At 38.6% G+C, this 127,852-nt stretch overlaps 4 protein-coding genes and 1 non-coding gene across 6 annotated transcripts; 2 read left to right on the plus strand and 3 right to left on the minus strand.

Annotated features, from left to right (window-relative positions):
* The first annotated feature begins 208 nt into the window (after positions 1 to 208).
* On the plus strand, positions 209 to 54,760 carry LOC134655824 (homeobox protein Nkx-2.1-like). Of its 2 annotated transcripts, XM_063511307.1 has the most exons (7): positions 344 to 472; positions 3,493 to 3,644; positions 9,675 to 9,865; positions 27,435 to 27,583; positions 34,481 to 34,576; positions 52,585 to 52,671; positions 54,448 to 54,760. In XM_063511307.1, exons 2-7 carry the CDS (start codon positions 3,571 to 3,573, stop codon positions 54,664 to 54,666), a joined length of 816 nt encoding a protein of 271 aa, XP_063367377.1. In that variant the 5' UTR covers positions 344 to 472; positions 3,493 to 3,570; the 3' UTR covers positions 54,667 to 54,760. The 2 variants fall into 2 exon arrangements, with proteins under 2 accessions (XP_063367376.1, XP_063367377.1); XM_063511306.1 differs by lacking the exon at positions 3,493 to 3,644 and having other exon boundaries at positions 209 to 472.
* A 19,462-nt stretch (positions 54,761 to 74,222) lies between these two features.
* On the minus strand, positions 74,223 to 104,275 carry LOC134656102 (5'-3' exoribonuclease 2 homolog). Its single transcript, XM_063511622.1, has 17 exons — positions 104,070 to 104,275; positions 103,751 to 103,990; positions 103,145 to 103,374; positions 102,684 to 102,790; positions 102,061 to 102,219; positions 100,859 to 101,166; positions 99,131 to 99,328; positions 96,644 to 96,739; positions 95,678 to 95,835; positions 93,376 to 93,544; positions 92,698 to 92,787; positions 90,840 to 90,996; positions 89,198 to 89,393; positions 87,419 to 87,615; positions 86,841 to 86,966; positions 74,961 to 75,180; positions 74,223 to 74,522 (listed from the first exon to the last, which is right to left on the minus strand). The coding sequence occupies exons 1-17, from the start codon at positions 104,142 to 104,144 to the stop codon at positions 74,336 to 74,338; spliced, it is 2,913 nt and encodes a 970-aa protein (XP_063367692.1). The 5' UTR covers positions 104,145 to 104,275; the 3' UTR covers positions 74,223 to 74,335.
* A 186-nt stretch (positions 104,276 to 104,461) lies between these two features.
* LOC134655806 (ribosome-releasing factor 2, mitochondrial) lies at positions 104,462 to 117,625 on the plus strand. Its single transcript, XM_063511281.1, has 13 exons — positions 104,462 to 104,636; positions 104,810 to 104,938; positions 105,449 to 105,586; positions 106,070 to 106,258; positions 106,687 to 107,195; positions 107,332 to 107,421; positions 108,532 to 108,721; positions 109,950 to 110,105; positions 112,078 to 112,300; positions 114,141 to 114,258; positions 115,081 to 115,176; positions 115,797 to 115,943; positions 117,413 to 117,625. The coding sequence occupies exons 1-13, from the start codon at positions 104,486 to 104,488 to the stop codon at positions 117,572 to 117,574; spliced, it is 2,298 nt and encodes a 765-aa protein (XP_063367351.1). The 5' UTR covers positions 104,462 to 104,485; the 3' UTR covers positions 117,575 to 117,625.
* Positions 117,626 to 118,224: 599 nt separating this feature from the next.
* Trnad-guc (transfer RNA aspartic acid (anticodon GUC)) lies at positions 118,225 to 118,296 on the minus strand. The gene has a single exon. It is a non-coding gene; the product is annotated as a tRNA-Asp (tRNA).
* Positions 118,297 to 118,674: 378 nt separating this feature from the next.
* LOC134655849 (AMP deaminase 2-like) lies at positions 118,675 to 127,467 on the minus strand. The gene is made up of 11 exons (XM_063511340.1): positions 127,387 to 127,467; positions 126,765 to 126,963; positions 125,987 to 126,112; positions 125,346 to 125,544; positions 123,295 to 123,426; positions 122,801 to 122,964; positions 122,446 to 122,569; positions 121,809 to 121,975; positions 120,816 to 120,936; positions 120,368 to 120,541; positions 118,675 to 118,963 (listed from the first exon to the last, which is right to left on the minus strand). Exons 1-11 carry the CDS (start codon positions 127,454 to 127,456, stop codon positions 118,700 to 118,702), a joined length of 1,740 nt encoding a protein of 579 aa, XP_063367410.1. The 5' UTR covers positions 127,457 to 127,467; the 3' UTR covers positions 118,675 to 118,699.
* Between the last annotated feature and the right edge of the window lie 385 nt (positions 127,468 to 127,852).

A 127,852-nucleotide genomic window follows, 5' to 3' on the forward strand; every position in this document is an offset into this window, starting at 1 on the left:
GGCCCGTGCACGAGTGAGCCGGGCCGGCGAGACGCGATAATTAGCGGAGCGCGCTCCGCCGCGGAGCGGCCGGCCCCTCGGCCTCCGCCAATGGCCGCGCAGTGCCGCGCCCATAGGGCGCCCGCGCCCGCGCGGGGCGGGGCCGCTCGAGGGCCGTAACCCGCGCCGGGGGCTCCGGCCGCCACTCTCGCCCCGAGAGCCACTAGAGGCTGAGCCGTCGAGTGGCGTCGAGTGTGGCCGGTCGGATGTCCGCGGAGGGCGGCGGCTACTCGCCGTGTCCGGCGGAGGCGCTGCCGGAACTGAGCGCCGCCGAGCTGGCGATGAGCTTATCGCCCAAGTCCGCGCTGCTGCAGCAGAACCTGTCGCAGCTGCAACTGCAGCACAGCACGCCCTTCTCCGTGACCGACATCCTGTCGCCGATCGAGGAGTACCGCAAGCTGGAGCTCGCCAACAACCCGCCGTCGCCGTACAGGTGCGTCGATCGATCGAGGGGGGGACCCTCCACCCGCTGATTTTTCGAGTGGCGAAGGTCCCGCCAAGAGTGCTCGAGCGGCGCTCGCCGCCGAAGGATATAGTTCGGTGACGTTTGTTTGTGCAGGTATGTTATGTTGTGATCGCCGGTCAAGTGGCGAGTGATGTGCGCCGACGCCTAGCCATGCGTGAGTGCCTCTAGGTAGGTACTTAGCCTTCTTTTAGCTCCTCTTCGTAAACTCTTGTGCTTCAAAAGTTATACAATTATTTCTATGACACTTATTGCAATTTGAGTGGTGATCGTGTTACCGATAAAACTGGTGGTCTATAGATCTTGCGGCACTCCAATACTGATACGTGACTTATTATGGATACAAGTGTTATGATCCCAAAGACTTTAAAATGAAACATACAACAAGCACTAGACTAGCTAGGTATTTACTTAAATGCATAAATAACAAATACAATTTATACTAAATTTAAACAAAATACTTGGTACCTACCTACATTTTTTTACTGCGCTCTAACCAAAGGCAATCGACTCGTTTTATTTTAGTGAAATAAAAGTGTGCACTAAAAATAAAATAAATAGTGAATACTCATAAAACTAAACAAGTTGTTGTTACAAAACAATCATTTAAATATTTAGGTAAATTACCGTAAATTTGTAATATTGCAGCGTTCCAAAATTCCATATTCCTACGGTACCAGCAAACCAGCCAAACCTACCTATAGTAGGCCTAATGATAATGAAATGACCCTATGCGTCGGTTAACTGGATCCTGTACTCTGCTTGCACTGCACTGGACCATCAATACCTATCATTATTTAATAAGCTATTTGTGAATAACATTAACATTGTTATTGTTATTCACAAATAGCTTAATTTAATTCATAGGTATTATATATGTACCTATCTGTAGGTAGCTACCAAATCTTAACTAATAGGCCTAAACGTTACAAATCCAATTAGAACCGTTGTGAACTAAATAAATGATTCCTTATTTAAGTTTATTTAAATACATTATTTAATTAAACACGGCTGTGAATGTTACCCACTGAATACATATCTATGTAATATAGGTACATAGGTACATGTGGTCGTTAGCTTCCGAGCTTAGCTTACTTTTTATTTAGAAATATAATATGACAAAAAATTAAATACAAGATTTACCTTATTTTTCGTTAAATTAATGGTTTTGAATTAAACCCAATAATTAAACAAAAAATAAAATATAAATTGAACATGGAATAATTTTAGGGAAAAAATACGATTAAGGATAAAAGAATAATTTGCTTATAACAATCTACTTTTTTATTTTTACTCACAAAATTAGTAGGTAACTTTTTCAATGAAATATTACATTTGTATAGGTAACTCAATGTACGATCATTTTGCAATAAATAATTAAATTCATATTCAATCTAGCATTTTTTACAGTAGAACTTATGAGACACCAACACCTTATTAAAAAAAATCTTGTAGGTAGGTATATTCCTAGGTCTTTATTTATTTTATAGTGTTTTAAGGATACATAACTTAAGTTTCAACGATTTGATTAATAACGAAATAAAATTCTTTTCAATTCATCGTAAAGTAAAATTGAAATTGAAAATATTTATTTCAGATTTATGTACATAAATATTTGTTAGAATAACTTAGGAACTAAAAAAATATGGTAAACTCACACGCGCATCCTTATTTCTTTATTGACATTGCCAATACGGACAAGTAGGTAGTGTCGGTAGTTACAGCGTTAGGTAGGTATGACGCAATGCCATCGACAGCTTTTCAACACTAAATTACATGCGCAAGAGTGTTTGTTCTGCCCATAAGAGCCGAGGACCCACACATTTGGGTAAACATGATGTTAATTCTCGCACTTTGGTTTCGTTTGGAAAATACGTAAGAAGTGCTGTTTTTTTGGTGAAAATTTACAAGCGTGCTCTGTCCGTGTTTTACTTGCCTAGGCAGCAACTAGGTTACTACTTACAATCAATTTGATGAAAAAGTTAGTAGGTCTGTCTATTAATAGTGGAGTAAATATAAAGTTAAAGTTAAAATAAATAAAATTATTGGGGGCAGGTTTTGGTGTCAAGCTGGGAGAAAATATAAATACATAATGAGTATATGTTTGAGAACAGCATATAAAAAAATCTCGAGTGTGGGAATTCATATTTTGATATATTTTTCTATTTTAATAATAATTTAGATTTATTGAAAACATATGACATATTTTCTGGAGATTTTTTTTAAATATAGTATTTGCAACATATACTTGGTCAACCAGATCTTGACAGTAGAAAAAAGCGGCAAATTTGAAAAATATAGGCGCGAAGGGATATCGTCCTTATTCGTCCCATAGAAAATTTGAATTTGGCGCCTTTTTTTACTGAAAAGATTTGGTAAATATATTAAAAACGGGTCACTCACGTACTATGTCTTTGTCTCACGGAAGTTTTGTTATTAAAATTGACAAGATTTGGTTGACCAGCTATAGGTTATCACATCTCAAAAAATCTCTGATGTGAGATTTCATGTAGAGCTCTCATACATTATGAGCTGTGAGGACCCCACTACTAAAATGTTCGTTTGGAACAAAATATACAAAACTTATTTAAAATAGATTTTGCAACAAAGTTATTTTCTTTATATCGATCAATTTTAATTTCGGCTGTACACACAATACAACATGCTAACTTAAAAAATAAATAAAACGTATTAATTCTCATAATTGTTTTCTTTCTTCTCTTTTGTATCTTTTTACTGAGGCACCAATAAAGACTAATTCTACTCTACTCATATACAAAAAAAAAACCTATGATTCGTGCTGTAATCATGTGTGCTTGATTAAATATATCTTCAGCGTCTGGCAAAATTAAGGACTACAATTATTCAAACTAAGAATTCTTAGTGATCTTCCATTCTTTTAAAACAAATCCCTATTTATATTTTAACATCCAATCATTTCTACTATCAAATCTTCGAAATGAGGCAAAGTCATATGTCCTATTCGCCAGACGCTGAGCGGCGCACCCCGCACACGCAACCGGCTCCGTCGGTCTCGTTGGCCCCGTCGGACTCTAGAGGCCTAGGACATGCAGGACCCGGTCTGGTTCGGGCACGAGCTGCCGCGCAGCCTCTTGTACCATATCGATGCTGAGACAGCTAAGTAAGTGACAAATAACTACTTAGCTACTTATGAAATAGTAAATTTTAAAGCTAATGATTTATATACGCACAATAGGCCTACCTATTACTGAAAATAATTCTAAAAGTTTCTTAATTTTGTTGCATTAATCGTGTCGAAAATTAATATTTAAGGAGAATTTCATATTTTAAATAGATAGGTATAGGTGAACCAGGATCTATTGAGGGTGCGCCATTTTACGGAAATTTGTTGGTACTAATTTCTAGCAATGGCAACAATTACCCTCTATGATAGTTGTCAATATTGACAATGTAAACATTGCTTTGTCTAGTTTCGTGTGAATTATTATTAGACTGCAATAATCATGCCGAAAGTTTTAGATTTTACAGAGAAAAAAGTTGTAAATAGTCTATATAGTTATTTATTGGAAAAAAAAACGTGCGGGAGAGAAATTTCTTCCATTAGAAAACATAACGAAATTAGCATCTGAATTGACGGGTACTCGACGGGTAAGTTTCAAACTTATGGATAAATGTCACTATAGTCAGGTCGTCACGATTTGGTTGTTGTCTTGTAATCATTTGATTTGTGTATTAGGTGTATCGCATGCATCGGTATCACGGATTGCTAGCGAAGGGCGTAAGGGCGTAATTAAACGACCAAACCTAAAAAAAAAAGAAACCAAAAAAAGAAAATTGACTTTACGCTATTCATTTTATCTAAATCGAGTCAGCCATTTAAGCGTAAAAACCGAAGAAATATCCAAACATCAAACTTCGCACTTATTAAAGTTGTCGGAATAAAACAAAAATCATCTGCCAATTTCCATTGTCCCCACTATACAAATTGTTGCTATATAAAATTCAAAACGAGCGCCCTCTTGACAATACTCCCAAAGTTCTGGTTTATATATACATATACAGGGTGCTTTCTGTAACAGGAGCAATAAATTAAACTAAAGGCTGTAGGTACTCCTCAAACTAACCAACATTTGTTCAGCAACTTTTAAAAATCGGCCAAGTGCGAGTCGGACTCGCGCACGGAGGGTTCCGCACCATCGATAAAAATAGAGCAAAAAAGCGGTCACCCATCCAAGTACTGACCCCGCCCGACGTTGCTTAACTTCGGTCAAAAATCACGTTTGTTGTATGGGAGCCCCACTTAAATCTTTATTTTATTATGTTTTTAGTATTTGTTGTTATAGCGGCAGCAGAAATACATCATCTGTGAAAATTTCAACTGTCTAGCTATCACGGTTCGTGAGATAAAGCCTGGTGATAGACGGACGGACGGACGGACGGACGGACAGCGGAGTCTTAGTAATAGGGTCCCGTTTTTACCCTTTGGGTACGGAACCCTAAAAATTATGAATCCTTTAGACTTCCTCTTTTTCATACAAAATAAATATTCCCTTCAATGTACGCTGACATTAGTGTGTTTGACGTTGCTTGTCAAGTTGTCACGCTTTTAACATAACAAAATTTGCAATACATTGCGTCTTAGAATAAACTTTAAAGAGTTTAAAGTGTAATAAAAATCAAAACATGTGTTATTTTCAAAAGTTGCTGAACAAATGTTGGTCAGTTTCAGGAGTACAGCCTACAGTTTAATTTCTTGCTCCTGTTACAGGAAGCACCCTGTATTATAAATCAAAATGGGTTTAGGCATGTGTTTTCATAAAAATATTGCTATTAAATATCATCTGTCAGTTAAGAAAGATGGAAGTTGAAAATGTATATTTTAAAGAAAGAACTTGTATATAACCTTTTTTAACGCAATAAATGATTATGATTATGATTATATTACTGCCATATGGGCGAAAGATGAAAAATGTATTTACTGTTAATTTATACTTTTCTAATAGTTCTTGTAGTACCTACCTATCGAAACGGCCAAGACACATAATATTGACTAAGGTGTAAAATTAGGGCTTGTAGAGTTAGGGCGTGTAGAGTTAGATTAGAAGCCTGGCTCTACATGAGATCTGATAACTTTTTGACAGTGCGAGCCATATGGTCTCGTCTTGGTAACATTTTACATGAAAATGTTTTCGGTGGGATCTAAAATACTTCAAATATACTCTTTAAATGTTCCATGATTGGTGCCGTTCCTACTTTAAGTAAGTACCCATGTAATTAGGCTACTTATACAGATCTAATATATTTTACACATAACGTTTTTGAAAAAGCGACAGTTCCTGCCAAGATAATTCTTGGCCAAGTATCAAATTCTCTATTCAACTAAAACAACAACTGACAATTAACAAAATTAACAAAGCACCAGCAGAATCGAAAGATAACAAAGTTAAATCAATTAAAATTATCCCCAATTATAACGTCCTAACCTAAAACGGTTGGCGGGAATTTTCCCGCCCTGTCAAAACTCAATTTGTCAAGTCAAACATCGTAATGGCGGAGGGTGTTTTATCGTTGGCACGCTAATCTCTATTTAGGTGCTTTAAGGTTTAAATTCACAGGTCGGTGGTATGAATGGTCCCGTTAGAGGGCGCGCAGATTAAATTGTGTAAATAGGGATTAAGCAGATAAGCTGTGCATTGTCTAGTAGGATGGCGCCGGGCCGATGCGTGTGGCTGATTTGGGTCAACCCATGGTCTAGTAGCAAACTAAAAAAAACTGTCGAGAGCACGCTGACGTACGACTGTCACTTTCAGGAAGGGATTTTTGATCACTTCTTTGTGTCCGTTATAATCCTCTTTTGTTTAGTTGGATGGAAAATGACGTGTCAATTGATTTCTCAGATCATAATAGTACATTACTGCAGACGCCGGGAAAGAAGGGCTTGCCGGGTGAGTAGGTATAGCCGGCCGACCGTAGGGAGGCCGGATAGTGATACGAAGCCGGCAAGACCTTTTCACGGCTAGGCATGTATAGTGCTTTTCTCAAACATGCAATGAAATAAAAAAATACACCACTCAAAAAAAAAACAAATTTATAATCTTTATAATAAAAATCTAACTTCACAACAAAAGTTTTTTAATTTTCCTTCCAATCCCGCCATAATTGTTTTTTTTTACGGAAGTCGTCCATATTTTGCGTGTGTTCGAATAGACCTTATTAGGGCCATTATACACAATCTGATAATAAGAATCTCAATTTCTATAAATAAAATAAATGCAGAGGATTTTAAATATTGTCTATGGTCTCTGATGACTTATGTATAGACAAAATTTTAAATTTATTCATCAACACATTGAATCATACAGATTCGTATTCTTAATATCAGTACGTTCGTGTATAACAGGCGTTAACACGGATATTTTGGTCCGATAACGATTCGTTCACTAAAAATATAAAAAAAAAATATAATTCGGCTGTTTAGCCTGTTCATGGACACAGACCCCATGTTTACATTAGAATTAAAAAAAAATTACTTCCCGGCCTAGGCCTTCAATTTCGTATGAAATTCCTTTACAGTTCTCTGGAGTTGCTCCGCCCTAAACGTGATACTTCGAAGCCTGATATAACGCCCGGAGCGACGACATTTCAGTGCATGTTTGAGAAAAATTAATTCACGTTCTCGAACTTTTCGTATAGGTATATGGGTATACTATGTCATTTTATTTGAACATTTTTTTTTTACAAAATGGAAAAAGATAATACAGAAGTAACTTCAGTAAGAAAATTTTGCTAATAGGTAGGTAAATAGGTACCGGCTGATGAATCATAGGTACACAGATTTAGAGTTTTCAATTGTATTTTTGTTGGTGATACAAATGCCCACAATTTTGATCAAACTTTAGGCTCCGGGAAGGAAAGTACTAACCCTAATTATTATTTTTGTCTTATATACATTATTATTTGTCATGTAAAAATATAATTAACACTGTAGAAACTCGAGGTTTTTTCAAAACTCTACTGACCGAAATATGTAGTTGTATCTCAATGAACGTAGGTATGCTAGGCCCATAACCTACAAAAACGAAAACAATTTATACCTCTCAACCATTCACTGCTAACATTGTACTAGCTTCCTGGTTGAGGTTAAAATCCTCATTGGGGTCGCAATTAGTTCTAGTACCTATTAAAAGCGAAGCTAGAACTGTGCTCATACAAGAGAGAGCGCTTTGTAGTTTCTGTAGTGTATGTCCTTTCGTCCAGGTCCATGCAAATATTGCAAATACTTAACTAAAGTAGTTTATAAGAAGAGATGCTGTTGATGTGCGTTGGAGGTTCCATTGACCACACAGCTCATTGTGCAAATACTTACACCGCAATGTCAAGCAGGCATTTATAATGTTGTCTTCAACATAATAATCATAAAGATTTTAATGTGCTTAATGGTTAACGGCGGTTGTTGACAATGATGGCCTAAAATTATATCGGTACAAACAGCAACACTCTTAATTTTATTGTCCATCGGTGGACCTTACGCCTTTTGTAACTTATTACAAACTGTCATTTACAGACTACAGTGTGGGCGATGGTACCAAAAACAAAAAAAAAAAAAAACAAAAACAATCCCTCTTTAGACTAGATAACCGGCGATAAATGAAATATTATGGATCATTGCGCCATATAGCCATCGTAGGTATACCTAAGTAGATTTAACTTGGATCTGTTTCAAATAAATAAATAAAAAATATAAAATTATGATAACCTAACAAACTTGCACTAGGCGCAGTAGGTACACATAAAAATGGCATTCACGCCAGAATATTTATTATTCCCATGGTATTGCAACATTGACATACCTTTAAAATAGTCTTGAACATGACACACGCCAACTCAATGACATTGTGTGGGCGTACAAACACCACGAAGAGCTAAGATGGCCGCTTATCATAACAATTGTCAGGGTTAGATTTAGGTTCAATAACGACAGAAAGGTGCGGAATGAAATCTTCTTATTTACAGACAGGGCTATGCATAGAAAAAGGTATAGGTAAACGTACAGGGGGCCGATTTTTGAAATTCGACCGCTCGATTTCGCGTTTTTCTTTCAGTAATATCTCCTCATGTAAATTCTACTAATAGAATTGAAAACGAGTGGTCAATACCACTAGATTCCCAATTTCTATCGCTCGTATTTCAAAAATCTGCATTACGCCGTTTTCCATCAATTTTGGAGTGACGAAATCGAGTGATCGAAATTCAAAAATCGGCCCCCTGGTGCTCGACGCGGTACCTACCAGTACATTTCATCTTATGACTTAAGTCATTGTCAATAGAGGTGACAGCAGGGTGTCATCTATTGGGCATTAGCATGTCGAGCACTAGTACGTTTACCTTACCGTTTTAAGATTATAGCTGCCAGACGCCTAGATTTCGTAATGAGCTGTTTTGATGCTTATAATTGTTACGTTTTGAAAAAAAAACTTCAAAACAAATTGTGTCATAATTTCATGAATCATGAGCAGTAATAAAACTAATAATCCCTGACAAGAACCAAGAAGATAAGACACAGGGGGACTAGCCAAGATGACAATTGTTGATAGAAAACGCAAATTGAAACTTAAGTAATGTACGGAAATAGTCATGTGATTGTTCGTAGCATATGTCATGCCTGAATGCCTGATACGTTTTTCTTTTTATTTGACTATTGTCGATGTACGATTGGTTAGGCACCCCTGCGCTTTTACTTACATATAATAATCGCAACTTAATCGATCGAACACTGCCGTTCAAATGCACAAACAAACACAGCCGTTCACCCGGAATGAATAATATAATATTGTACCATTCTGCGACATTCCACTACGAGAGTAATCGTCTCTTTATTGCTGTTGCAAATAAAAGTGTCGATACATGTACCTAGGAATGAAAAGTCACATTAGAGCGTTTCCATATTGTCCGATGAGCTTTGGAGAAAAACAGCTGCTAGAAAATGCATTATAGCATCAAGTCGTTTTATTTTTGCATTAACGCTTTCTTTTGAACAAAAAAATGTATATATAAAAAGCCACTTTTTTTTTCTTTGAAATAGTCGTATCGTATCCGACATCCGATCTTGGATCGGACAATGTGAAAACCCTTACCCCTTTTAGTTCCGTTTTGAAAAATCCCAAGTCCTAACGATCTTCTCCCTCCCCAGGTCGAATTCCTCTGGCAGCAGCATCAACTCCCCGCTCGGCGGGGGCTCGTGCATGGCGGGCAACCCGTACGCCGTGCCGCTGTACGGGCAACCCGTGCAGGGCTACGGTTGCGCGCCCTCGGACCTGCCGCACTACGGAGACATGCGCGGGGCCTCGTGGTACCCCGCATCTAACGACCCCAGGTTTGCCAGTGAGTGATTCATACCGGTCTTTCGTCTTTCAAAATACGGTTACAGACAGGGTCGCCATGTACAGAGTTACACTCTAAAAAAAATTTGGTTGGCCCTATCAATATCTTGATAGTCGTAATCAAGCACCTTGATTCCATACGAGCCTAACAAGAACTTAGACACATCAAATAAGGTAATTCTGATTGCTATTACTATATCTATGTAACTGAACCAATTAAGATCTTGTTCAATATTTACATGAAAAATAATTATGCTAACTAATTGATCCTAGCAAGATCAACTAAGGGCTGTTAAGGATTGAATCAACCTACGTTACATAATTATGCCAATAAGTTAATGATAGATGCAAAGTATACAATTGTTAGGATTAATAACATACCTACTTTATTAGTTCAATCACAGATACACTTATTGTTTTAAGTAATCAGCTTTCTTTGATTTATATAAGATCGTTATTGTTGTAATTAACTTAACGTCAACTAAGAGAAAACTGCTCTTAGTTGGTCGTAATTTTTTAGAGTGTAGGTAAACAACAGTGAATACGCTATGGATACGACTGAAAGCGTTTTCCAATAGGGTTTAATCAGCAAGATAAGTATTATCTGTGATATATTCTGATTAATCATTATCAATTGCGTAAATACAATATATGTATATACATATAGTCCCTGGTGCAGACTTAATTAAACGGCAAATGATGATGATGGAATTTCCTTTTGCAGAGTTGCTCCTTTTGACTCACAGATTGATTTAGAAAGGGGAGCCAATCGAATTTTTGATGCAAAATTTTGACTTCATGAGGGGTGCCCCCCGAAATTTGTAAATAATAAAGTTTTGCTATTTGGTCAAGTTTGGTACCATTTTCCTGTAACTCGAGGACGCTCAATTCATTTCTGATATTTAATTTATATGGTTTCATATAAATAATTTGAAAAAAAAAATGTAAAATAAAAATTTGCTATTTTATTTTTTTCGGAATAAATGCCAAAATTTTCCTTATTTTAATATATACACAAATAATAAAAATTTCATGAAATAGCTCTACTATTCCTCGTTATAAAAAGTATACATATGGAATATTTGTTTCTAAAAAATGTGATGAAAAAAATAAAATGTAGACCTACTTTCGACCACAAGCTCACCGAATAGTATACAATGATGTGTGTTACAGCTATTAGAATTACGGCGTTTGTTGATGATGAGATACCTTTTAGCATAATGAGTCCTTAGAAGCCTTAGATCATTTTAGGAAGGAGAGCCACCTTGATTTTTGGTACGGTCGGGATGAAAAGGTTTGGGTGATTTGTCCCATTTAATCATAAATTTATGCAAGCACCTGTTTAGGCCCGAGGAATAGTAGGGCTATTTCATGAAATTTTTATTTTTTGTGTATATATCAAAATAAGAAAAATTTTGGCATTTATTCGGAAAAAAATAAAATAGCAAATTTTTATTTTTACATTTTTTCTAATTATTTATATTAAACCATATAAATTAAATATCAGAAATGAATTTAGCATCCTTGAGTTACACGAAAATGATACCAAACTTGACCAAATAGCAAAACTTTATTTTTTACAAATTTCGGGGGGTGCCCCTTGAAGTCAAAATTTTGCATCAAAAATTCAATTGGCTCCCCTTCCTAAATCAATCTGTGAGTCAAAAGGAGCAACTCTGCAAAAGGAAATTCCATCATCATCATTTGCCGTAAATCGCACTTTTTTGTCGTGTGCGCCAGGGACTAATTACTACATTGATTCAGATTCTTACTGTCAACAATCTTCAATTTGAAATTAACCTTATCGATAACCGACAATATGGTTCCTTTTATCCAAAAACCTCACATTTTATTGCAATTACAACGTAGGTACATAACCTGACATATTTTCTTTGATTGAACATGATAAATAGGTATTAGGTACGTTTTGACCATACACTGTTGTGGTGTAAATTTTACCCGATATGACACTACATGTACTTGGCTGTCCATTATAGAAGTTAGTAGGAAGACTAGGAAGGAATAACATGCCTGAGTTATTTTTAAAATTAGAATATAACACATGAATTCGTAATTTAACCCCTCGAGTCCTGCGGACGTGATATTCGACAAGTAAGGTTATTACTTCTATAAGTTCTATAGTCCACGCACACGCGATTTCATACAAAGTGTACATGAATAAATATTCCAAATCCCCTGGGACTAGAAGTTTTTTACGTTGTCCCTGGGACTCGAATACTCGATGGGAAAATTACTTGAAGGAAATTGGCAATGTAGCTTTCCTTCAATTTAAATTACTTACTTACGCGAAAATAAAACATAAGCAATCTCACTAAAACTTAATATTTTTAAAACTGTAAACAAATCTCCAAAAAGGCCACCAAATGGTCCGTAAAAGCAAAGAGGCGGGATATATATTTCCATCGAGCAAAACTTTTTCAAAATGGCGTCGACGCATGCGCGCAACTTGATACCGGCTGCTAACTTAGCACAGTCAATTTATCGTCATACGATACTATGCAAAGGTTCATTCTTTCGATAGGTGTGAAATCGTGTTGGGTTTCATTGCAAATTTGTTGGGGACCTTGTAAACATTCACTTTCGGTTACTTGGGGTAATTTTTTTTTCGTGTGACGTAAGTGAACTAATGTCATGTTTTGCTACTACTTACTTATTAGAAAGGTACCTACAAACTATGCTTGAATGATTGATGAATTGATGAAAATGATTGAAAGCACCAATAAGGATGTTGACTAGTACCTATTTGAAATAAAGCACCATTCTCCAAACTCACTTGACAAGTAGTCAAATAAAGTCAAATAGGTACCTGAAATACCTACTCTGACAATGATGAGTGATGACTGAATCTGATCTTGAACGCACAATCTAAACTAGTTTAAATATATTTTGGAAGCAATTATAGCTTAGTTATTCTAACACCGTTCAATAGATGATAGACAAGAAAATATCCCTTTATTTTAATAAATTACTGTTAAATATTCTATATAGGTAAAACTGTAAAATATCTCCACAATTCAAGAAGCTTAAATAATGAAATATCAATCCATAGACAATTGTGGACGACGCACCTTTTTATACGTTTACTTTTTATACTTTTATTGTAATTTTGAATTTCTTTGTTTTTATATAATTTGATTTTCTTTTTGATATGCTATATTACCTTCCTATTTTGTCTTCTCTCAGGTTTCACGAAATAAAGTACTATCCTGAACCAGTGCGCCTGTGAACAATTATTATCAAACGTATATTCAAATCTCGACCAAAATCTCAAGAATCTCTTTATTCTCAATACCGATTTCCCATCAAGGGTGGCAAACCTGAGCCTGGGTAAACACCATTAAGTACAATAAAAAGCCGCGGTAAGCAAAACAAGCCTCCGTGCCGGGCGGCCGCGCGCGCGACTTAGTAACCAGAGATTAACGAGAATGAGACAGACCAGACACTTTCCGAAGATTCTGGCGATGTCAAGAGCCAAGTAGATATACATTCCCGTGTGTCATAAATGTATATAGCAGGGCTCGGAACCGGTATTTTTTTAAAACCCCGAAATAGCCCAATAGTTTGAATTATTTTATGCTCTTTACGTATCATGTATCATGGACTGAATCATGTATTTAAGGAACAACTTCGTATTATTAGATTTTCCTATTAAAAATGAATTAATAGGCCAAAGAACGAAAAAGAACGTAATAATACCGGTATTTTTGTATGGACCAAATACCGGTTTCCGACCCCTGGTATAAACGACTTAAATGTCCAAAGAATGACAATTTTTTAGCGATTTCGAGAATGGATCACGAATCACGTAGTAATAACAGTAAAAGGTATTAAGCTGAAATAGATGCCCTCCAGTGGCGAAGGCCGGATTCGAACCGGCGATCGCGGCTAACGCCCTGAACCTCTAGTCCACAGTCCAATAATGATTGCTTGAATAGATTTGATTTTTTTAATGTTTCGTGTGAAAAATCACACCTCAAAATACTCCTCAATAAAGTACCATTATAATTACCGTGTCTGGTATTATCGTACTCTGTAACTTGATCGGCTGAGCCCTCCTGCAGGTGCAGGGAGTATCGCGTTGCCGGCGGGCAATTGCGATCACTTGTCTACACGATGCTACTCGTTTGGGGATCTGTTACAAGACAATGCTGTCATGAGCCAGGAATAGGATAGGACAGATCATTTAGTTAGGGTGGACCATCAAAATAACATTACAATAGGTATCTGTGACAAAATTACACGGTAATACACTTTACCGTGTAATTTTGTCACGTTAAATACACACAGGGACGGAGTACCATGACATTACTTTCACACAGCCGCGCAATACAAGGCCCTGCTGCGAAAAATTAAAATCGAAATTTCTTTATTTGCCTCTGTGTTGCTCGAATGTGCAAGATCGATAGAGAGGCATATAACGAAATTTCGTACCTACTTTGTTTTTCGCGGTAGGGCCTCTCTGTTAAAGACACTGGTTAAAGATGACAATGCTGAGTTGGCATAGATCATAAAATCACCTATCACTTCTCACTGGATCATAACAATAACATTACAAATATATTGCCCGCATGCCCTATGTGCTTTAAAAATTTTAAAATACCGTTTTGTCACAGTAAACAGAGGGCGAATTACGAAAAAATTACTAGAATTTGACCGTGTGAAAATTTGAATTCCTACTTTTCGCACTTGTATCGTAATGTATAATAATTATTTAAATTTAAAACAATGAAATTTTAACTCTAAACGTAAACTAATTTCAAATTTGGAACACTCGAGAGACAAGATGGCTGTCACCCGACACCACTCGAACGGTAGACAATACAAACCCAAAGACAATAATTGAGAATCCAAAACTTGGTTCCATAGAAAACCCAGTAGTCTGAGATGACTGGGAGAAAGTACAAACAAACTGATTGAGTCAACAATAATAAACTGTCTATCTCGAGCTGCTCGGAAAACAAAGATGGCGGCTAATCGGAGGATAATTAGGTGCGAAACGTTTCGAAATCGCGGCTCGAACGCTGCAACTGACGCAACTCGCGTCATGAATAAGCCTAATTAAATCGCTCTATTCAAATTTAATTACGTGTCTACCTGCTATTTTTGTAGTGCGTCAGGAAAAAACTAAGTCAATGATTTATCAACCGGTTAGTTAGCTATTCAAAAGAACCTAGTCATTAATGACGCACTTTGTGTATTGAAGCCCGTACCTCGTCCCGGTTACCTATTCTCTATCTACGTATTCCTCTGTTAGTTTGCGAATAACGTCATTATGGTCAAACAAAGTGCTTCGCAGTGTTTACTTATTGTAATATGCAATTAGTTCGGCGTTTATAATCCGCCGGCCTGTTTGATTTACCTTTTCTTTACAACACCGCAAACAAGCAGACAAAACAATGTGCTCAAGCGCAATCAGATCAAACAATTCTCAAGTGATTAAACTCTCGTACGAAAATAGAGGCACGCTTCCGCACAGATAAGCATCTTTACAGGAGATTAAAACGGTAAACCTTAACCGAGTGATGTCTGTACAAAAAACAGGCACTCGAATACCGTCCACCGAATTATTACACCACTAGAAAAAGTGGTCCGAGCGTCGTCCCCTGCGGAACGCCCGGCGGCTGGACTCCCGTACCTGTGTGTCCGGGGGAGTCTGTAGGCAGAGACAAAATAAGCAATTCCGTCCGATCGGTCCCATGTTTGTTCACCACTAGAGCTTTGGCTGGGTAAACATAAGGCCTCACGTCTGCAAATAGCATAAGGTCGATGCAGTCGAAGACTCGGCCCGGTTCAGAGTATACGTAGTTAAAATTATTTTATCTATGGTAATACGAGGAATGAGCAAACAATCCTCTCTAGTTTGTTACTACTAAAAGTTCTTAAGCGCTAAGTGGGCCCTCAAAGTTTAAGCTTGACACGTTTACAATTTGAAATTAATTTCCACGTTCGAAAAATACCTGCAGCGTTAAGTGTTGCCATACATCAAACGGCGTCAGCGACACGCGGTCAGCTAGCTAAAATTAAAACTGCCGCGGGGAAAAAATAAGTGTGTGACACACTTAGTTGGCGTGTAGGCGCGCCTAATGCGCCGCGAGTGGACGCGTCAGCGGCAGGCGGCCGCAGTTTATCTTTCTTTAGTGTGGCAACACTGAGGGAAATAGCCCGCCGCGAAATTGTTTGCTATTTCATTTCCCACAGTCTCGGGGATGGACACTTCGCTTTGATATGTACCAGGTGGAGTGCATTGGGAATCCAATTAGAATTATCAGACTCCGTTGTGCAACGGAGTTGTTTATTTATTTCGACTCAGTTGAATTTGATTTTAAGAGTCGGTAATAAAATAATTGAGAATGTAGAGGCGTTTTCTTTTGAATACTTAATTTTGTACAATACCCAAAGCTTCGATCTAAATTAGAAATAAAGTAAAGTATTTAAATAATAAGATAAAGACAAATTAAAAACTACTTAGAGAACATTGATCCTTTTACTACAATTACACACCTACACTTGTGCACACCATTGTGTCCATTGTGACCTTCGTCGTCGTCTCTACCAGGGATGTTGCGGATGCCGATTTTTGACATCCGCGGATCCGGATGCGGATGCGCATTTTTAAAGGCTCACATCCGCGGATGCGGATGCGGATGTCAAGATAGGTACATAAAAAACGTCAAATATTACATTTTAGTAATTTTTATTTCAAACAACCGGCCAAGTGCAAGTCGGACTCGCGTTCCAAGGGTTCCGTACATTAAGTCCCACTCACGCTTGACTGCTCATTTGTAATAGATTTTTTTGTTTAATGACTAAATTATCTAGCAGTCTAGCACTTACGCCGATGCTAAGACGTTCCTGTACCGACCTGTTCCACATCCGCATTAAACTCCGCATCGATTTTATGCGGATGCGGATGCAGATGCGAATGTTGAAAATAATGCGGAAGTTCCGCGGTTGCGGATGCGGATATTCGCAACATCCCTGGTCTCTACTATCTTCATACCTCTGCTTCATTTTAACAAATCGTTTTGACATGTCATAAGGACTAATAAAGAGTAGCTGATTCGACTGGTTAATAAATTACCCTACAAAATGCTATAGAATCTGTTGGCAACTTGGCAATCGTATACAATGCATGTACATTTATTTCTGAGATCCTATACACGATAGTTTTACCGTTATCTCAAAATTAGATCACTATTAGAGCAATCTAAGATCGGGAAGCTTCAGCGCGAGGGGTAACACAATACCCTACTATTATTCGCTGTTTGCTCACGCACAATTTGCCGCGTTTATTCAGTCTGGCAACATCGGGGGGTGTTCGAAATTTAATGCGATTATTATGAACTATCTCCCGCGGTAAAATAATGGGGGATTACAGTTTTTGATGCGTTTTATCACGTTTAATAGACTGCTATCTCCGAAGGGAGTCGTCGTTGTTTTATTACTTGTCCAGGTGCGTTGCATGTCTCAGCTTAATACATTAACGAAAATATTTTATTATTAATGTAATTTTGAGAGGTGACAACGAAAACTCATTTACCTTCTGCAAAAAAATATTAGGTAAACAATTATTAACCTTGTTTCGGTACTAGCATACGATTCACTATGAACTTATGGTAGTAATTAGTGAGTTTTGGTTGTCATCTGACGATGTGATAACGTAAATAATCGACATATTTTTCGTATTCTTATCGTTTCTTAAGTTTTTCTATATTAGACATCAACGAGCACATTATAAATCCAAAATTTTCAAAACGGTCATATAAAATAGCAACCCGGTTGCATTACAATAAAATTATAAAGTGTTGTTTTATTAAACTAATACACATAGCCTCCAGCTGCTACTATGGTCTACGTGGAAGTCGTTAAAAGTTTACAAACTCATTAAAATTAAAAAATCCTTTTTTTGTAAGTAGGTAGAGCTCTCAGAGCAACATTTGAAAAATGTGTGTAGGTAATTTTATTTTTTAAATTTCATTGTTTATTGGTTTAGGCTGCAAGTAGTCGGTCGATATCCCGAAAAATAATTTCAAAAGTTGTGTCAAAAGTTATTGCGCGCTTCGCTGTGTTACAAGATATTTATTACATAACCTGACTTTACCTATTTTCGTAAAATGTAATAATCATCAGTATTTATAATGTATAAGGAGAAAGTCCTGCAAATAGATCACCCATAGCAGCTAATATTAAATAATATAATAATTTCACTTTCAAAGTGCATCGTTCGCGAAAGCCATTAGCAGAGAGCAAATATTGAGCGACGCGACGCGTGGCGGTCGGCGGCCGCGGCCGGTGACGCTGAGAATCGATTCACAGGTTCACTTATTCTAGATTGTAACTTTAGATATAGTTCGTCAAACCAATTTGTCAGTAAATAGGAACAAAAAAAACTATACTCATCCTTTTCTTTTGGGTGCTAGTACAGTGTAAGGCAAAGATAGTATGATTCTCTCTGTCTATGTTTGAAATGAGACAGTCCTTTGACAAACTATAGTTAGATAGGTTACACACCTACACATGCACACCGTTGTGACCTTCGTCGTAAGGTGCTCGATGCGGCATAGCGGTTATATTCTCTTTGGACGAGGTCCCAGTACATGTCATCTTGAAACTTAAGTCATTGTCAATAGAGGTGACAGCAGGGTGTCATCTATCGGGCATTAGCATGTCGAGCACTAGTACGTTTACCTTAGGTATTATTTATTAATTTCCGCTACCCAAAGGTTGTCTGGAAGAGATCGCTTTTTAGCGATAAGACCGCCTGTTGTTTACCTCTGTTTGTATTTCTGTTTTATTTGTATTGTCTTCTTTTATTGAGGTGTGCAATAAAGAGTATTTGTATTGTATTGTATTGTATCCGATTGTCAGTTTTGTAAGTTTAAATACTTCGTCCCTTCTTCTTAGAGTTCTTAGCCATTTTCAATCTTAGAGATGTAGACCTCCTTCAATGTTTACCATTACCTACATTATAACCTCTTTGTACCCATTTTGATCCATGTTCTTTTACTCGTAATATCGTCATAAAATGCATTTTTGGCTTTCCTGCTGGGCGTGACTCTCCCCAGGGCCTATCAGCCTCTTGCACCACGAGCCGTCTTTATGGGCCACATGCCCAGTCCACTCCCATTTTAGTTTTGCCAGTCGTCTGGTTATGTCAGTGACTTTATTTTGTTCCTGGAGCCACTTCTTTATTTTTCTGTTCTTATAAATGCAAATTCCTACCCTACCATTCTTCTTTCCATCGCTCTTTGGGTTACTTAATCATAAGATTTCTTTTGAAAGCGTTCTTTTATAAGTAGGTACTGACTGGTAGAACACACTGATCAAAATACCTATGTGAAATATTTATAAGTACTTATGTAAAAACGATATTTTACCCTGCACTACTTTACTTATCTTTATACGAAATCAAAAAATCTGGATTCGGATCGATGAAGTCTCTAGGGAAAATCCTCAAGATTACTAATTACCTGTGTATTGGCAACCGTATATAATTGTGATCTAAAAAAGCGGTAGGATTTTTCAAAAACTATATATTACGCCCTTTGAATCTATCTAATACCTTTAAACGAGCAATTCTTGTTTATTTATTTATTTATATATATATATATATTTCGGGGATCTCGGAAACGGCTCTAACGATTTCGATGAAATTTGGTATATAAGGGTTTTCGGGGGCGAAAAATCGATATAGCTAGGTTTTATCTCTGGGAAAACGCGCATTTCCGAGTTATTATATGTTTTCCGAGCGAAGCTCGGTCACCCAGATATTGCACCTTAAAGGAGTAAGATTTTTTATTTTTACATTCTGATTTAAATAAGTACATATATTAATATTTTAAAAGTTACCTACCTATCAATATTGAAAAATCTCTGAACATTTCATTTCTTTAAATATCTTCCTCCAGTACATGCATTTTATTCCCCTTCAACCAATTTTTTGCCTCAAATAAAATATTGCCAACTCCTCATTCCTCACATATTTGCCTATTTTGCATTCCTCATTGTTCTGTCTAAAACTGTGCCGTCGGCAGGCAAAGTTGGCAATAGTCCACACATTACGCGGCCGTGTTGACACAACACTCCACCGGCGAAGGGGTCTTTCAATAAAATTCCCCATTCTATCTGGACTTGTTTCGGCATTATTCGGTATCTTGCCCATCTATATCTTAAACATAATCCTTATTGCACAGATATAGAGACGTTTATGGCATAAATATATTGCTTTGTTAAGTTGTGAATAGACTTTATCGTATATCAGTGATGCGATTGTCGTGCGATTGTCGGTGGGCGTAGGTACTGGATTGTTAAATGATTCGTGTCATTAACTGGCGGATGGCGCTTTATAAACACGATTGTGTTTAACTATTTTGTGCGTTGGAATTTAGTGTGTTTTATGCGACTTGGAAATATGTAATCGGTGGAATACGAAATACTTTATAGCAACCTAATTACTTAAATTATACATTCTTACAATATTTTATTTGAGTGAGGTTAAAATGTTTTTACATTCATTTATAAACAAGGACAGCGGAAAAGAGCTACTTATTGACTAGAATACCTACTGAAAATCCGTAGAAAGTTTTAATATAAATAAGTTATGCGCAATATGAAAATATACGGACGGACAGACAGACGGACAGACAGACAGACAGACATGACGAATCCATAAGGGTTCCGTTTTTTGCCATTTGGCTACGGAACCCTAAAAAGATTTAATATTAATTATTTAACATCACTACATAGTATAAATAAAACAAAGTCGCTTCCCGCTGTCTGTCTGTCTGTCTGTTTGTATGCTTAGATCTTTAAAACTACGCAACGGATTTTGATGCGGTTTTTTTAACAGATAGGGTGATTCGAGAGGAAGGTTTATGTATAATTTGTTAACCCGTGCGAAGCCGGGCCGGGTCGCTAGTTTCAAATAAAACAAAGAATTCCAATTTTATAATCCGTTTCTGCTTATATATAAGTACATAATAACATACTTCGAAGTACTTTATTAAGAACGCAACTTATGTTAAAGAAGGGCCAAAAATTCGAATTTAAGTTCCAATTGTATGATTCTCGACCCCATTTCATTTTAAGGCGCACAAATGGAATACCATCGTAGCACTTTGACACTTAACTGACGACTTGTGAACCTTATCACGCCGGCATAGAGTATATAAATGGTCTATAAGTTGCTATAGTTGGTTCAAACACTCGCTGCACGCGAATACGTAGTGTGCTCTCTGTCACACCTATCTGCGGCGGGCGGCGTCCTGTCTCTTTTTTTAGGGTTCCGTACCGAAAAGGGTGAAAACGGGACCCTATTACTAAGACTTTGCTGTCCGTCCGTCTGTCACCAGGCTGTATCTCCTGGACCGTGATAGCTAGGCAGTTGAAATTTTCACAGATGATGTATTTCTGTTGCCACTGTAACAACAAATACTAAAAACAGAATATAATATTTAAGTGGGGCTCCCATACAACAAACGTATTTTTTTTGCCGTTTTTTGCGTAATGGTACGGAACCCTTCGTACGCGAGTTCGACTCGCACTTGACCGGTTTTTTTACTTATTTCGGGTGCAGCGAGTATTTAATTCAACTATAATACGAGTAGAGGGTCAAACGTTATTTTAGTATAGCATGATCTGCGAATGACAGCTCGGTGTCCGCGTGACGGGGGTCCGGTCGAGACGCATATATATTTTGACAACAAACACCGTGGTAATTGAACGGGGGTGACGGGTCCATTACATTCAGTTTGCTGTCACGGTATCGTTTTGATTTGTATCGGAGGTTATGTTTCATTGATGCCACTTACTTACTTGGCTGGCGCGATGACCGAAAATGAGTCTTTGCCTCCAACACAAGAGCACGCCACATTGCTCGGTCCAGAGCGGCATCACGCCAGATTTCGCCTCACGCGAGAGCTCACGGCGGAGATATGCCTCCACTCTGTCCGCCCAACGATATTTAGGACATTTATGCCAAAATATCTGCATTGCATTAGGAACTTAACAATTAATCAAGGAGATTATAAAGTCTGTGTCGTTAATGTTAAGATTGTATTATTATTCGAACTTAAAAAACCGCAAATCAAAATCACTACTTGATTTTTGACGTCCAAATTGACCTCTAGGTAACAAAAGGTAGATCACAACAATCACAACGCTCTTGCAAGTAATATATCCTGCAGATTCCCATGTTGACAGCTCAAATGTTCTACGCAGCTACAATCAAGGGTCAGGGGTCAGGGGTATAGGGTTCTCAAGAGTCGAAAACGCTTAAGTGGCTCTTAAGCGCTTATGTCCATGGGTGACGATGACCGCTTCCCACCAGGTGATTCGTCTGCTCGTTTGCTGACTATCACAAAAAACAGATATTTTTTATAGTTTTTATAAAATTAAATTTAAATAAAATTCCGACGAATTAAGAACCTCCTTCTTTTTTGAAGTCAAAACTTTAGATACCTACTAAATTTTGCTAGACATGAATTTCTGTGAATTCAATCAATAAAAAAAACAAGAAATAACTTTATTTTTATTATTCTTATTTTAAGCAACATCGCTTAAGACCAGTAAGGACACAGCCACAAATCTAACATCAAAGTGTTCGGATCAGTGGCCGGCGCGTCGGCCTCAGGGCGTGAAATTACTGCCTGCCGCTGACACCCGTGTAATATAATTATACTGCCCATTCCGATGCTAAATTATGGAAGCTGGCTAGTTACTTGGGGTCCGAGTTACGGCTGGTTTATGGTTCGATTGCGATGGGATGGACAGCTTGAATCGGCTAGGTTACTTACTGACTTGAATATCACATTTCAAGGGCGCAAATAGGAACTTTTGAAGAAGTTTATGTAACTATTAGATACCTAATTATATTTATTATATTATACACAGAAAACACCCATGAGCCCAATACTCAGAAATCTGTGCTCATCACACAAATAAATGCCCTTACCGGGATTCCAACCCAGGACCATCGCCGGATTCATAGGCAGGGTCACTACCTACTAGCCCAGATCGAAATAATATGTATACAAATATTTGATTAGATTTTTGGTTACTTTTCGTGCATTTTTAGATTAGGCATAAGTAAAAAGATAACCCAGTCGCTACTGAATGCAATAAATTGAAATAATTATATATGTATAGCGCGATTTGCCACTCGAGGTTCGAGGTCCTTTCAAAACGTGTCACTTAAATAAAATTGCATATAACAAGGTTGTGAAATATCACAAAAACAAGGTTGTGATTTATTCGTATAAATATATACGAACGAAATACAACTTTGACATTTTGATCATTGAATTGGACACTAGACGGTGAGATTTTGAAGTGGCATCTTGCAAATCTTCATCAATACTGGCAAATTGCATGTCACCGTGAAAAATAGCAAGCCTCCGCCACGCCACTGGAGACCTTGGCCACTTTTTTTTAGTATAATATATATGTGACGTCCCACTGGTAAAGGTACCGTATGGCGGTTGGCGCTTACGCTATTATTATTGCGGTGCTACGCGACGTAAGCTCCAGCCGCCATAAGGTACCTTTTTCGTGTAACGTCACATATTCAATCTATCAATCAATTTATTTATTGCTTACTTTTACATAGGAGCTTAATTTAGGTATTACAAAATGCGGTGTGGTACATTGCTATACATAAAGATATATTTATTCGAGTACCTGTATGGATGTGCAAGGTATAGCGAAAGCAAGCTACCCTCCGTACTAGTGTACACTGTATTACGGCAAGGTACCCCCTTCCCCTTCTGCCCGCGGTCCATGATGTCATAGTTGGTCACCCCATATAGGTAATGAATTTGAGTGTAGGTATACGGTAAAATAATAAAAAAGGCTATGTTATAAACTTAAGTACTAGATTTACATACAAAAAATTAATATATTGTATTGATGTATTATTTATTGTGTATTATTTATTTCAGTTTATTATTTTATTTACCATGAAAGGCTAATACCTAATAACGAATGAAATTAATAGCAAATTAGGACATTTAAATTAAACAAAGTAAAACTAAATTAACATTAAAATAAAACGAATTAAAAATAGTACAATGCCTCAAGGGGCTATTTTATTTAGATTTAAGCTAGTTTTTAATTTCTTTTAGTAATACCACTGTATATATCTTGGTTGTAAATAAATGAGTTAAAAAAAAATAAACAACAATAGAAAAAATATTCACCTATGACAGGTCCCCCAAGTCTGTGCCCTGCGGAAGGGTGCCCATGAGGCTGGCTACATTACCCCGCTGGATGGCTATGCGTATTCGTTGACCTAGGAATGAGCCAGCCCTAGGCACAGTATAATAAAGAGTACTAGCATACAGAATGGACGCTCCCTGCCTCCCGTTGAAAGTGCCGCCCACCCGCTGAGACCCGCTCTCGGTTACCTCACAGTTACCCTACAATGTCTTATCTCACTCACACAAGTATGGTACGCGTTCACCTACACGAGCTTAGGCTGTGTGCGTAGGAACGCGTTTGTTTCATACATTTGATCGCCAGTGTCCGAGGTGTGCCCTAGGTTCGCCCGAGGTCTCAAGCAGTTATTTTTTTAATTTCCTGGATTTATATACTACTTAAAAACACAATTAATAAAATAATGTGATTTGTTCCCTAAGTTAAATAGCAACCACTTCAATAGTCTTAACTCCTTAAGTCGTATTTCCTTCACAACCGGCAACGTTTTGTTCTAGTAGCAATTCGGTCTATTTAGGAAGGTTGACGACCGACCAATTGTCAAATCGATCGAGCCCGCCTCATACCGTTTAAAAGGGAGCCCCCAAATTATCCAATGGTTACGTACCAGTACCTAACACAATCCCAACAGTTTATACCTACTACTATGTATTTTCATAATTTTTTGTAATAAAAATGGAAAACAGGATTTAAAAAAACTATTGAAATTAGGCTGTCAAGAGCGCTGGTGGCCTAGCGGTAAGAGCGTCAAGGTATCAAAACCAGTTCAAAATGTTAATCTGAGTCGGCCTTACCTTATTTTGTACCATTTGGTGCTACGCGGCTACGCCGTAGGTGGTCTACGGCGTAGCACCTTGTCTAGTTCTGTAGCCTTATTTTGATTGTCCTACTGCCGTATTCGAACTTCAAGATATTCACAAGACACGACACGTACTAGATGCATTCTAGATACGTTATAGTTCAGATTTCAACTAGTTCTCTTTTGCAGCTCAATTCGGGCAACCAATGTCACTTTTACGTTAAAATATCGTATGAACGAACGATTTCCATTAGATATCTATTAGATGTGACTTGGATGAGTATCTCCAGAATCGCGTAAATGTCAAATTTGACAGGCTAGATCTTAAAAATATCGTTGTCGTATCTTGGTGATGTCTAATAGATGTCTAGTTCAAAATCCGAATCGGGCCCCTAATTTAGTACTTGGCATTCGACAATTGTATATAACTTTTAGATTACCTACGTCAAAAATTTGCTAAATATACGATATACTTGTAGGGATCGGATATGTCAGTGTCAAAAGTGACGTTTCTTCAAACAAAAACGTCACCCTTTGACCCTGATCCTGATATATCCGATCCATATCGTATCTTTAGCAAATTTTTGACGTAAATCTAAAGTTAGAAACAGGCCGATTGTATGTATGTTAGGTAGTAATTGGCAAGATAAGCAGGTAAGCTTAAGTTCCAGTTCTTGTTAAAAAGTCAATTTGATAAATATTAGTTTGTAATAATTTTTAATATTGGCATTCGAGCGTTGCGCACTGCGTTTAATAGCATACCTTTAGATATTAATAATAAATCAATAATAACATTTCAATTTACGTATTCTGCTCCTAATCAAAGGATCAACAATTAAGTTAAATAAAAATTTGTATATAATATCTACACACAGTTACGTTACTACTTACAGAAAGCGGACAGAAAAGTACTCTAGTGTCATTAGGGAACGGCACTTAATGCTGAGATTTACCCGCGACATAATTAATATTTTACCTTTCGCTGTACCCCAGCGGTGGGGGTGGAGGGAAGCTGCAATTATTGCATTTGGAGAATTATCAACTTAAAGAATTTGTAGAATTGCGAGCATTTGTGTAATAATGGTGCAATTAGAGAGATGGTGATGGAGTTTTTGGAAACCAACCTATTTTAATTAAAGTTGTAATAAAGTTCTACCAATTATTCAATAGGTAAAAAAAAATTAAAGTTAAAGGAATTTGTACAGAAATAGTTAATCTATAAATAAGCTAGGTAATTAAGAAGATGAAGTTTCACGTGGTAGTTTTTTTAACATTAGCATAGAGAAAAAAAATACATAGAGTGCTCACTCCATACATCAGTTTTAGTACCAAAAAGACTATTAGCATCTAGCATCGAGTAGCGGAACTATCAGTACTGCTACTTGACAATAGATGTAGCACCGACCGGAAAGTCTTATGCTGTTGAGATAAGACTTTCCGGTCGGTGCTACATCTATTGTCAAGTAGCAGTACTGATAGTTCCGCTACTCGATGCTAGATGTAGACACTGAAATTAATAGTCTGAACTGATGTATGGAGTGAGCACTCTTGTCTTACTTATTTCTCTATGACATTAGGTACTCTGAATTAGTAAAAGTCAAAGCAAATAAATGATTTATGAATGAATGAAACCTTTATTTCAGGCAACTAGTGGCCCATACATAAATACCTTAAAACTAGCATAGGTCTATAATACATATTATAAAAATATAAACTAAACACTAAAAATCACATTACGATTGCGATGCAATAATACGCAAGCCCGCAGTGTCAGGGAGGTAGGGAGGGGGTTTATGACTTACAAGCAATTGAGATATTTTGTATGATTTACGATGCACCATAAATACACAAATCATCCTCAAAAAATTGTCTAATGCCTAATGAATTTGTTACATTTATGAAGAGAATAAAAAATATTAAATTGTATCTTAAGTCCTCACAGAAAACTCATTTCCCTGGTTTTTATCGAGATATTTTCCCTGTTGTATACCAGCCTAATAACCGGTTAGGGACAAACGAATTTTCTGTGAACATGTCACTCCTTCAAGGCCTTATTTAAACCAGTAACATACTTAACTATACTTATCTAATCGTCGTCTGTTCTTTCTTAGTGATACTCGCAGTCTGCAGTAGTGGTGAAACTACTAATATAACTTGTTTGGTGATATTTGCCCTATCCTATACTTCAACTTCAACTTCAACTTCAACATTTATTCAGCAAATAGGCCACAAGGGCACTTTTACACGTCAACATTGAATTTACATACAAGCAAAATAATAATAATAATACATCAACAATTATTAAATACAACTACAACTACCAAATCAAACTAACGTAATACAATTACTTATGTATGTCACTTTATTGCAAATAAACAAGTTTACACAAAACAGAAACAACAGAGTAAAAGATCTAAGTGTATGTACAAAACAAAGGGGAACTTATCACTTCTTAGTGCAAAAAGTGTTTCGCTTTTTCAACATGGCCTTGTTTAGTCGGGGGTGGCTCTGTGTGTGCGTACCTGAGCGGCTGCTTTAGTTTCCAGGCTGATGACGTCCACCTCGGGCGGCATGGGGCATGTCAACAACATGGGAGGCCTAGCCGCGTGCGCCGGCCCCGACGCCAAGCCCATGCAGTTCCCTCTCGCGCAGCGGAGGAAGCGGAGAGTGCTGTTCACGCAAGCCCAGGTGACTATACAATATGCAGTTCTATGATACATTTTGAAGTGATAACTTCTTTAGCGGCGCTGGGCACTTTTTGAGGTGGGGAAAAAATTATAAACTCGAGACAGCGTAAGGCGATCACGTGACCGTAAGTCCCGTAAGGTAGCCACTAATAATTTAAATGGCATTTAAATCAATAAAGAATTAAAAAATTAAAAATAAAACCAAAATAAAATAACTTAATATAATATCTTTTTTAAAAAAAGGGAACCGCCTTCAAAAAACCAACCCACTGAAAAGTACAAAATAATTTTTATATGGCACCCCTTTACGTGTCCAGTCCCTATCCCAAGGCGTAAAGCAATTTTTTGCCAAAAAGTAATTAATACGTAATAATAAGAAAATTAATAATGAAAAATGAAAATATGAAAATGAAAATATTTTATTTACATTAATAAATGTTACATAACAAGGTAACAGGTTGGGACTCCCTATTAAGTATATTATACCTGTATCAGGAAGCCCCGCTCCTCCGTAGCAACAAGTTGTAGATTTAAGAAATATTTAACTAACATACAGAAAGAATATAACTAACATACAGAAAGAATAATCATCCGGATAATTACTTAGTTTTTGAAGTCGGTGCCAGTCGGATTTTTAAAGGCTCACATCCGCGGATGCGGATGCGGATGTCAAGATAGATACATATAAAAAGGTCAAATATTACATTTTAGTAATTTTTATTTCAAAAAACCGGCCAAGTGCGAGTTGGACTCGCGTTCCAAGGGCTCCGTACTTAAGTTCCACTCACGCTTGACTGCTCATTTTTAATAGGTTTTTTGCCTAATGAGTAAATTACCTAGCAGTCTAGCACTTACGCCGATGCTAAGACGTTCCTGTACTGTCCTGTTCCACATCCGCATCCGCTTTAAATTCCGCATCGATTTTATGCGGATGCGGATGTTGAAAATAATGCGGAAGTTCCGTGGTTGTGGATGCGGATGCGGATATTCGCAACATCCCTGCTCTGTAATGGCCTCTAGTAAGAGTCGATAATCACATCGCATTGATTACACTTAGAGAGTACCAATATCGTTACGTAACAATAACAAAGTACGTGTCCAAAGACGTAAATATGTAGACAAAAAGCAATAAATGTAGTAGGCATATTTATCTGCTGACTCGTATATCTGTAAGTTTTATTCGTTTCCCCACCGGTCGCCCTCGGGACGATATTTGGCGATCATTTTGCAAATAAACACGGGACTACCTACCGGATCATTTGCGATCGGGGAGGCTGAGGCAATGGCTGAGGCGACTGCGCGAAATTCTTTTTCCGCGTATTCGTCCGTAGCCATTTTTATTTTAAATGACAAGTTGTGATATAAGATTTGCGTAATTTTTCCTTTTCTTTGGCCTGAGTTTCTGATTGAACCCAAATTCGTATAAAAGGGTACTCGTTTTTTATCAACACAAGCTGTGAACCGTCTACAGGAGTGAAATTGAAATTGAAAATGACATCTTTTGTTTTAAAATGTGTGTATGACCCTGGTACAGAAATGAATGAGAGCTGTTCTAAAAAACATCGTAGCTTTTTTACATCTATTTTTAAACGTAATGATATTCCTTTCTTAGCACGATGGTTAGATAAAGATAAATAACTAATGGTTATAAATGTAAAAATAAATCGCAATGCACAAAACACGTACCTATACCTACTTAAGGTTAACTGGTAGAGAATGCCTTATGGCATTAAGTCCGCCTTTTGTACTATATAAGGTTTTCTTTGGTACTATGTAAGGTTTTCTTTTGTACAATAAAGATTAAATAAATAAATAGATATACTAAACCTCTGTTCCTCATTTAGTTATTTATACTTAAACCTATAGCGTGTGGCCCAATTTATAATGTTAGATATATGTACTTTGGAACCAAAAAAGTAGCTATAATTGAATTTTTAATACCAATATTCGTTAGAAATGTGATAATTGGCACAGAATAAGTGAAACAGAGTGAATGATTGAAATAACGTCGGCGTCGTATTGATTGTGAGTGGGCGACGACGACGGGCGACTCAAACTTAGGTATTTTATCGCCAACAGAGTGCTTCAGCTCGAGCTGATGTCATCACAGGGATTATGATTTATTACTACATAGTATAAAACAAAGTCGCTTCCCGCTGTCTGTCTGTCCCTATGTATGCTTAGATCTTTAAAACTACGCAACGGATTTTAGTGCAGTTTTTTTAAATAGATAGATTCAAGAGGAAGGTTTATGTATAATTTGTTAACCCGTGCGAAGCCGGGACGGGTCGCTAGTTTAATACTAAGAGTAAACGGCAAGTTTAGTTTTCTTAATTCACGGTAATATAGTAAACATACATACATCCCTTGTGATATTAGCCATCAGTTACCGTAGCATATTGTAACTCCGGGAGTATTACTGCCGATCCTTCATAAATTTTTACGATTTCTTTTTAAGTCTTTATTTAAAGTCTGTGGTTAGTTTCAAATGAAATTATGAAACAAATAAAAAGCCTACTGCTAATAAAATTATGACACTAGAGAAATGTTTAATGCTTACATGATTACCTGTGTATAAATAAAAGAGTACAATTAAGATTTCGCAAGTAAGATAGGTAAAGATTTTCTTCTTATTTGCCCATGGCTCCTGATGCGTGGTTAAAATCAATAATTGAAGCACCCGGCCGCCTTCCGCCAAACGCGAGGGTATCAAGGTCTGGCTTGAGTTATTGTTCCTTTCTCTTCTTCATCTTCCTGGCGTTATCCCGGCATTTTGCCACGGCTCATGGGAGCCTGGGGTCCGCTTGACAACTAATCCCAATTGACGTAGGCTCTAGTTTTTACGAAAGCGACTGCCGTCTGACCTTCCAACCCAGAGTTATTGTTCTTTTCTATTGGTTATTATCACTTTGAGACCGAAACATTGTTTTACTGACCTATTTTACCTAATAGTATTGAGATTAAAATACCATTGGTATCGTAATGCATTTATTAATTTTATTATTGATATTTCAGACACCTAAGCTTTTATTACTTCTTAGGTAGGTGCTTACTTTTAAATGTATGTCTACTAAAACAGGCTCTAGACAGTCTAGACGAAGGTTGAGACGATGGTGTTACCTTCATTATAAATAAGTTACTGGGCGTTTTTTTTTGTTGTCCCCTACACTTTTTTTCAAATTTGAGATTATTTATGTTATTTCTACTCAGAATCACGAGCTCTTTCTATCCTAATAGGAGAAAAAAAGTGTCCCAAAATTTCCATACATTTTTCGATCTTTCCATTTCGCGACCGCCATACAAAGTCTATGAAAAATGGTGACGGAATGGAATTAAAAACCTTAGGACACTTTTTTTCTCCTATTAGGATAGAAAGAGCTTGTGATTCTGAGTAGAAATAACATAAAAAATCCCAAATTTGAAAAAAAAAGTGTAGGGGACAACAAAAAAAAAACGCCCTACTGCGCCCCGTTTTACCATTTGTACTTAAATTGTTCTTCGTCTGTTAAACTGAGCATGTAGGTAGGTACTGCCTGTTAAACCTCGGTTCACAAAAACATCTACCGCGTTAAGTCACAACCTGTTATTTCAACAATCTAATCTAGTCCATCTAATTAAGCAAAGTAGGCCTAAAATCACGCTTCCACATAAACTAGGCCGACGGACCTAACTCTCAAATGTAAATTTCACCGGCAACATTGGCTCAAAAACCAGCGCAATAAAACTCCCGCCATTATATAAATCCAAATTACGTACGTATAATAATAATAATAATAAAGCCTTTATTATTTCTTGCATGTAAAAAAATTACATTAAACAATAGTGTAAGTATAGGTTATTTAGTTAAGTAGTAACTTATTAATATTATATAACATTTGATTTTTTTTTTAAACATTTTGGAAACAACTTAATTTCTAGTGTGTTAGTAATTATATTTAGGTAAGTGTGATTAATTTTGTTTCTGCAAGAACCCCAAGTTTGGGTGAAGGCCTCCTCCGAAGATGCCTATTTAATTCGGTCTTGTGCTTATGAAATTCTTATATTTTTCTTTTTGACTTTCCTACTCTTCGCACTTCCGATATGCCTGTTATGTCGTAAATACTTGATTTATTTTCTTGATTCTTCTATTTCTATTTCTATTAATCAATCATATAACGAGTGTTCTGACTTTGTATGTTGCAATCTGTATTTGGCGTGTTTCTTTGTTCTTTGGAGGGTTTTGGTCATAATCTTCCCCGGTGACCAGCCGTGTTGGAAGATGTATTTTGTTTTTTTCTATTCTTGATTTTTGTTAAGTAATTTCTGTGTAGAGGAGGGGTAGGGTACTAATTCTATAAGTTCATGTCTTGTTTTTCTTTGTTGTTTGGATTTTTGTTTACTAAATAATTTAATATTCCTGGCTTTAGAACTGTTTCCGATACACTTTGTGGTCTTTGTAATGGTGAATGCATAGGTTGGGTTTTATTTTTCTTTGAAACCTGTGTTCTATAGTCATTCTGGCGTTGGTTGTTCTCTGGTGATATTTGGAGGTTCCTTTTTTTGTTGGATGTTGTGTCTGTTGATTTTCCAACGATTACTAATTTGTCATACTTGATGAAGGCTTTATTCCCGTTCGCGTTTTCCATTTTTAGTTGATTTTGTAATTCTCTCCTTTTTTCTAAGATGTTTGGTGGGAAGTCCTCAGTGATGTAATATCCAGTGTTGTTTAGCATTTTCTTGTTTTTAAGAATATTTATTTTTGTGCCAAGGGTTGAGAATGTTACCCCTATGGGGCGGGGTCTGTCCTTTTTTACGCCTAATCTTCTAAATGCCTGAATATCCCTGCGGTCCAGTTCAATTTTGAAGTGTTCTTCGATAAATGATATGATGGCACTCTCCTGTTCAGAATACGGTAAATTGTTTTCTCCAATTCCGAAAAATATTAGGTTCCTTTGCCTCGCCTGTTTTTCTAAAATACATAGTCTTTTTTCTTGTGTGTCCACTTTCTCCTTAAGAATATCGTACTTTTCTTCCCATTTTACGAATTTTTCTTCAATGATTGTATTGATATTTTGGGTCACTTGTTCAGTAACGCTTTCTCCGCTCTCCCGAATCCTTGTTTTTTGTTCGTTTAGCTCCTTTTGTATCTCGCGGAGTGTGGATAGTATTTTTTCCATTTTTCTTGTGCGTATTTATCGATATCAGATACGTACGTATAAAGCCATTTAATTGCGCCCCTCCCCCGCCGCCCAGTTCCGGCCCCGCCCTGAACGTATACGTACTTATATATTAGTATCACGGCGTGGGTAGTATAATTAATTCTATCCCGTGGCCCGTACACTTTTCGGACGCGTATCGTAGGAGAGTTTGACCTTTTTGTGACCTTCAAATGTGATTATTAAGGGCTAGCAAAATGGAGCTGAGAGAGATTCTTAATCGCTGACAACCGTTGAGAGTTAAGCTAATTTTACGGTTTAAGTCACGTATTTTCTAGTCACTCGCGCAAAGTGTTTCGGAGAGCCTTAGATTTGCTTAATGTTAGTAACTATGATATGACTCACGAGCACACGGCAGTTTAAATTCGATATCCGTTGAGAAATTAAAAATTGCGTTTTGTCAAAATGCAAAATAATAATTAAAAAACATACAAATAAGTGAGTTTAAAAGGATGCTCAGCAAGCGGTCCGCCAGTTATCGTATTTTATAATCCGAACATGCTCCTATAGGTAAGATAGCAAACGTCATACCGGTTACTTGGTACTTTTAACCTTATTTTGTGTACTTATAGTAGTTTATGTGACTGCTACATAATGAGAGGCATTAAAATACGAGTGTGAGTTTAAGAAACGAACGTTAGTGAGTTTCTTAAAAGGATCAAACGAGTGTTTTAATGCCTAATTATGTACAGTTACATACACTACTTTATCTCTAAACACATACTTTAAAACTAACTAAAAGATAAACTGTACGTCAAATAGCGGTGAATGAAAACTTTTCACGCATGTCACACATCTGTAGTTTTTTTTTATTCCTAGACAAAAGAAGGAAGTCCCTATTCTCATGTCACTCGAGATCAAATATCGTGCGGTTTATATTAAAAAAACATACTAAATTGACGTTTCGTATCGATAACTGTTTTAATATCTATGGATACTAGAATAGAGACCCACTTGAGTTTTGACTGCTGTTCCAAATTTAAACTCATAACATTACAAAAATCTATAACGTTACCTATGTACTTGTACATTAAAGTACAAATTTTCCTACTACCACAGATAAGAAAGTTCTCATAGTAAAATTGGTTGTAATAATGCTTGTCATTTCCTACGGTTTCTGAACGCATTATAGAGCACTAATGACATGTGTGTAGATAAATCATATTTACGTTTAATGTAAAGTTTGAGGGGTAGAATTCCAATGACGCTAGATAAGATAAGATATCGTTTATTTGCGTGAATTATGGTAATTAACAGATATTAAATAGTTCTTATAGGTCACGACATAATTCAGCCGAATAATGGCATGCAAATATTGCAGCCTTAAACACTAATTATCAATCTTATAAATCATACCATCAAACTATACATCAAGAATTATCATTAGCATTTGGAAAGTTCACATAAAAGAACAACAATGACTAATAATATTAAATGAAGCTATGTCAAGGTTAAAATAATAAAATTAATAAAATACATTCGTTCAATTGTCAGCATGCACAAATCAAATGGAGATACATTAACTCAACATGCACTTAGGTAACTTATTTACATATATACAAGATACAACCCATATTTTTTGTCTAATATTTGTTAAATCTGCAGTTACTAGTCTCGAGGAAGTCTGTAACGGATATATTCCTTCCTATATATTGGCTATATATTCCTTTGTTCAATAATATTAACGCTAGTGTATTTTGCAGGTGTACGAGTTGGAGCGAAGGTTCAAGCAGCAGAAGTACCTGTCGGCGCCCGAGCGGGAGCACCTCGCGTCGCTCATACACCTCACGCCGACGCAGGTCAGTCACCAACGTAACCATGCACTTATAGTAGCTACTTATATACAACAGTCGGTATCCGTTTGGGTTTCGTGGACCGACCGAGCGGGCGGGGATTTGAAAAAGATTAATTTGAGTCAGCACGTTTGTATTTATATAATAGGTACCTAAAGGAAAATCCTGGGCAACAACGTGATCTCTATCAAAATTCCCGATTTTTTTAAACTTTGACAACTTAGGTGACTATTTAAAAAAGTGTGTTGTAGGTACTCTTAATATAGCTAGACTTGCCGGGCAAGAATAAGAATGAAAACAAAGAACTTTAAAAAATCATATTAGGCATCAATAGCACAGGCAAGTACAATATTAAGTAAAGTCATGACTCATGACTCAAAAATATTATTATAGTTTTGGGCCTCCAAAGTATATACTATATAAGGTTCTCTAAGTGAGGGTATTCAATTAATTCGCTGAAAAAGAAGTAGGTAGGTACATTACAAGTACAATCAATCCATGGATTGTGATTGCAGCCCGGATATATACGGTACTTCAGTAATATTATTAGCGTATTTTAGCGTTTATGCGCAAGCGACTTCGATACCATTAATAGATTCAAAGACTAGGAGATTATATAGTTTCCAATATCCATAACCAAGTAATGCATTGGAGCCAAAATTGATTACCTATATATACCTATCTACCATTACAGAATCATGCTAGGTGATCGTAATTACGCTTGACGCGCACAATGCACAGGCCTGCGCGCGACGACCAATTAATGCAGCGACAATACGCATTATGCTGCGATTAGCGCCGCCATTGTCGCCGCGGATGCCGGTGACACCCTCAAAATGGAGATTATTCATGGATGTTTGTCGCCCTTTGTGGATATCGTGTGATTCTCGTCGCTGGGCCACCAGTTTAATGAGGTCTCGCGTCGTAGGCAATTTTTTCTAATAAAATCTTCAAGAAAAGAGCGTACTCCCATCTTAAATACCGGCAACGCACTTACAGACCCTCTGATGTTACGGGTGTCCATGGGCGACGGAATCTCCTTCCAGTGAAAATGAACGTGAAAAACTATGAAAAAAGTTAATTGTTAATAACGATTATAATATCTACTTTTAAATTTGTTAGACAGAGATATTGTATTGTATCAATGTTGCTAATGATGCGGCGTTCTTCCTACCGCTGCCATGTACTTACATCATAACCTAGGTACCCATAAATTAAGCGAAAATCTGGGACCACCTTTTCCTAACGAAAAGAGAGTTCAGATTTATCAAGAAACATAAACTTACATAAAAAAATACTTACCTACACCCGAAAACAGAACTTCTATTTTGGAATCAGTAACTAAATTGATCCTGTTACGGATAAAAAGGGTCTAAATATACTGGTTTATCTGAGCCGATCGTCGATGGGAACGCACAGCGCGAGTTTATGAAATTTATATTGACACGCCGAGATTATCGAGTCTTTGTTATGGAGGATTTGAATTTGCGAATGTGGGAATGCGGGGCGCGTGCCGCTGACAGACATTAATAACAACACATACCTATACCCGGCAAAAATATGTTTAATAGAAATGGGGCGAAAAATTAACCATTTACACATATGTGTTGTAAGTCTAAAGCTAAAATCTATGTGTTGGATATATGTCATGAAAACTAAAGCGAAGAGATATTATGTACTTATCAAATAGGCACATTTAAAAATACACAATATTACTTACATTTATAATTTCAAGCTATTGAAATGATAGGTTAAATATAACCAGGAGCCCGAATTTGTTATGGTTTTGATACGACTTAAAAGATCACTCAAGCTTGTTCGTTCGTGCATGCGAAATGAAGCGCAAGTCGTGCGTGAGATGCGCGCCAATCACCAAGACGATCGTCTTGGGCGCATCAAAACCAGTTGAAAACCTTAAAATCTGAATCGGGCTGGTTATAAACGGTCATTATGTCATTAATATTTCTGTATCTATAATAATCTGAATGAGCATGTAGTGTCTATAATTCCCGGTTGTTTTATATATCTGTATTGTTTTGTGACTATCAGCACTTTTTTCAATCTTTAGCAGTTAGCACCCCTTTTAAAACAGTTCAAACCCAAATAACCTTCAATTATCTAATTACTGTAATTCAATCCAACACTCGATCTGACCACGAGCATATTGCACAAATCTTGTGGAGTGGCTGTGCCCGGCGGGCATAAATGCCATAAATCACAGCTCCATTACATTACAACATTCGATACACTCCCCTGTTGGGGCGCCTCCGGCTACTGTTATACTGCTTCCGAGTGTTAAGCCTGCTCCTAACTTGGTACCTACGCGAATCGTACGCGAATATCGTGATAAACACGAATAAATATATTATATCAAATATATGTGAAATAAATAAATATTAGGGGACATCTTACACAGATTAACCTAGCCCCAAACTAAGAAAAGCTTGTACTATGGGCGCTAGACGACGATATACATACTTATATAGATAAATACATACCTACTTACATAGAAAACACCCATAACTCCGGAACAAATATACATATATAGTGATCATCACACAAATAAAAACCCTTATCGGGATTCGAACCCAGGACCATCGGCTTCGCAGGCAGGGTCACGACCCACTAGGCCAGACCGGACGTCAAATGGAATAGATCCCATTTTATAGACCTCTAGACTGCTAGCATAGCTGCAAAATGGAATAGAAGCGTTTCTAATAGCCTCTGGGAGCGGGCGGCTAGAAGCTACCACATTTTTATTTATGACAAGACTCGTTGGCCCAGGGTCTAGTAGTACAGTTTCCGCTCTCTGTATTAATAGAAACTAGAAGTCTACACTCGCAGGACTCACGCAGTGATCTCCGTTCTAAGTGTGGAAGGGGCTTTATACAGTTTGTTATGGGACGTGTCGCCGCAGGTTGGCTCGTTAGATCGTCTTATTTCACGCACCAGCGGCGAGGGAGGGCGCTTTGATTCTCGAGGATTTTCCTCGTTTGATATTTTTACGAGAGCTGTGTCTTCAAATTAGAGCACATAAGTAGGTACGTCCCTGTAGATGGTGTGGGTTCCTGCTGGAGTTGCTCAACCGTGCGTACTCGTATCTGGAGTTAAATTAATTGAAGTTGTCTTTGTAACATTTTTTTATTCAGGAATACTTACTCGGGGAAACTCACTTTGTCAGGAGGAAAAGGCGCAAAATTTAATTTTGTATGGAAGACCAACCCTTCGAAATCTTCTTTGAAAAATTCTTTTTCATTCAAATTATTTTTCAGAAAAATAGTTATTTGTACAACAAGTGATCAAAGTTTGATATTTCTTCGAGTGCTTATTTTGAGTCCCGTGCAAGCGAAAGATTCTATAATAGATTCACGAGCTACGCTCGTGAATCTAATTTAGAATCTTGAGCGTAGTAAGGGACTCAAAAGCGCACGAGATGTAAATAACTTTGATCTCGTGTAGTACACAACATTTTTCACCTCAGCGCAGTGAGAACATACCTATTAGACAACTTGAAAAATGTAATCCTTCTTCATCACTTAATACCTGCACTCATGTTTTCTTAAGATATACAAACAATTAAGTTTAATTACCGCAATGGAACACAAAAACAAAACGTAATAATAAATTCCAGTAAAATAATATAGAAATAACAAACATTAACTGACACTTCAATCGCCAACTTTAACAACAAAAAAAATCTTTGTAAGATACGGTCCGAATTGCGGATACGTACTATTTGTCAACTATGGTAAAAAATCTTAAAAGTAAAATAATTAATTTTGCGTGATGATCTGTGTATTTTTTGAGTTCGTTATTTTAATTCGTTCGTGACTTTCATGACAAAACTGTCTTGTTTTAGATCTAAAAAATACCTGTACCGTGCATTTCCTCGTTTCCTTAGTGTAATATTTAAGGAAGATTTTAAATTACCGAGCCATTGTCATACACCTAATTATTTATACATGTTAGCCGCTATTAAGTTATATTGTACATCGTATGCGTATGTTGTGTGCACAATAGTTTTCAAAGGTATATTCGTATTACACGTTCTTAGTCAAGTCGAAAGTAAACAATCTAAGAACTCTATTATTTCAACACGGAAAACTGCTTTTTTCTTTTTTGAATATGTTTAGAGCTGAACTGGCAAACGATTTAGACTCTGTAATAAATATACCTTGTCATGAAATTCCATCCCCGGACTATTGCAAAACTGTATTTAAGCAAAAAAGGAACTTCAAAGTCTTAACTTTTAATATTCGAAGTATTAATAAAAATTTTGACCTATTTCTCCTTAACATACACCGAACAAATATTGAATTTGACGTCTTAGTTCTGACGGAATGTAGAATACAAGATACTTTAACTGTAGATCAGATACCAGGATATTCCTCTTTTTATACAAAACACAACATAAATCAAAATGGCGGTGTCATAGCGTATGTCAGAGACTACTGGAACGCGACCGTTTCTGAACCCCGTTTTAAAGAAGCTTGTTGTTTATTAATAGATATCCCAAATCAGGCCACAATTCTAGGTTTATACAGATCTCCATCCTTTAAATGCACGAATAGCTTCCTTCTGGACTTAGAACAGACACTTGCCACACTCCGACATGTAAATCAATTAATTATCACCGGTGACATTAACATTGACATACTATCCTCTAATATCCAGCATAACAATGTTTCAGAATATCTCTGCCTTCTCGCTGAACATGGTCTAGCACCCGCGATCACCTTACCTACGCGTGAACGAGCCTGTTTGGACCACATTTTTATTAAAACTAAACGCTTAGTAACCGGTGTTGTGTGTGAGCTCAATATAACAGATCATAAAGCAGCCGCTATAGAAATTTCATCGCATTTATCATATCACGTTAAAACAGACAGAACTAAAAACGTAGTTGATTATGAAGGTGTCGCCCAGGAGCTTTCAACAACTGACTGGAGTGAAGTCTTAGATGAAAATAACACGAACATCGCAGCCAACACTTTTGTGACAATTATTACCAAGGTTGTGGAAATTAACTCAAAACTGGTAAAAATCCCCCGATCAAAATTCACTTTGAAACCCTGGATGACGCCTGGACTTCTTCGTTGTATCCAACACCGTGACAGGTTACATTTAAAATCAAAACAGTATCCACATGATGCAGTATTGCAATTAACCTACAGTAGATACAAGAACTTCTGCAATAATCTCTTAAAAAAACTAAAAGAACAACACGAAAAACATGAACTCTCTGCTAATAACCATAATACCAAAAAACTATGGAATGTAGTTAAAAATATTTGTAACCTAAATAGACAAAACACTTTACCAATCGAACTTATTTCGCCGCCAAATCCTGAAGAGTCCCTAAATAATTGTAATAGATTCTTTTCATCCGTAGGTCAAAAACTAGCTAGTAATATTATCTCACAATCTGGAACGTCTGAGGAAGACCTAGCGCGTAATCTGCAACTAAGTAATGGAACAGATAAATCCTTTTTTATGCAACCAACTGATTTCAAGGAAATAGATGCCATTATCACACAGCTAAAAGTCGATAGTGCACCAGGCTTGGACGGGATTAATAATAAGCTGATAAAGTATGTTAGAAATTATATTATTGTTCCCTTAACCCACATTTACAATCTCAGCCCTGGTTCCGGATGCTTTCCGGACCAATGGAAAACTGCATCCGTCACTCCTATTCATAAAGAGGGACCAAAGGATATTCCTGGTAACTACAGACCGATATCTCTTCTCAGTGCGTTTTCCAAAATTTTAGAAAAACTAGTTAACAATCGTTTAGTCCATTATCTTGAAAAATTCAGTCTTCTGTCGGATCGACAGTTCGGGTTCAGGCGGAACAAATCTACGGAAGACGCCACATCTGTTCTTATCAATCTAATATCATCCTCCTTGGACAATAACCAAAAATGTATTGGCGTCTTCCTAGATCTTGCTAAAGCATTTGATACTGTGTCTATACCAATTTTACTTCGCAAACTTCAAAATCTGGGCGTGCATGGAGTCCCATTGTCGTGGTTCGCAAGTTACTTGACGGGAAGAATGCAACTTGTCAGGGTAGGATCGTTTAAAAGTTCTACTGAACAGGTTAAATTCGGAGTTCCGCAAGGAAGTATTCTTGGCCCCACTCTTTTTACGATATACATGAATGACGTCCTCAATCTCAAAATTCCAAATGCTGAAATTCTGTGCTATGCAGACGATACGGTAATACTTTTTAATGATACATGCTGGAAAGACGCAGTCACCACAACAGAAAGGGGCATGCAAATAGCATCTAACTGGTTCCGTGCCAATCTCCTAACCCTGAACTGCAACAAGACTAAGTTCCTCTGTTTTCACAAAACCGCCTCGTCACAACCATCTTTCAACCCTACAATAAAAATCCACTCATGTACTGACTTTCCCACAAACCCCTGCAGCTGTAATTCTATTGAGAAAACTAATGTTATAAAATATCTTGGTCTTTTAGTTGACGAAAACCTGAACTTTAAACACCATATTCATAATCTCTCCGGAAGAATCAGAAAGTCAATATATATATTCAAAAAACTCCGTAATTCAGCAGATGAATCCCTATTAAAAATGATTTACACTGCGCTTTGTCAGTCTGTGATCAGCTACTGTATTACAGTTTGGGGAAGTGCAGCAAAGACTTGTATGTTGGAAATCGAAAGGGCCCAACGCTCCGTACTAAAAGTGATGCTCAAAAAATCCTATCGGTTTCCAACCTCTGATCTCTACGCCCAAGCTCAAGTTTTAACCGTCCGACAGCTTTTCATACACAAAATCTGTTTATACACACACAAAGTCTCTAAAACACTGCCTTTATATAACACCTTAGTTAAAAAACGCATTTTCAATCTACCAATTCCCGAAGTACGTTCCTCATTTGGAAAACGTTTTGGAGATCGCATCAGAGTGACAACTTACAATTCCATACTTAAACAGTGTAACCTTAGATCTAGCACCACCATAGAAGCAAAAAATCTCTTATTTAAATTCTTAAGTTCTCTTAGCTATGCCGAGACAGAAGCTATGTTAGATAGTGTACTTTAAAATTAATGTATACATAAGTACTTAACTATATATAATATAGTTTACTTTCTTTGTGATGCAATATGATTGTTAGTTATAAGTTTATTTTGCCAAAAGCTGGACTTTATGTTAGTAACTATCATTCTGTTGGTTAAAATGTATTCCTGGTACACCGCGACACAGGCGAAGCCTAGTGCGGAGACCCCGCCACACTCTGTAATTTGTATTTTTGGAAATAAAGATTATTATTATTATTATTTCTTTATTTATCTTTTCTCTTAAGTTAGGGTTTTTATAATATGAATATAAAAGTAAAATATAAAAACACTTACAAAACAATAAAAAAAAAACATATAAACATATTATTATTATTATTATTATTAATTGTACAATAAAATACCTAAAATATAGTATTTTATCAGTTTTTATGAAATCTTAAACTTTATTTTTATTTATTAATTATTAAGAATTCATACTCGTACGTGGTTTGGAACGATGCGGTCTGAAGTTTTTCGGGGGTATTATAAACCGTGAATATACTGTTGAATGTCGTTTTAACTTTTTTTTGTCTGTTTCTTTTTGCTAACAGTGTGAAAGGGACAGAGATAATAGAACCCAAGTATTTCGAACTTTTATTAGACCCCGCATGTTGAAATGACATTTGACTATAAAGGTCACTTGAATGTCATTTTGTCTCACTCAGTGAGCAAAATCGCATTTTGCTCACTGTTTTTAAGAATCAAAGTACCCTTGTTCGAGCAGCTGAGGTGAAAAATTCTGTTTCTGAAAAATATGAAAAAAAGTCTTCAAATAAAGGCATTAAATCATATATTATCTAACAATAGTATATTACTTTTCGATTTACAATTAGCCCACCCAATTTTAATCCCATACGTCAGGTCGCCAGTATTTGCGCAGCACACAGAGGGTGCGTACTTATTTAGCGTAAGTAAATTCCGCTGTACGCCACTGTTGATACTGCGTCTCTCAAATACTAGCTTTTCATTTTTTTTTAATAACGCTAATGGAGTTTCCTATTCAGCCAGTTCGTAGGCTTTTTAGTTGGATGAAAATGTATATAGCTGGTCAACCAAATCTTGTCAGTAAAAAAAGGCGCGAAATTCAAATTTTCTATGGGACGATATCCCTTCGCGCCTACATTTTTCAAATTTGCCGCCTTTTTCTACTGTCAAGATCTGGTTGACCAAGTATAATAAATATACTAGATAAGATCTGGTTGACCAAGTATAATAAATATACTAGATAAGATCTGGTTGACCAAGTATAATAAATATACTTGGTCAACCAGATCTTGACAGTGGAAAAAGGCGGCAAATTTGAAAAATGTAGGCGCGAAGGGATATCGTCCCATAGAAAATTTTAATTTCGCGCCTTTTTTTACTGACAAGGTTTGGTTGACCAGCTATATGTATAGGTACCTATTGCACATGCACATGTGTTCAGATAACAAGATAGTGCTTGTTATATATATGGCTTCGAGCGGGTGATGGGAGTAGAAGTCAAACATCTTATGTGTGATAGTATAAGAACATTCTGAACGTTTATTCTCTAAATGCCTATTGTTTTATACACCTTAGGTTGCGCTGACACAAGCAATATGCGTTTATGTCGCAGTAAACCAAACCGTTACTGCTAAACACTAAAAGTGGACATTTACCACATTACACCTCCCCCGAAAGTTCCTCTCACCGCCGGGGTGGCAGAAGAAAAAATTTAAACGCATCGCATGTTACTTGTTTACAATTTTTTCTGAAATCAATAAAAAAATATGTTAATAAATTGTATAGGTAGGTATAATAAAACAGTCTTTATTCAGCTTGGTCCTTATGTGTCGTATTAATGTCGTAGTCCTTGTAAAAAAAATATCGTTAATAAGAAAATAATATTATCTTCACTTAAATGTTATCATCTCTCAAACGTTAAAATATTAATTTACTTCTTTTTCTCATAAAATATAAATCTCCTTCTTTAAAAACATTTACCTACTCTTCATCTTTAAAACATTTATTATTCAACTTTAAAACATTTATTATTCAACTTTAAAACATTTAAACACATTTGATATTCAACTTTAAAATATTCACTCTCGCTGTTTATAGTTACGGTATCTCCCATAATTCTGATAATAAAATAAACTAATGACGTATTAAATGTTAAGCCTTTCACGGACACCTATAAGGTCGACTATGATCAAGGACATAACTGAGTTGCGCCTCTGTGCGCACCCTTCACCTATAAATGCTATCCATAGCAATTCTTCAATAAACACCTAGGGCATGGTCACCCTTTATCAACTCTATAAAATGGCATATCAGGCCAGGCTGTACGGCTCTGCCTGTACCTAGAGACACAAATACATTAAGACAATAAGTCTCCTACAACTTTCACGGAGGATACTGTATATCACACTATGATCAAGTACGAAGGACTAGTGCTCTAGCTATAAGGTCACATTTTATAAATAAATGTGCCTAAACTCCTTAAAACTTCTCGAAATTGTACCGTACTGTAAGCTTTCTATAAAATAAACATTATTATTTAACTTCCAAAATTCCAAAAAAAAATGATGTAATCAATCATTACTAAGAAACAATTAAATAATTTTATTGAATTGAGTTGTTAATTATTTAATCGTTATGCGATGTATCAAATTTTATTCATCGCTTATTAAAATATTCTAACTCGCGGCAAAGTCTCGCGGCCTAGTTAAGTTTTCTGTCGACGTGCGCACAACGTGTGGCACGCGCTGCAAATTGCAACATACATGATTGAGGACACTATTCGACACTTTTAATTTTTTTATCTACCCAAATATCATAAACCCTCCATGATGCGTCCAAGAACCACACATTATGACCACCATAAAAATATACTGTTTTGTTAGAACAAATTTCTTATCTGTAACAATGTTATTATTGCTAAATAATAACATCGATTTCGATAATATTATGCATTCAAATTTCGAACATCTTTGAAAAACAAAGAAATTTGATTTGACCTCTATTCTAATATCAGTCGAGATGACGTTTAGTTCGAAATGAATTGTTAATTTTCAAACAAATTTGACAAATGTCGCACGTAAGTAAGATATCGAACGATATGATAGTTGGGGCCGACTCTAGTTTGTCTCTGAATTAAAAAAAAACTATGACAGCTGCCAGAAAACTTTTCAATACTGCCAATACAGGTTAAAATTTGTTTTGTTGCATAAAATTGTTCAATTTGTTGAATTTAAACCATAAAATGAGCGATCAAGGTGATATAGATATTTCGGCGACGCCTCCTGATATCCGTGACAAAGCAACTAACGTTATAAATGACTTATTACCAGCTAAGTCAAGGAAACAATACAAAGGAACATACTTCTGTCCGAGCTGGGCAAGTGAATTATAATAATTGCACCATCCAAACTGTAGGTAAATAATTATTATTCTTCTAAATCAATTTCTTCATTTTCGCATTTGTTTTCTGTTTTATTTTACTAATAATTATTGTTAGTGGCCCTGAACAACACCGCGATGCCGGTCATAATATGCGGCTCCTGAATGCATCATGAAGGCTTATGATATGTGGGTAGATAAAGTAGTGTATGTAACTGTACATAATTAGGCATTAAAACACTCGTGTGATCCTTTTAAGAAACTCACTTCGTTCGTTTCTTAAACCCACACTCGTGTTTAATGCCCTTCATTATGTACAGTCACATAAACTACTAATATTATATTATGACTTCTAATGAAAATTATTTATGCTCGAAACGAAATTGAGTTTAGCGACAACCTTTAATAATTATGAATGATTTAAATATGACTGCTACTGAATTGGAAAAAAAATGCTGGCTTTTAGAGAAAAATTAATTAAAATAATAAATTACATGATAGGATTTACATCCTATATTGGTGCGTGGCTGGCCGTCCTCGTCTTCGTCTTCGTCCGGTCCGGTGCGAGTTCGCGTACGGCATTCTTGCTGCTGCTGGCGTGGCCTGGCGAGCTGGCACCTCCATGTGGCGCTCGCTTGACGCTTCGTATGGCTGGCTCTGCTTACGACGATGTTAGTGGGCCGGGATAACCCTGGACTCCTCTTGAAATGGGCCGAAATGAATAAAATGATGGGCTTGAATGGGTTTGAAATGGGTTGGTTCTTCTCAGGTTGTTTCTTGATTCTTGATAAGCTGGTTGGTTCTGACTGCGTGGATTGGTGTTGAAAAAGTGGTTCTTCTTTTTTTTCCTTTCTAGCTTGATTTTTCCTTCTTTCTTGAGTGTTAGTTCCTTGTTGGTTCACTGGTCTGGATAGCCATCAGATATTATAGGTTTCTTCTATGGTAAGTATATTGACGAGCAGAGTCGGGTGAGGAGTTAGTGGAAGTTAAACACCTTATGTGTGATAGTATAAGAACTGCTACTGTACTGCTGAATAGTTACTGCTAAATACTAAAAGTGGACATTTACCACATTACAGTGTTCAATTTCCTATATTTTGCTATAAATGCATATACAGATATTATTTAATAAGCCAGCGACATTATTATTTGGTCAGTTTGGAGATTTTACCTACAATCAAGTATACAAATTTTGTGTTGCGATAGGCGTGCTGCAAAGAGGGCCCAAAAAACTTGGAATAGGTTATTTGACACATAGAGGGAAACATCATCGTGAAAAAAGTTTCTAATAACTTCCTCTTCATCATTTTCCTGTCAATGTACTTCCGGTCTATAATTTAACATCGTTATTTATCTTAAACTCGATGCCAATGAACTGCGTGTGAGCCAAAAAAATAACCCGCCCAAAGAGTGCAAGAGTCTTTTGTCTATGGTCACGTTGTCTCTGCCGGATGCGCCATGCGGGCGCTTATAGGTCTACCAACTACTAAATAAAAAAAATACTAGCAGTCCTTAACCTCTTCGCTTAAAGGTCATTTCCCCTTGGCATGTGGCACGGGTGCTTTGGTATCTTTAGGGAGAGCAATAAGATAATGGGCGCGCTGACGGCTGTCGGATGCTAAGTAACTAGTAATGCGAAATTATGTCGGTTGGAATAAGTCGCGAGATGACCACCCGCTGCCTGTCTGTCACTCGCTTGATCAAAAAACTGAATGGACGGATTCAGACAATTTGTGTTGTCAGGAAATTGTTTTTTGTTCCGCTTTAACTGGGGAGCTGAACCTGATTTTATAAGTACCTATAAAAGCTTCTACAGATCTTGCAATAAATTCAGTCGATCGATCAAATGCTACAATGTACCGTGAATGTACCTATCCCAAATGGTATGCGATAAGCGGTGAAGATTGGAGAGGCCATAACGCGATTATCGACGTATAACTCACGGAAGCTTACTATAAAAAAAATCTGTTCTATGCAAGGAGAAAATGAGTTTCTTAAATACATTTAATGTGGAATTGTTATATATCCAAGGTTTATTTCTTGTACGAGTCTATTTTTTAAATTAACCTGTCAATGAATAAACAACTGATATGAGCTAAGCAGCCGCACAGCCTTCCTCTCAACAACCCCATAATTTTCCAATAATTCCACTTCACTTTTTTCTAATCGCTAATCTTCGTGAGATCTCAATAAGCAATAAGCTCAAAGGCTGGCCGCAATGAAATCATCTGCCTTATTTCTTTGATAAAAAGTAAAAATTGTTTATGGTATCATTGTGCGGATATGGGCCCCATTCATTGCAGCCAGCATGTCAAAACAAATTCGCCGGGTGAATTTGATATACCATTCACAATATCCTAACGAGATTTTAAAGTTTATAAAATTTAAACTTTATGACACCTCGGTAAGGTATATTTTAAAACTTTGTACTTAATAGATTGAGATAATAGTTTGCGATTTGAGAGAGTTGTGCTATTTCGTGGTTGTGTAATAACCGGTAAAATATCGGTTAATAAGAGCGTGGGTGCGTTCCAATACTAATGGTTAGCAATTCGTAGGAGATTATATTTGTTGAATGGCGGTTTTTGCGGATTAGGAGCACAAAGCACCTGACTCGCATTGTGTGGCAGGTATTGGTGGCCGGACGTAAGTGCATCATCGCTGTTTGCGTAGGGTGATTGATATATTTTTTACATCTAATGTGAAATGACAATGGATCTGATGTGTAGGCAGGGTTAGCAATTAGGTTTTGTCTGAGTTTCACAAAAAACAGTGCACAAAGGACAAATAATTCACTATATGCCTATGATCTATTATCTACGAATATCTTTATCTCTTAGTAAGTACTTCGTTATAATAAACTGCTCAACACAACCGGGTTCGCAAATAAAAAAGTTTTTTTTATTTTCATGTACCGACTGTTCCAAAATGTTTAGTAAAAATGCTACGTCCGTCTGTTTTGCCTAGCTAATTTAATTTATTTTTATCTGAATTTAAATTGCCCTAATTAAGTAATTATAAATTATAAGTAGTGTCTGGATCAAGCAGCAATTTTGGTGTGTTGACCTAAATTCACTATCTCTTAGGTAATTATTTGTTTTACAATGTAGTTGAAACTTGAAATATAAATTAAAATGAAAACCAATAACATTTTCCCACACCGCCAAAATGAAACAAAATGAAACAGTAATAAAATAAAGCGAGTCGACGTCCCTCAAAATTAATCCAAAGTTTATAGAGTCTTAAACGGGGAATATTAAATAAATATTAATCTTGCGGATTGCTGCGCAAATGTTTGGGGCTTAGCTACGCACCGTCGGGCGGGGACCGGCCCGGGGCTCACGGATACTATCGTACATGTATCAGTTCAGTAATGTACTGTTTACCTACACCTCTGAGGACATTTACATAGCTTGCCATGTTGTGGACATTATGGACATACCACATTAGAGCTATTTCTTTTATGTACATATTTATTTATTTATTTAAATTTTATTGCACAACACATGAAGAGTACAAATGGCGGGCTTAATGCCAGAAGGCAACAAACAACATATCATTTAATTATCTTTCTTCCCGCTATGTATCTAAAACTTGAAATTGGAATCAGCAGTGTTACGTGGACACTGCAATATAAAACTTGTTCTTGTTCCACAAAGATAAACTGATATTTCGTGTACCTGGTCTTTCTTGGATAAAAGATGAATAAGAATCTTGAAATTTAAAATTCTAAACGGTTTGTGAGGGATTCGGGACTAAAAACAAGAAATAGCTAGAATTACTTTTAAAGTAAACGATGGTAGGAGATCCTCTTGGTAACTCGTCTCTACTTCTTGTACAATGAGACGACGCCTACGCCCAGCTTCAGCAATCGGTTACGATGATGATGATGTGGAATGTGGAAGTGTGTATGGGTAAATTCAAATTAAATTATTACTATTAGCAGCATTAGCAGCAAGTATACATATATGTAGGTATTGTATTTAGGTAAATCTGAATTAGATTTCGATAAATTAATTACTGACATATTTATCTTATCATTTTATTACCTATATCGCTTTATTATTACTTACTTAATTTTATGTCACCCTAGGCCCATAAGTGGGATTTTCTCCCCGCAACGTGAGGAGAAAATCTCACTTCCTGGCCAAGGCAAGACGTAAAACTTTAGACAAACCACGGGCGGTAGGTAATTCGTAAAGCCCCAGATCGCATATTTATGGCCCTCACCTTCGGTTCGGGCCACAAACACTGCGATCTGGAGCATCCACGAATTCACCTCCCTAGGTATGTAATGTAGTATTACAGTGCATTGGTGTTAGCTGAAATGCTGTACAATTTTATTTCACGATTAATTTTGTATCGCATATTTTACAACAGTGTGTAAAGTTTTACAAGATGCAGTCCGCAGATCACGCTTTTTGCTTTTCACCAGCTGCACCTCGAATCATAAAGATAATGCTGTGCAAATAATATTAACCATACAATCTCTATAGGTACAAGACATGTTACAAAATGACACCTCAGCTTTCAGATTTACTCCTCACCTGTAAAAACATGCCGAATCACCAAAATCTATGCTCTTATTTGTAGCGAAACGCGCCAGACACAGCCTCGACATCAAATTGACTAAATTGTTTTTCGTGGATCTTAAATCCAGGTGATAAAGTTTCAAATCGTTTGAATAAAATGTGAATGTTCGGTTTAAGGTTTTTTGCCTTGTCCGCGTGATATTTTGATAAGCACTAAATAAATGAGCGCATTGAGCTGTCTGCCGTGTTTGCTCAGCGCGGATTGAAGCGAGCACAAAGGGCCGTGCATTGTGCCTGACAACCGTTCGGGGACACTGGAACTTTAAATCATATTTCTAATATTATTTTGTCCAAAGAAATGAAAAATACTTGCTTGACTTCGGAGAAACTTGTAGTACATTAGATAGATACAATTGTAAATAGAGTCCGTCTAAGGAAAAGCAAGTCTGCACCGATTTGAATACAAGAAAGTGTGAGGGCGTCATTTTCACAAAAAAGTCTAGTTTTACTGGCTCTTTTCTAAACTCTGCCAAGAAGTCAATGTTTCTGAATCCAATCCAATCAAACTAAATGTATCGATGTTTGAACAATCGTCGAGTTTGGGATAGGTGGTCTGGATATTGAAAATCGTTTTATTAAATATGTCGACGCATGTCAACTATTGAAAATTCTGTAAATAAAGTCTAAAAATAAATCTGCCTCGTTAAAGAGAAGAGTTGAAAAGTATTGGACGTCCAAACAAAACACGTAAAACATTAAACAATATTTAAGAAACAATTAACTATCAATGTCCACATAACACGAGACTTGAGGGACGCTTTCTAAAGGGCCCTCAAGATTGAAATAATTATCAAAATTAAAACGTACAATCATCACGTCGACGCAGCAAATGAAGAGCTAAACAAATACGAGACCAATCTTTATTTATCATAATTATGGATGATGTTGCCAGTCATCGTTCGCAGGAACGGAACACCTACGAGACGACCCTACCGAGGTGTTTGCTCACTTCATTGCTATCAATCCATGCTATTTTAAATCTTATTTCGTTACATGTTGGGACGAATATGGATAATCCTGAGGAACCGTATTTTCTCCTGATTGGCGCCAAAATTGACTCGTATTGTCAAACTGACAGCGGCCTGGGTGGCACGCATTTCGATTTTAATGAAGGGAAAATTATGTTCATAGACACAATTTTTTATCGAGTCAACCCTATTATAAATTAGTACGGGCTTTTTCCTGAAATACGAGTAAAATCTCAGAAGCGTTAGAAAAACATAGTCGGTAGCTAAGTGGTTGTTAAAAGCACTTCGCCACACCCGAAATGTCACACTCGACGACACAAGTCATTTAGAAGTAAAACAAATAAGTGAATGATGCTCGGGAGCGTGCGTGCAGGCATTATGCACAAGAAGATTGAAAGAAAGTGCTCGAGTGTCCGAGGCAGCCGAGTGCGCGGCGACACCCGCCGGCTCCCGTTCATTAACTCCAGACTCGCCTCTCGGACAAAGCGTCTGCGACCTCACACCTCAAAACAAATAAAAAATAACACTCCCAATAAGCCCTAGTAGCCATGTAACAGTTTGTTTTGATAACGGCTCGGACAAAATGGCGGTCGGTTATGCACGGAGCGTTATCATAACGGAACGGCGCGAGAAACTCGACTCCGAGAGGGGCACACATCCATTTCAAAGAATAAACACGGAGGAAGCGCTCTCGATGTATAAATAATAAATAAAGAGTATATTTTGCTGGGAGAGCGTGCGTAGACAAAGGATGGCGCGCGCAAACATGGCATGAGCTTGTTTATTCTTTCGTCATTAAGGTGAAGTGTTGGGGCACACAGTAGCGTACTCCGGCGCTAATTTCAGGAAGGGTAGATTCAGACATCGATTCACTTCAGCCACTCACGTCGCTAAACGGTTCAGGCTATTATTACCAGTTTGATACATTATGTACTTCACACTTGTTAGGTTGGTTCATAAAAATTGGGAATTCTTATGATTCGGAATTCGGATGTAATTCACAATGTGAAAATATGTAACGCCTAAGGTACTTTTTTGGCGCAATTCTTGAACTTTCACGCTCATCTCATTCGTGGTTTATTTAGATTACCTACCTACCATTGCAATTCTCCCCCTTGTGTCTGTTGTGATAGTTGTAGAACTAGCTATGGAACTAGCCATCCGCTAGTTCCATAGCTAGTTCTCTTTGTAATTTGACACCATTTTAATCCTCTTATTTGGCTTTTCCGAAACTCAAAACATACATTAGGTACACGTAATTGACTCTCGTAGATAGCTCTGCCGTTAAAACTCAAAGTTCCAGTACCAGACAGACAGACTAAAAACAGGCTGATTCACCGTCATCCTAACACTCACGAGATTCACGAGATTTGTGAATCTCTCAATCCTCTTTTTTAGTTATTTATTTACTTAGGTAAAATTCGAAAGATATACGCCAATTTTGTAAAAGTTTCCGTCTTCTCTCGACATTCACCAAAGTCACGGTTAAAATTCATATATACAAACTGCAGACTGTCGGAGTGGATCACTGGCCCTTGCTTGGACAGCCATTCATTAGCGCAAGACCGCGGTCTCCATTCATAGGGTGTAATGTGTTTGCTGGAGTGTTGCTTCTTACTTATAGACGCGTTCAGTTGCAAGGGTTGCTTAGACTTTCAGGGGGTTTAGGGTTTTATGTAGACAAAACACTACATTTAAAATTGTTTGAATGTAGGTAGGTATTAGGTAAATTTAGACGGTGCTAAACTCCACTGAACTGACACATAACACAAACTATTCGTTCGTAGGTATAAGTCGTCCGTACGGACTGAAGCAATTTCACGTGTTTTACTACATTAATGTTCTCAAAAAGCCATTTTGAAGCTGTCATTTACTCTACACTTTGTAATATTTTCTGTAGAACTGCCTACAAATCAAACTATGACAATGTATACTATATATTTAATTAAATAATAGGAATATTGTAAGACTGTATTTTTAATACAACGTTGTTGTTACAGGTTAAAATTTGGTTTCAAAACCACCGTTACAAGTGCAAGCGGCAAGCCAAGGAGAAAGCCATGGCGGAGCAGAACCAGCACAACCAGGTACATATTAGTATTAGGTACTTATCTATTGACCACTAACCTTACTAACCTTACATTAACATTAATAAATTATTAATTATGAACCTATTGACTGTAGTAATTATATACATTTCTGACCACTGGAATTAGTAATAAGTACCTATTAATGTTAACCATCTTTTTAGGTAGGTACACTACTTTTCTGAGCACATTAAATTCTGAATAGAATCTTCTCAAGTTGTTCATATCTTTCAATTTCGAAGATGTTGAAGTGGCTTGGTTAGGATTTCAAGGGTTTGGCTTGTAAGAGTAACGTACACCATCTAACTACAGAGCATCTCTTAACTTGAGCCTTAAGTTTTACTTAAGGTACCTCAGAAATTTCCATCTAATTTCTAACCCGTCATTCAAAAACGCGTTCATATTAAACCGCCATTTCAATAATGCTAATGAATAATGAATATTAAACACGTGAACGATAAAAATCGTCGCTGACGCGGCGGCCCCTGTTTGCCGAGGCGACCTGCCGTGTATTCCGCTTCGCTGCGCGAGAGAGCGCGATCCATGTCTCAAAAGAACCAGCGTAACGTAACCTTGACAACAGTGTGTAATAAAAGCGTAATCATACTGGATTTCCAAGTTTTCGACTCGTGCAAGCGATCGGAATGACCCTGCCCTTGCCACTTGATACCAATCTCCCGCGGAGGAGAAATACGGGCCCCGGATTCTGGCAACCCCACGTCTATTAAAGTTGCAGGGTTGCTAGGGAATGTTGTATTGTTTAGTCACCGGTGGAAATGCAGTCGGTTTGCTGTATTGTTTCGTGATTGTTCTTTGATGCGGATTTGTTTTGATTGAGATCTAAGTCACATTGTTATGCTGTCTTTTCATTCGTCGCTTAATGGTAAATTTAATTCGTAAACTACTGAAATTAAGTATTAAGTGGCATATTATTGGCTACACTAGATATTGTAAAATTCTCATAGAATCTCACGTTATACAATATGATAGTCAGACGGCAGGAAAGGCGTCATTCACATTCTCAATAATTAAAACAAAGGCAAAGGCCGTCTTGCACGCTTATTCCAATGATTCAGGGCGTGGCGTCTGGCGTGTGTTGCCAGCCTGATTGGCCCAATTTGCGCGTCGCTCGTCCCTGACGTAATGACTCTTCAACTCGCGCGTTTTTTACGAGGAATGCCTCTGCCGGGTTATAATGTGTAGTTGGAAAATAGTTTGTTGGGATCCTTTTAGAATGAGCGTCAGTGTATTCTATATGCAGTCTAATCTGGTGTTTCGTGGTATATAACATATAGGTAGTTAGCCCGGTAGATGATGGTATATGTGGATATAGGTACCCGAGAACATTTGAATCTATGTATTTTGGCAGCCTTTGAGAGGTTGTATAAGAAATCCGTTAGTCACAATTTTTATTTTTGTCTAAAATATTACTTAAGTATCATACTTAATCAAGCAATTAAGTAAGCAACATCGAGGTTTTGCAATTCTTCGTTTTCATGGTCCCAATCTACAGATTTAACGTGGAATGAAATGGATGCATTGGCTTCTGAAAGACGGACAGCCATGGCAACGCACGAAAAATTGGAAGGTTATTTTTTAACAAGTCATCAGGCCATCAGGTCAAGGTCAGATGGCAGTCGCTTTCGTAAAAACTAGTGCCCACGCAAATTACTGGGATTAGTAGCCAAGCGGACCCCAGGCTCCCATGAGCCGTGGCAAAATGCCGGGACAACGCGAGGAAAATGATGATTTTTTAACGAGTCATTTTGTCCTCAGTCGTCTTCATCCCCCCGGAGAGTAGCCGTCCCAGTACTGGTGAAGGACGGCAAGCCGTGCGGCTCGGGCGAGTCGTCGTCGCCCGCGCACTGCGCCACGCCGACGTCCGGCTACGCGCAGCCCCAGGCGGCGTGCTCCAACCCGCTGGCGTCCTACCGCCAGCCCGCCTACCAGCAGCAGTGCTCCGGCTACCTCCCCCTGCAGGGCCGGGCGTGGTAGAAGTTCCCCCAGCTTTATCATGAGACCATGTTCAAGGAGGAGATGTATTTTGATTAGGGAGTAGGTGATGCGGTTTGGCTGAGCGACAACTGAAGAACTAGATTATTTTTATATAGGTTACAAAACTTACAAAACGTAGCGTTTTTTAAATGTGTTATTCGTTTTCAAATCTTGCAATGTATATGATTTATCCAAAAATGTACTTTTCTACGAAAGTACCAACAGTGTTGCATGTTAATAAAATAACCACAAATTTGGCTGGTTTCTCTAAACTTTTTGCCGTACCGCGTTTTAAAATGTTGTCTCCCTCAAGAACATAGTCTCGGATGAGGCCTGGCGGAACGATCTGCCAAAAGACAGTGACTTTAGTGACTCAGTGAAGTGACAGTGGTGTTTCTTATCGGGCGGAGGGTATGTACATAGTTAGACGTAATTAAGCGCAATTAAGGATTTGACTCTTTTCTTTGTGATATACTTGTAATATTCTTTTAATGAAGACGTAGTTTTTCTGCTTTTCGGATTTGAAACTCGTTAAGCACTCAGTTTCTAAGAGTTATCAAATGCATTAGCCACGAAGTAGCACGAAAACGTCACCAAGTGACATATCTTGTTTTTCTCTAAATGAAAATTATTTTTGCCGAGAATTTTCTATGGTAGTATTATTTGTTCAACTTTGACTATTTTAAAAACCTAAATGTGTGATGCCGAGTTGTCAACTCTTATGTAAAAAAATACAAATTTATCTGTATCTCCTGTACCTATTCATTCCATAGAATTTCAGTGGTGTTATTTTGGTTTTATTTACAATACATACAGGTAAAATCATAGAACGGCATTCATTTTACTTACTCCTTTCACACTTACCAGACCATTGGCGTGATTCTGGACACCTAACTATTTTTTGACGTGGCTGATACATTTAGGTTTCATGACAAATGCTGCCAGTTTTATACCTACTGTGTACACGTGTTTTGACAGTGTCTTATCGAGTTAGAGGAATAGACAAATAGACAGCTTTTGATAAAAATGTGTCTACTCAGTTGGCATTCATACAACTTTTCAGGGCATGTATTTTATCAAGAAAAAAATCATGATCATTTTTAGTTGGAAAAATGTCTTCTTGATTTTTTATGAATGTTATCGAGTTAATGTCACTATTCCTTTATATTATACGAATAGTATTTCCGTATCAACGGTCCCAAGCAATAGTAGTATAAGCTAAATAAAGTGGATATTTGAGATAGAATGACAATTAACCTGTAACTTAAAGACTACTTATTTTTAGTCTCTCTTAATTCAATTTTAGATACAGTATCCAACGGTTTATATTCTGCTAGTACTGCAAACTACTTTTTCTGGCCTATCTCAAATATCCACCCTTTATTTTCACTGTTCTACGCTTAATTTTATTTTGCATACTTTGGAAGAGTTTTAACTAAATACTTAAAGTATTTTTACAAGTAAATTTCATTGTAAATAACTGATATTGTGCCAGTAAATTGATGTGTGAATAGTAATACAGTCGGTGTTTCGTGTGTGTAGATATTACGTATCTTGTACATATAGGCGCGTAATGTGTTAGGTAGGGACCTGACTTGATAGAGACTACGACCAGTTGGCGACGATCATTTCTCTTTGTTGGTATTTAATTTAACTATTTATAAATTTGATGAGTAGAAACTTTATTACTTACCTACTTAGAAAATTGATGCCGATTTCCGCGTTGAAATTGAGTTTTCGTTCAACGAGTTCTCTTTATTTACGAACTGGTCAAAGTTTCTCAACAACGAATAAATTTTGTGCCAATATTTTTTTTTACATTCCATGGTTTATATTTTGATATTATCTACTCATGTTTCGGGCGGACGGATGCAATAAAATATTCAGATCGCCAGATGTCACTATCTATAACTACATGTCCTACAAGGAATAGTGTTTTGTTGTACTTAAATATATTTTCCACTAGAGTTTAATAGAGTCTTTGAATTGCCATTTTATTGTAGAAAAATAAAATGTAGGAAGAATTTTTCAAAATGCGCCAGCAACAATGTGTTGACTGGAAGATTCATAGCAATAAGCCCCTAACGTACCTTAGACTTACGCCAAACTTGTAACAATGGAAAGAAATTGTAATTAAATTAATGTTTCCCAACTTAATTTATATGTTCTGGACTAGATTGATGTAATTATGTAGGTATAGGGGAAGTTATTATAAAATAATTATAAATAATAGTAATTATAACGAGAAGGAATTTGTAACTATAATGTGAAAATGGAAGTGTAATGAATTTCAATTTATAAAATTAGGTAATAAAAATTAACGAGTTTTAACTTTGTTTTTCATTACGCCAACCCCTTTTAGAATAACAAAATCAGAGTACACATGCCAAAATAAAGCATGGTACCTACGTATTCTTGGACACAAGAATAACAAACACTCGATGCTCGAACGCTCCCACTCCTCTCCTAAGCTCATTTTTATTGTTTTCAATATTCCCAGATTACGCTATAATCTCTCATAACGCGTAACAGTTTATTCCGCATGGCAACATCGACTTTGTCGAACGTCACTCACGACCCGCCAAAACGAAATAACATGGCCGACAGAGATACAAAATAACCTAACTTTTCCACTTTTCCACTGAAATCTGAGCTGTAAAACGAGGAGGGAGGGTGTGTTTTTCATTGTAGGGTATTTATTGATTAGCCGTTCCGTTATTGGGAGGTAATTTGGATAGAACAAAGGCGCTGCGAGCGCACGTGCGCGGCATTACGAGGGCACGCTAATAAAATGGCGGATTAACTGTAGGGACAGGTGAGGGCTTGCAAACTATTGGCCTCTTCACAATAAAATGTATCGCCGAGTCTCGCGTTACTACGGATTTACGTCAGGTTGATGATGTAATGAGAAATTTTTGGGATAGCGACTCTTAACCCGAGCCGAGGGTGAAATTTAGATTGTTGCTTCCTTATTGAATCAATTTGTAGTGTTTTATGGCATGACGAACGAAGCATAGGCATATGGGGAGTGTTACATTGTAACATTTTGAGAACGAGTAGAACGACACTCAACGATATTTGAATAATATTGGAATCATATCAGTTAGTCCATTTCGCTCTGACTTGTCCGTACATGTACATACATATTATGCGAGCGGAACGCCCGTACGAATGATAGCTAACTGATATGATTCAATTCCAATATGTATGTATGTATGTATGTCACTTTATTGCACATAAACAGGTTTACATAAAACGGACAAAAACAAAACAAAAATAAGAATGTTATGTACAAAGGCGAACTTATCCCTAAGGGATAATATGATTCAAATATCGGTTTGATGTCAGGTGCCCGTTTGTTCTGACTGTTGGTTGTAATTGTAAACCATGTATTTCATAAATCTACGTATAAAGATATTTTTTAAATGTTATGTTGAATAACTGGTATAACTTATGGTATATACTTCAATTCGATATTTTAATTTGCCTCTAAAACAATTAAATTTATTTTACGGGCAAAAATAACCAGTTGTAGATCTTCTAAATCTAGTGCGAAAGTGCTACGCCGTAGCACCTCGTAGCACGTTGTAGAACTAGTAGAAAAGGCATAATACCAACAAGACGCCTTTGTCAATCAGCAATACTATTCGCTTAGCACCTTTGCATACAAACTGCTATGCAGGGGAGGTCACTTTTTTCTGCAGCTTACTGTTAATATAACGTGGTGATTGCACCAGCTATTGGCATAAAAATAAACATACAAGCGGCATAAGATGTCTAGGTTGAATTATCTTGAGAATATACGTATTTTTTCTTTTTTTTTTTCAAAATATTAGACAATCTTCAAGATAAGTTTCAAGCAACCTGTCATTTATCACTTTCTACAAAAAGTTAAAAAGATTAAACTTTACGTAACAAGTACGCAATAAAAAGGATCACAGGAAAAATCGATCCTTCCCACGCCCACACAAAGCCGACGTCAATGTAAAACAATCGCCCTTCGCCAATTAAAGCGGGAAAAGCGGGATATCCGGCGAGCGCTAATTAGACAAAGCTCGGGCGCCATTGTGCGGCACGTACGTGCGATCGATCAAGATAGGGCACGCGGGCCGTCAGGGCCGCGCGGAACGGGTTAACACATTCACTACTTACGTTTTCGTAGAGCTATGATCGTAGTCGATCCCAGTGTTTTCGCGCTTTGTAGAGAAAAGCGACTACGAACAGAGAAGGGAGGCGGTTTCCCGGCACTCAATATGACAGTAAGTAAGGGCAGATTCTGAAACGTGAGATATGATAACAATTTGATACAAGGAGGCCAACGAACCTAGGTATTATGGGTAAGTAGCTAGGTACTGTAGTAGGCGACGATACATTAAATTCATACCTAGACCCTAAACATAGATAAATAAATATAATACATCCATAAATAAGGAATAAATTCTCGTGATAAACACACAAATTATAATGACCTTACCGAGTTTCGAACCCATCAGTACCACCAGCTTCGTAGGCAGAGCGTATCGATTACCGACACCGACTAGTCTATGAGGCTGTCAATTTATAACCAAAGTAACTGGCGTTTGTCCTTGTCCCTTGGTGTCCCAGAGTCCCATTTCACCGTACCTCCACCGGAAAACGTAGAAAAACATAATGACACCCAACCGTATCAATTTATGTAAATTAAACACGGGGGCCCGCCTACGTCGCAAAAACCCGACCCCTGAAAACGCTGCAGCGATCTGTAAACAAATTTGAGAACATTATTCGTGTTTGCGCGGAGCTGCCATCATGAATATAGGAAGGGGTGCGATTAGGGCGCCTTAAGGCTCCATTCATGGCTGAGACGTCTTAAATACATGGGATGTAAATGTTAATGCAGGTTATAGATGCATTCGTGTTTGTTTGAAAGGGTAGCGTTTATGGGTTTGAGTTTTAGTTGACTGGATGCAAGGAGAAGGAGAGCTCCGTAAGATGATTTGCAATGGGCAAGTACTTATTTTCGTTAAGTCTTACATACATGCTAATATTTGAGTACATAGCACGAAAGTATTACTGTTATTGAGCAAGTGATATTTATTGGGCCCGATTCGGATTTTGAAATAGACATCTATTAGATACCTTTTAGACATCACCAAGATACGATAACGATATGTTTAAGATCTAACCTGGCAAATTTGACATTTGCGCGATTCTGGAGATACTCTTGAACGATTTCCACAAGATATGATTTAGTGATCCAATTCACATCTAATAGATATCTAACACTATCTAACGTAAAAGTGACATTGGTTGCCCGAATTGATCTGCAAAAGAGAACTAGTTGAAATCTAAACTATAACGTATCTAGAATGTATCTAGTACGTGTCGTATCTTGTGAATATTTTGAAGTTCGAATACGGCAGATTGGCTTACATATGCAGACCTACATATTTGTATGCATCTAATACCATGCTACTTTAGGGCTAGGTAATTTAAAAGAAAGTGTGTATTAGTCAAACGGATAATCTTTTTTAGCGTAGATATATAGTTAGATACTACCGCACTAATATCGCAAGATTTTTAATTAAGTTACTTTAGTTACTTCACGAATTATTAAAGAGTTGCACGTAGAAAGCACACAGCAAACCCCCGGTTGACCTTACCAGTAGGTATAATAGTTTTATTTTTAATTTAGATGCTACTTAAGATGATGGTTAAAATGTAATTCCGAAAAATTCTGTTGGATTTTATTTGACTCCCAGTAAGGAGTACAGTCAGCATTAAAGTATTCTGCCATCTCTACAGTTAGTGTTCAAAAATATTTGCTGAAGTCTAATTGATTTACATACCAGAGACATGCTTAGGTATTTTTGTTAAGCTACTCGTATTCCAACCCGCTACTTTTAACACTCTGACAGTATCTACCTTCGCTACGATAATTAGAAAATGTTCTCCATCGAAAAAATGGGTATATATTTTTTATATTAGGTAGACACTTAGGTCCTACCTATACCTACGTAAATCAGTGCACCTACGTAAACGGAGTGTTCTCGACACCGAGTTGGTTCCACTTCATAACGCAAATAAAAACAGCAATTAAACAAACAAAGAAATAACAAATTGGGTAGGTACTGTCGAGTCTGTAGTGTTGTCATCGGTAGTAGACCGCGGCAGAGGACCATACCTACAGAATAAACCGTGCAAGGTCTGTCGAGGGCCCGCCTAATTAGAACAAAAAACGCGGGAAAACACAAGTACGCTTGACAGCGAGTCAGAGACAAAGAGCGCGAAATTCCAGCCAAAAAAGGTACTAAGCCGTTCCATCCACCAAATTCCAAATTTGAACTTTAAGCCATTTGAATTAAGGCTACGTTTCGTTCCAGTTGAAATATGCCTGAAATATTTTGTTTTTAAAACTTTTTAGCACGGCAAAGTCCGATCTGAAACATTCCCCCAGCAAAATGATGTCTTGCATTGAGGATATACGGTTTATTTTTCCAAATCAGGAACTGTTTGTAAAAGCTTTTTTAAAGTGTATCTGGTTGCGTAGGGAGAGAAGCGCCATCGCGCCGATTGTCTCTGGCACGTTCGGGCGAAGAGGCCACAATCGATAGAGCACGGCGTGCGTTGTAATGAATTTATTACACAACTTCCTACTAGAGGATGCTTTTTATTTCATAGTCAAAGTACGAGGATTTGTAGAGCTCTTAGTTTGAGGTGGGTTTTAAGTAAAATATGCATGATCGTAGTTTAATTACGTTCGTATACGAGTGGCATACATCTCGGGTCTTTACTAAGGTAAAGGTAAAGTGATGTAGCAGCAGCACATTTGAAGCAGGGTCAATGTAGATTGTAGGTATTATGATTATATTGTAACCATAAGATGCACACTTCCTGGGATGGAGCAAACTTGGATAACACGCATTTAGAACCAAATGAAAGCGATTTCCAGCTTACTGGGAATTAATTCGTCAAAACGCAATTTTTGGATCTAATTTGATTGGCCTAGTATGTTTTTGATAAGTTTTATATGCAGTAATTTTCATACTACATTCTCAAGTATCAAGATTAATTTACTCCTCCAAACAAAACCTATAAGTAAGTACCTACTTTAAATAATCGATCGTATTTAATTGGCACGAACTATAGTATATAACTATATACCAACATATGCAATGGGAATGCCGCTTCGCCACAGACGCCACACAGGCATACGTACTTGGGTATACAGTGTGGAAAGATAAGTCGGGCCCTGGAGGGAAACTACCTTAAATCCTTAAGCTGGCTCATTTTACTTAATGGAGACATTCCTTTATTTTTAAAAAGAAACAAAACTGCATTCAAAGTAGTTTTCTTTTTTTCTTCAATTTGGCTTGTCTAAAAAAATCTTGAGTACTAAATATTACACTTTGTGACACTGCGTTTGTAATGAATATTTCAGTTTAACGTTTTAACATAGGTCTCGAATAGAGAATAGATTTTGTTTGTGGCAAGGAAGTCATTGATGTAGCAACAATATATAGCTGGTCAACCAAATCTTGTCAGTAAAAAAACGCGCGAAATTCAAATTTTCTATGGGACGATATCCCTTCGCGCCTACATTTTTTAAATTTGCCGCCGTTTTCTACTGTCAAGATCTAGTTGACCAAGTATATATGACAACCATTTAGCCAATAAGAAACAAATTGAAGCTAATGGTGTTGCTACTTCAAATTAAATTCTGAATTCTTCTGAATTCTGAATATTAATTAAAATTTCAATCAAAAACCTAATAATACCACCTAAACCAAACCAACCTAAACTAATAACCTAATAAAGGTTGAAATATGAAAATGAAAATGAAAAATGATTTATTTAGGAAAAATGCAGCTTATTACATAGTGGAAGGGTATTACATTTTTAGGAGTAAGTATTCTATTGTTAGACAGCCTAGGAATAGTGTCCTGAGCCCTAAACTAGGTAAACCTGTCTTATAGGGATCAGGGAATAAACCACCGCTACTTCTAGCAATGCAGGTTGGTTGTGAAGTATACACATGTTAAAAATATTATACCTAAGGTCTGATCGCTTACATATGTACTATACGTACCTATACAATGCAACATTTATGGCAACAATTTTTATAGTTTAATAAGGATGATAGAAATATGACATTGCACTTAAACCAGTATATGTTTGGATAAATAAATATGATTTATTTCTTTATGTTAAACTGAAATATAAAATTATTCCAAGAATGTCATTCATTAGTTACTGTTATTTTGATTATGTCATCCCAGGGGCAGATAGGCTTGAGACCATTTTCTGGTTAGCTTTCGCCCGGGATGGGCATTTTTATTTTTAGAAAGTGATGCTAAATACATCATGCTCTGGTAGCATCGATCCGTATTTTGGTGATGCAGCAGCCGCTGCATCCATGAGCTAGAAAGCTCATACAGTAGTTATTTTCGCCATCAACATCTGCTGGTGAAGCAATGTGGTGGGGAGGGTCTGTCAGAGCTGTGAGATGAGTCCATTCTAGGAATTTCCAGCTGCTGACTGGGTGTCGTTATGTCGTTATGCTGTTGTTGCTGTTGTGATTTTGGATTATGGAAGTCAGTCCATAATTAGCAAGTATTTTAAGCGTCTGGTGAACAGTTCACCATGACGAGTTTCGTTCTCCTGCTGGGTGGAGGAGAAGTCACCTTCAGACTGAGGCCTTAGTTCTTCTGCGGTGCTCCGCGGTGTTGGGTCAGTCGCCTGCTGCTGCAATTGGCTCTGGCACAGCGGAGGTTGGCACCACGGACTTGATCTGGCGGTAACATTCGTTAAGAGGTTGGTGTACCTTTTCCTTCCATCCTAGAAGCATTCATTCGAATTTAATTCAGTAAATGTAGTATAAATCGTATGTGATATGATGATTTAGGGACTAACAAACTTAGATAGGTCTGCTTGTAAATTATTGTAGAACCACCTTTTGGCACGACCCAGCTCTATCGTTTGACATTATTAAGATAAGATGCTTATTGCTAGCTTATTTAATGATTTACTTGTGGAACAACTTTACCAGTGTCTAAAGTAGTAATAAATTATGTGTCACAGAAACTAACATTTCATTTGATATCCTTTTGTCCTGAATAGCTGATGGAAATAAGTTGTAGCACCTGATTGAAGTTTTAATTTGGTAAGTTTTAGTATTAAATATTGTCCGTGGTTTTCTTCGGGTAAAGCCCAAAGCCGGGCTGGGGGAATCTACGTGACAACTTTATGGATTTTTTGTACGACAGACGAGTTTAAGACCTAATGTTTCTTGGAGAAATGTTATCATTAACATTAACTGAATCGACTAGTAGAATAAAATTGCGCGTTTTTATTTTTTGGAATTTTTAGTCGGCTCGAGTCCCGGGCGAGGCAAGCGAGTTTTAGAAAATCTTTGAATGCAGTTTTGTTTCTTTTTAAAAATAAAGGAATGTCTCCTTTAAGTAAAATGAGCCAGCTTAAGGATTTAAGGTAGTTTCCCTCCAGGGCCCGACTTATCTTTCCACACTGTATATAGTAAATATGTAGGTACTGTAGAGACAGCATTCCACACATAGCGTTAACGGGCATATTGTGTCAAGTCACGCTGACCGGGGCTCACTCGGACCACCGGTGGGAGTGGACACGGGGCCGGGGTTCCGTCGTTTACTCGTATTATAATATAAGATAAGATGTAAGAAGATGATGATGATTTACCAGATTTTCATCAATTCTCAACAAGCTAAATGCTAACAGGTATAACGTAAGTAAAGAAGCTATACGATGAATTATATTAAAAAGTCAGTGTGGTACTAGCTAAGTGCAGTTAAATAGTGAATAAAAAGAGCAGAATTACTCGTTTTAAAGATGGGATCGTTATAAGCTGGTAAGTATAAATAAAAAATAAAATAGCGCCCCGCATTGGCCATATTTCTTTGATAATCTAAAATGGTATTTAGATACGGACAACGAATTAACAAATGAGTTGAATAAAATGCAAACCATGATACCCAAATTAGATACATATTTATACCGGTTAATTTATATGAAAACAATACCGGTATTCGATCAATGTTCAGCCTGAAAAATGGCCACTCCATTTGCCTCTTAAAGTGGACTCTCATAAAATGATTCAAGCTTTCTTTCATATTAATATCTGGGTGACCGAGCTTCGCTCGGAAAACATATAATAACTCGGAAATGCGCGTTTTCCTAGAGATAAGACCTAGCTAGATCGATTTTTCGCCCCGAAAACCCCCATATAGCAAATTTCATCGAAATTGTTAGAGCTGTTTCCGAGTTCCCCGAAATATATATATAAATAAATAAATAAATAAACAAGAATTGCTCGTTTAAAGGTATTAGAATAATATTTGCGGAACGCTCCTCAGCAATGACTCGACGTATCGCGGTTCAATACCTGCCTTTATTTTAATCCATTCACATCCAAATCACCGCCATGTTTGACAGATCCTGTCAGGTGCATCATCCTGACGGTCTGTCAAACTGTTAACCGCTGGTTTGCGTTAATGATTCTAATTTTAAACAAAAACGCAGCTTGCTGTTTGCTTACACTAAAACGACATCTTTAAAAAAATTCGTTTGAATGAATGATTTTTAACAATATGCTCTTTGAATTACGGGTAATTTTAAAAGCTTTATAACTGAAGTGGGGAATAATTTCTCATACACATGTAACGGAAAGCATAGCGCTTTACAAAGCTGTTACCATTTTTAAAGGTCTAGTCGACTTTTATTTGCAACGCTCGACTACAAAGCCTAGAAACAAAGCCATCGAAAACCATTAAAACCAGAACGAAGGAATTTTATTTTTAAAAGGCACAGGCACGACTTTCATCCTCTCGTGCGAAAATGGCGCGCGATCTGACAGTTCGGCTTTGGCGGGAAATGGCGATTGTAATGTTGCCAGCTTTAATGGCGCATGCCGCGAAACAATGGGAAATATGATCTTAAACACAAAGGAGATTTCCGTTTGATGTGAATTGCTACTGCGCTTTACTACTTCGTATTTGTTCCTGTATCGTTTTTACGGCGATTGCATATTTTTTTATTATTGATGTGATGTGCTTCAGTAAGTTATATGGATATTTGAAAGAACTTGAATGTTGCTAATCGGGAAAAACATTACAAATAGGTACTTATATTCAAAGGCCAGTAAAAGCTGGTCACTTTATATACAATTTCCCCACAAGGTTACCCGTTTTTAGCCTCTTGAGTCAGGATAAATTTATTTTAAACTTTATTGCCAATAATACGAGAAAAAAAGGTGAAATTGATGCTTTAAGACTTTGGCTTGCCACCAGTCAACCATATTAGGCCTAAACAGAAATTCATCATGAATAACTTAAATTCCTATATTTTTCACATGGTCGTTTTCTTCTACTTTTTACTTAACAAATACGTAGGTAGGAAAATATGTTTTTCCCTTTACAGTTTTTCGGCAAACATCGTCGGTTGCCGAAGACTGTACAGGATAAGTAACCATGTTAAGTAGCGCCACCTTTAATTTGAACACTTATCAACGCTACTTTAGTGCAGTAACGTGTAGGTATTTTATATTAGACATCGCACTTATAAATAATCTGATGATGCAGATCCCGGATGCCGACATCTTTGCTAACCAGCTAGGTAAGTATTTTCCTAGAAGCTGTCATACCTGTTCTCGACTCTCTATGTAAATGAATTGTATTATTATTACTTTTATTGACTTATTTTTTATTTGTTTTACTGACTTATTGATACCTAGTGACATTTATTTATTCTGTGATTTCTGTGTAATTAATTGGTATATTCTGTGACTTCATTTTTATTGCATGCCTGTTATGCACAACTGTTAAGTTTTAAGTTTTTTATTTTTATTGTACCTATACCGTGTAAGCGTTTTGGTGAAATTACTGTTAGCTTATATATGGGAAATAAATGAAATGAAATGAAAATTAATAGAATATGTAATACCAAATTGGCATCCATAAGGTACTTTTTAGCCTACCCTCCATTCATTTTAATATATATAGAGATTTATTCATTTCATTCACTTTACTAATAGTTCATAAAAGAACGAACAGCAATTTAACCGCCTCGATCCGTTAGGTGCAACATAACCACTTAAATCGACGTTAATGTTAACAGGACGCAATAAAAAAACGCTGCAAGGGTCTCATTCAGGCTCATTACATAGAAATATAACGTTGGCACCTTTCACAACGGGTGTACATAATTGCGTACATGCAGGGCCTCAGCGTTCAATGGGCACTTGAGCGAGGCAGGGGAGATTACGAAACAATGGATTTTTCCGAAATACATAATAATTCGTCGCGTCAAATGGCGCGGTTGTTGCACGGCTTAGAGTTCCGTGCGTAGAGGATCGGACCTCTGCGTTGGTAAATGATGGTAAAAGTAAAGACTAATATATAGACAGGTCACAGGCCGTGTAGCCAACATGCCAATCGCTTACGCTCCGTAGCGATTGAAACGCAACTGTCACTAATATGGAAGAGTGATAAAGAGACTCAAAGCGTTTCGTTGTCGAAGCGATAGCGAATGTCAGCTTGGCTAGACCGGGGCCAATTGGCGCGTACGGCCGTACGCTGACATCAGAGTGCGTAATTGACTAATTGTCGTTTAAATAATATACTAAATCAAATTAGTATCCCGAACCCTAATTAAGGCAGCTAGGTAGGAAGAGAACGCTTCAAAGCGGAACCCTCATAAATATGGCTGACTCGCTGCGACACATGGCTGGATTTTCGAGATTTTTTTGGGTCCGTGCTCAAGTGGCCGCTCGCCACCGCGCGAATTATTAAAAAGTTTAAAATAAAAAAATATAATGTCTATGCTCCGGTGTGCGGTCGCGCGGAATACGCCGAGGTGCTCAGTCACGCCCAAATGGTCGGCTTGGCTACGCTAGCCTTTGTTTATTTTGGGTAACAAGATGAAAATTTTAATTCAAGAGCCGTGATGCTGCCTAAATTAGAATTTTATTCGCTACCAAGTTATAAGCTAAAGTACGCTTTTAGGGGTTTGTTTGTATCTACTATCTTATTCGTAGTCAGACATGGTTCCTTATTGGAAGTTCGGATTCGGACCTCTAGAATTCATAGACTATAGGTATATAGTTGAAACTCAGTTTGTATTTAGGTATTTTTGTACAACAAAAACTAAATTAAATTATATATTATTCTAAAGCTTATAGAAATGCTTGTATGCATATTATCTGTGAGTTCTGTGACCATTCACTATACTAATTAGATTCTTGTTAGGTATTTTTTCTTATTTTTAAATATTGTAATTTATCCTTAAAAATTATAATATCGCTAATAAAACAAACAATTTCACAAAAACATTTAAAACCCAGTAGCGTTGAATAAAACGCATCCAATGATTTAACTCCCCCTCACAGATAAAATGTAACCAACCGCATAACAAAAGAATTAGTCAAAATAATACAAAAAATGTTACACAATAGCTTCAGAACGAGTTGTGGGCGAAAATGTTACTAAAAGTGTAGCAACATCTGTCCAGAGGGGAGACCACGTAGTCCGACATAGTCATAAACGCCTCACCACGACACAGAAAATTCAACCTTACCCCATTTATATAAGGCCCTATTCACCTTATGATTTGTAAGTAGCTTTATAGATTTTCGAATAACGAATGCAGAGTTAACGCCATTACTGTCAAATTGTGGGCCAATCAGCACGAGGGAGCGCTGCCCAATCACGGCGGCGCGTAGTTCGTGTTTCGAATGCAAAATTTGGGGGAAACTAGAACAATTTGTAACTTTTTTTGTGCAACGGGGTGATGATAAATTATACTGATGATCTAGTACGCAATTTTTTTTGTATAAAGGAAATGTGTAATCTGGGTGCTTAGTTAACGGAATATTAAACCAACCCATTTTAATAATAAAATAATAATAAATGTAGGGTAGGGTATTAAAAACATTAAGGCGCGAAATTCAAATTTTCAATGGGACGATATCCCTTCACATCTAAATTTTTCAAATTTGCCGCCTTTTTCTACTGTCAAGATCTGCTTGAGCAGCTATAGTTATATGCCTAATAGTATTTTTATAGTTACTACAAACCTCAAGCAATTTAGGTACTGATTTTTTTGAACCAACATTTTCTTAACCAACATGACATGTATCGTCATCGTCACCAATCTCTCAACAAAAACGCCTCTTTAAAAAAACACCTCGCAAGAAAACTACATTCTCATGGCAAGTTCCCAAGCTCGAAAATTGCTCATTCACACTCCGAAGCGTCCAGTCAAACGCCACTTACATCTCAAGACCACTATAAAGAAGTCAAATCTATCCGTCAATCGCGATCAGAGTCCGCGGAGCGACGCGGCGCGGCGCGCGCGCTGTGTGACGCCATTGAGCGTCACGAGTGCGCTGCGTGGCGCCGCGCGACACGCTGCGATCCCCGCCCTTGTAAAGTCATTTGTCGTAATGAGTAGAAATCACAAAAGACAAACCTTTGACGGCTTGACACGGGAAGTGAGCAAGTTATGATCGGACCTGTACTCGTGAGAATGTAAGGAAATTAGCGAATTGGAAGCGATAAGGAATATGAAACGTGGGGAATTTAGATGATTGCACTTGAATGACATAAAATTCGTATTTTACTTAGTGACAATGGGTGGGGTATGCTTTCTTTACACGGCTAGATGATTAAGGTGTGAACCTAAAGTAGTTTCGACACCCAAGAGTCAGGAAAACGAACACCATATATGGTGACCCGTTTTGATCGTTTATCTACTTAGATACATACCTACACGGTACATACTGGCTTGTTACATACCTACTATTTTATTTAATTATGTATTTCAATAGTAATTATCAAATTGCCCAATAAGTGATAGGCATTATGTAAAGTGCCCGGGCAATTTAATTATTTAAATAGTAATTATCAAATTGCCCAATAGGTGATAGGCACAGAACATATTAAAGAGGTTAGAACGGCTATCGCGCGCAGTTAGTATCGGAACCGGTGTCGCCGCTCGTTCCTCTCCACATTTGCACATTTCTCGCGCAACGGTAGTAAAAACTTGTGTGCCTGGTGAATGGATACGCCTCCTTTAGACAGATTTGATGTCTGGCTTCTTAATCTGAACGTTATTGTGGCGCAAAAGGCATGTTTACGTTTTTCGGTCAGCGCGGGCGAGTACTAGCATGCGAGCGTTTGCTCATAACCGGCGGCGACACGTACCCTGCTCGCATCGCCATTCTACTTGTTCTGTGGTGATAGGCATTATGTAAAATGCCCGGGCAATTTAATTAATTATCAAATTGACGTCTCATATATATGGTCATTTTTTAAGGTTCCGTAGCCAAATGGCAAAAAACGGAACCCTTATAGATTCGTCAAGTCTGTCTGTCTGTCCGTCTGTCTGTCCGTCCGTATGTCACAGCCACTTTTCTCCGAAACTATAAGAACTATACTGTTGAAACTTGGTAAGTAGATGTATTCTGTGAACCGCATTAAGATTTTCACACAAAAATAGGAAAAAAAACAATAAATTTTTGGGGTTCCCCATACTTCGAACTGAAACTCAAAATTTTTTTTTTCATCAAACCCATACGTGTGGGGTATCTATGGATAGGTCTTCAAAAATGATATTGAGGTTTCTAATATCATTTTTTTCTAAACTAATACATAGTTTGCGCGAGAGACACTTCCAAAGTGGTAAAATGTGTGTCCCCCCCCTGTAACTTCTAAAATAAGAGAATGATAAAACTAAAAAAAATATATGATGTACATTACCATGTAAACTTCCACCGAAAATTGGTTTGAACGAGATCTAGCAAGTAGTTTTTTTTTAATACGTCATAAATCGCCTAAATACGGAACCCTTCATGGGCGAGTCCGACTCGCACTTGGCCGCTTTTATCATAATGCTCGGGCACTATGAAAAATGCCCGATTTATCACTTGGTCCATAACAAATATATTAAACATAATAGCTTTGTCCCTACTTACGTAAGTAAAACTTACAAATGTATCTCGGGCCTTGCATACCAGTTTAGTAATTTAACACAGCAAGTAAACCTAACCTAGACCTAGTACTTACCTAAAGAGTATCAAATAACTATGTAGGCAAGGATGATCAAAAATGTTTCAATACGCTTTTGAAAGCTGCAGGTGACAGTAAGACGTACCTACGGCACTGTACTGACCTACCTAAAATATAAAATTAGTTGGTTCTTAGAAAGCATGAGACAATTGTTTTATTTTCTTTTTTAAGTTCTGCTGACAGGATCTCTGAGGCACGACGGTTTTCACGGTTTTGATAAACAATATACCTATTATTGTGACGGTTTCATCGGTCGTCGTTCCTTAACCCTTAAATGCATTATGATGTAGATCTACATCGTATATTCTGATGGTCCGTGGCTCAATATGCATATATTATTTTTTAATTATTAGTAGTTTTCTTTATTTTTCCCCACAATCTTTTTCAATTTATTATGAAATTATACAAAAAATCATGCATTTAATGGTTAAAATATATTTTCTTTTATCAGCTACCTACCTAAAATGCCAAATAGACATCGATGGAAGTTCAGGAGTGCGTAAGGTGTAACAAAATGAGCTGAGCAAGCGGGGTCATCCCTCGACGGCCCTCCACCGTGAATTAATGAGCCCACAAAGAAATGCCCGGGAAATTTTAATGAAGGACGCAAAATGGGATACTAATGAGACCTTTCAATATATTCTTGGCAACTCTGAAAATGTTTGTGTCGTCAGTTGGCGATGGTAGGGCGGCAAGTTACACTCACCGTCATAGATTTTTCAAACACGATGGGTAGGGTGACAGGTGTCATCTACGTACAATTTATAACTTTAAAACGCCAAATCTCGCCAAATTACATCTGTCAGCATACCCTTCTTGTTTGTAAAATACTATAAGAGGTACCTAATGATCCACATACCTACGCACTCAATTTCTAATTAGTTAGTTATTTTGTATACCTGGGGGCAAAGTTGTTGATTAATCCTTTGTGCTGACATTGATAACCGAGCAAGCATAAGATTTCAAAATTGAATTGAGTGCGAGTGATTCGAAAACTGGAATCTTGAGCATTGAGAGGAACTCCAGGCACGAGGGTAAAATAAACCCCGAGTTAAAAAACACAAAATTTAAAATTTTAAAGAAAGAAAATAAAAATAAAGTTTAAAGTTGATTATCAGGAGCCATTGCGAATTAAAAGTACTATGTATTTACTTTATAATTTAATTAATGATCTTCCATATAGCCCCAAACGTCCAACTGCAATCAACGGTCAAATCAGCAGCATTATTACCGGCCCATTACCCCTACCTTACAAAAAACCTATAACTGAACCTCATTCAAGCGAGCCAGCCCCAATTTCCTTTCATCTCGTACAATTTTGTACGGCAAAAAGAAATTAAAAAGGAAAAAAACTATAACACAAACGCCTCTTCAGACGCTTTGTGCGGAAAACGTTTTGACATGCTAGGTACATGGAAAGGTGCGGTAATAATAATTTGGAGTGCGTATGAATGGATATTGCGCTGTTGCAATTGAGTTTTGGTAATTATGATTGATACTAGCTTTTGCCCGCGACTTCGTCTGCGTGGAATTAGTAATTTAGGTAGCTATTATTTTATCCAATCTGAGCTTTGTTGATTCCCTATACAAACTTCCACCCCCTTAAAGGACTTAAAGGTGGACTTCTGGGATAAAAACTATCCTATTTTCTTCCCTCAAACTATCTCGATACCAAATTTCAACTAAATCGGTTCAGCAGTTTATAGTTTAGCACAGGAAAAAACTTTATTAAGCGTGAAGAGGTAACAGACAGACAGACACACTTTCGCATTTATAATATTAGTATGGATGGATATAAATACTTATACGGATCCATACGGATTAGTATGGATTTATGAGTGTTCGGTATATTGAATTGTAAAATATGTTATGATACCTAATGAAACGGTATGTTCACAAATCACTTTTCTATTTATTATTATTTGATATAATATTGCGTTTTAATTGGAGCTCATACCGATTTAGAATGAGAGCGCAACCGCTTGATTCAGTTACTCCACGTTTATTGTACATATACACATACACTTACTGAAAATTGACAAAAAATTTGAGTTACTACAAAACATGGACTATTGTTATATTTCATGGGGGAGGAAACTAAGTAGAGCGACTTAAGTACTGCGTAGTATTTTTAGGGTTCCGTACCCAAAGGGTAAAAACGGGACCCTATTACTAAGACTCCGCTGTCCGTCCGTCCGTCAGTCCGTCCGTCCGTCTGTCACCAGGCTGTATCTCACGAACAGTGATAGCTAGACAGTTGAAATTTTCGCAGATGATGTATTTCTGTTGCCGCTATAACAACAAATACTAAAAACAGAATAAAATAAAGATGTAAGTGGGGCTCCCATACAACAAACGTGATTTTTGACCGAAGTTAAGCAACGTCGGGCGGGGTCAGTACTTGGATGGGTGACCGTTTTTTTGCTTGTTTTGCTCTATTTTTTGTTGATGATGCGGAACCCTCCGTGCGCGAGTCCGACTCGCACTTGGCCGGTTTTTTTTTGCATGAAAACTTGACGTTCTTGGACTCTATGAGGAATTATGTGTTGCAAAAGGAGGATATTTGTTGGATGGTGGAATGGGGTTGGCAACTATCAATGATTTGCATAGATGGCGCCATCATAGCTTGCCCCTTTTTCTATGAAATTTGGCTTAGAGGGCTGTCATCCAAGGCATTTAAAAAAATTGACACAATTCTAAGGACTGATAGGGCAAGCTATGATGGCGCCATCTGCTAAATACTTCGACCGGCCAACCCCATTGGTGACTGGTGAAAAACTGGAAATGATGAAAAAATCAAAATGTGTGATTGTGTCAAGTCTTTTATTTAGATTTGTGTTGAATATCTTTTCAATCATTTAACATATTATACATTTTATCATTACTGTGTACTAAATCATCGATATTGGTTTAAAACAAATTAATACAGGCGGGCATTGCTATGGTTCAAATAAAGAAAATAATCTTTCTGAAGATTATAATAATAAAAATGGTTAGTTAGTGTAAACTCAATAGAATCGTCAGTCTTCACGAAATTTGCTTAAATTAAAGTTTAAACATTAAACACAGTTCGTAGAAGTAGGTATTTCTTACAAGTCATATAAGTTTTGTATTAATTTCTTACACAGGTAAAAACTTTTTATCGACAATATATTAAAGGAATAGTTTCAAAACAATCGAAAACATTTTCCTTTAGGTATAATAAACCACAAATTTTTAAGTAAAATATAATTGTTGGATTAGGAAGGGCCACATTTTAATAACAATAACAGTAAATATTTTGTGATATCAGATATCCTTAATATTCATTTTTTTACAATACTGCTTTTATATCATTTGCATTAGTGACATAGAAAATCTAATAAATCTATGTAAGTTAAAAGAGAAGAATATTGTTTTGTTAAACTTCAATTGTTTAATTATAAATTTATTATTGTTTCATGAATTCTTTGACCTATTTATTTATTTCAATTATCCCAAATCAATGTCAGCGAAAGTATTCAGAATATTGCATTATAGCCCCAAACCAAATCCAAAGGATTCAGTATTTGTTCAAATGAAAATAGACTCTATTAAGTTAGTGAGTAGGCACATTATCGCCACGTGGAGCGACCCTGGCCTTGCCTGGAGTTGTACCCTTGACTCTGACCTTGGGAGGAGTAGCCCTGCCCCTGCCCCTGCCTCTGGTTCTGGTTCTGGTTGTATCGTTGGTTGCCGTCTTGTCGCTGCTGGAATCCATCTTGCCTTTGCTGGTAACCATCTTGCCTTTGCTGGTTGTACCTGTTAAGATATTTAGCTTTTAAGTTAAACATTTATTGCACAAAACTAGGTATGTAGGTACATGTTTGGCGCGAGCGAGACGCACGGGCGAATGTCATGATTAAGATATCGTTTTGATGTCAGAATGTAAGTTTGAATATACCTTATATGCCTTAAGGATAAATATTTTTTCCACAGGGACAGTTGGGGTCAATCCGGTTTGAAAATAAATGACGAGTGTCTTTTCAAAAGGGTTTATTTTTTCTGGGAATCTATTTCTAAATTGGACCTTAAGTTTTCTTGAGCAAGGTTCTCTCTAGAAGTACCGCTAAGAAAAAATAAACCCTTTTGAAAAGACAGTCCTCAAATGGTATACACACATAAAAAACTTTTCACAATAAGTTGATAGCCCAAGTTCAGGCTAGGATAGCCCTGCTGGTTGAAGGCGACGTAGCCTACCTGTTCTGTTGGTATCCTCCCTGTTGGTTCCCGAACCGATCCCGCTGCTGATAGCCCTGGTTCTGTCGGTTAAAGCCCTGGTTCTGGCTGGGATAGCCCTGATTCTGGCTGGGGTAGCCCTGGCTCTGGCTAGGGTAGCCCTGGTTGTGGCCCTGCTGGTTGAAGGCTACGTATCCGCCGCGGTGTGGTCCGGCTGCGGCTGGGCCAGATTGTGAGCGGTCTGTAACAATTAGATATGTTTTATAAGAAGTGCCGCGTTCATATCATGAGGTGATGTGTGCAGTTTAGCGTGCACTTATTTGTAATCGCGATATTTCGTACATAAGTTCCGGATATTTAAACCCGCGACATCCGGATTGAAAGTTGCACGCCCCTTCGTACCAAATCTTTAAGCCTGTCACAGGACGCGTGGTTTTCTAATTTGATGTCATAGCACCACACAGTCCACGTAGTTCTTTCACAATTAGCTTCTTGGCGTAAAGCTTGGTATGGGACAGAAGCGCAGGCGCGGCGGAATCGCGCCGCTCCGAGTGTTTAATCGCTGGCTCTGTGACGCCCTAATGTGACACATGGATGTATTATTGACGGTGGAATGAGCTAATTTTCAAACTTTGCAACTCTGCAAGGTTTAACCAAAATACTGACTATTCGAACTAAGTTTGTACATACTAATTTATTATATTGTATATCCCTTGGAGTTTACCAGGAAACGGATATCACGGAAATCAAATGAAAATTTAATAACTTGACAAAAAGTTATCATTCAAACAACTCAACTAAAATGAAGTACCACCTGACGGGATATTCATTAGAAAAAAGTAGAAAGAACATTTTGACGAGTAATTCCTTTTTGTATGAATGCTACAAATAGGCAGTGTCCAAAAAGATTCCTTCCCCTTTTTTCTTAGTCTGAATACGACAATGCCCATAGAATCAATAAAAAAACCTCTCAAACTCAAAGAAATAATTCACATTCCTCACAACAGATAGGTAACGAATTTAACAAGCCCATTCCATATCCCATGTATCCGTGTCTTGGGAGGTTTAATCCGCGGTTTAAAGCTAAGAGCTGCCATTCCGAGGAACAGTGACTCTAAAGGGATTCTCCGTAAGTCCCAGCCGATACTCTTGAAGTATTAGCACTACGGCAAACAAAGCGTTAGCGCCAATCTGATCATTTATACAAATATACTGAGGATCAATGAAACATGGTCACTTCATAATGGAATTTCTATACATAGATGCCCATTTTGAGTGCTCTAAGTCCTTAGTCAAAGTATGAAGGTTAATCGTAGTTCGGCGAGGTAAGAGTGTCGATGAATGTACAAATAGGGCTGATGTATAGGGCTGTGTGGCTGAACGGAACAAAGCAGTGCTTTAAATACTTGAGTAGAATCACCGCCTGTCGTCGGTTGAGGGAGCAAACACGCAACTGCCGAGAAATGGATGACAAAAACAAGAAATTAGTGTATAATATAAACTGCAATGTCACGGCTGCCTATTTACCTGAAATATAATTTTTATATAGGTACCTATTTAACGGCTAAATAGTAAAAAGAAACCAAGAAATTAGTGTATAATATAAACTGCAATGTCAAGGCTGCCTATTTACCTGAAATATAATTGTTAGGTACCTTTATAAAGACTAAACAGTGGAAAAAAAAGAGAATAATGCGTAAAGACGAGTACCAAAAAAACAAGTCGACGAGTTAATGAGGAATTTGTAGACCTTATTCCTCAAATATATTTTTTATGATATAGGCAAACGAGCAGCCGAATCGCCTGGTGGTAAGCGATTATTGTTGCCCATGAATACCCGCAACACCAGAGGGGTTGTAAGTGCGTAGCCTGCCTTTGAGATGGGAGTACGCTCTTATCTTAAAAACACACATCCTATGGACAGCAAAAATGTGTGTTGCCTTTTGAACATTCTTGATGTAAATTCCTTTTTTTTAAGCCCTAATTAACTACATCCCGCACCTTGTTATTCAATAAACTAAACACCGCTAGACCACAACGCTTGTTAAGTGAAGTAGAGTTAGAAAGTGGAACTTTCTAGAGCTTCGGCCCGTGTGTGTACTGACCGTGCTGAGACACGTTTCCGTGGTTACTGTGATGGCGGCAGAGGACCTACGAAGTCATTAGTAATAGTTGGCACCCAACTTGGGACCTGCTAGTTTGGATTGCTGTAAATAGTCTTAAAAGTTTTATGGATACAGTTTAACATTTGAAACCTTGGCCCTTATACAAAGTGTGATATACTGATGATCCACCACTGTGTACGGTATATTTATTTACCTTACGTCTGGGTGTAAAAATTTGCTAGCAAAATTGAACTCTGTCATATTGATATGCATTACGAGTAAAAACCTCCTCCTGGATTAGATTTTGTAAAAATCAGGGTTGTTAGTAAAATACCGGTATTATTACGTTGTTTTTTCGTTTCATTCTTTGGGTTATTATTTAACTAGCTGAGGTACCCGGCATCGCTCAGAGAGTTGACATGTGATTGTGTGGTAGTTGTAAAAAAATCAAATGGCCTCCAATATTCCAGGATATTCTGCATCCTATTCCACAATATCGAGTGTTCTGGAATATTCCACAATGATCTAGGATGTTCTCGAATATTTGAAGACATTCCAGAATTGTTTATACGACAACGGTTTCACTCACTTGAATTTTTAGTCGCTAACATGTCGCCAATAGAGACTAAAAATTCAAGTGAGTGAAACCGTTGTCGTATAAACAGTTTAAAATATGTCTCACGAAAGTTTAATATCGAACATTCCAGAATGATCTGAAATGCTGTGGAATGCTCACGAATGTTCTGGACTGTTCTAGAAATGTCTAGCCTCCGAGACCCGAGACACCACACCAGGTACAAATTTTTGTAGGTACATATATATTTCACGATATATTCTGAACTTTCGTCTATTAAGTTAAGGTTCAAAATTCAAAAACAAAACGACTGCTTCTGGGTCTGGGTCTGGGCTAAACTTTCAGCCCTTATATCTTCAAAAGCACACGCTTGAGGTAAAAACGGGAAACTTCTTCATGGACGGGAGCATAGAGAAATATAGTAAGACAAGAGTGCTCACTCCATACATCAGTTCAGACTATTAATTTCAGTATCTACATCTAGAATCGAGTAGCGGAACTATCAGTACTGCTACTTGACAATAGATGTAGCAGCGACCGGAAAGTCTTATGCTGTTGAGATAAGACTTTCCGGTCGGTGCTACATCTATTGTCAAGTAGCAGTACTGATAGTTCCGCTACTCGATGCTAGATGCTAATAGTCTTTTTGGTACTAAAACTGATGTATGGAGTGAGCACTCTATGTATTTTTTTCTCTATGACGGGAGATAGAGGGCTACCACACCATATAATTTCCTTGAACGTATCGGGGCTCATTTCTGAGTTTTAGCTGCACGCACATTGTACACTTGCTTTTATTATATATATATGTATATTGATTTTTATGGGACAATCTAATAATACGAAGTTGTTACCTAAATACACAATCCAGTCCTACGGTTATTTTGAGTTTTACCAAGAAACGGTTCAGAGCCCTGAAAAATATTTTCATTTTTCCAGTGGCACCCAACGTGGGGTTTATAATAATTTCATACGAATCTGTTAGATTTCGTTTTAAATGTTCATGTCGGTTAAAAAGAGGAATTGTAAGACAGTATAGCGATGTAAATAGTCACGTTTCGGTCACTTCTGTAATAGCGGTCGAGTACGTAACGAGGCGACGTCATTAGGGGCATTTGTTACAGCGGCACCCTACGACGTGGGAGGGAGTTTACACTGAAAGGCAAGAAAACGGGTCATTTATGTATAGATTGTAGATGTGTACAGTCTACAATCTTATTTGAAGCACAATCAGATCGTGTCACTAATTTTTGAGGCCTTCGTTGTGTAACATATTATTGCGGGTGAGTGTACAGATATTCAGTAATCTTCGCGGTTATGGACATGGATACGAATAGATGTCTGCTTAATTGTTTGTTTTCGAACAAATATACAACTTTTACGTAAGTCGTTTTGTAGAAGGCAGTCACAACGTACAGTCAGCAGCAGAAGTAGCTAAGCGGGCTAGGTGTTCAAAATGATCTTGACGCGACTTTATTGTTAAGAGAATAAGAGCGTGTCAAGGTAATTTTGAACACCTCGCCCGCTTAGCAACTTTTGTCTGCTGACTGTACCACCTCCACAACAATGGCGGTCGAGTGTATAATGAGGTATCGCTATTAGCAGCATTTGTGGCAGCGGCGCCCTACGTGGGTGAGAAAACTCTACTCGCATATAAATCTATTCATTCTTTCGGCTTTGCCTTTGGCAAACTTGCATTAAGTCCAACATTTGTACAGTCGCCATCAGATATATCGGAGCGGCCAAGGTGCTTACAGATATCTGAACACGCCTCTATTGTCAAGGCATTAGAGTGCTTGTTCAGATATTTGTGAATACCTTAGCCGCTCCGATATATCTGATGGCGACTGTACGTTAATACTTTCAATATGCATCATTATAATATGCAGCATATTTGACCTGTACAGAGTTAGCAATAGCATCCCTTTGATAATCACTAGCACCTATTCAAAAAGGATTTCTTGTTTCACAATTTTCACCGTATTTTTCATAGAGAATAAGCCGAATCCGTGGCGAACTCCACACTTGTCGCAATTCGCATAGAGAGTGGAGTGGATTCTTTGCTCAAAGCCCAAAGCTCATCACATATGTAGTGGAAAAGTAGAAAAAATAAAAACGCGGCAGGCGGCAGACATAATAGGCATCTAATGGGTGGCTTTCAGGGCGCGCGCAGTCGCGCCAAAATGCGGCGGTTTTATCAGCCAGTGTGAAAAGTGTTTTAAACGTGGCCTAAGAAGGATCATGAAGAATGTATACTCGTACTTATATCATATTTACACATCGGTAATACCTAATGTAGCATTTTGTTGACAATAATGTGTTAAGTAAAAGTAAAAGAATCAGTATTTATAGCAAAGAGTTGATTATTACTAATTAATTAGAGTTGATAACGTTACATGGATTTTAATTGATAATACCTGATAACTCTTGAAATTGCCTGTGTCAATTATTTACTCTGATACGTTCCCACCCGTATTTAGAGGTTTTTATAACTAAAATTACTGTCAGGGATATATTTTAAGTCCAACAGATAAAAAATACCGAGATATTATAAATGTAAAATATCTCCGAAATATCTGCCATAAATATATGTTTTTGTGTATATAAGCGCCAATACTGTCCCACCTTGTCTATCCTGCGTCTTGAGTTATGAAAGACCGTATGTCAGTATGTGCCTTGTAAGAATATATTACTTTTTAACTTATCCAGCAGTCTTCACTCTGTCCTTGAGCCAGACCCGTGCCACAGTGAAAGAAGTTAGAAGTAGTGTATTTGAGATATTTAGGAGCCTTTATAAGCTGATATATCCTCTGAAACACTTCCATAGATGAAAAGGATACGGCTACAGTCCTTCCAAAATTCGGGTATATCTGATATAAATCCATTTTCTACGGTCAGTATAGGCCCTAATGATAATGCTTTCTTATGTTTTAGTAGAAGAATAACTATATTTTCTTTTTTAAAATGATTCACGCAGTGCATCACCAGTCAGCCAGTCACCACTTTGAGTTTATTCAAAACGCCGCACAGTTGTCACAAGTGATAACTATAATATCCTTGGTGTGGGCGTGAAAAGTGCCGGTCAAGGAATTTAATATCAGTACCATTTCGTTACGTTGTCACAGTGACAATCTAATCGTACGAGGTTCCTAGCGAGTTTCATATTGATTGTCACCGTGGCAAGCTCGGGTGGCAAGGTACGAAATGGTACGGACAATTAAATTCTTTACTGTATCTACAAGGCGGTATCTAAATAGAATAGAAAAACTACTGATTTTGACTGTGCTGTCCCCGGACGGACGATCTCCAGCAATAATTAGAGCCGCCGACGCGTGCTCAAGGGCTGGCGCCGAGGTTACTGTCGGGAAATTCAGGTTTTAGGGACCAGGGAAAAGGGAAATTGTCTACGCCATTATTACTCCCTGACTTAGACCAACACGGAAGGGACGCGGCATTCGCACTATTTCCCCTCTGCCTAGGTACAAGATCAACTGATCTAGCGCGGGTAACAAAACTAGTTGCGCTCGGATTTTAAACTAGACCGAGTCCAGACGCGCGAGTGAACACAGCAGCAGAAAAAATGCCAATTGCTCGGTTTTTTGTTGTAAAAAGAGGTCGGGGACATCAAATTTACAAAAAGAAGGTGTTACATTTCACATGTAATTTTTTTTTACATATCATACGTATAATTACATTTAAACACAATTATTATATTTTAGTTTCATGTAATTGTTAGATTTATCGATTTTTCTCGCCCAGTACAAATTGCGGATCGGTCGAGCGACAAATCCGACTTTTCATCTCTTGACGAAAATGTGTTCGTGTGCGTGTTGTGACACTTGTGACTCGTCCGTACACAAAAACAGATCGAGGTGTGCAAGATTTGTCTGTGTAGGGTGTCATTTTCTATGTACTTGTGTCGTCATTACAGATTGGATTTTGTATGTAAGTGTGTGAGAAGTGCGACTGTGTGCACGTTCCCCCCCGCGAAAAATGGCAGAATGATTTGAATGTCAAGATATCGCTTGGGCCTATCCCTTCCGACGTGTCGGAAGCCCGTGTTGATCGAAGCTCCCTGATTCCAAAATTGTGACCGCTCCAAAATCACTACATGGAGTCTGGCTAGCCAAAAATTGTTGACAGATATTTCGTTGTTGTATCACCAATTGTCTATGATTAAAAAAAAAACTAAATGTCAGTTGTCAATTTATGTCATTCATTCAAATTGTTTGCGGTTTATAAGGGGTTTATTTTAAATAGTATTAATAATGTCTATACTGAGTGAGGTCCGCAAACTATTATTTAAGCTCGTAAATAATTACGACAATGTGCGAAGTCGACATGTAGCGTTGTATAACGAAAAACTGCAATGTTTACAAGTCCTAAACAAATGTAAACAAATTAGGAGGTTGGTGCTCTATACATATTTTGATACTTAGCATTTAGCATATTTGGCATAGTACTTATGTAATTTTTTGGTGATGGATTAATATTACGGTATTATCGAGCTAGGTCTTATTTACACTACATTTCATTTTTCGCCTTGTTACAATGGTATATGGTGAAAAAGTGATAACATATGTGTTTTTCGTTGACTGTACTTTACATAGTGGTAGAAATTATGTGAGCTGACTTTGAGTGCACGTCAACGTATATTTAACTTATATCCTTAGGTACCTTACGTGTGCACAGAAAATCATAAATATTTTCTAGTACCAAAATTATAATTCCTACTACACAAAGTGTGACCAGTCCAAGATTTTTTGAATTTCCCGCCAAACATTTGTGTAATATTTCAGTAGCCAGATTCTAGTATAAAACAAAGTCGCTTCCCGGCTTCCCGCTGTATGTCTGACGTCTGTCCCTATGTATGCTTAGATCTTTAAACCTACCCAACGGATTTTGATGCGATTTTTTTAATAGATAGAGTGATTCAAGAGGAAGGTTTATGTATAATTTGTTAACCCGTGCGAAGCCGGAGCGGGTCGCTAGTAAAGAATATTTCATACTAGCTGATACTTTTTATTAGACTTAACTACGATAATGTGTAATTCGAGGCAGATTACGCCTTAAAACGTACCGCCACGTAGGTACTTTTTTCTCACTGCATCCTTGACGCATTTGTTTCGCCCTATGGTTCACTGATAGATAACGCCTAGAGGCGTTAAGTCCGCTCGCTATACAAATCTTCTTTATTGCACAACCCAACCTACACAATACATGTAGTATAAAACAAACATAATACCTAAAGACAGCGGTAAACAACAGGCGGCCTTATCGCTAAAGAGCGATCTCTTCCAGACAACCTTTAGGTACTTCTTTTATGTGCAATAAAACTTTATTATAAACTATCGTTAAACTAATAAATAACGTAAACGTAAACGTATAAACTTATAATAAACGATAAACGTGGCGGGGCAGAATAATGCTATATCGGAACCGGATCAACGTCGACGCAGCAATAAGCTGTGCCAGAGCTCTCGATCTTTTATTATTAAACAATAGCGATTCTATTCCAATATCTTTGCTTTGATGTTTCACTTTGCGTTCACGATATTTGCGTCTTGATATTGTGTTGAAAAGTCGACTTTACGTTCTAGGGATTTAGGCTGATTTTGTTATTTCATACTAGGGTAGGTACGTTGAAGATTGTGAAGGTGTGTTATATCATGTTTGACGTCACAAAACGATAGACTCGAATATGTTTCTGCATAATTGCATGAAACATTGTTTTCAATGAGTGCCAGAAAAGAAATAAAAACCGGCCAAGTGCGAGTCGAACTCGCGCACGAAGGGTTCCGTACCATTACGCAAAAAACGGCAAAAAATCACATTTGTTGTATAGGAGCCCCACTTAAATATTTATTTTATTTTGTTTTTAGTATTTGTTGTTATAGCGGCAACAGAAATACATCATCTGTGAAAATGTCAACTGTCTAGCTATCACGGTTCATGAGTTACAGTCTGGTGACAGACAGACGGACGGACTGACGGACAGCGGAGTCTTAGTAACAGAGTCCGGTTATTACCCTTTGGATACGGAACCCTAAAAGGTGGATAATTCAAATAATTTTAGATACCTATGTGGCTTTTTTTAAAAATTCACCTATGATTTTGTACAGTCGATATCAAAAGAGACTGCATATCACGTGAAGTGCTCAAAATTATCTGCACGTCACATCGTTTATATAGATTTAAATACTAAAACGATTCAATAAAGGTAACTTCGCATAGTTTGTATTTCCGAACCGAAGGGTACCTACTCCCACACCCAGCCGAAGTCAGTACTAATTCATTTGACATTTATTTATACGCACGTCAGTTGCAAAATCAAATAAGCGTATTCAATTATTAAAACCCTGCAGTTTGGGGCGGGTAATTGGGCCACGTGCCGCCCCCTAGCGGCGCCACCCGAAACTAGCACCCACACAATGGAAAACCACCCCTAAGTTGTGAAACGTAAGGGTTATGTTGATAGCAGAATGAAGGTTGATTTATTTTTGATTGATTTGAATGCAAACGCTAAATACGAATTAATTGGAAGTCAGATTTATTATAAATTGAAAGGAAATGTTATCGCTATGGTTTTTGCAATTTGACACGAGAGAAATGTCGGGTGCGTGAACGCATAATTAATAAAAAAAATTATTGATTCTAACTTGTGCGCTCATATAGGAGTATACGTGTATATCTACATATTATGTTATTAAAAATGATTTAAGTTCGCAAAATCCTTCAATATGCCCGATATTAAAAAAAGGTAAGCGAAGTATCTACTCCTTTTTATAAGCGATAAAATACGCAAAAAGCTCTTTTTATTTACACAAGATCTCAGAAGCTTTCAGATCATCGTATCTTTATCGGATTAAAACGAAAATCGGATGAGATACGCATTAAAACACCTCGGAAGCCACCTGGTTACAAAAAGATCGATAAAAAACATTGTAGCATTAATCCCGGGCATAATAGGAAGCACTTGAGCCGATCGACCCGTTATTTAGAGAAAAAAAAAGAGCGCTATTGTTGGCAACCCTCGATAATTATTATTTTCGTAGTTGGCGACACTGGGTTGGACAATGCCCTCGCTTCCTGTTTGCGTTCGCGCGCTGTTGCCCGCGAATGCCTCGCGGGACGATAGGCCAATTTGAATTTCGAATTTGGAATAATGGATTCCTTTTAGACGGTTATTGGCTATGATTTTGTTTTCTTAAGCTCGATGGCTCGGAACGTCGTATAATGCCGGTGTTTAAGGCTTTGTTGGTATTGTAACTAATGCTTCTGGAATTAAGAATTGCGGAAAGTGTTCGATAAAGGATGATGCAATAATTATACGTCCGTACGGATGTTATTATCTAAAACCGAAATTGAGTCTAAAAGCATTTATTTTCCACAAATAATTCTTGAACGTTACGGAATCGAGAGCTACTAAAAATATATATTATATATATTTTCCCCTAAGAGGGTTCAATCGGGGTGAAGATTTGAACGGAAGTTCATTGTTGCTGATGGGAAATTCCATAGAGCACGGTTATGAACATTTCCGTTTCCGTTGTTTTCCTGATGTACGTAGCCTTACCAAAATATCTAGTAAGTATTAAAATGGCTAGTGTTTAACTGTTGTTACCTACATACTTCAAGTTTAATCAAACCATTATCAAACTTTCATTTCTGGAAGTTCTGGATGAGATTGGCTCAGGACCGGGATAAGTGGCGTACTCAAAGAGCGGCCTAGGTACAAAGGCAGACAGGCCAATTCGAATGCACACTGACATAAGAATGATATTTGAATCATGTTATTTAGTTATCGTGCGTCTCGCCCGCGCCAATACATGTACGGATAAGTAAGAAATGCACGATAACTAAATAACATGATTGACATGATTCAAATATCATTCTTATGTCAGTGTTCGTTCGGTTTGGCTTGTCATTCACTGCTAAGCTACGGTTGTAGCGATACGATGTAGTTAATAAGGTCTCAGTCTCCCGGCATACTGTTTAACGGTAAAATTGTATTTACTATTTCGTACTAATAATCGATACATACCGTATTGGATTACAATGCCGCTTGAAACTATTCTTTTGAGTTTCTGACACAGAATAAATAATAGTACTAAGTACTGGAGATTCACTCTCTAACAAAACGCGTCTATTACGACAGATATGACCGCTAGGTGGCGCAAGCGCGAGCAGGCGTCCGTTCCGTAGCGGTGCGCGGCAACTACTATGGCTAGACACCAAAATTGGTGTAGGCCGCATGTACTTGTAGGTACTTCTGAGCCGAAAGTAAAGCTGTTATAGCATTAGCCTTTTTCAGAATTATACAAAGATGAGCTTTGTAAGCTACACTGGTAGAATGCTCTATATTCGCGTGATATCAGATGGACGTAAAGAACCACCTACTCGATTACTAATAAAAATAATCACCGTATCCGTAAAAATAGTAAAGTCACAGTATAAAGATTTGTTTCAGGTCAAAATCGCTGACCAAACTAAGAAAATAAATACAAGGAAGACTGAAGTTATTTGTAAAGAACAGAACCCTAAAACGACAGTTGCAAAAAGCTATCGGTGCCCCAATAACGGCACTTGGGTCTAATTAAAGCGATACAAAGCGGCAATAAACGCACTGCACCCCTATTGTTCTTATTCTTGTGGGCCTTGTGGCTCACTAGCCACGTCACTTGAATGACAATGTGGCAGGATAACGCTGCCGGAGATTTTTACTGTAAATTACAGATGGGTCGAATATGGAGTTTGCTGATCCAAATATTCGGTTCATTAAGTCTTAACCGAATATTCGGCCGAATTATTTGAAAACGCTTCAATTACATAAGCAGCTAAGGATGAATCGCTTCATATGTCCAATAGGATATTTGACTATATTTAAAATAAATTATTTTACACCATGCATGAAATAAAGCACCAGAAGATTAATAGAGAAACCTAGAAAGCAGTTATTTTTAGACACAATTTCTATTTTAAAACCCGTATAAATTTATAAAACTATAAAGAGTATAGGTAATTTCATTGTAACGTCACATGCTAGTGTTTCATATAAATTCCAAAACAAAATCGTTTTGACAGTTCGAAAAAAGAAACAGATTTGACTAGTAGTAAAATACCCTATAGCCACCGTTTCCGCACCATTCCTGTGTGGGGGCTGTGCGGGATTGTTTTTCTTTATTGTGGGTTCTGTGTTGTATAAACTAGTGATGTACTTACTGTGCTGCTGGTGTTGTGGCGGCGGCACATTGCCGTACGAGCGGTCCCGGTCCCGCGGCAGATGGTGACCCAGCATCCGTCGGCCCGCGGCCTCGAGACTAGCCACCGTGTTCGATCGCACCATTCCTGTGCAAATTACAATTACTTGTAATACGGTTTCTACTTAACCCTTCGTATGTATAAGCACTGATCAGTTTGAACGAATTTAAACCTATTGTATTAAACAATGGATTTCAATTCGGGCGCACTGATCAGTGCTTAGACATACGAAGGGTTAATGTAATAAGTTTGCTGACAGCGCCATCTCTCGCGACAATTTGAATCTATTACGTTGTGTCGCTTGTGGACAGAGTTTGGCAAAAATGCATTGATCGTCTAAGCGCCAATTGCACCATCCCACTAGCCCGGGGTTAACCGGTTAACCCCGGGTTAGTGGTTGGTGCAAGTGACCCTAAGACGAGCAAATTCGTGCTTCAAGTTTTGACAGCAAATATCAACAGCGCTGTACTTTATGCGCCATCTAGTTCATCCTGAAGTCTTTAGTCAACTGAGCTTGGATAAGCATGATTATTAGGTACCTATCTGAGGCCTCCAGTTCCTGTTCTCCTGATGTGACAGGTCTCCTGGCTTCAGCACCCGTCCAGGCTCTATGGCGCCCTGGAGTCTCCTCGCTGGGAAGATGAAGTCCTCGGGGAACTGAGGGTCTTGGAAACGGACGCAGACGGCATGGTTGCCGAGCACTGGCGGCAGGCCGATGACGGGTGACGCCAGTTGGCTAGGGAAAGGGAAAAATATACCTGTATAAAAGTTATTTTTAGGAAGTTAATTATTTTTATTCAGCTTTTTGTGATTTTTCAATAAATTTTTAAACATTTGGCCGCCAAAGACGTCAACTAGTGCGCGCGGCCACAGACCAATATACAACAAGGTACACGATGATATGGCGTACGATAGACGTGGCGTTCAAAGGGTTATGTACGTATGATATCGACTAATCACCACTATGTATTTTTACAAAAAAAACTATTTTTAGCCATTTAAAAAGAACACCATCTAGCGTCGAATAGGGGAACTACTAACCACAAGAAAACCAATTCCATATTTTTAAGAACAGCGCCACCTAGCGACTAGCAGACTAACTTCTTATATCGTATGGCACAAATCTTTACCACTCTACTGGTTATATTAAAACAACGCCTTCTAGTATCGGATTGGCGAACTGTTAACTAGAAATATGAAAGCAAAGAGAATAGAGTGTATAGAGAGTTACTGTCATGGTAAATTATGTAGCCGCAGTCCATTTACTGTGGCAACATGTGTACCTTTGACTTACTCTCGGGTAGATGGCGTTAATTTCAATATTTAACAAACTATGCTAACACATATCAGTGAAAGAATAAGGGTCAAAGTCAAATGGCGTTCTAACAGTTTTATTCTGCTGTCGAAAGATGGCAGTAAATTAACTGTGGCTATGTAGCCACAATTTACTTTGACAATCCGCCTCTATTTCAAATTCTCTTTGATGAAAGTATCCAACTCACCCGCCAATGCAAACGCAGTCGACACTGAGCATGACATCCCCTCTCACTCCCTCGCACCGGTACGGGTATCTCTGCTCCTTGTCTATGAGGTGGCGCAGGTCTTTGCCGGCCGCCATGTACGACACAAACGATTGCTCCTACTCTTTTTAAAAACAGCGCCATCTAATGTCGAGCGGATGAACTTCAAGAAACATAAGCCAACTCACCCGCCAATGCAAACGCAGTCGGCGCTGAGCATGACATCCCCTCTCACTCCCTCGCACCGGTACGGGTATCTCTGCTCCTTGTCTATGAGGTGGCGCAGGTCTTTGCCGGCCGCCATGTACGACACTATTGCTCCTACTATTTTTAAAAACAGCGCCATCTAATGACGAGCGGATGAACTTCAAGAAACATAAGCCAACACCCGCCAATGCAAACGCAGTCGGCGCTGAGCCTCACGTCCCCTCTCACTCCCTCGCACCGGTACGGGTATCTCTGCTCCTTGTCTATGAGGTGGCGCAGGTCTGCCGGCCGCCATGTACGACACAAACGATTGGTCCTACTCTTTTTAAAAACAGGGCCATCTAATGTCGAGCAGATGAACTTCAAGAAACATAAGCCAACTCACCCGCCAATGCAAACGCAGTCGGCGCTGAGCATGACATCCCCTCTCACTCCCTCGCACCGGTACGGGTATCTCTGCTCCTTGTCTATGAGGTGGCGCAGGTCTTTGCCGGCCACCATGTACGACACAAACTATTGCTCCTACTCTTTTTTAAAACAACGCCATCTAATGTCGAGCGGATGAACTTCAAGAAACATAAGCCAACTCACCCGCCAATGCAAACGCAGTCGGCGCTGAGCATCACGTCCCCTCTCACTCCCTCGCACCGGTACGGGTATCTCTGTTCCTTGTCTATGAGGTGGCGCAGATCTTTGCCGGCCGCCTTGTAGAGGCCGAGCAGGTACTCGTAGCTCTTGTTGCCGGTGGACACGTAGAAGCGGTCGTGGCCGCGGATGTTGCGCTTTACTGAGAAAAAAAAACAACGGGTTGCACTCCGGGAGTGCCGGCAGAAGTGAAAACTCAATGACTAGTGCAAAATGTCAGCAGCACTATGTATAATTGAGGTTAACGCTATCTAGCGTAATTTTGACGCATTACTTGAAACCCCTAAGCACATCACTGTTAGTACTCGAGTTAAATTAATACCAGTTAGAGGGAAACTCACTGGATGGCATTTAAATCAGTAAAGAATAACTCAATGACATTATTCGATCCAGTCACGTGTCCGTCTTACGGTCACGTGATCTGTCGCGAGTTTAACATTTTTTCCCCACCTCAAAAAGTGCTCAGCGCCGCTAAAGAAGTTTTCACTTCAAAAAGTTACAAATGTAGTTTTATTCAAACGTGTACACGTATGTCTAGTATGTTATTTGGATGTAGTTTAGGCCAGTTTAGGGTGGTAATCACCTGTAAAAATTTCTTTGTCTCATGTGTATTGCGTCTCACATTTTGCTTAATGAGAGAGTGAGACGCAATGACATTGCGCAAAGAAATTGGACAAGTGGAATACCACCCTTAGAAAATAAATAGCAACATTGTTTTGACAGTGACTAACAGTTTTAATGACAGATTTTTGTGGGATGGACCCACAGACAATCCAACCTCTAGACATAGCATAGTCGCGCTACCCCCTCTGCCACACATACGGTAGCGTTACTCCATCTTCGAGTCAATCCCGTGCCGTGATTGGTCCGTGTCTTTGAACGGACCAATCACGGCACGGGATTCGCTCACCTCGTCCCCCCGCATCCCCGTATTTTTGGCAGCATCGGTTTCATGAAAGAATTGGCCTAAGCTCAGTCTAGAGGTTGGATTGTCAGTGGATGGGCCCTATTCCTAAAATTACCTAAATTTTGTGTTATGACTATATTTGTCAATTGTTATATTGTAAACTGTTTATACGACAACGGTTTCACTCACTTGAATTTTTAGTCGCTATTGGCGACAGTTTAAAATATGTCTCACGAAAGTTTAATATCGATGTTATATTGTAGGTTTAAGTTTGCTTCCTACGCCATACTCGACAAGGGATGCAACCACCATGGGACGTGGGAGCATCCATAAATTACGTCACTCGTTTTATGAGAGGAAGTCATCAAAGTGGAATAATGAGTGTGACAAAACGGGACAGGGAAATCTTAATGACTTCACATGCCACGTTTTGCCAACAAATACCTTTAAAAATAAATGAAAATAATTTTAGAGACAATTTTAATTTTAAAGTGATTAATCACTACATAATATAAAACAAAGTCGCTTCCCTGTCTGTATGCTTAGATCTTTAAAACTACTCAACGGATTTTGATGCGGTTTTTTTAATAGATAGAATGTTTCAAGAAGAAGGTTTATGTATAATTTTTTAACCCGAGCGAAGCCGGGGCGGGTCGCTAGTAATAGATAAATTATACTTACTTTCTATCTGTGTTAGCTCCTTGTAATAAGGCTCCAAGGCTTTAAAGAGCCTAGTTTCATCGACGAACGGTAGTAAGGCCACGCCTTGCCACGCGAACTTCTTGCCGTTCAGATCAATCTTGAAGTCCGTCGGGTAGAAGTCGATGATCGGCGAGAACTAAATACAAAAAATAAAGTTAGATTTTTGCTTTCAAGCGTTGCTAAAAGCGTTGGTAGAGTAGCGGTAAGAGCCTGAGGTTTTCGGAACTTATGTACGATATATAATAAATAATAATATCCTATTTCCTTGGAGGATATAACCAAACGGAGACGCCTTGTCTGTTATTTTCTGTACAGTCTCCCGATTTTTGCGGGGGAGAGGCACGTCAAATGTGTACGTAACGTAAAAATAGCCATGTCAGAGAAACGTCAGTCCATACATTGCGTAAAATGTGTATGACCATTGGCCATTGATATAGTATAAAGAACTGGATACCCAATCAGCCGCCAAAAATGGCCCCACGAAAGTGATGTCAAAACAGATCATGCATTACTTTTTCGTTTAGTCTTGTTTGAAACGCTCAAATGTGAAGTTGTCAACAATTACGAAATGTGCCGTTAAAATATGTAAAAATAACAATGATAAAGCAAGGAAAAAGGATGGAATGTATTTCTTTCGGTTAGTTCTTTGGATAGCATTACATAATTTATGTAATCTGGTGGTAATTTTATGGTTTTGAATAAATTAATTTGTTAGTACCAAAGAAGGGATGTCAAGGAACAAAATTCTAATGAGTCGATGTGAGGTCAATATTTTTTTTTATTTTTATATGGAATTCATAAGAAATAATATTATGTTTAAATTGAAGATTTCCAAGAAAACCTATGCGACGTGCAAAGTGGACTGCTATTTAATTATAGCAAGAGATAGGGGTGATGCAGTTTTAAACAAGGCAAAACGGCACTTGTGTGTTCGGCCCATTTCCCTGTTTCCGACATATACACCACCAATAAGGGCTTATATCGACTAACTGTAAATGCTAAACCTGTCGGAACACAGTGACAACCACAGGATTTTTTTTATAAAGTATAGGTAGACTTTATAAAAAAAATCCAATCAGTATCTAAATTTCCCCGTGCACGCGTGCTATGAGTAAATGTAGATCTTAAATACACAGTTATTTAATAAGTAGAATTTATTTCAAGGAAATTAGTATTTAAAGACGTATACTTACGAATTAAAAATTTAATTTGTTTGAATTTGAACCACGAATTAATTTTATTTGAGCTCCCGATTAAATTAAATTTGTTTTATTTATTACTTCAATTGGTTTTCCTGTACAGTAATACATATTAAAGTTTACCAAAGTGACTCCATTCATTCATTAGTCTCGTTTGACGTTGTTTGACGTAAATACGTTACGTTTAGTGCCATCGGACTAAATTTTTTAACAGTGTTGGTACTTATGTTTGCAAATTTGACACTTAATGCTTACGACATTAAGCTCTTTTCTGTACGAAACATTTATCTTGACTCAAAATTTACGTAAGCGTTTTTATCATCAATGCAAATGGTGCGAAACGTCATTGGGATCCACATTTCTTGACGTTTTTGTTCTGCTTTGTGTGTCTATTTCTTTTATATTAAGTCAGTGCCATTGGCAGCCTATTTTCGACAGAGGGGAACGCCTGTTAATGGCTACTCTGTTTGACTATCTCCATGTAGGTGTGGCCCCTTCTTTTTGAATTCTCGTAATGAAGATAATAGATATAGTTAGTCAAACCAATTTGTCAGTAAATAAGAACAAATAAAACTATCCTCATCTTATCTTTTGGGTGCTAGTGTAAGACAAAGATAGTATGACTAGCTATACGTTACCGGATCGCTCATAAGTGTAGCCCAGGGCTTGGGCACGTGCTGTGAACTGGCGGCCGGGAATACGCCCATTAGCTGCTCGAGGGGGCGGAACTGTAGATCAAGCAAAAACAACTCTAGTCATGTATACTACATACATAAAAATACATCACATAAATGCTGCAGATGTCAATCAGACATTAACCAAATAGGGGTGTTTCTACTTAAAATACCTAAATTATTTTACACCGTGCACGAAACAAAGCTACAGATAATTAACAGAAATACCAGTTATTTTTAAACGCAATTTCTATTTAATAAATCGGATTGAAATATAAAAAGTTGGTGAGTTGACCGTGACGTCGCTATACCCGTTTTCAGATAAATGTTTGTAGTCGACATCTAGCATCGAGTAGCGGAATTATCAGTACGGCTACTTGACAATAGATGTTGCGACGCCGAAAAGTCTAATGCTCAACAATTTTCAGCTAATATTATAACCGAGTTAACGGAAACTCTATTTTCAATTCCTTCTGCTTGTAATATTAGTTGTAAACTGTTGTTCAATACAATTTTCGTGAGTCGCGACCCGAGACGTCGATGCTAGATGTCGACTACGAAAACATGGAGTGAGCATTCTATGGTTACTATATTTCTCCATGTTAAAAGCGACCTTATTGCTTAAGAAATAAAGTTGCTTACGGGTAGCGTGCCCTTCTCGAACTTGGTGGAGAGGCCGGCGACGTTGACGAAGTCCGAGGCGAAGGGCGCGTAGTGGTAGGGGAAGTACCATTTCCAGGAGGCGCAGCCCTGGTAGTAGTAGCGGAGCACCCAGCACAGCCCGCGCACGTACTGCAGCGCCACGCGGTACCTGACCATAAGCAGAACAATCACTACATAACACTGATTTAAACTTTCACGATTTTTACACATTATTAAATATAGCTGGTCAACCAAATCTTGTCAGTAAAAAAAGGCGCGAAATTCAAATTTTCTATGGGACGATATCCCTTCGCGCCTACATTATTCAAATTTGCCGCCTTTTTCTACTGTCAAGATCTGGTTGACTAAGTATACTTACTTAGATACGCGATTAAGTCCCGTTGTATAATTTAATAATCACTACATAGTATAAAACAAAGCCGCTTCCCTCTGTCTGTCTGTATGTATGCTTAGATCTTTAAAACTACGCAACGGATTTTGATGCGGTTTGTTTTAATAGATAGAGTGATTCAAGAGGCAGGTTTATGTATAATGCGAAGCTGGGCGGGTAGTAAAGTAGCGCTAGTAAAATATAAACATTGTGCAGTTACAGAAAGGGTATCTACATTTTTTTCTTTCATGAGAAGTAGTTTACTCGTACATTTTCATGCAACCAAATTCTGTACAGTTTGACAGGTGGTAAACTGAAATAGATGTCATATATTAAAGAAAAAGTGACGAAGCACTCCATTGGTGAAGGCCGGATTCGATCGCGCGTCTTTAGCAATCCGGGCTAACGCCTTGAACCCCTTGGCCACCCCGTCACGGCGGAACCCGTCCAAATTTCTCGACTATATGCCATCTTACTAAGACTAGGCGTCTTTGATCAACTCTAAAGGCAAGAAATATGCGCTTGCACCTCCTATACGAATTCCTTACGGAATTATGATATAGCGAGAGAGACTGGTGATGCATAAAAATATTTAATAAAAATAATTTGACTTGTTCCCAAAGTTGTGGTGACATGTGGTTCAAATGAAAAAAAAAAGCATCGTTCCAACTGACCTGAACTCGAGGTTGTCTCTGGCCACTTCGAACTTGCTCTCGTAGTAGCGCTCCTTGAACCCGTCCTCCCAGAGACGCACCTCGCCGTGAGCGTCTTCCTCTTCATCAAGTGTGACGCTTACTACCAATACTACCGGCCTAACAAGCTCACTGACCTGAACTCGAGGTTGTCTCTGGCCACTTCGAACTTGCTCTCGTAGTAGCGCTCCTTGAACCCCTCCTCCCAGAGACGCACCTCATCGTGAGCGTCATCTTCATCAAGTGTGACGCTTACTACCAATACTACCGGCCTAACAAGCTCACTGACCTGAACTCGAGGTTGTCTCTGGCCACTTCGAACTTGCTCTCGTAGTAGCGCTCCTTGAACCCCTCCTCCCAGAGACGCACCTCGTCGTGAGCGTCTGCCTCTTCCTCAAGTGTTACGCTTACTACCAATACTACCGGCCTAACAAGCTCACTGACCTGAACTCGAGGTTGTCTCTGGCCACCTCGAACTTGCTCTCGTAGTAGCGCTCCTTGAACCCGTCCTCCCAGAGACGCACCTCGCCGTGAGCGTCTTCCTCTTCCTCAAGTGTTACGCTTACTACCAATACTACCGGCCTAACAAGCTCACTGACCTGAACTCGAGGTTGTCTCTGGCCACCTCGAACTTGCTCTCGTAGTAGCGCTCCTTGAACCCGTCCTCCCAGAGACGCACCTCGCCGTGAGCGTCTTCCTCTTCCTCAAGTGTTACGCTTACTACCAATACTACCGGCCTAACAAGCTCACTGACCTGAACTCGAGGTTGTCTCTGGCCACCTCGAACTTGCTCTCGTAGTAGCGCTCCTTGAACCCGTCCTCCCAGAGACGCACCTCGCCGTGAGCGTCTTCCTCTTCCTCAAGTGTTACGCTTACTACCAATACTACCGGCCTAACAAGCTCACTGACCTGAACTCGAGGTTGTCTCTGGCCACCTCGAACTTGCTCTCGTAGTAGCGCTCCTTGAACCCGTCCTCCCAGAGACGCACCTCGCCGTGAGCGTCTTCCTCTTCCTCAAGTGTTACGCTTACTACCAATACTACCGGCCTAACAAGCTCACTGACCTGAACTCGAGGTTGTCTCTGGCCACTTCGAACTTGCTCTCGTAGTAGCGCTCCTTGAACCCGTCCTCCCAGAGACGCACCTCGCCGTGAGCGTCTTCCTCTTCCTCAAGTGTTACGCTTACTACCAATACTACCGGCCTAACAAGCTCACTGACCTGAACTCGAGGTTGTCTCTGGCCACCTCGAACTTGCTCTCGTAGTAGCGCTCCTTGAACCCCTCCTCCCAGAGACGCACCTCGTCGTGAGCGTCATCTTCCTCGTCCAGCCCGGCGGCGTCGGCTGTGCGCTTACGGCCGCGTTGCTCAGTCTCTTGCTGAGATAATGTACATAAAACGCATATTTTCAATATATGTATTGTTTACAAGTAGAAATATAAAATGTAAAAAGCCTTAACTAAAACTTGGTTGATTTGATTTGATTTAATTTCTTTTCTTTTTAATTTCAATTAATTTATTTATATTTTGCTACAAAATGACATTGTATAGTTTATAAAGCATAATACTAACAATATTTTATAAGGCATAGACAAAGATAAGTACTAACAAAAAAATGATCCCTGATGGTCCTTAAATAAATGAATTTATTATTTATTTATTTATAAAACCCCATGAATAAAAAACTGCCTTTACCGCCAGGCAAGTTGCTTGGGTCCCTTTGTTTCCCATAAAGTTTTAAATCATAATGTATTGTTTGTCATATTATCATTAGTAATAAAACTGAAACCGTTAACTTTTCAGGATTTTCGTACGGTTATTCTGTAGATAGGTTAGGTTAGGTTTGTTTTATGGCCTGGCGAGGCTGCTGAAGAGTACTTCGGCGTTCCTGGGACCACGCCAATATACTTACTTTACTCTTTGGACCACGCCGTATGAGGCGGCAACAGAGGGGTTTTAGTGGGTAAACCTGGGGTCTCATTAGCCCACAACAGGGAGTCCCACATAACCAGCGAAAATGTGACCAGTCCTCAGGTCACCATTAGGAGAGCTGCTAGGTCTTTACAATCGCGAAATATATGTATACATACATGTACTCAAAGTTCATTACTATTAGTATTAGTTAGTAACTTCTAATTTACTAACTACTGAGACTAAATAACAGATATGAATGGAGTTGGTACTCACTTGAGCCTCGGCCTGCATGCCGGCGCGGCGCAAGTTGGCCGCTTCCTCGCGAGCGTTCTGCACCGGCTTCGTGGACGCTCCGTAACCCACCACGGCCTGGAAAAAATAACAACACACTAAAATCACCACTAGTACTCAATATTTGACAACAGAGTAAGGGACAAAAAACTTTTTCTGAGAATTAATGAAGGAAGAAACAAGAACCTATAACTATAGTCTGGCAAACCCAATTTGTCTACTGACAAATTTAGTATAGTTTTTTTTCCTTTTATTTACTAATAAGTAGAAAAAAAAACTATACTCATTACTCATCGCTTTTTTGGGTGCTAGTACTAGCGTTAGACAAGAGTATGATTCTCTCTATGTTTGAAGTGAGATAGTCCCTGGCCAAACTATATACCATTGGTGTTGGTTAAGCATGTTAAAGTTAAATTAGGCCGCAGCTCTGTCTCTTTTTAGCATTCTTTGAAGTTGAGCTTGTTGGCATGCCAACGGCGGTAGATCCTGACAGTTAACTTTTACAAGTAGGATACACAATCTTGGAAAAGCAGCAAGTCACAAAGACAACCTTGCAAAAGTTATTATTCTGAGGGAACCCTAGAAAAATTATTCTTATTCTTGTTGTTAGGTGCTATATAAGGCTCCATAGCCTATGTATCACTGCGGCCATCCCTGATCTATTGTGATCGCCACCTACTACAACTCTCGATCCAAACCCGCAACTTCAAATAGCTGCAGGATCTTTTTGATCTCAAGAGACTTTAACTCCTCCGGGCTCATTATGTGGCTGTCCAGCATTGATATAGTATAAAGAACTGGATACCCAATCAGCCGCCAAAAATGGCCCCACAAAAGTGATGTCAAAACAGATCATGCATTACTTTTTAGTTTATTCTTGTTTGAAACGCTCAAATGTGAAGTTGTCAACAATTACGAAATGTGCCGTTAAAATATGTAAAAATAACAATGATAAAACAAGGAAAAAGGATGGAATGTATTTCTTTCGGTTAGTTCTTTGGATAGCATTACATAATTTATGTAATCTGGTGGTAATTTTATGGTTTTGAATAAATTAATTTGTTAGTACCAAAGAAGGGATGTCAAGGAACAAAATTCTATTGAGTCGATGTGAGGTCAATATTTTTTTATATTTTTATATGGAATTCATAAGAAATAATATTATGTTTAAATTGAAGATTTCCAAGAAAACCTATGCGACGTGCAAAGTGGACTGCTATTTAATTATAGCAAGAGATAGGGGTGATGCAGTTTTAAACAAGGCAAAACGGCACTTGTGTGTTTGGCCCATTTCCCTGTTTCCGACATATACACCACCAATAAGGGCTTATATCGACTAACTGTAAATGCTAAACCTGTCGGAACACAGTGACAACCACAGGATTTTTTTTTATAAAGTATAGGTAGACTTTATAAAAAAAATCCAATCAGTATCTAAATGTCCCCGTGCACCCGTGCTATGTAGATCTTAAATACACAGTTATTTAATAAGTAGAATTTATTTCAAGGAAATTAGTATTTAAAGACATATACTTACGAATTAAAAATTTAATTTGTTTGAATTTGAACCACGAATTAATTTTATTTGAGCTCCCGATTAAATTAAATTTGTTTTATTTATTACTTCAATTTTAATATTTTCCTGTACAGTAATACATATTAAAGTGTACCAAAGTGACTCCATTCGTTCATTATTCTCGTTTGACGTTGTTTGACGTAAATACGTTACGTTTAGTGCCATCGGACTAAATTTTTTAACAGTGTTGGTACTTATGTTTGCAAATTTGACACTTAATGCTGACGACATTAAGCTCTTTTCTGTACGAAACATTTATCTTGACTCAAAATTTACGTAAGCGTTTTTATCATCAATGCAAATGGTGCGAAACGTCATTGGGATCCACATTTCTTGACGTTTTTGTTCTGCTTTGTGTGTCTATTTCTTTTATATTAAGTCAGTGCTGTCCAGGATCAAGTTACGAGTGTGCATTAGGCAATTAGAAAAAAAACCGGCCAAGTGCGAGTCGGACTCGCGCACGGAGGGTTCCGCACCATCAACAAAAAATAGAGCAAAACAAGCAAAAAGACGGTCACCCATCCAAGTACTGACCCCGCCCGACGTTGCTTAACTTCGGTCAAAAATCACGTTTGTTGTATGGGAGTCCCACTTAAATCTTTACTTTATTCTGCTTTTAGTATTTGCTGTTATAGCGGCCACAGAAATACATCATCTGTGAAAATTTCAACTGTCTAGCTATCACGGTTCGTGAGATACAGCCTGGTGACAGACGGACGGACGGACGGACGGACAGCGGAGTCTTAGTAATAGGGTCCCGTTTTTACCCTTTGGGTACGGAACCCTAAAAATGAAGGATAATCATGAATATTTTGCAAAATCCAACAGAAGTAGGTAAGAAAATCAAGGATAATCCTGGATAATTTCGAGATATTCAGGTTAAATAAGCTTACCATGGGAGCGAACTGTGTGTTGTTAAGCATGTTGAAGTTGGGCCGCTGCTGCTGTCTCTTCTTGGCCTTCTCCCTCGCCTTGAAGTTGAGTTCGTTGGCGTGCCGGCGCCGGAAGATCTCGTCCTCGACCTGCCCCAGCTCGTCCATGATGAGCTGCACGCGGTCCAGGTTCACGTCGCCCGAGTCCGTGATCCAACCCTGGGAAACATATGTACAGACATAGAGAAAAAAATATATAGAGTGCTCACTCCATACATCAGTTTTAGTACCAAAAAGACTATTAGCATCTAGCATCGAGTAGCGGAACTATCAGTACTGCTACTTGACAACAGATGTCGCCACCGACCGGAAAGTCTTATGCTGTTGAGATAAGACTTTCCGGTCGGTGCTACATCTATTGTCAAGTAGCAGTACTGATAGTTCCGCTACTCGATGCTAGATGTAGACACTGAAATTAATAGTCTGAACTGATGTATGGAGTGAGCACTCTATGCATTTTTTTCTCTATGGTACAGATTTATGATTTAAACAATATCAGTTGTGGATATTCGAAAGTACCAGTGGTCAAGCAACTTCTACTGTCTGGCATATTTAATTACACAAACGGGTCTACCGCGATATAATTTCATTGTTTTTACCTTTAATTCCGACGTTTCAGCTGAGTTGCACCAGCTGTGGTCACGGAAAGACTGACGTCCCAACAAATGTCAACAGGGATATTAATAAAACACCACTAAACTACCCGAAACCCGTCAAAGTTTAATGTTTATTGTCCACGGCACGACACGCAACACTCACAGTATCCGCACACTGGTCCGAAGATATATCCGCTGGTTTCAACATTTGAATCACTGGTCCCCAAGTAGACGATAATTTGTACCCGTCCTCTCGATTGAAAATTTTAGGGTGTTTTTTAATTTCAATCGCCTCTCTCACGATCCGCGGATAATACTCTCTTTCTATTACTGTCTGGGGCTGTGTAGCTAAAAATGACACGAGTGTGCAACACTCTTAACATTATTTTATAGCAGAGTCCTTCACTGGCGATAACTCGTAAAGCGATCAGGGAGAAATGTTATAACACTTACTTAGACTGCGGTCTTCCGTGACCACAGCTGGTGCAACTCAGTTGAAACATCGGAATTTAAGGTAAAAACAATGAAACTATATCGCGGTAGACCCGTTTGTGTAATTAAATATGTAGAAATATTATACTCAATACTCAATATTTTATTGCAATTTCATAAAGTAATTGTACAGGTGGTAAACTTATAACCTAGGTCTTTGTGAACCCTGTTGGGCACTGCAATATAATATTTACAATTCCAAGGAGAGGAGAATTTGTGATTAATTATCTTAATATAAACAATAATTATAAGCAAATGTAAAAATAAGGATTAAATTTATGTCAAAAATACAAAAGTCACCCTGAAAATAGATGTCGTATACGAAAGAGAATTATTATTATGACTAGTGAGTGTCAGCTACCGCTCCGTCGGTGGGTTTAAGGGCGGTAGTCATGTCACCCAAACAGGTACAAGGGTAGTATTTCAGTCTCTATAGTACCTAGAGTCTGGTCAGCCATTAGAAAGCGATGTCTAGAAAATGGTGACGTGAAATGTTACTGCCCATTCATAAACTTTTTTTTAACGAAATAAGGTCGATCACTAGCGAGTCGAGGGCGTCACTGTTAGAAACGGGCAAAAAAAAACTACAATAGGTACTCACCCTAGTCTTAAAAACGCACTTCTTATACAGATTAACCAATCTGTCAACCGCCCCCTCCCTGATCTCCAAGCTCGGTAGATGCGGCAAAAAGTCATTTCCAACGAAGAAGCACATGAACACCCAATCATCGAGCGCTCTCTCGAAGTCATAAGGGAACGGTAGGTTGGGCATCTGGAGTTCTTTTTCCAAGTATTCTCTGAGCACGGAGAGGCGGACGAAGATGAAGGAGTCCTGGTTGCCGAAGGCGGGGTCGGAGCGGACGAGCGACGCTTCGGGGGTGCTGCCTGTGCACTCTTTCATTTCGTGACCTAAGGAGAAAAATTAAAAAGCGGCCAAGTGCGAGTCGGACTCGCGCACGGAGGGTTCCGCACCATCAACAAAAAATAGAGCAAAACGGTCACCCATCCAAGTACTGACCCCGCCCGACGTTGCTTAACTTCGGTCAAAAATCACGTTTGTTGTATGGGAGCCCCACTTAAATCTTTATTTTATTCTGTTTTTAGTATTTGTCGTTATAGCGGCAACAGAAATACATCATCTGTGAAAATTTCAACTGTCTAGCTATCACGGTTCGTGAGATACAGCCTGGTGACAGACGGACGGACGGACGGACGGACAGACGGACAGCGGAGTCTTAGTAATAGGGTCCCGTTTTTACCCTTTGGGTACGGAACCCTAAAAAGGAGAAGATGAGTTCATTTATTTCTATCCACAGAAAATATTTTGGGGGATGCTATTATGTTTGCATCTGCTTCTGGTCCAGATATTAAATATTGTCATATATAACTAACACTAGCGACCCCCGCCCCGCTTCGCACCGGTTACACAAAACCTAAACAAATTATACACCTACAACCTTCCTCGAGAATCACTTTATTGATAGGTGAAACCCGCATGAAAATCCGTGCAGTCATTTTCGAGTTTATCGCGAACATACATACACACAAACAGACAGACGCGGCGGGGCGGAGGATTTTGTTTCATAAGGTGTAGAGACAAATTTCAAGAATATTCACACTTTTGAAAAGTAAGTACTAAAGTTAAATTTGGACCTCTGCTTTTTGGAAGTGGTTTAAAAAATGTAGATTATTTTAGTCAAGTGACATCTGCCAGAAAGACGCTATTGAAATGGGTTGCAGTCACCATAGATCGACATGCATTAAACAAGGTCATAATTATAAACGAAGAAGTATAGTACTGACCCAGCTGGCCACATATATCGCAGGGGCGTGGCTTGTTGGGCTTGAACTCCTCGCGGATGATGGTGAAGTTAGGCTCGTGCGTGGCCAGCCCCAACATGATGAGGTCAGCGTCGGCGCCGCATAGGACGTGCTGCGTGTTAGGATCGTGGTCCGGTTGCGCTGTCAAATGTATGCAGATTAAAAAAAAAACAAATGCAAGAGTTTTTCTTTTACTTTTGGAGCTATCCCGTTTACGAAACTTATCAACTAGAAAAACCTAAAACATTTTTGGTGTTATCTAGTTTATAAATGTTTGTTACATCTAACACACTGTTGTTTGGAAAGAGACAAAATTAAACACAGGAGTGGCGCGACAGCATCTCGCCCACGACAGGCGTGGCTCACTCCGCGATTTCGTCGCGTCGCTACATGTACATACGGCCCACACCAATTTTGGTGTCTAGCAGTCGTTGCCGTGCACCGCTACGGAACGGACGCCTGCTCGCGCTTGTGCTTGTATCTCTCGTAATAGATGCGTTTTGTTAGAGAGTGAACCTTTTGTTTCTAGTACTATTATTTTTCGTGTGCCCACAAGATAGATTTTTGGCTATATGAATAAACGGGTATACAACAATGTTAGGTACCTCTCTGTCTGCGTATGTAATCCATAATCTTGTGTTCCCCCTCTCCTGGGACATTGGCATCTGAGAGTATCACTTTAATGCCCTTCCAGCCAGGGTCATTGTTTAATCTGAAAATAAATTCATTCAAATATGGTTAAAACTTGCATTTAAGTTATATAAATTATTGAATAAAATCAGTGTTTAACAGAAATCCTTTAATTTCAGTACTTTATCATTTATTTGGTGGCTAATTCTTGTCAATCTTGAGCCTTGTTAAATTCCATGTAAATCTTAATATAAATTAAAACCTAGAATCTTGAAATATGAAACTTTTTGCAAATTTTTTAGAGATCCAGTAAGAAAAGAATTTTGCCAAAAATGTAGGGGTAAAAATTGGGTTACAAGTTTTTAGCAACATCTATGTGACAAAAGACCCTAGTATTCAATAGTTCCAAATCAACTAAATGTTTCAGTTATCTCACCTGTCATGAATGTAATAATGTAAGCATTTGCTGAGTCGGTCCATGAAGGGTGTCCCCGGTGTGATACAGTTGGAGTCAAAGTGTGCTTCCTTAGGCCTCTCAGGGGGCAGGTAAGCGCCCTTGGCGAGCAGCTCGTTGCGGATGCGGGCCACTTCCTCAATCTTCTCCTGGGTCTCCTTGGAGGCGCGGAAACGACGGGAGCGCTGCTGGTTCATTTTAGCTCTTGGAGCCTAGAACATAGAACACATTTGCTAAAACATTGCAGACATATAAAAGTACAGCAAAATTAGAAAAAATCTATGTTTTCAGGTCAAATACAGCATGGAAGTTCTTTTCAAAGTAAATAAAGGCACACAGGGTAAAAAATGGTATAGCAGAACATGTGTATTTGAAACTAAACACACTCAATCAGGCATAACAATTTGATTCTGTAAATGGGTAAAGATTATTTTGTATTCATAAATATACTAGAAATTACCAGGGGCAGACAACAAATGCTGCAACAAAGTGTCCTTAGTGGTTCATCTGCTAGTCATAAGAAAATTAAATTAAATCTTTTAACAAACAATAAGAAAGAAAAGCAGTTATAAGCAAAACCTCACTCACCACACCGTCAATCGCCATGTAGAGCACCTTGCGCGGGCGCACGATGCGGAACAGGCGGTCGATGCACTCGAAGATGGCCACCATCATCTCGTCCTCGTCCTTCGGCGCCGGCTTGTCCTCCGGGTGCGTGCACGGGTGGATGATCCCGTTCATGTCCAGGTACAAATTGTCAAATTCCACCCCGTTCGGATTCGGCAACGAGGAATCCGTGTGCACCAACTCACCGTCCACATCCTGAGGCTGCAAGAATAGCGTAGTAACAGTAAATATTTAATTCATAACAAGATTATAAAACATTTTTAGGTTATAAACACTTTACTCTTTGCTCGATGCATTCTACGATCACACTCGGATATTTGCGGCTGAGCCACCGGAAGAATGCTGGTACTCCCATGTTTTGTTATATGCCTAATTCTTATTCCACAATTTTGTTTCTTATCCTGTAAATTTAAACTTTGTCACGTATTCAACACAAACAAATCGTGAAAGATGCCATTGTTGGAAAGAGAAGGGTGAACCAGTGAGAAAGAGAAAGATACAAACGCAACTGTCAAGAGCGTTTCAGTTATGTATAAAAACGTTCAAGTAATCGTTTGAGTTGTCTGAACGAGTTCTAAACCGTTGCCTGTTTCACTGATTTAAAAATAAATAAATCAGCTGACTGTCAGTGTCATACGAGACGGACAAAGTGTCAAAGTTTTCTTTTCAGGATTTCAGGGCTGCGAGTGGGCTGCGATGACCAAAATGAGAACGTTTTCTTACGTAAATTATTACAGAAAAATATTAAAAAATGCACAATTACGAAGGTATTGTACGGCGGATACCGACGGTAAAGTTAAAATGGAGAAAATACGCAACATCGGTATATTAGCACACATCGATGCAGGTTAGATTTTGTTCCAAACACTCAAAACTTTTTATTCATTCATTTCTACGGCTTGTATTTTTGTATTCTGTACTTTAACCAACTCCGAACTTATTTCTATTAGGTAAGTAATTTCATTTGTAATCACGGCAAACATACTCAATAAATGAATGATAATGACAAACTGTGTTCAGGTAAAACTACAACGACGGAACGAATGCTATTCTACTCGGGCACTATTCGCACGATGGGGGAGGTACATCACGGGAACACGGTCACGGACTACATGGAGCAGGAGCGCCAGCGAGGGATCACTATCACTTGTAAGGACTTACATATACTTTCAATAAATAAAATAAAATAAAATATGTATATTTTAATTTGTATATTTTTTAAGATGTTTGTTGGAAATGTTAGAATGTCTATGTGCTCTGTTGCCTAAATTACTTAAAATACCTTCAGCTTTTTCTTTTGACTACTGAATAATTCTGCATTAATTACTCTTAAGACAATCCAATATATGTATAATTATAATAATTATGTAATTTATTTGTATGCAAAAGCCTTAAATTTAGTACAAAGTTTTTAACCTCTCGTGTGCCGTGATTATTTTTTTCTAATATTTTCCGCGCTCCGGCATACAACGGCTTAAATTAATTTCCTATTAAAATCACTAGTAATTTATTATTATTATTCTATAAGCAGGCAGGCAGTTGTGACAACTGATATTGCCTGTATCCAGTAATCATTGACAGTTGTCATTGACAAGTAGATGTATAGCCTGTATAGGTGTGCTTGTCTAGTATTTAATTTTCTCTTCTTATATTTTGTAGCTGCGGCAGTATCATTCCCATGGCGAGGCAGCCAAATCAACCTGATAGACACACCGGGCCACATTGACTTCACGATGGAGGTGGAACAGAGTCTCGCTGTCCTAGATGGTGCTGTGGTTGTGCTGGATGCTTCAGCAGGTAGGTTATTGCTTTCATCTCTTGTGTTATTCTGGTTTTCCTCAGAATTATAGGTCTAAAGCAGCGGTCGGCAACCCGCGGCCCGTGAACCTGTCACTTGCGGCCCGCGAGCCTCCCTGGCTATTTTGTATGTAATATTGACAAAAGACAATGTCTGGTAAAGTTATAAATATTAACAAAATGTGGCCCGCGTCAACTTCATAAACTACTATGTGGCCCTTGACTACTAAAAGGTTGCCGACCGCTGGTCTAAAGAATTATCTCTGAATCTCTACACCAATACATTGTATGTCAAAGACCATGTTAACTGGAAACACAACCTTTCATGATGTCACTTTTTGACAGCTTTTGTTAGAAAGGGCCTTCCATTTGTATTACAAGTTACAAGCTTTGAGAAACGGGCCCAATTTATAATTAAAAAAACAGAATACACCCTAACCACTTCATAAATGTATATCTCCTTGCATTGTACTTTTTTCTTAGGTGTGGAAGCACAGACCCTTACAGTATGGCGGCAAGCGAGTGCGCACCGCGTGCCTCGGCTACTCTACCTTAACAAGATGGACCGCGGAGACGCCAGTGCGGCAATTTGTGTAGACTCCATCAGAGACAAGCTGCAGGTGGACCCACTACTCCTGCATGAGGCTGTGGTGCACGAGGGTAGACTTGTTGGTAAGATAAACCTTTGGGTTAAACTCTCAGACTTATCTAACTGCTCTTTTAATTTAAAATAATAAATATTGACTTTGTCTAGTATTTTTTTTATATAATTCTTTGTTATCACAAAAAAAAATTACTAGCAGAAACATCTGCGAACGATGTTATTAAGCTTAGAATAAATTATAAAGTGGAAAAATTACTGTCTTGGGTGAGACATGAACTCCAGAAGCCGATGCAGATCCAGAGTGAGTTCAAGGCTCAGCTAAGACAGTAATTTATTATAGGTATACATAAAAAATTATACACAAATACGCTCAAAGCAAATGTTAAATTCGAGTAGTTGAATATTAAATTCACAAATTTTGCAAGACGGTATGCAATCTGCATTTTCAAATACTTTGTTTTTCCATTAAATTTTAAAATCCGCTATTTACTTTCAGGCCTTATAGATCTGGTAACCAAAGAAGAAATCATCTGGACGCAAGGCCGCGGGCAGAACTTACTACGGCGCAAATTGACAGAAAAAGATGGCGTTCGATGGGAAAAAACTCTCGAGAGTCACACGGCTCTTATCGACCAACTATCATCTTTAGATGACAGTCTAGCGGACACCATTATACAGCAGGAAAGCTTGGACAACTTGAAGACAGAAGAAATAAATGCCGCTATAAGACGATGTACGCTGAAAATGTCAGCATTTCCCGTTCTCTGCGGCAGCTCTTATAAAAACATTGGCGTTCAAACATTGATGGATGGTGTTATACAATATCTGCCATCACCGTTAGAGGCGAATAGTTTACATAATTGTTTTGGGAGTGACTTAGCGGCGAGGGCGTTTAAAGTACAGCATGATGATCAGAGAGGAGTGCTCACGTTCTTCAGGCTGTATAGTGGAGAGATTTCTAAAGGACAGAAGATTTATAATTTGGGACAAGACAAAAGTGAACAGGTTTGTTAATATTTATATATTCTTTATGTTGATGCATTTGCCTTTTTGAACGCTACGCCTTTCGTGTGCGGCGCGTTATCGTGATCTGTATAATGTCTACTTTTGATAGAAAGTAATTTTATTTATTTGTGGTCAGACAGGATCCCTGTACGTGGCGCTGGCGGACGAGTACAAGCCGGTGGAGCGAGTCACGGCGGGCAACATTGCTGTCGTCAGTGCGCTTAAAGTAAGTGAAAATAAGTTGCAGCAAAAAAATCACTTTTAAAAACACAATTATCGTCGAATATACTTGGTACCAGATTATTGTATGATTTGGATTACAGTATGTACTTGCAAAATTTTAAAACGATATGGCTAATAATATTAGGTTAAAATTGACTTGCAAAATTTCATTACATTTTTCGAAGTGAAAATAGTCAATAGTCAAAATATACTTTATTCATGTAGGCCTAGCAACAAGCACTTATGAATCGTAACATACTTATAAATTATCTTAAGCTAATTATCAGAGCAATTTATTGATGTTATTATTCCATAATAATATTGGATTATTATACAAATCAAATTTAACACAAATTTAAGAATTTCACAAAAGGATCGTCAGACATGAAAAAAAATTGTATAAAAAATACTAGTCTAGAATGTTTCTAAAATAAAATCTAAATGTCAAATAAATAAATAAAAAACACAAAAGAAGTACAAACAACGGAATATTCGGAATATCAATTTCCTTATCATTAATCAAATATAACAATAAAAATTGTGTATATACTTAAATTATATTTTTATTGTTAAGTACACTTTTTACTTGTGCTTTTTCGTATACTGTCGTCCACACTGTTAACTGAAATTTTGTATATCTTACTGCAACGAGATAAGATTCACCAGTGTAGTTATTTCATGTGTTTTAGCGACCGAAATGATTATTCTGTACGTATTATAGATACAAGTTTATTCATATAAATAAAAATAAAAATTCTTTATTTCAGACCAAAAGACGATCCATATTTTGTTAGTAACATTTTAGACTTAACACTATGTTAGTAACCTATATCTACTTAGACCTACAGATGACTAGTTCTACCCAGTATTTAATGAGCGGGCAGTCGAGGCGCTCGTCTAACGCCCTTAGCATGCTGTTAGTGCTGCCGCGCACACGTCGTAGTAATGAGGCCACTCTTTTTCGTCTGATATAGATGGTCAAGCAGATCTTGTCAGTAGGAAAAGGCGGCAAATTTGAAAAATGTAGGCGCGAAGGGATATCGTCCCATAAAAAAAATTAATTTCGCGCCTTTTTCTACTGACAAGATTTGCTTGACTATATCTCATTTACCAGGCGACCATGACCGGCGACCTGGTGACCTCAACCCAAGCAGCGGCCAGTCGCGCCAAATCCCGCCTCACTTCATCTCTGAAGGATCCCAAATACGCTGAAAGAGTGATTCCCCCCGGTGCTCGGAATAAATTAGCTGTGGCGGAAACGGAGCCTAGCGCTGAGGAGATGGCTGACGTACTGTTGGGAATTGGTAAGTCAAATGGTTTTATAGCGTTTTAACTTTTAACTATAGAATAGCCCCCTTATTTATAAAACTTTACGGGCCTGATTTTGTTAAATTATGTTTTATCCCTTTCTTACAAATACACAAGTTAAAATGACAGATACCTAAGGACAAACGATTATTAGCAAATTGAGGTTTGTAGCGTGTTTATGAATAAGGGGCACTATATTGTCGCCACCCACCCAGCATGTAACATCTTCAACTTCAACTATATTTTAAGACAAAGGGCTTAGCGCAAACATTGAAAATCGATATTTTGTTATTTGCCTGTCTATAGTTTGTCAAGGGACTGTCTTATTTCAAACATAGACAGAGAGAATCATACTATCTTTGTCTTACACTAAGCACCCAAAAGAAAAGGATGTGTATAGTTTTTTAAGTTCTTATTTACTGACAATTTGGTTTGACCAACTATATTACTCTTATATGTAGCTTGAGCGATAGAGAAGCATATAGATGAACAAAGTGGTTCGTGGCCTTCAGGCACTAGAGTAGGGGTCACCAATTAGTTTCTTCAGGGGTCCGGTTCTTAAAATAAAATGGCCATCGCGGTCCGTTCTCCTTGAGTTTATTAAATAAGCAAAGGAATAAAATAGGTCGGCGGTCCGGATGCGGACCGCGGTCCGCCATATTGTGACCCCTGCTGTAGGTATTCACTCAGGGGTCGGACAAAAAGTGCGGATGACGTCAAACCACTTATAGGATGATTTCAAATAGTATTTTTGATTTTCATAAACAATTATCACTTATCATTTATCAACCTCTTTATTAAACGATATCGCCACTTGAAATGAGTAAGTACGTTTTTGAGTGACACATTGCCAATCAGATGAACAATAAATTGACGTCGTTATTGTTTAGCTATTGTATCTTCACGATTATATTTAGCTAAAATTTATATTTACTAATGTATAAGAAAACGCCCTAAAATGTCATCTTTACTCGAATATTGTGGCAAGTTTCGTGAAATTTATTTTATTCACTACATCACCCTACCACCTGTATTATTAATTCCATGGATTTATTTACGATTATTTTGTTACTTCATTAATACTACTTTGTTACTACATGTCACACGGAAGTTTAAATACAAACTCAAACATCATCCTGTGTGCAAGATTACGTCATTTTTACGTCATCCGCACTTTTTGTCCGACCCCTGGATTCACACATTTTCGTCCGTTACATTTCACAGGTACAACTATCCCTGAGCCCGTATTCCTGTGCTCCATCGAGCCGCCAAGCGCGGCCTTCCAGAGCGCCCTAGAAACAGCACTCAGCGAACTGGCCCGCGAAGACCCTAGCCTCAGGGTCGTCACGGACGACGAGTCCGGGCAGCTGGTGCTGGCAGGTACCGTGTGTAGGGTTGCCAGATGGTCGGGATTTGGCGGGATTCTCCCGATTTTTAGCATGTGTTCCCGATTCCCGACAAAGTGGAAATTAATGTCCCGAAAAACAGCTGCACGTTATAAAACAATAATTTCAAGTTCCGAACTGTCGTCGAGCGAGCGAGCGACCCGTGTCGAGCGCGTCAGCGTTATAACGCTACTGGTAGAAAAATGAATGTTATAATTATTGCTACTGAAATCTAGATTAGGAAAAATTAAAACCTTATTTTGCTAAGCCCTATCCGGGTCCTAGTAGTTATGTACCTATGTGCCTACCTAGCATTAAGTTGCATGTGCCCACTGTACCTACTTGGTTGCAAATAAACATTGAAATTGAAATTGAAATAAAAACGTCTATGGGCAGAGCAGTTTACGTAGTGCCAATAATGTAAAATATCGTTGTTTTTAATACAATTAGGTACTTTAATTTGAATGTTTTCTTTTTCCCGACTTAAGTCTCAAAATCCCGGAAAATTAATATTTTTTCCCGATAATAGCGCCTTTCGATCTGGCAACCCTAACCGTGTGGCACGTAGTCAGGTGTGGCTCACTCCGCGAATTCGCCGCGTCGCTACAAGCACCCACAAGTACATGCGGCCCACACCAATTTTTGTGTCTATCGTTCGTTTTTTTTAGCATTAGAAATAAGGTAAACAATCTTGACGTGGCTTTTTATTGAAAAACACGTTTTAAAAAACAATTATGAATCTAATACGATCATTTATATTCTTCTGCTTTCATAAGTAATAGTTACTGATTTTTAAAAAGCGTTTTGCAATTAAAAGACATGTCAAGCAAAATCGCTTGCCTTCTTTCTATTGCTAAAAAAAACGAACTATAGCCATAGTAGTTACCGCACTTGCCGCGCACCGCTACGGAACGGACGTCTGCTTACACTTGCGCCACCTAGCGGTCATATCATATCTGTCGTAATAGACGCGTTTTGTTAGAGAGTGAATCTTCTGTACCTAGTACTATTATTTATTGTGTGACTTAGTCTACCAGAACTAAAGACAGCTTGGAGTATTATACCACACCAGCGAAACACCCGCTGATTAACATAGGTCTCGAGGGCGCATCGTTACGCAAAATACCTTGACGCCTATATTCCGCAGATTCCGCAGTCAACAAAGAAACCTAATGCCATTTTATTTTAGACCCCTGTCGTGGCTTCCATCCTCCGTGGCGACCTGACGTAGACCGACTGACTGATTGACATACTACACACATACACACACATATATATTTACACATATACACATACATTACATACATACACATACATACACATATACATACGTACATACACATATATTTGGAACTACGGACATAAATTAAAAAATTTGACATGACAACGAGACGTCAAAATACCATCAGTTCACGACGGACAGCCAGACAGACTGCTGAACCCCATTGAAGACCCGTTTGTGACATATTTAAGCTTTAAAGTGCAATCCTTCCTTAAGGCTGATTTAGACGGCGTGCGAACTCGCATGCGATTTTAGTTACATTGCGGATTGTTGGTTACGTCCAATTCATCCGACCAATCAAAACCCGCAATGCAATGAAACTCGCATGCGAGTTCTCGCATCGTCTAAATGAGCCCTTAGTCATGTAAATAATGCACAAAAATTATGTTCCTAGTAGTTATATATATTTATGTTCTAGTTTTTCTATTTAAATTAAAACATAAATTATATTTATCTTAACACTTTAAACTCTCGCGTTTTGGGACCGGGTCTACCATTTCATTAACTAATTTCGGGTAGTTTAGTGGTGTTTTATTAATATCTCTGTTGACATTTGTTGGGACGTCAGTTTTTCCGTGACCACAGCTGGTGCATCTCAGCTGAAACGTCGGAATTAAAGGTAAAAACAATTAAATTATATCGCGGTAGACCCGTTTGTGTAATTAAATATATATTTATCTTTCAGGTATGGGCGAGCTTCACCTCGAAATAATAAAAGAGCGCATCATACGTGAATACAAAATAGACGTCGAACTGGGACCAATGCAGATCGCCTACCGAGAAGCGTTGCTCGGGAGCGGCAAGCAAACTATGGCGGTTGACCGCAAGATGGCGGGCGCGAGGCAACAGGTCAAGGTCACGTTGTCCGCGAAGAATGTGAAGGGGGTTGCTGCTGATAAAGTTTTAAGGTTAGTATACTTCTAGGCATAGTCACAGAATAAATAATAGCATGTACCTACTTGTAGGTATCTACTTGTAGCGACGCGACGAAATCGCAGAGTGAGCCACGCCTGGTATAGTAATACATAATAGTCATCATCTTCCTCGCGTTGTCCCGGCATTTTGCCACGGCTCATGGGAGCCTGGGGTCCGCTTGGCAACTAATCCCAGTAATTGGCGTGGGCACTAGTTTTTACGAAAGCGACTGCCATCTGACCTTCCAACCCAGAGGGTAAACTAGGCCCGTATTGGGATTAGTCCGGTTTCCTCACGATGTTTTCCTTCACCAAAAAGCAACTGGTAAATATCAAATGATATTTCGTACATAAGTTCCGAAAAACTCATTGGTACGAGCCGGGGTTCGAACCCGCGACCTCCGGATTGCAAGTCGCACGCTCTTACCGCTAGGCCACCAGCGCTTCATAGTAATACATAATAGTATTCAAGTAATAACTAGTTTCAAAGGGGTAGGGTAAGGTTGAGAAGTATTTCTTGGAAGCGGCAAGAAACTTTGCCGGTTGCGCGAGGCAGCAAGTCAAGGTCTCGTTGTCGGCGAAGAATTTTGGGGGTTGTTGCTGATAAAGCGTTAAGGTGCAGGAGGCTCAGAGAGCACGAACCTACTGAGCCTTAAGATTAGTGTGTGTACTTCTATAAAATACAGGATGTGTAACTAGGGGCATATTTATTTCAGGATTAGAGATGCCACGAATATTCGGCAACTATTCGGCATTCGGCCACTTTGCCGAATATTCGGTATTCGGCCGAATGTTGCCTACTATTCGGCCGAATACCTGTTGCCCCTACCTAAAAAGAAAAATTACACAAAAAAAAATTGGTATATTTAATATTTAAAATGTATTATTGGAAAGTTGTTAAATAGGAAGACCCTTTTTTAAGCATTTGTTGATTATGAAATATTTTATTTTTATCATGGGTCGATTTGATCGACTCTAACTACATTCATTAGTTCGGTTTTACAAAAAATATATCTTAGCAAACGTGTGCTTTGTTGTTGAACAGTTTTCATAATAATTGTGACTCACAATGTTCGCATCTCATGCCGAATATTCGGTATTCGGCCGTGGTCTAATAAAACATGGTCTTCTCTTCCCAGAGTGTCACTTGCCTACGTCACAATAACATTGCCACTTTATTTCAACATAACATGTTACATGGGTACATTATATCTATGGTTAATAAGTTAATTTATTTCTTTATAATTTTATAATTTTCATTTATATGTATTTTATTTTAAATTTTACAATAACACGTCATTTTTAATTATTCGTTAGCAATATCTTCCGATTCACGAAAGAAATTTCAGACGTTCGGGTAATTCTGTTTACACTACTGGCAACACAGGATAGCCCTGTCACATTTGACAATCCGCCATTTTGTCCCTAACCGACCGTCCTTGTCGAACGCGTGTTAATTGTTATTTCCTTCTCGCTCAGTGTCAGCAGTCGCAGTGTTTTCCAAACTTTTCACGTCGTAAGCTTCGTGTTTTGTTACGAAAATGGTTGGCTGCTCTATTCGGAACTGTAAGAGTAGGAGTGAAAAGTGCAGTATAGATTTGTTTTATTTTACTATGTTTCTACATGAATAACTTAAAATTAATGCCGTTAAAATAATTTTCACTGTTGGTTAAAATTCTCCCACATTTTAAAGTTTGAGAACCTGTAAACAGCATGATGACGTAGGCAAGTGCCAGTTAGGTCATTCGCAAATCTCGGAAGAGAGTACCAGGCGGAGTATATTATTATACCATGGTATTCGGCCAAAACCACTATTCGGGGCATCTCTATTCAGGATGGACAAGTCAGCAGAGAGCGCAGCGAACCTAGCACATCTGCATCCGCGTTCACTGTCCGCCATTCGTCAGGGCGTCGACACCGCGCTGCTGCACGGACCCAAGCTGGGCTGCCCGGTAAGTTTCATTTTATTACTAGAGTCCATCATCTTCATCTTCCTCGCGTTGTCCCGGCATTTTGCCACGGCTCATGGGAGCCTGGGGTCCGCTTGGCAACTAATCCTAGTAATTGGCGTGGGCACTAGTTTTTACGAAAGCGATCAAAAAAAGCATCTGACCTTCCAACCCAGAGGGTAAACTAGGCCCGTATTGGGATTAGTCCGGTTTCCTCACGATGTTTTCCTTCACCGAAAAGCGACTGGTAAATATTAAATGATATTTCGTACATAAGTTTTGAAAAACTCATTGGTACGAGCCGGGGTTCGAACCCGCGACCTACGGATTGCAAGTCGCACGCTCTTACCGCTAGGCCACCAGCGCTCTCCATTTTATTACTAGAGTCCATCTAAGATAAATCTGCACCGACTTTGACGAGACAAAGCGTGGAGATGCCATTATAAACGTCGTATTTTCATAGTAATTTGACGTATATGATACCACTCTCATGTTCCGTCACTGCCAATTCTGTGCAGAGCTAGCGTGGTCTGGCAATATCACGACAGTGTCAAACGAGGGTACGGCCCGCCTGATGGTAAGCTTGCAACTTCAGTAGGCCTAGCACAGGAACGCCGCGACGTCTTTTTCTAACTTTATCGTTTAGAGAGGGGCGTGCAGGGCGAGATAATGTCGTGCCGCTCCTCTGTTAGGGCTACAGCGGTGATACAAGCCCATTGCTAACATACAATGATTTTATAAGGTATAATGGCGCATTTCCTTTGCCACCACTATTGTGCTCGTATAAGTTATTTACAGATAAATTGTAAACCTAATATGTTCCAGATGGTGGACGTCCAAGTTACGTTGCACTGGTTTGAAGTGACGCGCGGCACGTCAGATTCCGTGGTCGCTGCTACCGTTGTACAATGTTTAAGGAAGGTAACTATATACTATTTAATTTAGTAGGACTTTACCATTTTTCACAAAAATAAAACAAGTTATCAGGCCTACAATTCCTCATGTAGACATTGTAAACTAGGTAGATATATATAAATTACTAGCGACCCGCCCCGGCTTCGCACGGGTTAACAAATTATACATAAACCTTCCTCTTGAATCACTCTATCTATTAAAAAAAAACCGCATCAAAATCCGTTGCGTAGTTTTAAAGATCTAAGCATACAGACAGACAGACAGACAGGGAAGCGACTTTGTTTTATACCACAGAACATATTAAAGAGGTTAGAACGGCTATCGCGCGCAGTTGGTATCGGAACCGGTGTCGCCGCTCGTTCCTCTCCACATTTCCACATTTCTCGCGCAACGGTAGTAAAAACTTGTGTGCGTGGTGAATGGATACGCCACCTTTAGACAGATTTGATGTCTGGCTTAATCTGAACGTTATTGTGGCGCAAAAGGCGTGTTTACGTTTTTCGGTCAGCGCGGGCGAGTACTAGCATGCGAGCGTTTGCTCATAACCGGCGGCGACACGTACCCTGCTCGCATCGCCATTCTACTTGTTCTGTGTTTTATACTATGTAGTGATTTTGTCATGGCAGGTGTTTGAAGAAGCGGAAGCCTTGCTGCTGGAGCCAGTGATGCTGCTGCAGGTGGTGTGTCCCGAGAGTCACTCGGCGCGCGTCATGGCGGACCTGACTCGCCGCCGCGCTGAGATACTCCACGTGCACATGAGGCACCGCAATAAGGTACATTTATTTATTTATATGAGCCTAGTCAGGCCTATGGAACTCTCCGCGCGAGCTCGGTTTTATACCTACGAATCTGTTCCCGTTCACGGTAGAAAAGCGAGCCAGTTGGTTGCCACACGTGCTCACGCACGCCCGTCGCGTCGCCGCGCGCTCGAATATGCCAAATTGTATGCGAAAGAAATGTCTTCTTCACGAACAAATAACACAGCTTGTAGTGTCGATGGATGCAGAAACAACAAAATTAATAAAAAAATATATATATTTTTGCTCTTCCGATAGATAGGAAAAGTATAGTATAGACAGACATTCTCAATATAAGCAGTTTATAAAACGGCGTAAACGCTGGGGTTACTGCAGGGAGATATGACCTTTTAAAATGTTTCGCAGTCACTTGTCGGAATAAAACGCATAAACGGAATATTATAATAACTAATTGCAACTTATCTTACTCATGTATAGTTATTGTACGCTATGATTTTATATGGCAAGTTCTAATGCAAGTTGGACAATTAAAACTTATATTTTAGGTAGGTATCTTCTATAGAATATAATTATAGTTTAAGTAGGTACCTACTTATTTGTAAAATCATTTGTAAGCGTCGACAACCCTAGCGTTGTGCCGGCGCGCACGGTACGGGAAGCGGCGCGTTGAAGGTCACTCCATTGTATTTTTGTGTAGGTATCAAAACGGTAGGTATTTGCGTTTTCTTTGAGAGATAAGTATCTGTTCGTAAGAACTATTATATAATCTGTGGCCTAGTGTCCCACTGCTGGGCAAAGGCCTCCCTCCTCCCATTCCACGTATCCTGGTCTTGACTCGTCTCCCACCAGTTCCTGTCAAAGGCGTCGAGGTCATCCCGCCAATTTCCTATTTTATCAATCAAAATTGAACCATATCACAGAGCAGGATACGCGATATAAGACAAGAACAAAGGGTCCAAAAGAGTTACACTGGCATTTTGATTTTTGTTACTTAATGTTGGCAGTTGGACAACGAGTATTTGGTCATAGACCTTTTAAGGTGGAATGCCATAATTTGGGTGTCATTCTGAATCCCTAACAACGTTTGTCCTAAAGTCACTTGCCCTAACTGGTTTGTCCTAATGGGCACATTATAACGATTATTTTCCATAATGTAAGGTTCTGAAAAATGGTTAGCTTTTAAAACTTGCTTCCACAAAAGTGGGTTAGGTTAGGGTTAGAACTGCGACCCTCGCAAAAAAGAAAATATGCTTAATAACATTAGGATAAGTAATCAATAATCAGGGAAACCAAAATTAGGGTTTTTAGTGTTGGGACAACTAATCATTATGACAAACAATATTAGGGAATGCAAAGATAGGAGAAAAGACTTTAGGGATTCAGATATAGATCCCATAATTTGACCATAATGTTGACTTGAAAATATCGCTCTTAATTTACTTCTTTCTTACCCACTTTTATTAAAATATCTCTATCATCCACAGGTAATAGACAGCATTACCCCACTCTCGGAGCTACTAGGATACTCCTCAACTCTTCGTTCGCTTAGCTCCGGCCTGGCTTCCTTCACCATGGAGTTCCATTCGCACCGACAGATGGCGCCACACGACGAGGAGAAGGCTATACGCAGCGTCACGGGATTCTAGCATTTATGTCATTAGAAACACGACTGAAGTCGGTGTATTTATTTTCGGCATGTCTAGAAGCGCGACAACTACTATGGCTAGACACCAAAATTGGTGTGGGCCGCATGTACTAGTAGGTAGTTGTAGCAAGGCGTCAAAATCGCGGAGTGAGCCACGCCTGCCACCATGATCAATATAAAAATTTGTAATGCTATTTTTGTGAATATAAGTGTAGTTTGACTGACTGACTTACTCGCAAGACTTAGTACAAAATTTAAAATATGTAATAACATGTTTTTCCTGTTACTTCAAAGTTCAACATTTATTCAGCAAATAGGCCACAGGGGCACGTTTACACGTCAACATTGAATTTACATACAAGCAAAAAAAAATACATCAAGAATTATAAAATACAACTAACTGCAACTACTACTGTATTTAGAAACTAAGTATATTAAATACAGATGCCATTAAAAGTTTCTTTATTGTACTTTCAAATCACTTTCAATTTACATAGACTTATTTTTCACAAATCCAATTTTTTCATTCTTAGTTGTCAGCTCTGCAACAAAAAAAGGGACACTTATAAAATACATGGTAATTGTTAAAAAAAAACAGCACGCAGGATGCAAAAGCGTTCCGAAAATTCAAAATAGAAATCCAAAAAGAGTCTCTCCGGCGGGGAATCGAACCCCGGTCTCCCGCGTGACAGGCGGGGATACTTACCACTACACTACCGAAGATGTTGATATCATTGCCGAAATTACATGTCTTGACTACGCAAACGGTGATAAAAATGAAATGTTTGTTTTCAAAGTTGGCCAATAAAACAAATGATAAGCGGAAGGTCGATTATGTCACCTGTTTCATTGTTAATCTGCAGAATCAATGATTTTAAACTTCCACAATTTTTGCTCAATATTATTTACTAAAACTACTATAATAATTCAACCTATAAAGTCCCACTGCTGGGCACAGGTCTCCTCTCACGAGAGGGTTTGGGCTATAGGTAGGCCTACTGCGGGTTGAGGGACTTCACATACAATTTGAATTTTCTCTGATTATGCTCCTGGGAAAACCCGGACATGAAGACGGAGTTCAGAGTTGCGCGCTAGCTCGCACATATCGCAGGCGTAGAGTTTGGTTCTAACCTAATAAACTTGCCCTGAGTATGTCCAATTCAGCCCGCAGCGCTTCCCTCCTATACGCCAGCCGCACGTTAGGCACATTCGTCCGAGTAATATCGTTGCCTGCGGGCCCGTCCAGTAAATAATCTGCTCCGAGCCAGATTTGTTTCTGTTCGTGCGGGAACCCGGACATGATGACGGAGTTGCGAGCCAACTCGCACATATCGCAGGAGGAGAGCTTCCACGCTTGCGCTGCGATGCTGTATTCTTCCATTAGGGGTTCCTGTTCAGATAAGATGTTTTAAATAGAATAGAATAGTTTATTTGTGTAAAAAAGGGTATAAATTGATGTTACATAATATTGTTTCCAGTCCTTAATTTACCATAATACACGGCGTACAAATATTCTTAAATGTTTAAATTTATTCATGTCAAACAAGGATCAACTTACAAATATTAACATACATAATTACATACGTAACTACTAGTCAAACCCGTTCCTTATCGCTTCCGGTGCAAAAGTGCCCATAATGCTCACGGCATTACCCCGCTGGATGGCTATGGACAGCCTCTGTACCAGAAACGATTCGGAGCGGGGATCCTCTCCCTTTTGCCTAAGTCGACGGCCTATGTCACGCACAAATTGTTTCGCGTCAGCACCCCAGCAGCCCGCCGTTTCCACCGCAAAAGGAACGAAAATATACCCCGAGCCCAATGGTACATACTTTTGGCGCTTCACCGCCGTCTGAACCTCGGCCGCCGCACCGGCCGCGCGTGCCGTGCGACTGATATGAGAGGCGGCGAAGGTGCTGACGCACGTAGCGTCCCAGACCAAACACCGCCCTCTCTCCCACGGCACCAAAGTTAGGCCATCAGGCCGCTTGCCGTCCGTGCGACTTAGACCCGGAGGCTCAAGCACGGATGGAACTCCCGCTGACCTGAGCGCCCTGTGGACTACGTCGTTCAAGGCATGGTGACGCGGATGCCTCCCGACACATCGCCGGCAACTCAATGCATAATGGCCGTCAGCCCCCACCCTGGAACCGCAGATGCATACGTGTGGTTGACATACATCGCAGCCCAGGCGGAGAGCGACGGACACCCGCAACGAGTCACCGTCGAGTAACAAATTACTATTTAATATTAAACTTCCATTAAAATGTCACGTTGAAAAATAATAAATTACAATTAATAATAAAATCATAAATTGACAATATCATTTAAGATTACAGTTTGTCTAGTATAAAAATGTACAATCATTATAAAACATAGTCAATCTATCAATAATCAAATAATATATCTGTAGCCTATAGTTTACATAATGTCAAAAACTCATCAATTGAATAATAACAGCTCTCTGTCAAATGGTCAAACAAGTACTTAAAGGAGATAAAATTTAAAATACAGTGTGGCTGTTGAGGCAATTGAGAGACGCGCATATTTTTTATTTTTCAATTACCTACATAGAATGCATTCAATTTATAACGTTTGAATCTACTGATGGATATTCTATTTTGGGCATGACCGAGATTTACGCACTTGAAGTGGAGCTAGGGGAGAAGGAATGGTGAGCGATGATCAAATTGCCTATTTAATAGATGGTAATTTTCTGCAGCAAGTAGGTAAGTACTTCTCCCTTAAAAAAATACTTGGATTAATAGTACCTAGTTATTCAAAGCCGACTCACCTTGGTGTAGTGAAACTGCAGTGGGTCATCGGTAGAGAGCGTGACGCGTAGACCGCGAGCAAAAAATTCGGGCAACGGATTCAGGTGGTAGTTGAGGAACAGCGAGTTGTTGCTCAGCGGAGACATGGCGATGAAAATCTGGGCCAGGTAGTATAAGTATTGGAGCACGGGCACCTGATGAAGTAGAAGATGTATTAGACTTATTCAGCTACCGATCTTAGTGTTAGTGTGTAGTTTTGCTTATTTATTTAACTCATAGATAACTCTTATCAGTGTGGCTTGGTGAAACTTGTGGCTCTTATCATCTGAGCCTAATCTCAGCAACTATATTTGTCGGAAATGAAACTGAGACTGAACATTTCCACACTTCTCTGGGATTAAATACTGGTAAGTAAGAGATATAACTTTGCATTTGTGTAAATTGTGTAGGCACTTGTATAGTTAGTACCTTTCTTAGGATGAGACCGTGGGAGATGTTCTCCGCAAGCAAGAATCCGGCGGCAAGGTGAGTGGAAGGCCCGGACTCACCGCAATGTGGCCGCAGCACGAACGTGTTCAAGCCCTGGGACCTGTAGGCAAATGTCCATCACACGTGCTGAACAAGAATATTTTACGCTTTTTATTGGGCAATCGTAATTTTGGTCGTCCTGTGTGTATTGGGTTCTAGCAGAATTATCAGTGCTTCACCCGAAAGAGTGGAGCGTATTACTGAGCCAGAACCCCTTTGTTTTGCTGCAACGCACACAGCACATTTATTGATGCTTCTTGTTCTTGATTTTATTTCTAGTTTGATATTGTTATTGTTTCTGTTTTTTCTGTCAATATGTGTGTACTGTGGCAAGCTAATAAAAAAAAATTATGAACGTAGAAAAAGCGGGCTACAAGCAGTTGAACTGAGCGGGAGCGAGAAGAGAAAAGTACCATGGTGCCCAATTTTCCATCATAGCTGGAGCCTGTAATGTTGCAATGATGATGATGTTATTGATGATGATGGTGGAAACCTTTAAATGTGCTAATGTTGACTGAGGAATTCGTGTGCCTACTGTAATAATTGGCGAACCTTCTCAGCTGGTTGAGGACGACGATGTTGGCGTACATGTAGTAGAGGTAGTAGACGTAGGGAGGGTTCTCCTCGTTGGTCCACTCGGCGGAGCGACGCACGGGTCCTGCCAGGGTGATAGACGAACCTTCGCAGCTGGTTGAGGACGACGATGTTGGCGTACATGTAGTAGAGGTAGTAGACGTAGGGAGGGTTCTCCTCGTTGGTCCACTCGGCGGGGCGACGCACGGGTCCTGCCAGGGTGATAGACGAACCTTCGCAGCTGGTTGAGGACGACGATGTTGGCGTACATGTAGTAGAGGTAGTAGACGTAGGGAGGGTTCTCCTCGTTGGTCCACTCGGCGGAGCGACGCACGGGTCCTACCAGGATGATAGACGAACCTTCTCAGCTGGTTGAGGACGACGATGTTGGCGTACATGTAGTACAGGTAGTAAACGTAGGGAGGGTTCTCCTCGTTGGTCCACTCGGCGGGGCGCCGCACGTCGCCGGCCAGCAGCGGGTTCTCTGGCTTCGACTCGTCATCTACGCTGTCGAAGGCTATCACGTACTGTTGTCAAAAAAATTACAAGTAGAGTTAGACCAAGAATGTGTGCTATCAAAATCCTTGCAGACTTGTCTAAATATTTTTAAATGCTATTAACCTTAGGTAACTCTAAATATTTTTAAAGTTTAGTGGAAATTTGTTTAAAATAATATTCCACATTCAGCACTTTGTATCAGCGGCGCAGGGTCATATTCTTTGGCTACATTGTTAGTGAAGAGTACAGAAAACTTGTTAAATCTCCAACTCGGTGGACTCATCAGGTCAATACTCTCCCATTTTGGGCAGTTGTCTAAACAGAAAAGCAGTAGCAAGGTTAATGACATCTAGAGTACAGATCGATGCCCACGAATACGAGTGGCTGGAAGCAAGTTTACAGTTTAGACATAAAGGAAGCACTCCGGAGAGTGCTGATGTGTGAAGTGAATAAACGAAGTCTATAAAATATGTTAGTAATGCAACTAACGTATACCTACCTTGAGGAACTTGTGTAGGTCCGTGTTGGAGCTGGGATCAATGGATACCTCGAACAGGGGATTGAATAGGTTGTTCAGAAACTCCTGGAAATTGTTCAGCAGCTTGTTTTCTCGGTAGATGTCGCTGAAGAGTACAAGGTCAATTATTTAGGGTGTACCTATAATCAAATAGGCTCGCTTCTTGACTCAGAAGTATCGAAAATAAGGTTTGAAACGAAACCGATTATAGGTATACCTACTTATTAGAAGTTCAGTCTACAGGTAGTGAGCACAATTGGCTACAGTCCTGAGATTAGCTGAAGCGTGCCGTGAGAGACACATAACACTAAGTCGAAAGTAAAGTAATGGGGCTCACTAGAGTCTCGGCACCTGCACCACCCATCTCACATGCTCGGAGTAGACGTTGTTCTTCACCGCCCACGTAGCCAGCTTGCTCCACTCCATTTTGTTCTTGCAGTAGATGGAGATGCGAGGCTCTATGTATGTGTATTTACTCTCTTCTATATCTGCCATCACCTCCTGAGAGACGGAAGCAATTTACGCACCATAGACATTTACTCAGTTGGTTAAGGTTTAAGCAACTTTTTGCACGTTCGGAAAATCGGTTACGCTACATCACGACGCGATCATTGGTGCATAATTGCATATCCTGTCTAAGACTGACACGCTGTAATAGATATGGAGTTGAAATGGACAGATTACATTCCAGCGGTGTCTTGCTAGTTGCTCGGCTATGCGCAGTAACGCAGTATACACTAGTTGCAGCCAGTATGCAGTCCATCAGTTTCAATTAAGGCACCACCAAAGCGAGGATTTACCAATAAGTACACTGATTGAATCTTTGCATACCTTCATAATTTTGGAGAAGAAAAAGCCGTTCTGGTAGTTATCGGTTTTGAGGAACACTTCGCGCAGTCGCGACTCGCCAACCGGATTGTATTTGGCATTGAATTTGTCAAATCTATGGAACGTGTTGCGGTCCTGTAAAATTTAAGATTTTTAAAGTGTAGGTATTACCTACATATACAAAGCTTAAATAAATAGCGTTTTTTGGTCCCGTATATTACGCGGTTAATAGATTTACAAACGCAAACGTTCGCAAATCAGATGTATCTACCACACAACGTATGTTGCGTACAGCGCAGTAAGTATATAATACAGTGCCAGCCACTTGAATAGCCTCACTCACCAAAATTAATATTTCTCATAGTTATATAAAAAAGAGATATACATTAAACATTAAATATGAAATAAAACAAGAAGCCTTGTAATAGTAAATAAAATATTTATTGTTATCTAATCAAAGTTTTAAGAAATAACGTCAAACAAATAATTGACCCTTCCACTTGAATAGCCTCACATGCTAAAAGATACTGTTTAGTTATTAAAACTCTTTCGTTTAATATTTCGTATACCTTCCATTAGACCTTATTAATTCGAAAATACGATTAGGTAGTGATTCATATAAAGAATGTATGTAATTAACGTCCACAGAAGCCCAAACAGTGTAAATAGCTTGAATCAGTTCTTCTTTATTACTAAACTGTCTTCCGTTGTAATAAACTTGCCGAGACAGCCAACCCCAGGCATTTTCCATGATGTTCAGATCAGGGGACAAGGATGGCCACTCTAGAACTTCAATCTGGTTTTCTTCAAACCACTTTGTAACTATGGCTGACGTGAGTATGGGAGCATTATCATGCTGAAAAAACATTTTTTTTCTACCTATTACTTTTCTGAACTTACTTTTTGTTTCTTTTAATAAATTTAAATACTTTTCAGCATTTAGTCTTCCGTCTACCACAATTAAATCAACAGTACCATAGTAAGAAATTGCTCCCCAAACCATTACCGATCCGAGAGTTGAATGATGACGTGATAGAACTTTCGGTTCTTTCCTTAGGTCATGAAAATTATATTTAAATCCATCTGGACCATCTAGATTAAACTTTTTCTCATCACTAAAAATCACATTTCGCCACTCGGTTTTCCAGCACATGTACTTTTTAGCAAAAGACAGTCGACCCGCTACATGTTGTTCGCGCAAAGGAGGTTTACTCATGATTTTTTTTTCGTTTGAGGTGGGATGATGTTCTAATAATCCGTCGAACTGTAGAGAGAAATGCTCTAGTATTTATTTCACTAGCTATTTGCCTGGCGGTCTTGGTGGAATTTGAAGCAGAGCATAAAATAAGTCGACGTTCATTATCCGTAGTGGCAAATTTTGTGCGTCCTGTATACTGGTGGCCGTAATTTTCCTTATTTTTAACATAATTATTAATAACTTTAGGGCTGCGACCTATTTTTTTAGCTATCTCACGATGGGATAATTTTAGAGTTAAATAAAAATTAACCTTTTCAATTTCTAAACTTGTAAGTTTTTTACCACGTCCCATAGTCACAAAAACACTGTTTATCGCGTTACTGCAGGTACTTAATAGAATGCCATCTGTATTATCTAATCATAATAAAATAAATTTGAAAGCGAATCTTAAATGCACGGTTTGGACGATTATGTTACACTGAGGCTATTCATGTGGAGGGCCCGTATTAGCTCTTGCGTCCACGACGTTTCGCGCGCAGACAAGTTCGGACTTGTTAATGTGTCGTTCGATCAACGTCAGGGCGTACAATTCAAATTTAAGATATATTGATAAAAATAATCACGTATAATTATAATACTCAAAATATATAGGTGAGGCTATTCAAGTGGTTGGCACTGTATATACTTCAGCTTGTTCTTATTGTTAGATTTGCGCTTACACTTTACACTTTATTATATGTAGTATTCTTTTGTCAGGTCAGGATTCCCGTGCTTTAACTAAACCTCATGTGGACCATCAACCCATCAAATCCCTACGCTATTGACTTCACACACAATCAACCCCCTAAAAACTTGCCGCATGAACGTCCAATATGTCCACATTGAGATCGTACGCGTCCACCTGTATGCTCTCAAACACCGCCTTCAGCGTCATGGGTTGTCCCTTGTCCATCGTCACAACTTTGTCGGGGTTCTCCCGGAGCGTGCGCTTGATGAAGCGGAGGAGGTGCTTCTGGTTCATGCTGGATGCTGCGTGGATGTGAACGTCTACTTTCCTGGGAAGAAAAAGTAGACAGAGATGAGCATTCGACTGTGACAAATGTGCCTGACTTAGCGGCAGTAAGGAATTAGGTAATGCGACGTCAGCATTGGCCCTTATAATTTTCGGGTATTTCTTGCGTATCCGTGACAATAGGAAGCACCAGCATAAAATGGCCCAGTCATGGTGGCGTTGCTCTGTCGTTCGCATAGTCCAGCAAAGACTGTTAAAGTCACGGTAACACTTGATAGATAAACTGTGGATAAACAGTTGCGGCAAACATGATTTTAATTTATTATTGGACTTAATTTTGCAAACGGAGCTAAACCTAAAATTAAAACATTTGAGAAGGACCTAAACATTTTATTGGAAATTTAGTGTAGGATGGTTTCCGTTTGCAGAAAGATCTATGTCCAATTCTGAGTTGAGCCAGATAGGATTCTAAGGGTTTTCCTTACTTGATGTTGTAAAAGTCCCGATGCGGCACGGCCTTCTGCAGCGCCTGCTCGTGGAGCTCGTTCAGCAACACGTGCATCTTAAACTTGGCTGAAAGGAACTGTAGGCGCCGGTAGCAAAACGACGTCCTGCAGACAAGACAACCCAAATCCAGTTAGGTGCGAACACAAGAAATTACCGGTAGGTGCAATGCATTCCATGAAATTGTCTATCTGCCGGAATGGACTCCCATTCCGAACTGACTGAAAAAAAAAACTCTTTTTTCAGCTAAATTAGTAAAATAATTGTTGACTTGATCATTGAAAAAATGTGCCTAATATACAGAATGCATTTGTACGGGAGTCAATTGAGTTTGTACGGGACACGGAGCTCATGTAATACCCCAGTAGCAGGTGTTCTTCAAAGACTAAGTATTTAAATATGTAAGGAACTTCACCTCCACCAGCGTAGCATAAAAAAGTAGATCGTATCGTGAAAGTAGTTAAATATTACAGATATCTAGGAATACATTAAAAATTGAAATATTCACTATGTCGGGTGAGACTTGAACTCGCAAGACTGGGTCACTAGCCCATACTCTGCCAACTGAGCTACCGAGACTACACCCGAGGACAGCGAATACTCCCCCCATATGCGCCTTAGGGAAGACACAGATCCAGGACCGAGACAGTGATTGTTTCTACTTTTATTATTTCTAAACTTAATAGCATCGTTTGCAGACGTTTCTTCTTAATACAAAATCAATTGAGTACTTACACACACACACACATAGGCACTTACAAGGGTCCATCTCTAATCATGTCAATGAGCGAGTTGAAGTCATCAACGAACTGCTGGAAGGAGGCGTAATTGTAGGTCAGGGGGCGGTCATTGTTGGCGTCGGCTTCAGTTCGGTAGAGGCGTATCTGGCCCTCCACCCAGCGGTATGCGTAGTGCCGGCTCGGAGGCGTCGCGCACTCCCAGGGGTCCATTGCTATGTCTGCCAAACATGAAAGCTTTAGCGCCATTTGCAACAACCAACAACCACATTTAGCGGACGGATAACGTTAGTCAGTGAAGTATGAAAAATATTGAAAATTTCACATACAATAAAAAATTGCGAACGCTTTTAAGCATGATGGGCGGTTGGGGCAAGTGGTGCAACCGACCCTTAGACTGACTCAATGATAATATTAAACCAGTTGGAATCGCTGCACCTCTTAATGAAATCGATACGGAGTGGGGTTGTCGGTCGAAGTATTTTACAAATGGCCCCAGAATTAAGCTGCCAATCCTACGAATAGTGCCAAATTCTGTTTTTTTGTTTATTGGAATTTCCTTCAATTTTAAGATTTGTGTTAATTTCTAAGGTGCATTTATCTATGTAACTATAAATTTAGTAATACTAAATTCGGAATATCACCAGCAATAGAAGACGGTATGTCGAGCTGGCTGTCGACGTCAGACAGCCGGATACCCGCAGCTTTGCTCATTACTTGGTCCACTGGACCTGGAACATTCCAACTTCAAATGTGTAAATCATTATTTTTCACCTCAGCAGCTCAAACAAGGGTACTTTGCTACTTAAAAACAGTGAGCAAAATCGCATTTTGCTCACTGAGTGAGACAAAATTAGCAAAATGCGATTTTGCTCACTCAGTGAGCAAAATGCGATTTTGCTCACTGTTTTTAAGTAGCAAAGTACCCTTGTTCGAGCTGCTGAGGTGAAAACTTAATTGTTGGTATATCTTAAGAAAACATGAGTGAATAGGTAAGTGATGAAGAAGGAATACATTTTTCGGGTTTTCTAATATGTTCTCACTGCTGAGGTGAAAAGTTTTGTGAACTACACGAGATCAAAGTTATTTACATCTCGTGCGCTTTTGAGT

Source organism: Cydia amplana, chromosome 17 (genome assembly GCF_948474715.1).
Source record: "Cydia amplana chromosome 17, ilCydAmpl1.1, whole genome shotgun sequence".
Taxonomy (NCBI): domain Eukaryota; kingdom Metazoa; phylum Arthropoda; class Insecta; order Lepidoptera; family Tortricidae; genus Cydia; species Cydia amplana.

Bases quoted from the DNA above. Each gene is read 5' to 3' on its own strand.
- LOC134655824 (XM_063511306.1), top strand. From the start codon at position 246: ATGTCCGCGGAGGGCGGCGGCTACTCGCCGTGTCCGGCGGAGGCGCTG. The intron at 27,584-34,480 runs GTGACTATACAA...TGTATTTTGCAG, and splicing joins TGCTGTTCACGCAAGCCCAG to GTGTACGAGTTGGAGCGAAG. The intron at 34,577-52,584 runs GTCAGTCACCAA...TTGTTGTTACAG, and splicing joins TACACCTCACGCCGACGCAG to GTTAAAATTTGGTTTCAAAA.
- LOC134656102 (XM_063511622.1), bottom strand. From the start codon at position 104,144: ATGGGAGTACCAGCATTCTTCCGGTGGCTCAGCCGCAAATATCCGAGT. The intron at 92,788-93,375 runs GTAAGCAACTTT...CTTGATCTACAG, and splicing joins TCGAGAAGGGCACGCTACCC to TTCCGCCCCCTCGAGCAGCT. The intron at 87,616-89,197 runs GTGAGTTGGCTT...CCCTTTCCCTAG, and splicing joins GACTGCGTTTGCATTGGCGG to CCAACTGGCGTCACCCGTCA.
- LOC134655806 (XM_063511281.1), top strand. From the start codon at position 104,486: ATGACCAAAATGAGAACGTTTTCTTACGTAAATTATTACAGAAAAATA. The intron at 104,637-104,809 runs GTTAGATTTTGT...AACTGTGTTCAG, and splicing joins ATTAGCACACATCGATGCAG to GTAAAACTACAACGACGGAA. The intron at 115,177-115,796 runs GTAACTATATAC...TTGTCATGGCAG, and splicing joins TTGTACAATGTTTAAGGAAG to GTGTTTGAAGAAGCGGAAGC.
- LOC134655849 (XM_063511340.1), bottom strand. From the start codon at position 127,456: ATGAGCAAAGCTGCGGGTATCCGGCTGTCTGACGTCGACAGCCAGCTC. The intron at 125,545-125,986 runs GTAAGGAAAACC...TTTTCTTCCCAG, and splicing joins CGGGACTTTTACAACATCAA to GAAAGTAGACGTTCACATCC. The intron at 118,964-120,367 runs GTGAGTCGGCTT...TTATCTGAACAG, and splicing joins TGCAGTTTCACTACACCAAG to GAACCCCTAATGGAAGAATA.